A 144179-nucleotide genomic window follows, 5' to 3' on the forward strand; every position below is an offset into this window, starting at 1 on the left:
TATGGCATATAAAACATCTGTCTGAAGGTAAAGCCTCCGCTGAAGAGTGCTGTGCCGTGTTCTAATTAATACAACATCAGCAAAAGAAGACGCATAGATGGAGGAAGAAAGGAAAAGTACTCACGCAGCAGGTAACTAATTCAGGTACACTGAGGCATGATCGGGAGGAGAACAAACATTTTCACTGGGGGGGAAGAGAAAAGCCTTTTATATACATAATAGGTGGAGATATGTGTGATTTCAGTAAACTCTGACTGCCCATTTTTCTTGCCTGTATGACGATGTAGAGAAAGAGAGAGGTCATACATTAGTTTTGGTACCTTTTTTTTTTCTTTTAAAGCAGAAACTCAAGAGGGGAATAAAAACAACACACGACCAGCTGTGGGAGCAGGGGATGAGTGCTGCCTTTGTACAGGCGCTTGGCCTCTGCTGTGAAACGAGAGGTCGGCTAAAGTGTGCGGTACATAATCTAAAGCTGACCTCTGGCATCCGGCAGCAGTGAAAATCCCTTTTTAAGCAACAACCTTCCAGTCACCTTTCAATAAAACCACACTTTTGGACACTGCCGGGCTCTCAGACATCGACTGTGTGTGGTGATGATGATGCTCAGTGCATTTCAGGACTTCCTCTTAAACATGCTTCAGACTTAACCTGATCATTTTTTATATTCTACATTATTTCTGATCATCCAGGTGCCTGAAATGGTTTTACTCTGCAGAGGAATATTTGTGTAGGTGGTAAAAGGAAAAGATGCTCGTGCTGGCAGAAGGCACAGAATGTACCCTTTACATAGCCTCTGGCTGTGATGCATCGTGAACAACGGTTATTGGTTTCTTTCCTGCTTCGACAGTGTTTTTTTTCACCTGTAAGAGTGTTGAGTTTAAAGGATAAGGCTGGTGACATTCAATATTTTTCTTATTGTCAACATTTCCCATGAAAAGACCAAAACCAACAATGAATTGATCTTACAAAACACTGAGCCACAGCACTGCACCGTCTGACATTTCTACCTTTACCTTATGAGCACGGGCACTGTTAGTTTATTTAGAGGCTACTATATATAGTCATTAACACACCAAATATGAGTTAATCCGCTGCTGAAAATAGTCCCCGACAAACGCACTATTTACTCCTGTTTGAGTAACATTTGCTAAAAACTACATCTCCCAGTTTAGAAAAACACTGCACGTTCAAAAAAATAAAACTATGAGCTGTTTTAAATACGTGTGTCTTCTGTGGGAATTAAGGAGCTTAGCTCTGAGTGTCACAGACAGGGTAGGGAGATCAGAACACATTAAATATTCTTCATGAAATGCACAAAGTTCAAATCCAAAAAAAGAGTTTAACAGGTTTTCCATATGTGCAGGCTGACAGACAGATAGCTGTACATTAAAACATTTTCAGTCAACTACTTTCTTATGGTTTCAAATCACGTCACCGTCACTGTTTTGATCTTGGTTGTTTTTAACTACATCTTTTACCCGGATGAATGGATCATAAGTTATTGGAGAAACAAGCTGAGTTAACGATAGCGGCAGCTCGGATCGTAGTTAGCTGCATTTTAATTGTGCAAAGTTTATTTAATTCCCGCAGTGATGGCTCACAGTAAGGCTGATTTACACTCTGATTTTATCTCTGTAGCTCAAAATAACACGAGACACCACTGTGATGATAACTGGAGATAAAAAATGAAAGATAATCCATACTGTTAATTGGCTCCTGTGATTATAAATATTTCACTCAGATAGACCTCATAAGTCATTAGCAATGTTTCCACTCTTTACATCTGTAGCAGAAACAGACTAGCATTAATTTAAAGTGTTTTATGTGACACATTCAGAGTAGTTTCCTTATCATCCAACCAAGTAGTGAAATGTACACTCTACAGGGGTGTGAATATAGACAGTGCAGGCAGTGTGGTTGCACTGGGACCATGGAGACATAAACTATAATAAAAATATTTAATTGAATGAATACTTTCTTATTTTATTTGGTGTTTTTGTCATATACAGATTTGTGCTGATGATTGCTGGGTAATATGTATGTTTAATCGTGAATGGGATTTGTTGAGAGATTTTTTTTTATTTATTTATTTATTTATTTTTTAAGGCCATATCGCCCAGCCCTACCATATGCCACTGACTCTCTCTTTACGTAATTCCCCTCCCCCGGCTTGCAAATATTTTTCACCCAGTCGGTCATTCCATGCACTTATGGAAAACTGGTTAAACACTCAAAAATTTAACTAACCAGCTTTTTTTTAGGATTGCTTTGGTGTGGTTTGATCAGGATTTGATTAGAAGTGACCGACCACATTGACGATAAGATTAACTTGTTGCTGTAGTTGCTGTATAGTGAGTATGTCCTGTCTCGTATCTGTGTTTTTATACTACAGTGTTAATTTCTTCCTAACAGAGATGTTATCTTCCGTTTCTTGCCCAGGGCCTACAGTTGTAAATTAGCTTATAGCTAACCCTGGTACTGCTAAGACACTGTGCATTGTCCCTGTCAAACAAACAGATAAATTAAATAAATAAACACGACCTCAATCCCACACAACTGTCATCACATTTTGTGTCAAATATTGCTAAATCCTCACTGCTTCATAGAATACACGACAACCCACTGTGTCATGTCCTTTCATGGGATAATCTGACAATGAGAAAAATATTCTTTCCTCTAAATTGTCCTTTCATTCTAAATCACAGCATGATTTAAGGATTGTTTTCTGATGTTGTTGAGCTGATAACAAGCTGACAAAACAGGCCAAGAAATGCAAAGTAAATGTTCATACATGTTCTCACGTGGAATTTTCCTTAAAGGTCTACATGCCAAACCCAGTCTGTCTGCCCTGTGTCATCTCTGCCCTCTACTGTCCAGGGCGTGCCACTCTGATTTCTGTTCACTTGACATGATCTGAAAGGGAGAAGTCTACAGCCGAGCAGTGCGGCAACCACCCGTAACCTTGACTTCCAATAAGCACAGATAATAGTGAGTGTGAATCTGTCACTCACACCAAGTGTTTCAGTCACACCTCTTTCCTGAGCCAGCTAGCAACAGCGAGAGGAGGCCAGCTTCCCTTCTATATAGGCCATGCACGATCTGCAGGGGGATCTCAAGGAATTGAGAGTGAATAGCCGGCTGCCCATTTCATTAAAACCGAATACAGCTGAAAATACATCACAGGAGTGAGTGAAATATGCAGCCCCGACAATAGTTTGAGGAATATTTCTCCAGATTCTATCTGAATTATTTGTCGATCTTTGTCCGTTAACATGTGCTGCAAACAGACTCCCTAGTATATCAACGGATATGCTATGAATGTCACAACAGTAGAATACAGTGTAAGGTCACTCAGTACTGTACATAGCCACAAAGTAATTGTTTTATCTATTCTATAACCTTTCTCAGAGTCAGAGTTAGAATTTTTGAATCTGCTCTCTGACTTTTTTTGTGATCATTAAATAGTAAAACTCTCTATCTATCTGTCGGTCAAACAAATGACCCAGTAGCAACAAGTGTATAGTGTATCTGTGTGCGTTTGTGAGAATGGTCATATGGCACAAAGACAAGGCATGATGTGTTAAATGAGGTGTAGCAGCAATGCATGTTTGTTGTACCGCTGATTTAAACAGCACTAACCTTCAGATAAATCAAATCAAACTACTTTTGACGAAGCTCTTTGCGCTATTACAACAGTGTAAACCATAAACTATATCATTAAAAACTGGCTATGCTACACAGAGCACTTTGTCCTTCCAAAATGGCGTGTAAATGTGAGAGTGAAAGAGAGCGGGAATGTCCCAAAACAATATCAAATCATTGTAGCAGTCACAAGTGTTTGTTCTCCTCTGCCACGTCTGTGCAAAGACACGTCCCATCAGCCATCAGAAAGCATCTAGGTAGTACAGGGTCAGCAGTGGAGGTGAAGATATTGCACACGCAGACTAACGTCAACAGCTCCATCGAAATGGCACAGCGCAGGCGTCACACTGAAGAATAAAGTTCTTTTTTTTCTCCACACAAATGAACACTGTAAAAAATTCAAAAACACGCCCCGTTGACGGCTTCTTTATTGCAGCACACTTCCCTTCTTTTTTTCCATATCTCTTTTTCAAACATCCACCAATTAAAAAAATGTTGCGAGTCTCTGTTCGGAGTTTGTAAGGAGCGGTTCGAGAGTGCATTTTGGCAGTAGGTTAAGTCTTGTTCAAGTTGGGCGCATTGACAGCCAGGAGAATAGATGGGTCAAACCGGACAGCCATGATTTTTGAGGTCATTAGAGTCTTGTTGCTCTTCTTCTGCCCCACCCTGCCTATTCCTCGCCGCCAGCACAGTCACATGATGATCACATGCCAGAGGCACCCAGTCCCATGCTGGCGGTGTGGCTCATACAGGGCAGCGTCTGAACGGTCTTGGGGAAGTCGTGGGTGAGGATGCGTCCGTTCTCTCCGCCGCTCCCGTTGCCACTCATCCTGGTCAGGGTGGAGCAGCGCATGGCGTCGTTGATGGATTGCTGTCAGGGAAAAAAAGGGTTACAATTAGTCTCCACACCAGACTTCAGCCTTTCACACATGCATCTATTATATCCTAATCAGAACAGAGAACTCTTATGCAACACTTAGAGCTAGCAGCGCACTGAATTATGTGCTTTAAAAGGCCTTTCAGCTGTAGAAGTATAAAGATAAGTTATGCAATTTCTCTTTATTTATTACATGAATTTATGCACATAAGCAGCTGTTTATGTCACTGTCTGGATGTGGTGCTGGCACGCCAGGAAACTCAGGAGCAGAATGAGCTGTTAGGAGTCATAGGGTGCTAGTTTTCACCCTCTTTATCTGGGCCTGAGTGATACTCGCGGGTGGTAAACCGCAGTGCTGGCTGATGTGCATCAATGTCCTAATTTGTAACAGGAGGAGCAGAGCGAAGTGTGGGCAGTAAGAAGGGAGCCGAGGCTTCACTCATTGGTTTAATAGCTCTATTCTCCAGTCTAGCGCAATAAAAGCAACTGGGCTCCAAAGCCGACCTAATGATGTGTGATACACGTGTGTGTGTGTGTGTGTGTGTGTGTGTGTGTGTGTGTGTGTATGTATGTGTGTGTTCGTCTTCTGTGTCTGCCTGCATGCCCTATTCTATAGCTGATTAAATTGGGCAAAGCGAGCGAGATCTGGAGCAACCGGTGAGTGCTACGTGGGGATTGGAGAATTACTTCGGCCTCTAATTGGAACGACGTTGTTGTTTCTTTCAAGCCAAACAGCATAAAGGCACCACCGCACTAATAGGCTGCTCGCCAATCTCATCAGCATACTGATCAGGTGCCTCTTCGTGCGCTGATTAAAACATAAGAGATTCATGTAGAAGATCACTCCTTGTCTTGGCCCTGCCTTGTTTTTTTTTTTCTATCTGTTTACACGAAAAGTATATCAGTGAGGGCGCTTTGATGTTGGGAGAATAAATCAAAGATTGTTTGTTGCAAATTGATCCACGAGGCAGATGAGTAACAGCTATGATTTCGCTGTTGACGGAGGAGAAACCTCACATCTCCCGATGAAGTGTAACAAGCAACAAGTCCTTCCTTTCAGATTTCTGAACATACAACAGCTTGAGTTAGACTGTTCTAGGTTAAAAAGCAGTGATGGAACACATGTGAGCCGCACCAGGCCTGCCTTATGATATACATATAAAGGATGTTCACCACAATGGGCCCTGCGTTTGCGAGACAGTCAGCAAAAAGAGAAGAAGGAGCAGGGGAGAGATTTGCTCAGAGCGACAGAGGTAGATAGATGTACCACTGTGATTTAAATTGCCTTTATACCTGTGCTGCGAAATGAAATGTCTTCATTTGTGAATGTGTGCTCCAAGATTATTGTAATCAGTGTAGTAATGGGATTGGACTAAAAGGAACATTTGTGTAAGCTGAAAGGGCTGAAAGGAAATGTAGGAAGGTAGAAAGGTAATGTGTATTTAACCTGTGAGTTTTTATATTTTATATCATCCACCACTGAAATTAACAATATGCTTATAAATGACAAATTTGTATCAACACATTGCCAACATTAGGGATGCACCGATTTATCGGCCAAACACTGGTATCGACACATCGCCCTATAACTGCCATCAGCCTATCTGACAGTGAGATGAAAGTCACCGATGGCAGTGGCCGACGTTTAACTGTCACATTAATTTTACAGAAGCTAAAAAGCAGGACTTAATGACTAACAGCGTCCTTTTTACCCAGGGACAATAGAAAACATGTCTGAAACAAACAGAGATCTGCCCCCAGGACGCCATCGGGACAGCGGTAAACTCACTATCTACGCATGAGGAGACACCCTATTTTTTCCCCAATAATGCTACATAGTGAACAACAAAGCTGTGCTAACATCGGCAGGAGGAGAGCTAGTTAATGTTAGCTGTTAGCAGCCGGTGGGCAGAACTTACAGCTAATGGACGTTGAACTGATTTACAACATGTTCTCTTCAGTACAAATGAGTACTGGGCGAAGGTAAATTATAACGTTAACATGATGTGTTCAAAAGTAAGTTTGTAAAATTTTGTGTTTGGTGAGAAAGTTTAATAAATACAGCGGTTTGAAGGAGAAATTTGTTGGTGTTTTCACAGTAACATAAAATAGATATTAGGGGCAAATTGTGATATATATATTAAAAAGACTTGTGTCATAAATTTGTATGGCTGAATTAGTGCTCATTCAAAGGTGTAATGAAGTGTAATGAAGGGCTGAATGACTTTAAAACAGTCTAAGTTTTAAGTTTTCTTAGGATGAAGATTTTTTTTGTTTCCCTGACACAAAAAGAATTAAATGACAAAAACAAAATGAAAAACAACAACAAAAAAGTTATCAGCCAAATTGTTATTTTTAAAGGTGTCAGCCCAGAACTTTACAATCAGTGCATCCCTAGTCGATAAAATACAGTGTGAGGTGTTCAGGTCCAAACGTGAATTTAAAGATTAACTATGCTAAATATGCTATATGCTAAAACTCTGCAATACTAACACAGGACAAATGATTTCTTTTGTTACCATATCCGCTACAGTGCTAATAATGTCAGCTGTATGAGCTAAAGAAACAGGCATAATGGCAATTTTCAAATCAAGTGATTCAACAACACTGCAGGAGATCAGTGACGTAAAGACTGAGCGAGGTAGCGGCAGAGGTAGAGAGAGGTACAGGACAGCGTTTGCACTGCGGTGGAAGCCGTGAGAGGCCCTACTGTGATCACGGTTAGATGGGCGGGAGGGTGAGGAGGCGGATGTCATCAGCATCATCATCATCATCATCATCATCATCATCATGGTTTGAATCACAGCGTTTCCTACCCCGTGGCTGTGCTCTGCCCTTATATCTTAACAGTGTTGTTGGCGTACAGGCCGTAGCTCTGCAGCTCTGTGTAGGGGGCGCTAGCACCACTGTCTAAGGCTGAGCAGTGAAAGGCCTGAGCGGCTGAGGCGGCAGCGGCTCGCGCGGTGGACACCTTCATTCGGCGCGACTCGGTCCTGGACTTGTAGCAGAACTCCACCAGCGCCACCAGCATGGCCAGGCCCAGGCCGCCGATCAGGATGTAGAAGACTCCCGCCACATTGCTGAGGCTCAGAGCGCTTGTCTTGTCCTGGAGGGAGGGAGGGAAAGGTGGAGGGGGTGCAGAGCAGAGGGGTGAGGAGCGATAGTGGCAACAAAACACACTCTACAGCTCTTACACACATAGGACCAAAGACTAAAGACAGACACACAGATTCACACACTTAAACTCATAGACAAACATTAGTTTAACAAATAGGAATCACAAGTGCAAGGACTACACACACAAACACACACACACACATGCACACACACTGATTTTTCTTGTGAGGGATTTTTTAAGAGAGCCACCAGGCACATCAGGGAAGTCTCTGGAACTCATTTAAATGGTTAACTTTGTGGGGTCAAGCATTTTGGTCCTCATAAGGTTGTCGGACCCCACACTGTGGGTGGGCTCCCTGTGTTGGGACCACAGAATGTTTATAAATAATGGACATAGCCACCATGATGTCACCCATTGGTTTGTAGACTCCAGTTTTGAAGCCTCAAGATTGGAATTTTGGTTGTTGCCATATCCGTAACTTTCAGCCTTACAAAAATGCAAATGGGTGAGTTACATAAAAATTCAACCCCCATACGGTCATCATGAATGTTGAAATTAGCTATAAAAAACATCTCTTGTACCAGGCTGTACACATGTTTATAGCTGCTGTAAAGTTGGGCATTTTAGTACAGTCTATGGGGATCAATGAAGCCAATGCGGAAGTGCTTAAAACTGAAGTTCCTTGACAGGCCACTTGAGACCGGCTCCAGAAGTCAATACTTGACAGCAGAAATAAACATGTTGACAGTAGAGTGCAAAAAAAGATTTTGGTCGCTATAGCTAATTTCCCCCTTCATGACAACTGTACGGGGGTGAGTTTTTAAATAACACACACATTTTACAAAGGCTTAAAAGTACATCTTTAAGTTACTCTAAGGTGTGTCCTCAGGTTCTCAGTCAGATCCAATCCTCTCGTTCCTCCACAGCTCCACCCTCTCGTCCAAATATGGTCACCTCTAGCTCCACAATAACAAGATGGCGATGGCCACACATGCCAAACTCCGGGCTTCAAAACAGGAGTCCAAAAACCAATGGGTGATGTCGCGGTAGCTACGTCCATTATTTTTATACATTCTGTGAGTCAGCCTCAAGTGGCCATACAAGGAACTGCAGCTTTTGGCAGTTCAGCGTTGGCTTCAATTTTCAGCCTCTGAGGCTGCCACTTGGTTGGGACCCAAGAAATATAGAAACACACACACACACACACACACACACACACACACACACACACACACACACACACACACTCACGCACAGTATACGGGCCTTGACTAATTAGGCTCACAATGAGACAAAGTACAGTCGTGAAGATATCAAAGAAGACAAGACGACAAGACACACACAAAACATCCACAATAAAAAAAATCTATTGTGGAGACCTGTCTCACAAAGCAGGATTTTAAATATGAGCTGGATACATTTGCATTTATCTCTGGCTTTTAGGTTTCACAAAAATAGCTATGGCCAAAGCTAACAAAACATACTGCTTTTCACATGTAAATGACTAAAGCAGGGGGAGATAACCTGTGGCTCCGGAATCACATGCAGCTCTTTAGCCCCTCTCCTGTGGCTTCCTGTGGCTTTAGAAAAATAAAATCGTATGGAAATGTTGTATGTTTATGAGTGAGTTTATTTTTGTAAAAATTTGAATTTGAATTTATCATTGTTGTGGGTCTAAAGAAAGTCTTACATCCCCTTACTGTAAAAATGTGTACACTCGCACGCACACTCAAGAGCTCACTTACTTTCTAGTAGAATAATTATTAATTTGATTGTTTTATCATAAGCATTATAGTCTCTTAAAATAAAAAATACACTAACATTTCAATTAACATCAGTTATGCTCATGGGAGCCAGGCCATCTAATAGTTAACATGCTAGAAAATATCAATGTTGGGTGGGCAGGACAAGAAGTGACAAAGCAGCATTAAGAGTAAGTTATTAATAACTTTCAGAAACACTGTGTGAAATAGTCCACTTTCACTTCCTCCCTCTCAGTCTCTCTCTAAACACACACAGACATGTACACCTTAATGAGCGCTCAGTCCTGACAGTTGTGCTACTGTAATGCATTAAAGTTGTGGTTTGTGGGTCAGGTGGATGATTAATGCATATTTTTAGCATCCCATGCATCTTTTTTGGTTATTTTATATCCACTCCTGATGCTATTAAATATGACAACTCCTTTGGTGTTTACTTCCTGCAGAGGTACCTCCACTTTTACCTATTAAAGTTTTTTTTTTTTTTTTTTAATGTTTGGAGTCCAGTGCTCCACCCTCGTCAGACTTTCACTTGGCCATTCTTGACTTAACTCTCTCAACTTTTCTTCTTCTTCAGTTTCTGTGTGTGCACACGGCCCTGCAGTCTCGTGCCCTTTATGGGGATTTTCGGGGCATTTACTTATGCTAATGAGGATCAACTGACAGACACTTTAAACTTACAAGAACAATGGGATTCATCATTATGAAAACACAGGTTTGAACAGATCTGCAGTTTAAGAACATGCCATGAATCTGACGGAGACTTTCTTAGAGCCCTTCTTAAGAACACATTTAAGAAAAAAACACTTAGGAGGCTATTGGTGAATGAGGTCCAAATGACTTTGCTTTACTGCTCCTAAGATTATTTGTTGTAACAGAAATATATTTAAGATTTGTAGTGTAGTTAGTTCCTCTTTATGGGAATAAAACAGTGCTTCTAACAAAACAGTAACTACAGTGAGTAGTCGGAAAAACCATTTTTGAAATCTACTGTTGTGTTGAAATTCTTTCAGTGACTGGTTTAATGTAGACAGTTGGACTCAAGTTCCCTCACTGCAGGACCAGAGAAAATTAATCGACTTCATGAAGACACTGTCATATAAATAGTACTCTAAAAAGTATTCCGAGTGCGCCCTAATGACAAGCAGTGATCAGCCTTTGTAATTTAAAAAAGGAAGATGTCTGCACACTGCAAATTAGCTCCCAGTGATTTATTCAAGCTACATTTTGGTCACAGGCTTTTATCAAGTCTTTTTTAATTTAACAAATCACACTCCTGCAGTGCTTTTTCGCCACTCCAACACAAGCAACATTAATGAAACATTTCAATGTTCTGTTTTTTTTTTCTTGTATTTGTTCATCCTGTAATTTTTTTTCTTTACAAGAGAGAAAGACAAACCTATTTATTTTCCTGTTCCAAGCTACTTAGCATATTAAAATGTCAGCCTTATTATTGAGGCCTGTTTAAAAACCAGACTGTCTTGCACTTGCTTTGTGAGACAGGTCCCAGATAATGAAAAAAAGATACCGATCTAGAACATTTTACACAATTCCTGTATTAACCCTTTAAAGGTACACTGTGCAGGATTTAGTGGCATCTATAGGTGAGAATGCAGATTGTAACTAACGAAAACCCTCCCCTCACCCTCCATTTCCAAGCGTGTAAGAAAACCTGCGCTGGCTTTCAAGTAATGTAAAAATGAGAAAGGCTTTCTCTGGAGCCAATGTTTGGTTTTTCCGTTTTGGGCTACTGTAGAAACATAGTGGGCTCTGTGGAAGGGGACCCGCGCCCTATTAAGATTTAAACGACTATAAATTTTATTTAAAAAATGCAACAATTGTTAGTGGTGATTGTGGTGATTGTGAACTAATAAAAACATAATCATGTATATTATATTCCGTTTCTGCAAATAGATCCACCTAAATCTTACACACTGTACCTTTAAGTCAAAATACTCATACACATGACTGTTTTCCTCAAAATTATTACATTTTGTGAGAGAAGAGGTACAGGTAAAGTGTGTTAACACCTCACAACACATGCATTCATGCAGCAACAACACAAACAAGTCTCTAGTTGGACATTGCTTCATATTACAGGTCATTATTCTCTATCACAGTGGAGCCTACTTACATTTATGCCTATTTATAGCCTGTAATGAACAGTAATCATGAATACTTGAATCAGTCAACCTAAAGGGCTCTCATGGAACAATGGGGTCTAATGAGGACATTATCTCATGTAAATACGTTATGGGAATATCTTTGAGTCACTTGAGGGGATTAATGCCATATGGAAACACTTCATTATGTCTCTACTTTACATTCAGGCTTTTAATATGGTCTATTTTTTTAATGAATACTTTTGAACCCCAGGGCAAATTTGTGTTTTAATACATTTAGTCTGTATTTTGGTCAACTATTAGATTCTCCCTGTCATGCAGTAGCATTATGTGATGTAAATAAGTTTTTTATACCAGGGCATGTGTGTCAAACTATGTGCTACGATGGACTAAGTGTTTGCAAGCTGTCCAAACAACAGGTGATTTCAAAGACCCTTCCCTTCTCTTTGGCTGAGTTCACGTATATCCCCTGAGGCTGTATTCACACAGCTTAGTCACAGAGGCCAAATCCTCAGAAATGTTTTAGAATAAATATGTGTGTCTAAACTTAAAAAATACTATTAAAACCACCCAAAGAAAAAAGCTACTAATGAATGGTCTTGGTCCTTCACACAGCTAATTACTGTTTAGAGCCGTGAGCTGGTGTTGTTGTAGAGAGTTTCAGTGTTTTTTTTTTTAAGCAGATGAGACAACAGCTGCAAATAAAAGCATCACTTACTTAGGTTGTTGGTAACCCTCAAATATTAAAAGAAGATCAACAGCATCCTGTCATCCATGTATGTATGTATGTACATACATACATACATACATACATACATACATACATACATCCATGTATGTTAAAATGAAGCTAAAGCCAGCAGCCAGTTAGCTTAGGTTGACATAGGGACTGGAAACAGGGGTTGGTGGGTTTTTCTTTGTTTGTACAATACATACAAAACTGAAGTGTCAAAATGTGTTTTTTGTTGGGCAGTTTTTTTTCTTTTACAATTTGTATTTTGTATTAAATAAAAGAGATATATGTGATGCCTAATGAATGAGCTTTAGAGGACAGGTAGGCAGAATTTGTTACCTTAAGATAAAGTCTTGCTAGCAGTTTCCCCGAATTAATGCTAAGCTAAGCTTAAGCAGCTGATGGCACAAACTTCAGCCTACAGATATCAGAAAGGAATCAATCTTCTCATCTAACGTGACATGAGGAAAGCGAATAAACATATTCCCATATTGTAAAATTATTCATTAACTCAAGTTATGTTTACAAACACTTATTATAAAGTGAATAGTAATATTTACTTAGCATGTTGGGGAAAAAAATTATCCAACAAGGTATTGCAATATTTTGTGTGGCTTGGAGGCCAAATATTGATTTTTTACTATATAAATTATTAATATTCCAAATACAAATTAAACTTTTGTTGGCCTACTACAATAATAAAATCAGTTGCTTTACAGTCCACTAAATAATGACAATAAAAATGACTGAAGTGAGATATAAAGACTGAAAACGTATCTTATTAGATAAAAGAAGATGCTGACGAAGTATTTCCTTAATTTGCTTAATTTTCTTAACTTGAAAAAGGGTAATAAATTGCAATATATTATGGCAAAACTTAAGATGTAACAATACATTTAAAATCGCAATAATATTGTAGTGTGACCCAAGTATTGTGTAATATTGTATTGTATCTGGGAAGTCCCATCCATAATATTTACATGATTTATAACCTATTCGCCAGAATACATTTTAGCATTGTATGTTTCTGCAAACGAAGAATATGTTTGAGAATATGAGACACTTAATGTTTCTTGACATTTTGAATTTTTCAATTTTATGTTGTAACAACGCAGTGGCTAATGCATGGTAAGGTTTAGACACAAAAGCCACAACATTATGGTTAGGAAAAGATCATGTTTTGGCTTAAAATACCCTCTTTTGTTGCCAAAAACACAGCTGGAAATGTCACACACCATCGTTAAAAATACCCAGGTTGGTCACCTAGGTCTCACGCCATCCACTATCCCCTCGTGCACCTGATGAGAAGCTCAGCTCACACAACCTGATCTACATCACTTTAGAAATGTTGATATGAAACATACAAATCTAATATACTAATGAAGTGCAGAAACATACAAGGCCAACATTTTCTTCTGGTGACTGGGGGCGGATTTAAATTTTCACAGTAAACTACTCTTAAATAAACACTTATGCAACCGTACTGCAGAGACAGTGTATTCTACTACATCTCTCCTTAAATGTACTTCTTTGCTGAGAGCCTGTGGCTAAGTTAAAAAAAAAAAAAAAAATCATTTTGTTTTTAGTGTGTTCCCTGGATACTGAGCCCATCATGGCACATGGTTTGACACTCTTGCTCTAAAGTATCAAAATATAAGCAAAGGAAAGGAAGGAAAACATTTTTGGCACTGGTACTGTATTGACAGGATCAAAAGGCCAGCTGAAGGAGAGGAGGAAAGCTTTTCAGTTGGGGGGGGGGGGACTATTTCTTGAAACAGTGGATAACATCAACAGTAAATGGATGTGCACTGTGGCAGACTTAGTGTGACTTGTGGTTGATCTAGCAGACTGACAGGGTTTGCACCCACACATGCACTCTGCAGTGAGAGGGTCAGGGGCAGGATTACTGTAAGGGCCAGAATGCAAAGGTTACGGCTCAACATGTTTGATGGGCTCAGCAAAGTTCAGTGGCCCATCATCGGTGTTCCTCACGCCCTTGTGTTTCTTTTCCTCATTCTTTCTCTTTGGTAAAGAGCTGCAAATTGCTTTCAGAGTAATTCATATCCAATCGACAGTACAAACTCAAGGTTATCATCACACTTGATCTGTGTGTGTGTGTGTGTGTGTGTGTGTGTGTGTGTGTGTATATGTGTGTTTGAGAGGTTGGAGATCTATTCTAAGAGGATGTTTTCCACTTAGATGGTAACTACAGTGGCTGTATATAAATACAACAAACTATTGTAACAATCCTGACTAATCCACCACACAATATTTATTTACACGCTGGTAATGAACATTAAATCTCTGACAACACAAACTCAGTAGGAGAAATAGACACAAGAGTACCACCAGAGTACTGGCCCGAATATAAGACAATAGTTTTAGCTTTTGATGAATAATGTTAGCAAACCCCACATAGATAAGGCGGTGTGACTGATATTACTGAATCAGTGTAACCCTGCTCTATTTTTACTACTGTTACACTACGCTTTAGCCTTTACTTCTGTCTTTAATTGACACTGGCCACAGTGGCTGTTGTTCAGCAAAAGATACATAGGCTCTCATGTAGGCTGTTAAGGTTTTCTACTGCCTCATGTTAATGTTACAGCAGAAATACACTGCCATTGTTAGCCCTGAGAGACAGTAACAATTTGAAAACTAATTTAACAGTTCCCTACACTTTAAAACAGAGCTTACTGATGATGGCATGAAAGTTGATTACCATTAATTTTCAGGCAGCACGCTCAACTTCCAACTCATCAAATACGTCAACTTGGTCAGCTTGCTCCAGGAACCCCTCTAGCACCAGTTTTTGATGCTCAGGAACAGTGCGTCATTTTCCCCTTTGTTACATGAATAATGTTCATTAAAAACAAACTTCTACTTTCACAGGAAACGTAGGTTTTGTCACCAAACTACTTTGGGTTTTGGTGACAAAACTACTTGGTAAGGTTTGGAAAAAAAATCATGGTTTGGGTTAAAATAACTATGGGTGCTGTCAGACGTAGAGCCTGCTTGCTTTAATCTGAATCAGGGACTAGTTTTGTTACAAAGTTGCATAATTGCCTAGAGTTGGTTCATGTTCGCACGGCAGCATTTACAAGCGGACCAGATCAAATGCCTTGCATGAGAAAGCTCCTCTTGATTGGTCAGAATTTCCATGTGGGAAAAATCCAGGAAGTAAACAAAACGAAGAAGAAGAGTACACTTGCAAGATAAATGTGACACTTTCTATGTCACAATGGAGGGACAGCTACGCAGGTTGATTTTAGCGCTGATCATCGTGTACTATATTGCTGTCATTGTTCATTTTAGGCAAACCATACAGTTTGAAAAAGGGGGCACAGCTGTGGAAAACAATGTTTTGATGCACTGGATGTGCTGAATGTGCATATTAAGGCAGTACAGGAGGAGGCGCACATTAATAATCCTCCAGGACTGTAACATGCTCGTGCTTGTTTAACCCAAACAATGTGTAATGTGACTGCAGTTGGTTCGGATTGAGGTCGGAAGATGTTCTTACTGCAAATGAACCGCACCAGAGTTCATAGAGTTGTAACCGGACCACCTTTTCAAGAAGGTCTTAGTCTGATTGTTTTGGTGCGCACCCCAGTGCGATTACCGTGTTCATATTTGCCCAAACAAACCGCTCTTAGGGGGCAAATGAACTTGAGTTTGGTTGAACTGAACCAAACAGGTTAAATGTAAAAGCATGGTAAGTTTATTACCTAACTCAAATAAGTTGATGAGTGATGTACATCACATCAGTCTCATGTGTCATGTGACAGTAACAGTATTTAAAAAAATGCAACGTTTCACCTGGAGCACTAACACCACCGCTCCCTTCTGCCCACCCTACTTGGACTTTCTTGCTCTTTATATTACATCATTGCTGCAGATGGGTTTACACTAGTGTTAGCTGAAATCCCAGTAGGCTACGTCTTATACAGATGCTAAAGGGTGCCTTGTGTGTAGAAATAAGACGCCTACGACCACTGACTGGGCTGTCGTATTTGATGCCCTGGGAATGAGAACGGGCTGCGAGCAGCAGGTGTTGCTAAAGTTGTAACAGCAACAGCAGCAGTAGAAATTGTAGAAGTGATGGTAGCAGTATAACTTTACTGACAGTAGCAGTAGTAGCAGTAATAGTGGTAGCCATGATGTTGTCAGTACGGAGGAATTCTCATCCTTGTTTTGATTAAATCTGATAACTGCAGTTCACATTCTTTTTATTGGTTAAACCTGAAATCAGTGATTTAATCAAGTCATTTGTTTTAGAAAATTGATTCACTGGTGTTCCATCATTTTCAGTCACTAAAAAACAAAAAAGTTTACTTTGCTTTTTTATGTATTTACGGCATTCTTATTTAAATGCACGCTACATTTAAAATATGTTTAACACAGTGTATCTGCCTACACTTGTTACATTCAGTGTTTCTCATCTTTATTCATAAGCATATGTTGCAAAATGGGAGTTTGTCTTATGTTCGGGCCAATACAGTACTACTGTTAGAACCACATGGGGAGTATTGCTCAGTGTAATAGAGACTGAGGGCTGGACTTGGGAGCTGGTCTAGGATCAGGGCAGGGTTGTGCTGGGAGGTGCTGTGAGGTGACAGGTTCGGGTTGGAGACTAACCTTTCTTCCGGAGTCCTTGCTGCCACACTCCCCTTTATCGTACCACCATTTGTTTTTCAGTTTGTCTAAGACGGCTTGCTCATTGAGTTTCAACACCGCTAGGTTTACTGGGATTCTTCCAACCATAAGGAAATAACATAAATAACATATTATACCATGTTATTTTATGTTATTGATTCAGAGACACAGAGCAGCAAATACAAACACACTTATATGCTTGAGCTCGCTTGAGAGAACAAAACTTGCACACACACCACAAACACGCACAGACCACACACACACACACACACACACACACATATATATATATATATATAATCAATATAGCATTAACATCATTAGAAACATCAGTCAAAGTGATATGCATTAATACTCCATCTAGCTTGGTTGGCTTGCTCCCTAAGGCAGTAGATGTGTATTACTATATCACTTGGGGTAACCGGCACACTGCTTACCCTCATTTATGCAACATGGATGTCTCAATTGTATCTTTCGCCAAAAGAAGTAATTGACTAAAGTTAACAGCTCAAACAGAACAAATTCCAGAGCCTAACTAGATGGATAAACAGGCTTTTAAAAGAGCATTGAACACTGGGGACCCAGCTGGTTTAATTACTACACACTGATCAATTTGAAATCATCAATATTCATTTTGTTTAAGCAGGGGAGATGATACAAAATATCCCCCTCTGTGATTTTCAAATCCAGTCACCGAAAGCCAAATAATCATCCCCCCTTGGCACTTCTCCTTTGCCCTTCGCCACACCACAGAGAGATTAAGTGATGCCAGAGTGGTAGTGCAGTGTGGGCCTGCCGGTTACCCCCCTCCCCACAACCCCCCACTCCCAGTGGTGGTGGGTTACCCGCAGGGTTTATCAAACTGGCTCTGACCTTGGAGTCCCCGCCCCCGCTGCCGCATTCTCCCTTGTCGTACCACCACTTGTTTTTCAATTTGTCCAAGAGGCCCTGCTCGTTCAGTTTTAACACTGCCAGGTTTACAGGGTTTCTTGAAAATAATATAAAACGATAGCCATTAGGAGACACTCTATGGGACAGATATAAAAGATTGGTCGCATGGTGGTGGTGATTATGACAACACTGAGTTGCAATTAGAAACTCCTGCATGTTACTACTGATATGAAGCAGGAGCACTGGCTTTAGATGCACATGTTAATTGTGTATCTGCAATGGGCTGAAATGCCGTGCGTCCATACAGCAGTAGAGTCAGGTTTTACCAAGCAGGGGCCTCAGAAGGAGGCAGAGCAGACTCTATAAATGGAGATGCCTTGGATGCGGAAGTCTGTCTACAGATGGTAATTTCCTTTCAGTGGCACCAGCATACAGATTGCTATGGTAACTAACCTATCAATATTCAACCCATAACTGCATCGTGGTGAGTAGAGGCCTGTGTTGATTAATTTATAACTATCAGGACAGACAAATGCAGACAGAGGCTTTCAATGTTTTAACTGTCAGGTTCAATTCCACAACAGGTCTATTTCTTTAAGAGGCTGAGAGGAAACTGTGCGACCAACTATAGACGCAGTCCTAAATCTATATGAACCACCTCATCCAAAGCAACTCCCCGAGGCTTGCTCTCTCTCTCTGGTGAGTGTGGGTGTGTATTTCCTATAGCTGACTGGCTGTGGACAAAGACTCTCTCCATCCACAAATCACAGAAAGGCACAATCTGCAATCACAATTTGCATAAAAGAAATGAAGATTACAGCCTTTGCCAGATTGTCTTTTCCCTCAAATCAGTGTCAATTCTTCTGTGCAGCAGCAATTTAGTTTGGTGATATCCTGCCTTTCTCACCAGCAGACGCAGAAGAGTCTTTATCCCCAGCCCTGAGTGCACCACACAGCTGTAGGGAACACAGTTATCCTCAGAACTGGTAAAACCTCTGAATTCTTTCTCAGCCCCGTGGGCGCAGACACAAAGAAAGAAGTCAAAGCGTGTGGACATGGAGACCTGCAGGTCATTGGTTAGTTTGGTCAGTTGGTTCGAGGCGAGCAGAATGTCAGGAAGGCTACTGCGCTGTATGTTAGGTGGGATGGGGTAAACAGTCAGGCAGGCATGGGGGTGGTTGGACATCATACATGTAAGAAATGAAACATTTCACAGACTGATCACAGAGTGTAGTTTGAAGACAGGCCGTCTGCACATCCTGTAAAATGAAGGGTTATGTTATTTATTTATCTTTACTTTCAAAGTGTTGCTTTCAATCAGGCCTGCACCGCAATATGGGTATTACAATTTATATGTATAAACATATAAGCAGTAGGGACGCTCAGATCTGTCGGACTGGTTTATCACATGAAATACTTAATACATAAATATTTTCTTCTCTGCTGTTTATACAGCAGTGAGCTAATCTGGTGCATTAAAGTGATGTTATTCTCCACTTGTGAGGCACATTAACTGCCTTTTAGCATGAAGATGGCGGTAAACTTTTACTGGGAAATTGAATGAATTTCATTCAAATGTAGTGCAAATTTTAATCGAATTTCTTAGAAAATCTGCGAAAGAAAATGCAAATTTATGCACTTTCCCATCCATTACTGTTATGCAAGTATTTGGTTAATCGAGATAAGCAGTAGGTGGTACTAATTCTCCATTGAGATGCTGGACACACTTAGCTCGACAAAACTACCATCCAACTCTGAGAGCTAACAAAATAACACAGTCCATCACCTACTAAGGCTTTTGTTACACGCTAAAAAAAATGAAACCCAGGTATGTGACTCCGTCCCAATGTTTTTCACCAACACAGCTGTATGCAAGCTCTACAGAGACATGAAGTACAGAAGGAAGGGTGGCATTTACGACAGGTTTTATGAGGGTTTTGGTCAGTCTGGTTGCTTTGCATCACAATTTGCTGTATTGAAAATGATTAAATTCAGATGAACAGACCAAAAACTTTATCTTATGAGGAAACACTGATGTTGACAAAGTTTTGCTTTGGGTAAATAATTTGCAGTTGGGAAAAAAAAGGTAATACATGGCAATATTTTTTTCCCCACAATACTCAGCATATCACAATAATATCGTATTGTGACATAAGTATCATGATATTATCGTATTGCGGGTCCTGTGGCGATTGCCACCCCTAGTTGTGTCCATCTTCAGTTCATAATATGGTGACAAGGTTAAGTAATTTAAAAAACAGAGCACTGGTATCAGATCTGTACTCAGCATTTACACCGAGTTTAGGTATCACATTTGGCATAGAGAGAGGAAAAGTTTAATCAGCGCATCCCTTATATTCAGTACTCTGTACAAATTAATGCATTAAAAATGTATTGCAGGTATGATTGAACTCAGCTCTTTGATTTCACTGGACATTCACTGATGTCAGATCCCTGGTGAGCTGCACAAAAAGAATTATATGAACCGTAAAAAATATGTAAATTATTCAAAATTCCCTTCCTTTAACATTTCCAATCATGATTTTTTGTTATCTGTTGATGAAACTCAGGATCTGACATCTGTGAACAGAACAGCCAGAGAATAACATACATCACTCTGCTAACAAGTAACAGAGAGAGAGAGAGAGATAATGGCGCCATCCTCAGCAGTTCAACGCTGCATCCCATTGCTACATGGTAGGTTTGCATCATGACTTGAGAGCACATTCATTTCATCATTTGCCTTGACACTAAAACAGCACTTACTTGCTGTACGAGATGTAATTTGTATTTATTTTAATTGGAGCCTTTGAATAAGACATACCCAACATTTCTAGTCAGCGTGTTCTGACCTTTGGCTGTCAACCAAGGTGGAACCCCGAATGAATCCTCAGCGAGTTTGAATGAAATCTCCCCATATGGCTCCTTTCATTAAAATGAATGAGGCCTATTAGAGATAGATTAAAAGCTTCAGATGCCACCAGCTCCTGCGCTCTCTCTGTAGTTGCAAGAGAAATATGAATGGGAAGTTGGTTAAGGATGTTAATGTAATATGAAAGGACAGCTGCTGCTCTTGGACATCGATGGCAGGAAAGTACATCCAGTATGAATTATCGTTCATTACATCAATTATCACATTGAATGTGGCAAATATAAATTCAACTCTGCTGACTTCACATTCAAGGTGCGAGCCTTGGCGTAAGTGGGAAAGTAGCCGTATGGGATGTGGTCCTCTAAGATGTAATCCTGCTTTCAAGGGCCCGGTTGGTTTGTGAGAGGTACATTTACATTTTGTATGAGCGTTTCTGTGTGTTTGAGAGGGGATGCTTCAGTTTCAAAGCAGACGTGAAACCAGCCACCACAACTGCTCATGAGGAAGGTTTAGAATTTAATTAGAGGGCAGCAGGAAAACAAGTGTCGCTTAAAGAGGACGTGAAATCTCATAGTCCTACTTTACACTTCTGCTAGTCAGCTATGAATAGGCTAGCTCCATACATACATATGCAGGCATGAACAAAGATGGCCATCAGTGGTGAAAATGGGCATGATGAAGTTGTACATGTCTTTGTGACAGTGTGCAAACTATGGACAAAAGAAACAAAAACATAAAGGAAGTACTGTAAGAATAATGGCATGCCTTCTATGTCTGGTTATAACAGACTCAAACAAGAGCAGAATACTAATGCTGATATGTTGTGTTATTCTGATGACAACAAGGTGCATAAATAAATTGAAATGCATGAAGGAAAAAGGATAAAGTAATATATTCAAGTTCTTGTATGTTAATACATGATCAAACGCTGCAAGAACTGAATTTGATGGACAAATCAACAGGTGACAGATGAGGCTCATGCACAAGCTCCAATAAAAGCACTTGGAGGCTTTTATCCAGCCATGCTGCAGTGGCAGGGGTTTACCTGAGAGGGGAGCCCTTGGGCGTGGCGATGCCATAACCTTTAGAGTCCAGGTTTCCTCCCACCTTCATTGTATCACATGGTTTCCTCTGCTCTATGTACTCGTTCATCGTGGACTCCAACAGGTAGGCATATTTGCCCTTGGACTTCCTTACTCTCATCACGCCCTCGTCTGTGGTCTTGACAAACACAGACGGGTCGGCCGCCTTCATGTAGGACCACATCTTCTCAAACACAGCGATCTTCGACCTCTGACAGCCAGAATTGTTAACGAGCAAAATGGGAGGACAAAGAAAGAAGAGAGACACTGTCAGTGAGAATACTTTATCATCTAACTGACAGAGGACCCTTTATGTTCATTTTCAGGTTCAAACTTGTATTTGGGTTTCTGCTAGAACAGTTTACATGATTTAATGTTCCAAAAACATCATTTCCTCGTCTGCCTGAATATACCTGTATTTACCCTGTCTAAAATTCTCTGTTCCAGTGGGAAAATTATCTATAAAAAGAGCAGAAATTAACAACACAGACAACCAAGATTACATGTTTTCCTGCTGTTAGCATGTAGCTACGTGTAGCAGTGTACTTGCAGCCAGGGAATGTCACTTTCTAACGTAAAGTGTCAATAAAAGCTTCTAAACCTAAATCTTCATAACCAGGCATGTTCCAGCAGTTTCAATAGATGCATTATCTGGAATCTGGGATAATTTAACAACATTGGCAACCAAGGTAACATGTTTTCCTGACGTTACCATGTAGCTACATGTAGCAGTGCACTTGCAGCCAGGGAATTACTCTAATGGAGTATAGCTGCACTTTCTCACGTGAAGTGTTAATAAAAGCTTCCAAACATAAATCTTCATAACCAGGCATGTTCCAACAGATACATGATCTGAAATTGGGGATAAATTAACAACACTGACAACCAAGATTACATGTTTTCCTGACGATAGCATGTTGCTACATGTAGCAGTGTGGGCTACATTGTGTAAACACTTAAAGTAATTTGCCTGGAGCAGATAACTGTATAAAGATATTCATCACAAGCTGATATGAGTTTGTCTTCAAAGTAGAAAAAAATGTATTTTAGGGATTACTTTTACATACATGTACATCTTTATTTAAAACTTTGGCCACATTTTATGTGAACATCTGACATTTTAACATTATATATAAGGCATAAAATAAGGTAAACCACAACATGTCCCCTTTAAATGCTCTATAATGCCATGTGTTAAAGTTAGAATTCTTGAAATATTCATGAAACCAAATTTGGATACTATTAATGGCTGCCATGTTATATCAATAGCCATTTAATGTATTTATATTCTGTAGTTTGCTCTCTGTGCAGCAGTTTTAATTTTTAGTGGCAGAGTCTGCCATTTCCATGCTGGATTCTACAGGAAATGAGGCATGTATGTAATCCAGCGTTACTGTTTTATCTCACTGATGTCAGCCTCAGTGTTTACTGTTGACTCTCCTAACACTGTAGCAGAGCTGTATTAAGTTAATAATAATGCAAACTCATCATCATTCAGCTGGTGAAACTCGGGGTGGATTTTATTGTGAAGAATTTGTATTTGTAACAGAGGTTAGCAGAGATTGAGCCTTTGAGTGAATGTTTGAATCTTGGTTTCTCACCCTGAAGAATTCTTTGGTAGAGCCGGCATCCAGTGTTCCATAGGCGATCTCCGTCTGCTTGGCCAAATCCTCAGCACTCTCTATAGGAGACACCATCCTCTCCACTGTCAGGAAGGCAGCCAAGTTGGCAGTATAGGACGAGATGATGATGAGGGTGAAGAACCACCAGACGCCTCCAACAATTCGGCCAGACAGAGAGCTATAAACAGAAGGGCAGGATCTTTGGTTGGTCACCAACAGATATACAGAACACAATCAAGAATTAATTATGTTGATGCAAAGACTTGGAAAACAAATAGCATCAATCTTCTTCTGCCCGGCCAATTTTGCACGCAATCAAGAAGAGCAATCTAAAAACCTTGTGATGTTCACACCATCCAAATGACCTACATTGCATCACACTCCCTCTGCACTCACACACTCTTCGTTCCACCAGGCTTGGAGAGCTTAGACCAATGTGCTCAGGAAAGATAACCAGTTCCACAAAGGCCCACTCAGCTTCCTGTCTGCCAAATTAATCTCACTTTAAGAAAGTTGCCAATATGTTTCATGGAGCCACGCACATTAATTGTTGGGGATTAATAGGCAGAGTAGAACACTTAGCCACTGCTATAATTGCACATTTAAAAAAAAAGGAAAAAAAAGAAAAAACAACTGGATAATTTGTGAGCAAAATCCCTTGAGTCAAATCCCTGTCTTTCCTCTCTCTCTCTCTCTCTCTTCACCTCAAGAGAAGCCAGCTCGAACAGCAACAGCAGAAATCATGTTGCGTTACATATCGGGTCCCCGACAAGTGCAGAGGCACAGAGAGGCAGAGCTTACGCAATGAAAATGACACAAATCTGAAACAAAAAAAGGCTTTCATGATTCACCTTTGCGCCGTCAAGCCAAATGGAGCGTGAACATGAAGGCGAGATTAAGTATGAAAAAAAAAAGAAAAGAAAAAGGGAGAAGCTAAAACATAATCATTTAAGATGCTTTTCAGATGACGGGTGGATGATGAAAGAGCAGTCAGGGAGCGAGAAGAGAGCAAACACAGAATGGATGCCGAGCCTTTGAAAATCAGTTGGGAGAATGCAGAGCTGTCTGCAGGGTGTGTGTGTGTGTGTGTGAATGAGTGTGTGTGTGTTTTTTGACTTGTTCACTGATCACTGTTCAAAAGGGTGTGGGTAAGGTTAAGCTTTTTCTGTGCAGTGAGAAAAGCAACATGCTTTTTTCGATATGTCAATGCATATTTAATATTAAAGCAAACAATTCTCCTGCATCAAAACTCCCATTTTAAGCTCTGTACAGTTATACAAGTATAAAAATTCTTCAAACCATCCCCAGACTTTCTTTTGGTAAAATTCATATATAATATCTATCTTCCAAACAAGAATCGTTCATCTAGAAATGTCAAAAGATAAACTACATATACACATATCATCCAATAGTCTAATTCTATTTACAAGGAGTAATCAAATAACATATAAAATACATGGCCAAAGGATAAACCAACTAGGCAAACATCACCCAGTGGGTAATTTCAGTGTCAAAGGATTGATCAGTAGCATGAAATTTAAGAACACGTTCTTAGGATTACTTGGAAAATCAAAATTTTAATGACATTAAGAAAAAATTAATGTCTTAAAATTGAGCATTGAAAAGGAAAATAGAGAGAGCTGCATCTAAGTTTTTTCATTGCTAACTGTGTTCTCAATTAATTTGACAATAAAATGCCAGATAGAGATTAAAATGGTAAATTATAATTTCCCTAGGACAAGGTGACATCCTCCGATTGTATGTTTTGCCCGACCGACAGTCCAGAACCCCAAAATCTTCAGTTTACTATCATACGTAACAAACAACAGCAGGAGATTCTCACATTTGAGCTGTTACTAGGGCTGAATATCACCACTGATTTCCTGAATTGATTTGATTTTGATTCACAAGGTCCTGATTTGATTCAATTCGATTCGATTCAATATCATTTCAACTGGGGATATTTTGTTAGACAGTGACAGACAAAAGAACAAAAAGCGTATAGTGAAAGATCAATCTCAGATCTTATGAACTGATATTGGGTCAGTCAAATGAAGATCGATTTGAATCAGATTAATCGATTATTTTTAACCCCAGCCCTAGCCGCTGCAAAAAAGAATGAGTGAATAAATGCCTCATCATGTCAGCTGTGCAGACAATTTATATCTGGATGTGAGTTGACTATAATTAGTTGCATGATTTTGATGTCTGCATTTGAGTTTCCATAAACACCTTAGTTACTAAGAAAAGCACTGGTCTTACAGACTTACCAGTCCTCTAATGAAACCACTGCCACTATTTCTACAGCCGTTGATGTTTTGTCAATAATTAGCTTTACTGCCAACTAGTGGATTTTAAGATGCCATTTATTCAGCCAAGGCCAAGTGCCCTGTCTTGCAGTGCTACAAAATGGAAAAATAATTCTTGTATCCACCCTGTGATTCTGATCTTCTCCAAAATTTTATGGGTTCTTCCTCGGCCAATGCTACACCCCTCCAACTAATTTCACGGAAATCGGGCTGAAAGTTTTTCCGTCATCTTGCTGACAAATGAGCAAGCAATCTGAACAAAAAACATGACTTCCTTAGCAGAGGTAACAAAGAACGCACCTTACAATTTCGGGGACACAGAGAAAGTGTGTTATGTTGGGTTGAAACAGTGAGACAGAAGGAGAGGGGAAAAAGAGAGGAAGAGAGAGAAATGGCAGGGATGAAACGTAAACTGGATAGGCGACCAGAGGCTGACAAACTCCTTAGCTTTGACTGCTGCTGGCCTCCAGAGATGGCAGTAAACAGCTGTCTAATCCTTCTCCTTCAGTTGTCCTCTTTTTCTTTCCCTCGCTCTCGCTTCTCTACTCTTCCTCTGCTTTCTTTTTCCTTTCCTCTCCATCCACCCTACGTCTCCGCTGTGCTCACTGCCTGTCTCTTCATGTGCCGGGGGGGTTGACAGGAGCTTGTTTTGGGCCAAGACAACAATGGCCTACACCTTGGCACTGACATTGACGCATTCAACTATGCATGCACGCAGACACACACACACACACACACACACACACACACATTCTCACACACACTCACACAAAAAACCAAACATGCATACGCTTTCTTCCAGGAGACAATGTGTGATTGTCTGTGTGTGTGTAGTTTGTCTGTGCAAGAGAACAACCGGGTCACCATTTACTGTGTGACTGGGAGAAAGAGAGATGTTTGTGTGTGAGTGTGTGTGGGTGTGCGTTGGTTCTCCTGCAGCAGTCCTCCTCCCTAGTTGAGCAGAGCGACTGGCAAACACAGACCTGTTTGTCTCTGTTTGTTTCCTTTTGAACTCGCTTCCTTTGAGCCTCCTTTCCGCTCCTCATACATTATTGCACAGCAGCCAACCTTGGTGCCTCTGTTAAACATTAACTAAGCTGTCTTATTACAGTAAGGGAAATCTTTCCAAGTAGCACTGTAATTTCATAGTCTTGTTAAGGCAATGATTAATCAATTATTCACTCTCCCACATTTATTGCATTACGATGAAAAGGAATAGTAATGGGAGCGGCAAAGGCACCGGCTCCACAGCAGCGATGTATACAGAGATGCAGCTGGGTAGGCATATCATTAGAGCTCAAATGATTTTTGATAGTTGATTGCTTAAATCATTCAACAAGCCCCTGCGAAACTAAAATATAGCATAGATCATCATCATATCATAAAGTGATCGCAACACAACTGCTCATTTACACATCCAGTAAATATGAAGCAATGGGACCACCCTGACTGTTTCATTCCATTTCTGGCTCTTTTTTTGTCTCTGTCAACACCTTAAGGAAATTTCTGGCTCTATAGCTGCTATATGCTCAAATATGTTCACCAGCTTCTCGCTAACTTTGTCTGCTTGTGCTTTACAGCTGGGCGGGTAAATGTCACCCCGGCAAATATTAGTACGTAACAGAACGTCAAGGCTACACCCCCTTTTCGGGATAGAAAGCAGAATCAGATCCTATAGACATCAATTTAATTTGACGTGTGTTTGGATTATAATTCTTGACACGTCTGTACGTATAAATACATCTTGTTAAACAAACGTTTGTTATATAGACATGTCAAATATTTGTCATGCGACCTTGCCTGAACCTGAGCTTCATGATCCATTGATCGCTGTCATGTCCCTTTAGTCTCCCCCCATCCAAGTGGATCAATAACCTAGCAGGAGCAGGATATTGCTTATCTGTATATCTATACATATTTGAATGAATCACCAGGTAGCGTTGGTTGTGTTTTCTGTAAATAAGCAACCTGCTGGTAGCCAGTTGTTTGATCTAGAGTGAGATTTACCTGGAGATGACAATCATGCTGCTGCACTGTATGATTGTACTGCAGCCGCCTCCTACTCAAGCTAACGTTAGCTGTCCATCAGTAGTGACTGTCATCAGCATTATCTAGCCATTTACCACGCTGTCAGTGAAAATCTAAGTATATTATGTGCCTCAAATTTTAGCATGAAAGTCTTGGTTACCTGCTACACAACAGCTATTCTGCATTTTCCTGTTTCTCTCCTTATGTAACACCGTGTTTCTTTTCCCAAAAGGGGACGCAGCCTTGGTAATGATGCAATGTTGGTCTGATCTATAACTTGAAGTCAAAGCCCTTTTATCTTGCAACAACTTGGAGATCAGGGTAATTGGATTCATTGTTGGTACAACCAACAACACGGCAACTTTTTGGCATGCGTTACCAATTTAAAGCGGTTTGTTAAAGTAGAAATTTGAAGACATGTTTCTACTCCCTGTGTAGCCATCTACGCAGGAAGGGGGGCATGGTGATGAGAGCCTACTCTAGATGACACACTGCCAGTCTGAGGTTCAGGGGGTTTAGTGGAATTTTAGGTCACTTGCGTAACCCTGGTTCTCTGAGTAGCTTGAGTAACATGTCTCACGATGAGGGGACGTATCCAACAGCAAGACACAAAACGAGCTCTGTAAAAGAAAACAGGTACTGCTGCATCTGGAAACAGGGTTGATGAGACCGGTGAGACTGAACTAAAACAGTAAAGTTTGGACTGTAAAACTAAAAAGCTGACAGACACTGAAACACTGCAGAGCTGAGGTAAACTGCAGAGTCAGGTGATTGTTATCTGTGGATTTAGCACATATGTCATATACTTGTACTTTTTTGATCAGGCAAGAATATTAAGTCTGGCAGCTCTAATGTATTTAAGTATTTATTCCAACTCAGACTGCAAATCCAACCCTAGCATGTGAGCATGTCATATATGTACGGTACAGTACAATACCATTATAAGAAGTGCAAGCCTATGTGCTCACAAATAAGAGAGACTAACACTCCTCCGTGTGTGTCTGTTATGATGGACAGCAAAACCAATTGGGCCACCTCTCTACAGCATGTCAGATCCAGATCTTCATCCTCTGCTGTACGATCTCCACCCACAGCTCCCTGAGAATCTGCTGTAGCTCTAAACTCTCATTAGAATTCCCCCGGCTGGCCTCCTCTATTCGATATGGTAATTAGCAATGACTAATGACTTTAGCAAGTGTAAAAAATGAGCCAGTAATGGCCACATTACAATGGATTAGGAATTACAGAGGTTTAAATGAGAAAGAAAATGGTCTCTAATTATGGTGTGATTCTAAGACAAATCAGGGATGGAAAAGGAGTTTTCTGCTACACCGCTTTTTTGCTTCTTAAAAATTAGCGAGACAGCTGTATGTTCCTAATGACTGGGCACAGCCACTCCCACGTCTTGTCTTGGATGGACGCGACTTTGTGTTGTGCAAGTCAATAAAAAAGATAGAGTGAGAGTGACAGGCTGGCAAAGTGGAGCCTGCAAGCAAAAAAAAAGGCATGCATAGAAGCAGAAAAAACTACAGATGCAGCAGACACAGAGAGGTGTAAACACACCCCGTGTTATAACAGCGTCTTAAGTGTTAGTGAGTATGTGCTGACTAATTGGCCACTGTTGTGGTGAATTGCAGGAAATATCCTTAGCAACCGCAGCTCCCTCGATGTGAAAGAGATGACAGAGATATAAAAAAAAGTGACAACATAACACCAGAGCATTATTTATATCAAGACTGCATCAGAAAGCATCCACTAATGAACACGGCCAGACTACAGCAGATAAAGCGAGTCTGCATTTTTATGTGCTCTCACACAAAGACCTTCCTCTGAGGTTCAGCCAAATACTGTAAATACAAGTCTTAGAAAATACCATTATCCTCCTTTGCTGGGCACATCAGTTATTTCTCCAAAAAGTTTTTGAACAACCAAGTCAGAGGCTACTGGAAAGATATTTCATGCACAGCTCTGTAGTGTACACAGTGTTCGTACTTTCATCTAATATCTAAAGGCTGTGATAATTGAGGTGAATCATCTCAGTTGCGTGATTTGTTGCACAGTGCAGGCAGAGAACGTCGGGCTACTGCTTCATTACGTTCCAATGGCATTACAGCAAACATGTTTCATAATTTATTCTGCACTCTGCACATGATTTGGGGCTAATGTGAATCAACAAAACATCAATTATCGTACTACTATTTGGCCCATATGTCTCATCTGTATTCTGGATTAACAGCCCTTTCAATTTGCTGACTTATATCACAGGGCTTTTGTTAATTAGTGTTTCCCCAACTATGCCTTAGCTGCTTGTAAATGCTATGAGTTGATAAAAGTTTTATTAAGCTCTTGATTCCCTATAGCCTCCTCAGCAAAAAACAGCCTGTTAAAAACATGCATAATAATGTGGGCATGTCTGGATAATTAACCAGAATGAAGTATTTATAAATGTGATTACCTTTTTATGTAACTCTGCTGCCATATAGGTCACTGTGGTTCCCGAAACCACACGCAAAAGGGCAATTTTGTTCCTCCGCTGTGGCTTCAAAATTGAACTAAGCTCCGAGTAGACACGGCAAATTGGTTTGATGTGCAACACACGATGCTTTTAGTGCACACCAGGCCACTGAAAACAACAGACACTTTTTGAAAATGCACTTATCTGACGCTTACAGTGTGTTTGAAGCTTTCCACCACTTCATTCTGTCTCTCTCTGTCTCAATATTGCTAAATGAGGCTCTGGGGGATGAGAATGTGTTATGGCCAATATTGTTGCAAAGTGGTGGGTTTGCTTCTGATTTCTGTTTGCTTGGTTGCTTTTGTTTTGATAGTCGCACGGTTGCTAGATGGTATATTTTCAGAGCGCTTTCATCTTCAAGGCCAAACTAACATGCAAGCTTTAAGCAGGGCGCAAAAAAATAATGATTTATTAAAACGTCTCTCTCTCCTTCTCCCTCTCTCTCCCGCTAAAGGTCAGCATTACCATGCCATTGAGTTGAAAAGAGAATATTATGATAATGTTGTTACCAGCCTGCAGCAACCTCACCAAAAGCTCGTAATTAAACTCATTCAAGTACGCTACAGCAAATTTGACAAAAAGCATTATGATACAAAATGCTATGTAATCGTTTAATGCATGTTTGTTTCATTAAGAAGCAGCAGAGTTAAGTGCTGCTTTACAACATATGGCTCGTTTGAGTGGTGGTGCATGTAAAACACCACAATTTAGCTCCCAGCCATTCCCAGCGCCGCTGCAGAGAATCAATGTGATTGAGATATGCCTGTAATCATTGTATCCGTGCTTGTGCACAGGGTCGCTGAGTGATATCATGGATGCTTTCTTAGCCCCATGTAACCTGAGATAAGTCAGTGCTGGCGAGCTGTGAGAGCGCTTGCTACGCGCCCACACACATACGCACAGCCTCTTAGTCACTCCAGCCAGAAAACAGGAATCCAAACACGGATACATCACAACTGTTCACTGAAAATCAATACCATCAGCGCACATAAAAACTGACTTATGGCGCGTTCAATTTGGATGCGTAATAACACAAAGAGATGACATGCATGTGTGCACTCAACTGCAGTTTCACAGACACTTGATGTGAAGCTGTACTGGCCTGACATAAAAATCTGTGTCTCTTTATGGTTGCCATGGCAGCACACTCTGCACTCCAAACAGTACAGCTGAGCTGAGAGAGACTTTAGTCATCTCACTCCTCCTCCCCTCCCTCTCTCTGGCTTTCTCTCTATAAGGGCAACCAACCCTATAGTAGGATAGAATTGCTATTACAGAGTGAAAGCTCTCATTGCACCTTGCAACTTACAGAGCAGCAAACACAGGGCTGACTGATAAGCCTCTAAGCGTCACGGTGCACATCTTTCCAGTCAAACTATTGGCAATGTTTACTTTGGTCCAGGTAGATTTCCCATGCGGCCTCTAGCCTGGTGTATAATTCATGGTTGCAGGAAAGACATTCATACACTGTCACAGCTTGATTACAGCAAACTCCTCTCTGCAGCTGGAAACATATGTGCGCTTCTGTGTGACTGTGTTTTAAATGCAGATTTGACTGGAGTATGTGCCTCTGAGGGGATGGTGTCTTTGTCTGTGTACAAAGCGTGATACCCCAGTGAGATCCTCTGAGGGTGTGTGTGTGTGTGTCTCTCTCTCTCACTAGTTTCTGCAAGTGAGCGTGCATGCATGTATGATCAAAAGTCGCCTTCATGCAATCTCCAAATAAATAAAACATAAGTGATGCCGTGAACTAAACTGAACCGTCTCTTTATGAATAAATAATTCCCTCCCATCAAGTCTTCCCCAACTGCTTTGACAGCAACTCACAACACCACAATTATGTAACTCTGTGGCTCGTAACACAATCTAATTTCTCGTTGTTAATGATAATGACAACAACAATAACGCAATGTGATACTTGATATGATAAGATCAATAATTCCCTTGATCACAAAGCAAAAAAAAACCCACTTAGCTCCTCCCTGAGGGCTTGTTACACAACTAAACAGCCACTTACATTAGATCATACAACAAACATATACATACACACTGTACTAAACCTCTTGACCCGATGACTACATTAACTTTGTAATGCAGAGACTGACTGTCATTAGATGCATGGATGGGAGCATTTCCTGGAGATATATATAGTACAGTGTGCTATGTAAAATTTGGGAAGGAGGAGGAAAAACACCTGCTGTGCAACAAGGTGAGCATCTTCAAATAAACAAGCACACATACAGCATCAACAGAAGAAATCTGCAGAAATAAAATGGATTAAAATAGTACCAGCAATGAGACAACGTTGGCCCAGAAGAAACCTCTGGGTGGCCCAGCTTACATAAATCTGATATACGTACTGTAAGAACAAATATATAAACTACATACAGTGTCTGGAAGTAGCAACCGAGTGAGACATCTCATTTCCTTTTCGTCTCTGTTGAGTTACACATGCACAGTACCTAGAGCTGCCCCCTAACAGTCGGCCAAAAGTCAACCAGAGAGGTCATTAGTCGGCAAGATTTCATTGGTTGCTTAGCAGCAGTCAGACAGGAGTCAGGTTAATTTACAGGGCTGATACCTGTGGTTATTCCACAGGCTAGTTAATAACATGTCGGGCAGGAAATCCAAAGTGTGGGATCATTTTGAGAAGGTGAAGGACAAACCCAAGGTGATATGTAAACTCATCTTCATTGGTCGACTACAAACATGACGTATCATCTGAAACATGTAAGTAGCTACATGTCCATTAGCCACTTAGCACAATCATTACTGCTTTGCTGACAGCGTCATTAACAGGCGGCTCGCTCAGTGTGTGACGTGCACTTGTAGATAAAATATCGGCGTTTTGTATTTCTCTGTAATGCAGCACAGTGTTAACAATGTTACTGATACTATTCTTTCTCACACTTTGAACTCAAACTGTTGTGTTGCCCCGCCCAAAATATGTAATTTAACAATGAAATTAATGTTGAAAACATGCAGGCAACTAGTTAACTAATGGCCCTAAATAACAACAAATGATCGACTAAGAAAATTCTAGCCATGACAGTACCATTGGGCAGGATGTACCGATTGGATTGGCGACACTGGCAATCATATCTTTTACAAAACGTCTCTTCATGTGACGCAATTCCAACCGTGCTTATTAGCTCCTCAAAACATATGGGCCTCATCCTATGTCTTTTTCTAATCACTTTTCCTTGACCTCAATGAAAAAACAGCATGTGGTGAGGTATGTGCTTGTGTGGGAGGGAGATGGTTACTGTTACTGCCACTTGTTACTGCCTTAACTGCATTGATAACTCTTTGGCATTCTGTTTCTGCACCTTGTGATGTGCCTGGTTTGAATATGTGTATATAATTTCTTAATTCTTAAGTCAAACAATAAACATTGCTGTTTTTTAAAACTGCATTCATTTGCATTTGTTTAAAATTCGTCATTACCAAAGGCGAACAATAAAAAGGTTTCAATAGGCTGCTGAAAATGTCTAGCCCATCAACATTTTCTGGTTTTGAAATCCAGCTCAATTCAATTTGTAATTGAATAGCCCTGATTTTTTTTTATTATCTACATATGCTTAAGTGTAATACGTCTATTTTTTTGTAGATCTGACACTATTCAGACAGCCAGTGTGTTCCACTTTGAGTGCATGATGAATATCAAGTTAAAGAGAACTGAAAACTTGGCTGTGATAGATACTCTCCCACAGTGAACATTTGGGTGTCTTTGTCAAAGTTCCATTGTCATCCAGCGCTAATGCAGGTTCAAGCAGAGACCATTGTGAAAGCTCCCCGTGATGTTGTGTTCAAGGACACGCTGACATCTTAAATATCAAAGTTTTTCAAGAAGCTGCATGTGACATTCAGAGCACATCTATGATTCAGAGTCTGAGCTGGGATTGCCTGCACATGGCTCTTAACAAGGAAGTGGGTGAGCTGGCAGCAAGCAGCTGACGGTGCCCACAGTGCGAGCAGTGCTAACAACGGCAACAGTGCTTATCAGTGGTAACTGCTGTATGAGTGTAGAGCGGCGGCAATTGGCTAGCCAGTCGGACACACTCAGTAGGACTCACATGCACTAACATCCATGTGTGGCCGTATCGTCTACCACAGCAATGAACAGCTCAGATTACAGCACACACTGAGGGAGCGTGACTTCATTCTGTGCTCAGGGCGCCATGACTCCACCATATCTTCACATAGCAAATAACTGTTTGCCACTATATTAATACTCTGAATGTTGCACAGAGCACCTTTAAAACAGCAACTGTTCAGAATGGAATTACTACAAGCCATTATTGACAAAAAATAAACAACAAGCATCACTGTATGACAAAAACCTCACCCCGTTTACTATAATACACCAAGTACTCAATCCATTATTAAATGATTCTGACTGCCCGACTGAGAAATTGCTGTTGTGGCAGGCGGGATGTGAGTGACAGAGCTGATTTATTTCAGTCTAGAATCATGTAACGAGAGCAACACAGGCACAGTGGAGAAGAGACAACTCCACAGGGCCATCAGACACAGACACACCTGGGCGCACACACACACACACACACACACACACACACACGCACAGACTTCAGACACAGACATAAACATCTCAAAACACATTCACTGGAGGAACATCATGAACCCACGCCCTTTTACTCAAGTTCTCCTCCTGCCAAGAGCTCCCACCCGGCAAGCTTCACACAGAAAGTGGTAGCCAAGTTTAAACCCACAAGGTCGAGTACGATACAGATCGTGCTGAATGTATATGCTGCTTCTTTTGCAGTTCGTTTATACTGTCTTACTCTCAGCTAACACACAGGAGATATGTGCCATGATTCATTGGTGCTGTATGGAAGTAAATTCCTCACTTGCAATGTTTAATACACCTGGGTTAACAGGACCTTTTGTACGGCTGCTGCTTCAAAGTAAAAGCGTTCCAACAGCGTGGTGCTTTTATCAGCAATGGTCACCTTGTTCTTTAGATATTGCAGAAGCTCATGAAATCAAAGCCCAAACTCCAATAATTTTAGGGTATCTGAACATGCTTAAAGGTATACTTTCCTCATACAAAAGTAATCCCTCTCAATCATCACTTATAACCCACTAGAATCATGTGGCGGTGTATTCTTAATTTCCTGTGGTAGGGACATTTATGGGCCCCAGCCAATAACAGTGTGCAGTTGGCTTCCAGACTTTATACAAAGGTAGGGATCAAGTGCCAGACCGTAAGAAGCTTGCATCCAAGAGGAAGCTACAAAAATTGCAGACACAGTGTTGAAAAAAATGCTAATACAGCGAGGTGGAACATCATGGGGCAAAACTCGTTCCAAAATGAGAGTGTATCATGGGTTGGCTTTCACTTACACTGGCGAACAATGATGAAGAGGATGAACAGCAATGCTGAGTTGGCCTGTTTGCTGTTGGATAGGTAAGTGCTGGTGGTTAGTTCAGTTAGCTTGCTACAGGATTGGCTTTTCCATAACAACAATTGTTACGTTCCTACAATAGTACAGCAGCTTGAAGTGTACGTACAAGCAGCATAGGGAGGAGGGGCCAAGTTTGAATGCTGTGTGAGCCCGGTCTCACTCCAAAGTCGTCGAAATCTGTTTGCTTGGGCAGTGACTTACGGTGTCAGAAACCAACAAAAAAAGGTGTTCTTTAACGCCGGCATGATATGCGGACGATCTGCGTTATAGTCAGGGGGAAACATGGTGGGACAAGGACGAAAATTAAGGCAGTGAAAGTCTGACTGGGGCGGGTGGGAACGGTGGTGGATGGGTCCAACAAACACCGACTTTCACCCAAGAGAGCAGTGTTCGCGCCCCGTAAGATTCTAAAGCCAAAAAAAAATGTCCATTTGCGGTGTTGTACCGACATAGTACATTTATTTTGAAAGAGACTCTATGTAAACGTTAAATTTCCTGTGAAAACGGAAGTGTGTTTTGAAAGAAGACAATGCAAGTAACAGGCAGAACTTGACAGGGTGTCCCAGAACGTCTACAACCAACACACCCAGGGTACCTTGCGCGTCCAATGTGGATGTGGAAAGTCCATGACCAAACATCAATATGTGAAGAGGTCGGAGTGAGAATGTGTTGACTGTGTAAAAACAGTGACTGAAAATTCTTGCATAGCAGAGGTGGTTTAGACACTTTAGAGTCATTTCCTGTATCTGTGTCATGTGGATTTTGCCACTTCCCTGCCCCTTTAGGAGACTAGCGTCACATCCTGAGTCTATTCAATCCAATGGGAGAAGTGAACATGAGCACAGAATATGACAGATTATTTCAGCCCAAAGTCTCTGAGGAAACTTTTGGATACATTTTTCAGAAGCCGCTTATCTTCCGAACATTCTGACACTAAAAGGGTATTTTTCCTAAAAATCAGGAGAAAATTAACTTTGTTCAAGACCTGTCTCTGTCTCAGCAGCACACTCTCACGAGCTCTGGCTACAGCTGATATCACGTTGTAATGGGCTGGTATCAGATACTGGGCTAGCAGATAAAAACGAGCAGCAAACTACGGAGGCAAGTTCTACATTTGTTCTGTATCCAGTGTCTTGTATTGTGTTTAATCTGCTTTCATTCATTCACATGAATGAGGTGCAGGTCGGGGGTAGAGGTGACTGCGCCCACCTAGGTGACATGAAGTGTATAGCATTTCATACAATTGGTGCAGCTTATAATGTGTCACCTTTTGTTATAGAGCATCTTTGCTGCACAGTATACCTTTTGTCCCCATGGAATTACCATTTCTGATTCTGATCTCAGAGGTTACATGAAATGACTACTGTACATAAGCTATACAATAGCACATACTGTTATTAGTGCGAAAATACAAAATCACACTTTTAAATCTCCCAGTGTGGGAGGTGTGCCGGGTGAAACAAGGTGCCGCAGTTGAGCAATGAGATGGGAGGGTATGTGCCACACATGACAGATTCTTTAGCAAAGACCACCACTGGAGGAGGGATCTATAAATGGTGGACAGCAGAGAAGATGAGAGGAGAGGAAGTAAATGGATGGACGGATGGATGGATGGACAGAATGGTGTGGTATCACTCTCACAGTCCACCTGTCGTCAGAGATAAACACAGGGAGGGCCCAACAGCACGGACTGGGGCTTATGGGAGGGCCTGACTGACAGTGCTGACATTTAGAAAGAGCACGGTAAACAAGGACTCACAGAGAATAAATAGCAGGGGGAGCAGGGGAGGCTTATACGCATACACACTTACTGTACACATTAATGCATGGACATCAGTGTATGAATACACTCCTACAAGCATGTATGACAGCCACTGAATAAGCACATGCCATAACTTTAGACTGGACAAATATAAGCGATACTGTTGGATAGCAGACATAGAAAATGGCAATAAGTGCTTGCTTTTAATAGAATCAGTCTATACAGTACACACACACACACACACACACACACACACACACGCACACACAGATACAGGCAGACAGGGAAATTAATCCAGGACAGAGTGGATCGTCAGTGTTGTTCCTTGGCCTTTTGTCTCTGATTAAATGGAGAAGCATAAAGAGTGAGGTGCTTTGAGCTGCCTACCTCGGAGCTGAATGCACCTCTAGAACATTTTGTTCTCACCTATTAGTGACAAAGACACAGTGACGAGAGGTTTACAAGCACCTGCTCAAAAATGTCAGCTAATTCAGAGACAGAATGTCTTTTACACGGTTTTCTTTTGCTTTAAGATTTTATAACAAGAGAATAATAAGCTACCAGAGGTTCAAAGTACTGAGCTAAAATGTGTTCAATATTATATAAAAAAATAATTAGATATGAAATAAATAAACACATGACTGAACCAACCACTTGTTTGTGAAGTAATGTCAGAAATGATTAAAACTTAAAAGTCTTTAGTTCAATTTATTCCATTCAGAATTTTTTATTTCATAATGCCTTTTTTCAAAAGATTTTTTAACTGTGGCAATTTCCCCAGTGACATTTGTATTTCATGTCACATTTTATTTCAAAGTGATACTTTTCCCTTGGTTACTTTTTATTTCATTATGTCTCTTTTCATGACAGTGGTAAGTGGCCACTCATCTTTTAGCCAGGAAGCTAACAACAACTGGCACCAAACTCAGCTAGTTAGCCCCTGTTGGCTGGAACAACAGCAATGTCAAATTCATTCTACCAGCTTATTAGCTGCTGTAGTAAATAAGCACAGCACACAGACACAGAAACTGACCTAACATACTGTTTAGTTTGACAAATATTGCAGATGCTAGCTAGCCGGCTAACTGTCTATTCTGTCTTGTAAACTTGGACAATTAGCATTAGGGTTCCACATAAGTACCATTTACCCAAATACTGAATTTATACTTAATTTTAAGGTACTTTGACATTCCAGGGGGAAATACTGTACATTCTAGGGCTGGGGTGACGAGTCGACGTTGTCTACGGTGTCATCGACTACGTAAATACGTTGATGCGAATTATGCGTGCGTCGGGGCCGAACACTGCCATGCGCGTTACAGAGAGCAGAGGAGAACTGTAAACGTGCGACCATGTATAGACAGAAATGGCATAAGATAAGTAACATAAGGCTATTTACTTTGTTTAATAAAAGTAAATGTTCTATAGGAAAGGTAACCTTAAATTACTTATGTTGTGATCTGGTGCTATATAGAAAATAAAATTAGTTTGACCTTCAAGGGGGGGCGGGGCTAATATAATGGTAGGCAAAACACTGATGTTAATGTTAATAATAAATGTTTTGATGTCCATATTGTTTAAATTGCCTCAATCAAATGATGGAAAAATAATCGATAACCGAAAAAATAATCATTAGACTAATCGAAAAATGAATCGTTAGATTAGTTGATTAAGCAAAAAAAAATAATTGCTAGATTAATCGTTAGAAAAACAATTGTTTTGGACAGCCCTAGTACATTTTACTCAACATTTATTTGAAAGCTGTTACTTTTCAGATTGAGATTTTACATACAAAAGATACGATCAAAGTACTCGACCAGGTGACGATAAAGTACAGCCTACATGATTTGTCATAATTATTTGTGTTCAAATAATATAATAATATATTAGTTTCTGCAATAGTATAATTGTTGTGTGATATTTAAAGGTATACAATGCAGAATTCCCCCCACCCAACTACTGTTGCCATAAAATAAATCAGTACAATAAGAATTCAGTAATCAGAAGACATAGAAAAGGGTAATTACCAAAAATTTCAGTTTCACATTAAACTAGGCTTTACGAAAACCCACCCACCACACCTGCTGCTATGATGATATAAGTCTATTCACATACCTGGAAATGGATTAAAATAAAGTGTACAAACACAGGTTGTGCATGAGTTACCGACAAAAAACATCTAAAGAACGAAGTACAGGCTCACATTCAAAAAAGAACAAGTGTTCTCACAGAAGTCTCTCTGGATAAAAAAACTCATTCTCTCAAATCCCAATAGCCCGAAGGCAACAGTACACAGTGTTCATATGAAATCCCAACAACAGAACATGTGAGGTTACAAATACTACTGCTTTCATCTGACAAAACACGTGTCCCTTTTAAATCTAGCAGGTGCTCCTTCTAACGCTTTAGGAGATACATCAACACGCACCTCCGTGTGTGAATACAGGCTGTGCTAACTAGAGCAACTAGGTCACCCAAATATTCAAGGGGAAGATGTTTCCTTCAGGGCAGTATTCAGTGGGGTGAAACATTCACTGTGTTGGTTTTCAAGACACTGAGCAGACTCCACCATCCGAATCGTTACACTGTGGGCTGCTACACACGCTAACCGACTTGTGGTGTTTTTGTTTCTTTTTTTTTCATAATGCTTCCATACTGACTCCCAAACAGTTTCTGTGTCACCAAAGACACAAAAAGGGACAATGAGAGTCACCTTGAAAGGACACTGTAAGAAACGGAAGACATTTGAGTCAAATCCTTGGAGGGTAGGAGCCCTTAAAGCCTCACGGGTTACACTGAGGAAATCTTCTGTTCTATTTAAATAAGAACATACAAAAGTACCAAAATGTTCCCGTTAGGTGCTGCCATTTCACATCTTTTTTATCTATGTCAGAAGGGAAATGGGACTTTAGGCCAACAGTCAGGAGATGAAATGCAACATGTCTTACGTCTGGTTAATTTGCAGTCAAAGGTGGCATCAGCAGAACAGCCGCAAGTAAAGAAACAATCTGCTTTTTCCTCTTAAACAGTCAGTGAAACGTCTTGCATCAGCAGAGACTGCTCCCCCTCCCCAGGCAAAACAAATGCAAATCTGCGCAAATACGCATGAACCCATGTCGGGTCAAGCATGCATACAGAGACATACACATAAATGTACACACACACACTCACACAGAAGTGTGTGTGTGCATACAAAGAGAGACCACAGGGAATGGACAATTTGCGGATGCATGGTGACATTCTCTCTCTCTCTGCGAGGCGTATGAGGAAATCAATATTTATTGAAGATGCATTTTCTGGCTGTAAGAGAAGAGCGCTCGGACAATAGGCTTCATCCTGCAAGAAGCACAGCGGAGTCTCCAGGCAGAAAATGGTAAATGTCAGGTGAAGGCCCGTGGGAGAGGGGATCCAGTACCTACATCATGTACTGCTGAGCATCTACAGCATGCAGGCCTGTAGGTGCTGAGATTTCCTCCCTTTTGATATTTGTGTAAGGTAAGCGCAGAGTGAAAATACATTTTAAAAATGTCACAAGATGGTAGCCAAGATAAAAAAAAAAAAAATGGACTGCTACACATTGCTGAAATTTCTTTAACCTTCAGCTGCTCAATCAGAGAAGGTTGACTGAGCACTGCTGCCTGCATTCAGAATGGGGAGCCTTGCAAACACAACACGTCTCCTGTTGTCGGTCACTGATCAGCTTAGATGATGCAGAGGTCGGATCACCCAAAATACAAGAGAACATGCTTTCTACCTTCCTCTGGTGGTATCCAGCCGTGCAGATAGATTTGGTTTTATTTTCTCAGGCTTATCCATTATCCCGGATACAATACAGCTGAATAAAATGTATGTATGGTGCTCACAGCATTGAAAAGTTATAAAAGAGAGTTCAACAGTCATGTTACACAATGTCCTGAACACTCTGGACTTGTGTCAGATGTGACTGTGAACAGTTTTCACTGAAACTGCTTTTCCACTGTTGGATATTGTTACAATATCCAATGTTCTGGCTGATGGTCAAGCTTCAGACTATTCTGAATCATCCGTTACCAACGTTTTTTCTACTTAAAGCCTAGTTCAGGCCAAAGATTCCCGACGAGACAAAACCATTTTAAACCATTGCAGAGAAAAGTTTCAGCGGAGTGAACTGGCCGGTCTCAGCTCCACTCAAGCAGCCTGATGGCGTCACCTGCAACTCAGTGGCTCAAATCACTGGCATCTGGTTTCAGAGCGCAAAGCTTGTCACCTGTTTCAACATCCAATCAGCTTGTAGTGAGGTCCACTGGTCAAGTCAAAATGACTGAATGTTAGTAGGTGCTCCATCCCCACTGAGCTTCTCTTTCCATCTTCACCTGTGCCGGTGTGGGATGGTGGGTCACTGCTGCTGCTCGCTGTATGTGCTTATGCCGCCCCCACCACACACACACACATTCTCATTGACTGATTAATTGGAGCTGCTTACTTATATTATTGTGGTTTATTTATTATGAATACAGTCGATCCAATGCTTGTTTTATTCATGTTTTTGCTGTTTCATCACTACTACAAATGCAGCTGTAGCCAGTATCTCACTATCACTATCCTCATTTATATTTTAAGATGCTACAAATCATATTCAACCACAAAATGAGCCTGAAAAGCTGGAAAACAGAATCCAAGTACAGAGAGTTGTTGCACAGAGATGATACACCATCTCCTCTATTTGCATTGGTGTGAACTGGCAGGTTTTTAGAATGTTGCTGAATGGCGCATTGCAATTAGCTGCAAGTTTCAACTTGTCTCATTGCAAATCTTTGGTCTAAACTGGGCTTAAGAGACATGCAACACATGACCAGTTTCTTTAGGTCACCTACTTCAGGCACACTACTGCAAGTGTTTACGTTACGTACACTGCTACATATACTGTAGGTATACAGGCTGTTCCTATACCTACGAAAAGTAAAAATTCGTATATATCCCACGTAATCACGAGCCAGTAATTTGTGTATAACCCATGAATTTCAGAAGGCTGCGATCATGTGACCAACGTGCTGACAGGAGTAAGCAAGGAAGTAGTCCACGTAAAGAGGCAGGGTTGAGATGGTGGATGGGTCACAAAACACGACTTTCCCCCAGGAAACTGATGTTTGATACCATGTGAAATGAACCAGGTGAACTTAAAGTCATTAAAGTGTTGTCACCATGTTTCTTTTCCTTTCCTTGCCCAAACCTAACCTACATAAATTTATGTTAAGTACGTAACATCATTCATGGCGCGCTAACTCATTTAGATATCATACGTATCGTTGTGAGGGCATTTTCATAACATATCATACAAACCATTGAGATACATTGAGCTGCGTGCTTATTTCAGAGTATATTCCTTCTGGAACATCTCCAGTTGTAAAGATTTTGGCTTAGAAGCTTTTGTGGGTGATTTTTCATAGTAGAAAGTGTTGCTACTTCCCATTACAGTCCCTCGGCTGCAATGACACCAAGGTACAGAAGAACTAGAGACACTGACCAAACAGTGCAGACTGAGCTTTGTTTGGAAGGGGGGTTTATAGAGACAGGCACTTGAACGGAGCGTTTCAGACATAGAGTGAATGCAAGTGTTCCAGCACAGACAGTGAAGGAACATAAAGTGTTCTTTGAACATTAAAGCATGTAAACACGTTCTAGTAGAAACCCAGAATACAAGTATGAACCTGAAAATGAGCATAAAAGGTCCATCACAAACTAAAATAGGCATTCATCTCCACTGTGTTAGGGTAGAGGCAGGAATCTTAGATATTTGATCATCTGAGCCCACTAACAACTATTCTTCGAAGCAACAGTATCAGCCGCTCCATCCTCACAGTATAGTTAGTAGATATATTATGCATACTTTCACCACCACACTGCACGTATACATAATGTATGTGGCTTAATGTTTAAAGAGACAAGACGCTCTGTGTCTATCCATGACCCAGCCTGTCTCTGCTGGTTTAGAGCTAACAGTGATAACACTGACATTATCTTCTCATCTCCTCCTGCTACTCCCTCTGGAAAGCTCAGAAAGTCGACCTCAGTGTCTCTAATTTCAAACACTTAATGAGATTTTTAATTGGTGACCTTTTGAGAATGGTTTCATACCACAGCTCATGAGAGCACTCGAGGGGAAGCTGACACATACCACTCAATACTCACGCCAGGATCCTTCATAACAATCTCCAAAGGTTCTGATATTTACCTTCACCCACAGACTGACTGATCGATACACAGACCGGCACACTGATAGATAGTTTTGAAAATTGGAAAACATTGGAGAGAGCTACCAACAACAAGTTTTTATAGTACTAGAAGTTCATGGCATGTTTATATCACCACAGGAAGTATCTGGAAACAGGAGGATGAAAATACAACACTCTGCAACATGACCACATCATAAACTCCCTCTGCTGCTCTTCATCAAACTTTTATCGTCGCTCTGTATGACAAGTGACTAGCAAAGAACAAAATCTCAATAAACAAAGCCCAACTGAGTTGAACAAAAAAGCAACACACAATGTTGAAGCGTCGGTGTGGCAGACAGAAATATATTGTACGTAGGTGGCACTTAGTGTCTCTTTGTGTACCAACAAACAAAAGCAGAGACTCAAAGCACTGTGGATGCAATACATCAAAATTTGCTGCCTGAGTTTCTTACCGAGGTGAGATATCGCAGCCCTGTTGCATGAAGGCCCCAAGTGAGAACCAAAGGGAGTTGAAGATGCCGAACTCATTGGTCTGCTCGGGACTCTGCTGGTTGGTGTTCTGTTGTGTTGGTGTCTGGCCCTGCTGCACCCCGTTGGATGCTGATGCTGCGTCGGGAGTCTGCGGCTCAGCGCCCTCCTCATAGTCCTCAGCGTGCCACTCATACGGGCTGAATCGACTGACAAGGAACAGAACGACGCTGACGCCGATGTAGGCAAACACAATGCACATCCAGATCTCGTAAGCCAGCGGGTCCAGGAACGAAAACACGCCAGGTTTGGATTTGGTGGGTTTCTTGATCATAATGGAGATACCCAGGGACATGAAGGGCTTGGAGAAGTCGATCACTTCTTCACGGACCAGGGTGATGGTCAGAGGAGCCACAGCCACATCTGCTTTCTAGGGAGGGACAGAGGCAGGCAGCCATGTAAAATGACGTACACATCGTTTTTTTATGTTCTAAAATATGCGTGTGTTAATGAGGAAAGCACAAGATTGTCTTCACCAAATCACTTAAAGCAAAGAATCTAAGTAGCAGAGTTGATTTCAGGATTTTTCAAATTAGGTGGCAGGAGGGGGACCAAGAACTAGTCGGGGGGAGCCCCTGGGAAATCAGAAAATTCTATCTGAAATAAATATAGCATTGAAAATTGGCTTTAAAAAACATTAGGCACGATTTCAGGCTCTTGTGCAGTGTCTTGTGCCCCAAGACAGGAGGTACTTCATGAAAAGAGGCACGGCACAAGGGCCTGAAAATCATTTTGTATTTAAGGACTGTTTTGCATGGGTAGGACAACAGAGGTTTGTTCTATTAAATACAAAAACATCACATAAATTATTAATTTAACTTGTTATATTTTTACAAATGCTGCAGCATGCAGATTAACAGTGCTCTGATCCAATGACATTGGACACTGTCAGACTGACAATATTTACAGTAAGGGGTTAGTAAATCTAGGAAGTTTTCTGTCTTTAATTACTATTAAAATAAAAGTCTAAGTCTCTTTAATTTACTGGTTTTGACAATGTTCACATCAGCATGTTAAGGCTAGACAGCATTCACATTAGTCTTTTAGTAGTTTATGTCTGTTATCCAGTTTTAAATGGGGAATAATCCCGTCCACTCACCCCATACACCAGTTCTCCCACCATGCCATTCCACATCTTGGTTTCCGGATCCCTGGCTCCATATTTGCCATCTGAAACAATCTTCAGTTTGTACTGGTAGCCCACGTGTTTGGCTATCTCTGCAGCCAGCTCCACAATGTAGCCCTCGTACTTGTCATTTCCCACAAGCTGCTCGTGGTTCTTCTTCAGCATCACATATGGAGACTCCTGTCGGACGTAGGGCAATTTTAATGCAATTACACCCCAGTGTCAAAAATAACATACAGGAAATTACAGAACAGTTTCTAAAATAATCACGAATTTGCTGATGTGAAAACAAAATGTGCAGATATGCATCATTTCTTGTCACAAGCTGTTGTGACTGTAAGTAACATTACTTTACAGCTAGGCAGTTTGTTAAGCTTATCTAGTCAGAGACAGCATTATGGGTGATAATAAAGCTTTAGCATGTAGTTAAGTTTTATATTACTATTCAAAAAATTGGGAAGGGACTATGGGTGCATTTAATGCTTCGGTGCCATTCATCACTTATCTTTTTTTACCTCTTGTTCCATAGCTGAGGCTTTAGAAAAAAAAATCTTAATGGGCCAAAAATATAATTGTTACTCTGAAAGGTTTGAAAGAAAAGATAATTACATGAAATTATAAGATATTATTTTGGCTTTGTTCCTTGGAGGTATGGTGTGTAATTCAAACACAAAAGGTGCATAAGTATCATCATTACGACAGCGTTTGCCACATTGAAAGGTGCGCTATTAACTCGGAGCAGGTTGTGAGGAAGCGGAGGAATTGGACAGGGTTATTAAAGCTGAGAACACACTGTATCTGAGAAGAAGGAGTCCCTATGTGTGTGTATGTGTGTCTATGTTTGAGCCATGTATATCGCTGACCTCTGCTCCAGGGCCAGGCTGTTATTCTTGTTATATCGCACCCGCATTTGTACATCTCACACTGATTGGGTGTCCTGAGAAATTACAGCTGACATGACACCTGGGGCCCCGCTTTACCTTAAGAAAAATGTATTTCATATAGACTTCCAGTCAACTCCGTCTGCACTGTCCACCAGCACTTGGAGCACCTCAATTCCCACAAGTTGTTATGTGTGCCTGCTTTTAGCTAAGGCTGTGCTGAGCGGAGCAAATCCTGCCATCATATTTCATCAGGGTCCAGTGTGTGTGTGTGTGTGTGTGTGTGTGGGGGGTGTTCCTGTGTGTGTTACGGTTATGTGGGTTCTCCTACTCTCTATGGTTGAGGTGAAGGTAATCATTGTTACACATGGAAACCCGAGGCCCACTGGTAGGGAAACGGCACCCCAGGGAGACAGTGGTGAGAAAGGTCTGGCGTGCTGCGCTTTGACAGGGTATACACTTGCACTCGCAGTCGCAGACAGATACACACACATGTGAGTATGCACGTGTGCCCTCACACACACAGACACACGCGTGCACACTGAGGCATGTCATGGCATACAGAGGGTCCTGCAGGACTCAGTCTCATTGCCCTCGAACAGTTCCGCTGAGATCCGCTGTCAGTCAAGCATGTTGAACATAATACAGAGACACGCAAGAACACATTTCAAACAAACATTATGCACACACATACAGACGTATACAAAATGCATGGGAATGAGTGTGTTTGATTAGTTTGACCATATTGCACAAATCACCCTCTTTTATTCCTTTGAGAGCAATTTAAACAGACCAAATTACATAATTTGCCATTTAATGCTGCCATTTCTTGCTGAAAGCCTAATAAAGTAACTATTTATATTTTCATGGCTACACACAAGGTGTATACCAGTAATAACCAACATCTAGCATGCTTACAGTAAATCTTAAAATTCCAGCCGTGGCCTGGTTTAAGTATAAAGCCTCGATCGTGAAGACACCAAGCGCCAATTTCCCATTAAACATGCTCTGCTTCACTCCTCCGAATCTCCCGTTAACCCCGGCGTGGTCTGAAAGCAGTAGCTGGGACGGTAGGGATTGTGGGAAAGCACAAAGTGAAACCTTCACATTGGCAAAACAACACACTCCCCCAGGCAACGAATCAGCAGCCACAAAAGTTATACGGTGTAAAACTCCACTGCTACCCCGCAGCCCAATAACTGTTCACACCTTATCTCTTCTCTTAGGTTCCAAGACAGAAAACCAATTTATCTTCCAAGAAAAGGGGACACTGATAGGAGATTATGTCAGAGAGACTTATTTTAGGTCCGTTCTCTTGGGAGACTGCAACCGTCGGGTTTAAATGAGGATTTTCACGTTTTTTTAATTAGATGCCAGTCGACTACATGTTAGGATTCATGTACTGTAGCATGCCCAGTGCTCTGCATCAGCTCCTTTTTTGTCTCATGCATCACCAGAGTCCTGTCAGAAAAAGTGAAATACCCCTTCATCAGCATCACCTGTCATTTTTTAAAAAATGTGCTCAATTGACTAAATTTCAAACTGAATGTTATTTATTATTTATATTTATCAATTACTTTCTATCTATTTCACCTGAGTATTTGAACAGAAAACCCTGCACACTGCTGTTGCTCAGCTTCGCAATTCATTAGTAACACTAACGTTTCAGTCCTGCTGGACCTTCGTCAAGAGTGTTCAGCACCATTATTTCCACCACTGAGCTTAAACAGTAACTGCTCCACCCACTTCATAGGTGTGAACAGGTGTGGGGGAGTTAATCAGATGTGGGTGTGTTTCTGAATAACTGACAAAAGCCTGTGCACCATATGTCACATATCCCACAAACGAAACAACAAGGGAGCAAGAAAAACAAGGGAAAAACATCGAAAACTCAAGCTCCTTACGCAACAAAAGCTATTTACGAGATTTGTCGGTGAAGATTCTCAGTCATCCAGGTCATGCTAATCAAAAGTGCTATATCGTAGGCAACTGGACTTGGCTTGAGTGTCTTGAAGACGTTTCACCTCTCATCCAAGACAACTGAAGAAGCCTCGTGGATGAGAGGTAAAACATCTTCAAGAAACTCAAGCAAGTCCAGTTGCCTACGATCTAGCACTTATATTTACATTTACACACAATTATTTACAAAAAAATGTTGATATTCTGAGAGAACACATCAGCCTTGCAGCTTTCATAAGTCACTCAAAATGTTCAACATTGTATACTGTCATGCCCTGTATCATAAATTGGTCTTTGGAGATCCCCAAATCCATTATAGCATGACCTGCCATGGTATCTCATCATTTAATCCCTTGGGAGATAGAGTTTGCAGATTAAATATCCAGTGTACTTCTCTTCTGCTAAGTATTTCCTCCATCTCTCTCTGGCAGAGTAACTTTTTCAGTGCCCTGGAACCTAAATGATGAGATAACATGTTTGAAGTCATTGAAATGTACTGCTACTGGGTAATCTCTATCATTTCTCCTTATGCTCTTGTGTTCACTTACTCTCTGCTTCAGTCCACGTGATGTTTTACGAACATAGCATAACCCACAAGGAGGTTTAATCATATAAATTACATGCATGGTGGAATGTGTGAAGACAGTGTGTGGATGAGTACAATTATTCCCTTTGACCATATTGTAACAGTGAGCACCTCCTTTGCATCTGTAACACCAATTTGGAAGAGGTTTTAACAAAGACCGTGTACTTTTTTTTCTGATTTATGTACCAAGCTGTCTCTAAGATAACATCCTCTTAGGTAAACTATGAGTGGTGGTTCTTTTAATGGATATTGTTGGGTCTGATGATAATATGTGCCAATGTTTTTAATAATATAGCCCAGTCTGCGGCAACTGGATTCATATGTTGTACTACACATGAAAGACGGTTTCTTTTCCAACGCACCTCCATCTGAGACAGTTGGATGGGCAACCTTTAGCTTTTTGGACCATCTCTTTCAACCATTTATCCATTACATTAAGCTAACTGCACACTGTACACTGCTACCCTTGTATACACACCAAATAAATGTCAAAGTAGCCTAAACTAGCTAGTTTCATTGTGTAACATATCTCTTGCCCTTTCCCATTGAGTTAAATCAGATACAAATAAACAGTATCTACCATGTCGCTCTTTTATAATGATCTGAATTGATTGTATTAGAGTAATTGCTGGGGTGTATTTAAATTGAACTACTCACTACTGCAGTCACTTTAGCACCAATTTGTTATCACTTAAGCACTTCTTTTCCCCGGGTGGGAAATACAGTTGCCGTCATGAATTTCTCATATCTTAATTATCAACTAAGACGTTGATGTGAACCGTTTTTCCCACTAGGGTGCTTGTACTTACGGTCTGTAAGATATGACATGAATGCAGCGTTAGCAGACGATTGTTTTCGGTAGTGTCACAATATATTGTTGTGTTCAGCTGTTTTCTGCTGATGCTACAAGGTCCCTGACTGAAAGCTTGCCTCTACAAAAAGATTGCTCAGATTGGAGTGTTTTTTTCCATTATTCTCCATTGTCTCTCAGTCACATCACCTCCACCAAGCCTTTATCTGGTGAGCAGTGAATTTCCTCTTAAGGGAAGCACATACTATAGTTGAAATACCCCATTAACCCTTGCGGTGGAGATCAGCTGCACACATATTGCCCTGCTGGACCTTAAGTCTGCTGCAGAATTTTTAAAAAACCAGCTTGTGTTTCAGTCATGCATTGGATAACTATATTTGCCCCAAGTCCCACAAAATAACATGGTGGCGGTGATTCGCAGATAAAAGACATTTCCACTTGAAAAACAATACCAGGAGTAAAGGAAGAGCCAGCGCTGGGCTCCAGGCATCCTCAGACATGGAATATTCTCTGATATTAAATTTTCAGCAAGATGCAGACACTGAGAACATCCTGTACCTGTGAAGATATACTACAATATTTATTATCGCCTACTATATATGAGCCAGGCACCACCAGTCATGTTTCTTTCTTTTGAGAGAATGTCATGATATCCTAGCTGCCATGAGAGCTGATCAGATTGAATCTTTGCTGCCATATTCTCAAATCCAACCTCATTCACAGCTCCATCTCAGTAATGTAGGCCAGGACACTGAACAACCTGACCAAGTCGTGTTGAACGGCCTGATGGGGAAAGTTGAGCCAAATAAAGGGCATGGTAGCAGAGAGGAATGGAGGAGACACTGACACTGCACAGCCTCAGAAATGAGTGTTCTAAGTACAGGAATAAACATAAATGCACTATGGGTCACTTCCAGGTTTTCTTTTGTTTGTGTGCTGTGTCCTTGTGCTGTCTCTTAAATCTATCGTAAGTATGTGCAGTGGAACTCCGTGAGTCAGTAAGCCAGTGTCCCCAAGATAAAATTCTGTAATGCACTTGCCAAATTAAATGATAACAATTGTGATTCTGAGCGTGCACGAGTCAGACAGAGGGAAGTTAGCAAAATAGAGTTGGTAAGGAAAGGAAAGGAGGAGGAGATACAATCATAGATGTCGGCTGAATTCTTTCTGGGGCCCTGAACTTTTGGGAACTCTATCGTAAAGGTAAAATGGAAAATGTTACACCTCCCGTTCTCTGTCTCCATCTCACCGGCCCCTCCTCCCCGAAAGTCCCTCAACCTCACTATTTCACTTACCAAGATAGTGGTGACTATGTAAGTTCTGTTCTGCAGTCCGTAAGTATCGTTGCTGCTTCTCGTCAAGCTGGCAGTAGTCACGTACTTTTCATCCTCATTCCAGTAGCCAACCTAAGACAAGGATAATATATGTCAAAAAAAGCTTTAAAAAGTACTTTCAGTCACACTGAGAATAAATGCTATTTATCTAATTTCTTATGAAATTTGAAACAAGGGTGAGCACACACCTTCTGAGACATGTTTTAATTATAAATAGGACTACTGCGGCTTCCAAATGAGTTCCAAAATAGCTGCCCACAGACGCCATAACGGGAGATATGATGAACTCACTGTCAGTCTTTGGTTTAGCTTACTCACAGCTTGATGATCCAGGGTGCTTCAGCTGGTTGCAGGGTGTATGGAGAGTTGCAAGATGACGCTATGAACTAACTATCTTGACTGTCGTGTTTAAAACAATGAATACAAAAATCCCCAAACAAGCATTCCCCAAATAAACAAAGTACAAATGCAGAGTTGAAATCAATGGGGTATTAAATGACTTCATCAAACAATGAAATACTAAGACTAACCAAACAGGCAGCGGTGAAAGAGTGTAACCCCATGGTGTCTCCCACGCTTCACAGTCACTTCAGCACACCTGCGTTTAATTAAAGGTTCCCCAGATGCCAGGTCAGGTGGCACATTAAAGTGACTCAAAAAATAATAGGAAACTAGGACACGCTAGAAATGGCTCTATCGAGGACATTTGATTTTAATATTTGATAGGATGTTGATGTTTCATAGGGGTGCTAACAACACAAATAAAGCTGACGTTGTCACTTTATGTGCATCTTCACTTTTTACACTCCTTAATGTGGTAACAAATTGTTCAAATTATTAAATTTCTCTGATATACGTTGTCCATCTGCAGCAGTATTGGTTTTCTTTTTGTTTTCCTTTCAGACAATTCCCATTTATGTCATTCCTACTTATATACTGACACAATTTACAATAAAAATATTACATTGTTGCTGATTTCACATTTAAATTGGCAATGGAGATATTCAGGATTTTTTAAAGGATGTAGGATAAATCCTTGTCTCTGATTGACTTTTCCTAAATCAAATCAAATCAAATCAAATCAACTTTATTTATATGGCTCTTTTCATACGACAGTAATACAAAGTGCCTTAAAAACAACAAAGAACCAAAACAGAAAACAAAAAAGAAAAGAGAAGACCCAACCCTCCCACCCCACACAGAGATACATAAGCATACACATACGCACACACACACACATACACACACACACACACACACAAGCTATCACTAAAGAGACATCCTACTCAAAACATACTTGTGATTAATAATCTGATCACTCCAAGATGTTACTCCTTATCTTCAGTGTAAATATAGGTAAGTTACTTGATAAATGTGTCTGATTTTTTCTGTCGAGAAGAACTTCTTTACTTTCAAGGAGTCTCCTCAGAGCATTCTCATGTGTAACTCTCATTAGTTTGACAAATACGAGCTCAGACCTTTCTGGATTTATTGAATACTGTGTAAAATGAGCAGGCACAGTTTTTAAACAGAGTCCTTGAGCAAGAATAAATATATTAACTTGGCGCCTCAGGCAACAGCCTTACCTTCTTTGGTCCAGAGGGGGCCAGCTCCATGACGCTGACAGTGTAGTTGGTTCTGCGGCCTTTCTCATTGAACTGAATGTGACCAGTCAATCCATCTATGCGGACCTGTAATGGAGTCACAGATATTGAATAAGTAATTCACAGGCTCTGACGGATGGGTAAATAATGGCTGCCATGAAGCATGATACTCCTACAGTCCATTTTCTTCATGTCTGCGTTGGCAGCGAGGATTTGCATAATACGCTTACACGCAATGCATGTTAAGCATAGCTCACACGTGTTCGTATAAGTATTCATTTGTGAAAGTCCACAGCACCTGGTCCCCATGGAAGTGAATGACAGGCGGTGTGCGTGCATGTGTACAGTGCAGTGTGTTTGTCTTGGCTGTGTGATGGAGTTAATTGAGCGAACACAGCTCAAATCTCCAGTCCATCCGCAGGCAGATGGCTAGATTGACACTGAGCAGGCCTCTGCACAGCCACTCTGCAGACAGAGCCTCAAGCTCTGCACACACACACACACACACACACACACACACACACACACAATTACACATATGCCTTCACAAACAGTGCATTTATTATACCTACACACTGAAAATGCCATTTCAGGGTACAAAAATGACATGTGTGACTTTTAATTGTGTTTTCAATTGGCAGTTGTATTTCTGCAAAGTCACTTTTTTTAGAATATAATTTTAAATATAATAAAATAATTGACCTTGTTCCTCAATATAATTGGTCTTTACATGCATGAGTGTGTTTGTGTCTCCATGAGACACTGTGAAGTCTCAAGGCCAGTACAACATTTCTCTTTCTATCGCCAAATATTACATTTCTAAACTCAATTGTTGATGTCATATTCCATGATGATCACTGCTGAGCGTTATTGCCTGCAGGTTTTGTTTACGAGCCATGATGTCACATTTGATACTGGAGAGCTCTCCTACGACTTAATGTGAACTTTACACGACAGAATGAGACCTAATTTGTTCAGCCAGCCCCAACTCAGGAGCTGTTAGCCAATGTGTCATTCAAGAACTTGCATGAGTGTGTGTGTGTGTCTATGTATTTGCATGTTTGTGCACGCAATGGTGTGTATCTTTGTACGTGCACAGACCTGCTGCAAGGCTCTCTGGATGTCTATGCCCTGTCCCCAGGGAGCTGGTGGGTTGGCAAGACACTCTCCAGCGTTGCCCCTGCGAGAGATGTCTATCCTCTGTCTCCTTAAATTCTGAAAGGCCGTGGACATGACTTTCACTCCGTCATATGTTAAAGCGCCTGTGTACTGTAAAGAGAGAGCAGACAGATAACACACAGGTCCAGTGTTAAAAAACTAATAAAGGTCTTAGTCGAGGAAAGGCAAAGCAGCAATGAAAAAGAAATTCAATGAATTCCAGCATTCCCCAGCTTTGAGTTTACACGAAAAGACATCATTTCTATTGCTTAAGTTTTCTGTTTATTTCTTGACCCTGCAAAAACAATCCTTTATCTCAGCTGGCTGGACTGTTGTTATGGCTAAAAATCAATAATCATTTAATAGCAGAAATCCCACATCTGAATCACCTAACTCAGATAAGATCAGGGGTTATCTGTCCACCAAACTTAATAGAAACCATTTCATAGCTTTTTTGCAATATGCTGCTGACAGTCACAAACAAACTAACTGACTGACGAGGGAAATAACAACTTTCTTGGCTTGACCTCACACAGAAAATCAGTTATTACAACTCCTCCATCACGGTTTAGTTTTACGTTACTTTAAACGTGACATCTTAGCATATGCTGTGCAGCTTTATGACTTCTTGTATTAATACTTTGAAGATAAAGGAAGGAAAATAAAAGATGGACAGTTAAAGATGAAAAACAACAGGCCAGCTCCCTCAGTGTAAAAGTCCATAGTACAGACAGGCAGTTCAAAAATTCATCCGAGGCACCCTGACTGTAGTTAAAGATCCTTTAGTAATACATAGATTACCAACACGTTTCAACTAGAAAGTCTGTATTACGCTGAGTGAGCTGGCCAGTCGTTGTTTTTTATCTTCAAGTGACTGCCCCATCCTTGAAGAGCACCTGATTTTCTTTTACAACTAACTACACAGAGCCTTAACCCAGCGCAGCACTCCCTATGTTGTCCCTCATTATCAGTGACTAAAAGACGGAGAGTTCAGAGAGCAAAGCAGTAGTACTTTGAGTCCACTCTTGGGCACTTTGGAGTCTTTGTTGTCAAACTCCATCCACTGCTGGACCACACGGCTGACGGTGGGCTCAGAGTTGTTGACGAGCTGGAAGCCAGTGATGTTCGCCCCACCTTTCCTCAGGTCCGTCAGGTCGATGTCCAGGAAACCCTGAGAAAGGAAGTGGACAGGTAGAGAGGTAAACTGAGACATGCAGGTAGGTAAAAGATATGCATATTGGAACTATGCAAAAACAGTTGCAAGCAAAGCAGAGTCCTCAGAGGAATTCACCAAAATTCATGGCAGCTGATGTTGAACCATATTTTCCACAAAGATAAAAGGGAAAAGAGACATTCCATTTAAGATACAGGGCTACAAGACACTGTGGACATCTTGCATTGCTTAACCATGATTTTTATTTTAATGCTGACTGAAGTGACAATCCCAAATCAGAGGTCTCACTAGATCAGATCAAAACTTTTTGGCGTGTGGCCCCTTCAAACAAATCAATGGCTGCTTTGTAGCTTCTTGTCACAAGTTATGCCTCATGGTGAGCTGCAGCTTTGAGCACTTTAAAAGTCAACAGACCGATTATTCCTTTATAGATTCTTTCATTTGAAGGATTTTAAAAGGCCTGACGAGGTCAAAGTATCTAGCATTTTACCGAAAGAAAAAGAGGGAGAAAAACAGCAGGAAAAACAAACGTTTTGTGAAACTGAAATTTATTTTATTTTCTGGGTCCTGCCCTCAGGTTGTGAACCACTGGGGGATAGGAATCACATGAGAGAAAAGAAACCTATTTATGCTGCACCAAATCTTGGAAGCTGTTGCCTACCATCTGACCACCAATATTTTGGGGGTTCCAGTGTAGCCAGCAGATATCTGGACCAAGACTTATTCTTTCTGTTATCACTGTTTACAGATCAACTGACCTTATGCTAAGGCCTGCCCCTTTGTGATGGTCCAATAAGCTGTCGGAGTAAGCACGAAGCCCACGCTAATTTAACTAACTGCACTCCCTGAAGAAATATTATCATAGTTTTGGAAAAATGAAACAGTGATTCCAGAGAGAAGCAGACAGAGGGGTCTACAGTCTGTGTGTGAAGGATATATCCAGGACGTCAAACTGACTCAGCAGCAACAACAGGTTAAAAAGACAAAGATAGTTAGAAGCTAAAGCCGAACTATAGGCTACAGATCACAGTGTAAAAGTGAACCACTGCATCACTGGTAACCGCCACAGAAGACAATGAAAATAAAGGGAAACTTTGCCAATATTGAACCAGCTGTGTGGCATTGCAGTGTGCGCAGATGAACGGTGTTTTGGCATCCACCCTGTGCCACTGCCTGAACCCAGACCTTTGCCGCTGGACAGGCAGGGATCTCAGAGGGAAGTCAAACAACGTTCATCTGCGCACAATGCGATGACACAGAGCTGGTTGAATATCAGCAAAGTTTCCCTGCTTCCCTTCACTGGTTCCTGTACAGCAGGGTCGGTCTTTATTCACTGTTATAATCATTAAAAAGCAAAAGCAGTATGTGTATACATTCAGTAGGCTATATCTTCAGTAGCTAGCTAGCTAACACTACATTTTTCAGGGTTTATGAGAGAAGAAACGTATATCTTTTTCCAACCTCTCCAGGTAACGACTATCATTAATACACAATGTGCCCCAGGCACAACATTTAGCTCGATGCCCACAAAACCAGCCTGGCCAAATTTGAAACGACTGCATTAGAGTCAATGGAGCACAGCTGTGTTGTTGTTGGACCCTGGTCCTACCTTTATGCTACATTATGATTGGCCAGTCTGCGTCCGGTGGTGGGACTTAGCGAAGGGTCAATTAGCAAATTGAGACAGGTCCAGACAACATTTTAGCCTACCCCTCTAAAACAGATATAGTGCAGATATAGAAGAAAAAATAAGATAAAAAGCTAGATAGTCATCAGACAATAGCTGATTGGTTCCTAGACTGCATTTTGGCCAATGTGTTCCCCCTGTTATTGCTCTCAATACGGACTGTTTATCTGCAGGCAACCAAAGCTCACTCAAACATGATTGGTCAATACTACTCAGACTACAAATGGAAACCAGAATGCTTCTGATATCAAGATTTTGTCCTGTTGCCTTCAGATACTACATACATATTCAGATATCTATTTATAGAGATTATGCAACACCAAATCATGTTTGTTTTGTTTCTTTAACCTTTGCTTTTATTTATTGTGAATTGGCAGATAAGTCTAACTCTGACACACACTTCAAATAAAACAAGGGAAACAGGCAGACATTACTTTGTTTCAGGAGGTCACGAGTCTAAAAGGAACCAGTGGTCTAGTGGTCACTTGGCATTAGAGGGTAATCCTGCAAAATGTGCTGCACTCTGGCTACTGTTTTAACTCTGCCATCAAAAGTGCAAGGGTTAATATCATAATGAAAATGGCAAATCCTCCTTTTTCACTTAGAGAGGTTATCCCATTGAGCATACTTCATCCCCGTCTTTCCTGAGGGGCAGCAGAAGTGAAAAAGAAAATAGAAACCTCATTTTATGTCTGTGTTCAGTCCGGAGCTAATCTCTGATAGACTGAGTCCTCATAGGCTACTGTTAACAATGGAAGGATCAAAACCTTATAGGCTACTGTGAACAATGCAAAGGATGCCTCGGGCAGAGCAGAATGGAGAAAGAAGCGTTTTACTGTAATGGTATCATGTATTTTTCCCCCTGACTATTATGTGGAGAGAGCAGAGCGAGAGAAAGGCAGAGAGGCAGATTCGGTCTCTCAGCAGGCTGCCTGTCAGCGCCGGGAAAAGGAAGAGGCAGACAAGTGGGAATGGGTGGGAGTAGAGACTGAGCAGGAGTGGAGGAGAGAAGATTTGTCTGTGATTTGTGTAAGATTTAAGAGTAAAGTTTTGACTGATGAAAAGAAAAAGGTGTCTCTGGTGTTTCTCCTGCTCGCCAGGCATATATCTGACAACACAAACCTTTCTATCCTTTCTCTTTCTTCTCTGCCCTGATGTTATTTGTTTCATGTCATTTGAAGCTTTGGCTCTCTCTTGGCCATATGTCTATCTCAAACTCTCGGTTGTTTACTGTCTCTGATGAAAGACAAATAAGAAGAAAAGACAAAAAAAGAAATGGATGGCTGTTAACTAGTGGTGGAAAGTACCTACAAGTCACCCAGTAATATATAAGGTTTAAGATGGTTGCTGATTGCATCCAGCAGTGCTGTAGAAGAACTACAATGGCTGACACAAAAATGCCAATGGCCCTGTCTAGAGCCAGTGTTTGATTGTCTGTTCTGGACTACTGCATAACAAAATGGCGGACTCAGTGGGAGAGTTCCCACTGCATATGTGGATATAAACAGCTCATTCTAAGGTAACAAAAACACAACGATTCCTAAGCCCTGTTTCCACCAAACACTTGGTACCTCTGGAGCCAAAAGTAACCCTTCAGACATGGTACCTAGACCCTAGCATTTCCACTGTAGGCTGCAGTGTTTCTAGCTCCTGCCAGATTTGTGTGTGATAGGTACCCCAACAGAAGGGGTACCAAAAATGGGCACAGTACAGAATGGTCCCAATAGGCCCGTTTCCACCGCAGAACCACCCCTGAAGGACAGAGTTCCGGAACTTTTACAGGGGCTAAACAAGTCCCTGCCTCGGAGTAGGTACTCAGAATGGCCCCGAGAAACCCCTGGCTGGGGCTTGGGGATTACTTGGTGCTGATTGGATATAATCAAGGCGGGATATGACGTTTTGTAAATAACAACATGGTTATCGTAGATTAGCTGGGCTAACCGTTAGCTGTTAGCGGTGTCTGTAATAACTCAATAAACAGTCCGTGAAAAAAATATTTTTTCCAGCGGATATCTTAGTTACAACATGATTGAGCTAGCAAAGCAATTTCGTGTTGCTATGTGTGGTATTTATTCAGTTTTGGGAAATCACGATGTCTAGAAAGCATCAGCTGACAGGGACAGCTAACAGCAGCAGCAAAGCTAACATCAGGAAGTCACCTCTTAAAAGCCTCCCGTTGTCGGATACAACATGAAACTACTCCAGTTAGCTCAATCATGTTTTAACTAAGACATCCGCTGGAAAAAATATTTTTTTCACGGACTGTGACTGGAGTTATTACAGACACGGCTAACAGCTAACGGCATCCCTACGCCCCTATGTCGCCCCGGTCAAAATGGTCGTGCAACGATTACGTCACATCCAGAGCCCGTAACTTTACAGGAACCTTCCTCCTACTCGGCTCTAGGTCCATGTCATTGGTCCGACAGCCCATTGGTTCAACATCCTATTAGTCCGACTGTCCGCGGTACTGAACGGCTCGCGGCTGGCGTATGGTGCGCCGCAACCGGCTCTGGGTCAGCTGGGAAAGGCTTGAGGTGAAGCAGGCTCACGGCTTATGTGTTTGCCACTTTCTTTTTCATTTTAACCCACACCATGATCTTTTCCTGACCCTAACCAAGTGGTTTTTGTGCCTAAACCTAACCAGACCTTAACCACAGGGCATCATGATGATTTCGGAACGGACTTCGAAACAATGGGTTTAATATGGTCGGAACAATGGGATGTCAGTCCAATGGGCAGTTCCCCTCTGCTCTCTCAGTGGAGACACGGTGGTTGAGAGGGCCAAGCGAGAGGACGTTCCTGTAGTAGTTCCTGCCCCCCCAGATAGTACCAGGAACTTCTTCAGTGGAAACGGGCCTATTGGTACCATCCACAACTTTTTACAGTGGAAACAGAAAAATGTGTACCGACCTGAACTGTATTGTACCGTACTGCTTGGTGGGAATGGGGCTTTAGTTTCAGCAGGTATTTGTCCACTAATGAAAACATAGTTATGAATATTAGACATCATTTCTGCCAATAGATGCCCCTAAATCTTACACATTGGACCTTTAATGCATCAACAATTATAATACAATAATATAATATAAAATACTCTCAAATGGGCCATTTCTGCATAATGAGTACTTTTACTTTTGGTACTTTAAATATAGTTTGATGGTAATAGTTTTGTTTTTTAAGTAAAATTTCGAGTACAACAAAGCATTGCTACTTTTACCTAAAGAAGTATTTCACCAGACCAACAAACGCTCTCATCGTGGGTGACATAATGCAAGCTTGGATGGTTTTCTACAGGAAACAATGTAGTAGCTGGCTGGTAACAAACAATCTCGAATTACAGTTGCACAGTAAACTAAAATATGTTTCTAAAAACATTTGAGGTGAGACATAGGCAACACAGTAACAGAATCTTGGTTCATATTTGATCAGCACTGCCTAGTGCTGAGCTCAGTATTTTCAGCCTCTGCTTTTACAATACAGGAAACAATTTGGCACCCACTTCCTGTTCACAAATTCTCATGTAACAGCTAAACAGTGCACTAAAATATGTTTCTGAACACATGTTAAGCGAGAAAAAGGCAATATCATCACAGAATTTATATTTGATCAGCACTACCGTTTGATCTGTTTGAGAGGGAGACAGAGGTGCTGGGTCTCATTTATGAAATGTTAATAAATCTGTGAGTAGATTTGCACATAAAAAAAACCCTTGGTACTAAAAACCTACTCTGGATTCATGAGCGCCGAGGAAAACATTGGATTTGATTGTAGGCACGTGTGAATGTTCATGAATGCCAATCAATCATAAATTGAAATTGCGCTCCCGCTTGTCAGCAATAAACATCCATCCCCACCCATAAATAGCCAATGGCCACCATAAATGGAGGTGATAATTACTATGGATAGGTTCTGCATTTGCTCCTGCAAACATGGAGCAAACAAAGAAAGAGAAACAGAGAAAAAGAAAAACATCCATCTGACGCTGAGACTGAAGTTATTTTAGGTAAAGTTGGGTTGATTAGTAATGTGACAGAGACAGGTAAATCAAAGGCTTGGACAGAGGTAAACGTTAACTCAGTGTCATCTGTTGTAAGAACCATCCAAAAAGTCAAAGGAAAATGGTTCAACATAAAGCTACAAGGAGGCTCTTCCCAGTCACAGCTCTCTGCTGCAGACCAGCGCAATGCTTGCATCATTGGAGAGACCTCTGTCAGTTTGTCCTCAGCACTGTTTGTCACTGTTGTGAAAATAAACCACACTAACCCAACAAGTAAGATAGTCTGGTGTGAAACCACATCATCTCCCTTCAGCTCTCCCTCAGATTCAGCTTCACCAACTGCCCGGCATGAGCGGAGACAGACGCCAAATTACTTTCCTACATCCACAGGTCTTATTAAACCAAAACTCAATTTGAAATAATGTTTACGTCTCCCATGTCGCGTCTCTGATATTTCACAAAAATGACATGCAGTTTGGGGCTGCATCACGTAAACAGGGCAGAGGGGTAGAACAGTGTTTTTCGGTTTTGTTTAAGGTCGATTTAAATACATGTTTCAAAGGCATCTGTGTACATAAAAGAGCACAAAGTAATAGTAATTTCTAATAATGACACCCATCATTTATGTGCAATATCTTATTTACACAAGCACTGCAAGCAGTCAGAAGCTCATATTAAATGAATGAGACCCTTTGTGTGTATAGTGGAAAGCATACGACACGCGGGAGTAAGATCTGCAGTATGAGCAACAGCCCTACAGCCAGTGCAAATCTATGTTTCACATCATCCAGCGAATTTAATCTGGGGGATGAGCAGGGAGATCTGGGCGCTGGTAAAATGGAGGGAAGGTTACCACAGTTCATTCACTATGCACATGGTTATGATACAAAGCTGGTAGAAAACTGTAAAAGTATTCCTTTAAGTAAAACCTCTAAGTACTTCCTTCACCACTGCTGTTAACTAGCTCAGAGTTCAGATTGTTTCCTTTTGGTGCTGAGGAAGGTCGGCGGGGTGGCAGGTACAAAATGAAGGCTAGCTCAAGCTTCAGGAGACAAAAGCAAGTAAAGAAGAGACATAGTGTTCAGCCTCTCTCCCTCCTCTCATTGCTGTCTCCCTAATGCACCTGTGTGCTGCCAGGTGTCCATATTTCTCAGCTGAGCAGACAGACTAGTGTCTTTTTTTCTGCTCCATGTATGAGCTAATGCAGCGCAGTGAGCTGAAGAGGTTACTATAGAAACTAGCCTTTGCTAACACTGGACACGGAGGGTGGTATTTCTGACGGATATTTCATCCACATTTTAACCACTCAAATTCTATTGTGTATGGCTCTATCACACTATGTTTTCACACACACACACACACACACACACACACACACACACACACAGCTGCAAATGTACACACACATAAGTAAATTAAGAAAATTTTGAAAAGGTGCAAGGACATAGAAAAAGTAATTTTTGCACAAACCTTTTAATGGGCCCATTATAAATGACTGTGGCCACTTTGCGTATCAGCTGTTATTACCGTCCAAGCCTTATCATTTAAAATTAAATCTGGCAAACTGGCCAGACAAGAGAGATTGAGCCAATCTAAAACTCCAGCAGTGAGAAATTGTTCAAGCCAGCAGCTGCATATTAATGCTGTTATTACTACAGCTTCGGTTGATGTCAATTTTCTCTTCATTTGGTTGCATTTAGTGAGTCTGAGCAGTGCTGAAGGGGTCCACACACCATTTGCACTGAGAAAATGGCAGCAGACAAAGCGAGCTAATGGATATAAGTTGCATACATTGGCTGCCTGACCTTTTTCTGTCACTGTGAGTCTGCATAGATTTCTGACTGTCACACATTCCCCTGCCTGTGCTTCACTGTGAGTCTACCACTGTGCTGCTGTTATGTCTGCAGGTCTGACGGCGCAGAGGAAGAATATATAAAGTAGCTGAAGAGGAAAATGGGATGAGAGAACATAAAAGACATAAAACCAGATAGTTTTAGGCTAAATTATTCAGCACATGCAAGTCCATTAAACTGGCAATAAAGCAAGGAAAGTCTGGAATCCTGTTAAAAGCCACATTTAATAGAAACGCAAATTCATTCATCGAGGCATGAAAGTGTGCAGAGAAGTATGGACATTTTTCAAAGACAATCTAAACAGATAAAAATGCTGTGATATAATGATGATTCCTTACCAGGTTAGCCAGGATGTAATGGTAGCTCTTTGCATTCTTGCCTTGTTCAACAATCTGCAAGACAAGGTCAGAGGAGATAGAGAGAATAAAACGCCTGTGATCCAAACAGACTGTTGGTTTGTGTGTGTGTGTGTGTGTGTGTGTGTGTGTGTGTGTGTGTGTGTGTGAATGGCTTTGACAGTGTCTCAGCAGTATACCTGGTACAGTGCACAGTGCTCGACCTTGTGTAGGACAGACAGAGAGGAGGTTCACAATGTATCAGACTAAAAGGACTTAACACTTAACATTAAGAAGAATACTGGTGAGTAACTTAACAAAAATCAGCTTTAATACGAGTAACAGGTCAACATGTCAACAGATTACGCATTCCGTTTAATAAAAGACATCAACGTAGCTTCAAGAAAATGACAGTTATGGAGTTTGTTCAAAAAACAATTAATAAAAAATGCCATCTCCTTTCCTCTCAATCGTTGTTTCCTCTTCTCCTCCCCTTGCTCATGTCCTTCTCTCCTCTATTCTCCCATCTCCTTCCCTCTCCTCTCCCATATCCTCCTCTCCTCTACTCTTGTCTCTCATTTCCTCTTCTCCTCCCTTCTCCCCTTCCTTCTTCTTTTCTTCTCCTTTTCTCTCCTCTCCCATTTCTTTCTCTCATCTACCATCTGGATTCCACCTCTATTCTCCGTTCTCATTTTCTCCCCTTCTTCACTCCCCTCTCCCATCTCCTTTTTTCTCTTATCTTGCTTCTTCCTCTTTTCTCATTTCCTCCTCTCCTCTCTTCTCTTCTCCTCTCCCTTTTCCTCCTCTCCTTCTCTCCATTTCCCAATCCCACCTCTTTCTCTGTCCTCCTCTGCCCTGCTCTGCATGGCATTTCTTACAAATTGTTTGACTTTGGCCTCGCCTCTTCTTTTTCTTTTCCTGCTCCTCTCTCCTGTTCTTTTCCCCCTTTTATTTCTTTCCTCTCCTCTCCCCTCTCTCTCTCGTTCCCTCACCTCCTCTGCTCTCTCATCTCCTTTCCTCTCCTCTTTTGCTTCCTCCTCTCCACTCTTCTGCTCTACTCTCCCGTATCCCCCTCTCCTCCCCTCTCCTCTCCAATTTCCTCCTCCCTTCCCCTCCCCTCCCCCATCGCCTTTCCTTTCCTCTATTGTGTCATCTTTTTTTCTGCTCTGCAGGGCTGTTTTTACAATTGTTTTGCCTTTGGCCAGACACTCACTCCTGTAAAAACATATTGTCTACCGCTCACAAACTCACCACTTCTAAGAAAAGCAACTAAATAAACAAACTCACTTAAATATTATAATTATGATGTGCAGCTACAAATAAAGGCAAAGCATGCCCTGAAACAACCCGAGCTGAACATTTTAAAAGCAAGAAATTATAATTATTACAATTAAGTGAAAATAGGAAGGATCAGAACATGAATGAACAAATAAATGAATATTCAACTCTTAAATGAAAGGAAACTATACATAACAAATCGCACTTCACATCCTCTGGGCTTTTACGTGTCACCGATTTCTAAGTGCTGTATATATACTATAGTATATTTGCCTCCCTCCTCCTCCACCTCGTCTGTGTTCCCCTGAGGGCTCAGATTTGATCTTTGATCTAATATTGAAATAACTTACAATATTCCTGGAACTCCACCGCCAGCTACCAAACGTCAAATAATAAAGTCTGTCAGTGCTGAACTGTGCACAAGCCCCTCTCCCACGCCTGTATCTCTCCTCTGCCTGCGCTGCTGTCGTTCTCTAACTGCAGGCGTCACAGGTCAGCCGAGCACCGAGGGTCAGCACCGTTTGAACATCACAGAGAGGTGTGTGCCAGAGCTGGTTTATTTATGTATGAAATGGGCACATTGGACACAAGTCTGACTGACGTTTGACTGTAGATGTGGTGTGAGATTAAAAGAAAAATCCCCGTTGGTGGCACTCAGGGCAACTGTCTAGTTCGCCTAAATAAAGAGCCTGCTGTACTGTACAACAAATGCGTGTGTCATCGCAGCATACTGGGCAGTCAGTTAGAATAAGGCAGAGCGTGCAGCGCTTATTCAAAGCCATGCACCATCCAATTAATAGCCTTAGGACAGCGGATAAGAGGCTCATTCCACAGTCTCTGTTCAGGCACTATGCATGACCTCACACATTTTTCACTCCTCTCGCTCTCTGCGAGCATTTTCCCTTGCGTATACTTCAGGGTGTGTACTCATTTGTTTCTGTGTTATGTGTGTGTGTCTAATGATGCTGTAGGTCATGACAGAAGGTGGCATTTGTTATTAATGGTGACCCCAGCACAAGGCGGGCCCCACGGCTGAGCCCTGGGCAAGGAAAAACTGAAGGGAAGGAGAGACACCAATTCACTCGACACCGGGGGAAAACACTTATTACTGCCACAGTGGACCGTCAAATGGAAATGTTTTGGATGTGAGGAGCCTTTTAATTATACATGCAGATTTAAAGAGTCATTCAAAGTTCAGCCCCAAGAGAACGGGTCGCGCTTTTGTCTCTCTGCTGGAAAATGCACTTGGAAACGTTTTTGAGGTAGCTCTTCTGTCACAATGAATATTCTCTAAGGAGACTATATCAACATTCAGTTCATGTGAGAAGTCGCCCTCAGGAAACTGTCAGTGACATTATCGTAGGAGAATCTGTGTACTGTATGAGATGAACGAGATGAGCACAGGAGGGGGTGTAAAGGGCAAAAGAGGCAGGGGTGTTCTGTGTGTGTATGTGTGTGTGCATTCGCCATTGTTTGGATGCATAGGCGGGACGGTGGAGGTGGAGGCAGGGAGCAGATGTGGGTGATTGATGGTGGCCGTCTGAACGGAGAACTTCTCAGGCTCAGCTCCTGTAAACTGGTGAGAACTGATGCAATAACCTTAACTGTAGACACCGGGCCATCAATAACAGTCACAGAGCAGCCACAGCCTACACATATAGATGGGGACTGTGTGTGTGCATGTGTGTATCTGTGTGTCATGAACATGTGTGTGCGTTTTTTTTCTTTTCTTATCAACAACAATATACTGAGACAGAAAAGAACTATTAAAATCTGACTGAAAAGTCATAAATCACACAAGTGACATCAGCAAGCAAAACAATACAAATATGACAAATGTGTGGATATTTCTGAGGATACAATTGCCTGTGCGCATAAAATGTTGCTGTGTCTGTCGAGCTCCTGTTCTTGCACGGTACATTTCAGTTTACGAGACCTTTTTGATGGCAGATTTTGACTTATCATAGCAGGAAAAGCTCAGGTGCAACAAATATTGTTTTTAAGATGGCTCAGTTCCAGTGTTCAGAAAGGAACCGTTCATTATTTATGAGCAGGGAGGGGGTGGTGCAAAATGGGGAGGCAAGTCAAATAATTTTTTAAGCACTAGGGAGGGACTTGTGTTTTTTTATTTTAGCTTAGACAGGGGACATACAACTTTAAATGCTTGTATTTTGTATTTTTTTTAAATTCCCCTTGGAACCTCAAATCCTGCTAGCGGGTTTAAAAAGACATGTTTCCTTTAAAAAACACCAAAATTTAACCATTTATCATCACCTGAAACTTTAAAAACAGATATTATCATTGGCTTTTCAAATTACTACAGGCCTTGAACACATCATGTGCAATGAAGGCTTCCATCATCAAAATCCTTTAATTTAACATCTCATTTAAAATTTCGCCAAAAACAAACTGCTCGCATTAACATTAGATTCTGCCCTCCTGCATGCATGACAACAGTGACAAACCAAGGTTGGATTCAGTTCCAGGATTTCATTTTCAATTTTTAACTTTTAACTTTCAAACATCAAAGGGTGAGTTATAAAAATCTCTTAATGTCTGCTGTGCCAAATTACTGATGCTGTGTTCAGTTTTTGGGTGAAAGCAGTCATTACATGCATCCATATTCTGCTGAGGTGCACACACAGCTTGTGCAATGGTGTGATTTGTAAGAAGAATTTGCATTTTACTTAAGAAATTAGCTGTTTGTTTTGGTGATAACTCTCACTCCCTTGCTGTTTGCTCATTGCATTGGCTCATGTACGTACATTTGTTGTAAATATTTAAAAAAAAAAAAGGTTATTTATAGTAGAGGGAGGGTCATACTTTCAACAAGTCAGTCAGGGAGGCTAAAGGAAAATATATCTGCAGCTTCTAGAAGGCTCAAGATTAAAAATATAAAGAAAGAAGTTGCATCCCTGTCACCCCCCTCCTCCCTCCTCTGATAAATAAAGTACAATCCCTAGGCCATGACAGTGAGCCAGCATCATAAATACCAGAGCCCTGGAACTAGCTCACCTGTATGAAATGCACCCTTTATAAATTTCAATAATTATACCTTTGCTTTTCTTGCTACAATGCGCCAAAATGTCTGCTGTGAAAAGGCCTATAATCACAGTAGCAGATTTACCGCTCAACATTTTTAGTCATTTTTAGAAACAGTGGGTGCTTAAACTAAGACAGAGGTAGCCAGTTGGAAAGTCAACTGTCCCTGGCAGATTTTATCAGCTGTAGCTAGCTAATTAAGCTAAGGTTAGCTACATGAGTGGGTTGAAAAAGCTGACTGCGGCCGACTATTTCATGTTTCCACCTGAATCGTTTTAAACAAGAAGCCTAAGGGGGGTGTAATATAGGTAATGAATGGCTACAAGCATGATATTGTGATTAAAGACTGAGGCTAAAGCTATGTGCCCTGGGCAAAAAGTTAGCATCTTCACCAGTTGATTATAACATAACATTCTAAGCTCTAACTCTGTCGCTCTAACATAACATTCATAGCATGCATATGTTTTTGTTTTTTAAAACGTATGTTCCAGTTGTAAAAGAGGAAAGGCTTTTAGGTTGAAAACTAACGTACAGTTGAGCACGGTATGCCAGCTGCTGTACCTGGATAAGGAGTCTGGGTGAGACTACTAGCAGGACAGAGTTGCTAACGTTACTTTAAATTCTTCCACACAAAGTGGATGTGCTATGCATAAAATTATTTTTTTTATAATGTAACCTCTGACACCATAAAATAATGTCGCAAAATACTTCTTTGACTTTGGAGTAATCCTCTTTTAGGCTACTTCTGTAGGAAGCACGCTAGTTAGCCTGACATGCTAACAACTGCATCTTCTCTTAGAGCACACAAATGCTATTTATTCATTTTTCACACTTTCACTCTCATGATTTTGGTTTTGTAAATTGTACAAAAATGCACCACCATCAAAACTATTTAAAGTGGAAACAGACAGCTTTTCAACTTCCTCCACCCCTAGCGTTTTTCCAGGTGGTAGCCTAGTATTGTTGGCTCAGTGGCAAATACAACCGGATCACTTTACATTTCCACCAAAGCCTAGCAACTACCAACAACACTGGACCCACTGCATTTTGTTTTCTACAGTGACTTTGGTTGTTTCACCATCCGCCATTTCTGCTACTGGAGACAGCTAAACAAAAGCTCTATCCGCTTCCTGTTTGGTTGCACAATCATTGATGCTCTTCCTTTGAGCTGTAAAGTAAGCCTTCATTTTCCTGGGAGACTGTTCCCGCTGACAGGCAGAATTACATAGTGAAAGTAAGGCTTAGAGGAAAGCAATCTAAACGCTAATGGTGTCATTATTCTATAGCCATTACATTGTGCAATCAACACTGATTCCATTATAATAAGTTAAAGCAAAAAACATGTCTCTTTCCACTTTAAATGCTAAGTCTTACCACAGCTCCCTGCACACTGCTTCACTGTGCAGTAAAATCCAAAGCTTGACAGGCCTGTCATACCTAATTACGGTTGCTAAGCTTGTGATTGGGCAAACTGTGTTTGGGGGAAGAGGTTTAGCCAACAGTCGATTGTGATGCCAAGATCCGTCTCCTTCCAACCACACAGAGGTGAGTAAGTGATGATCCTATCACAGAAGAAGTGCCGACTCCAAATGCCAATGCTGGGTTATTTATCTCTCCTGTCCTTGACGCTCCAGGAGACTAAACACCACAGCAGACCCCCAACCAACCCCCACTCTCCATTTACATCCCCTCCTTTCTCCTTTGTTTGTCTGATTAAAACATGCACAGCCTTGTCCTACAGTGTGTGTATTTTGAATTTCTGAAGAAGTCCTTTAAACATAACATGCAGGCTAATTACTCGGTTTATAATAAGCTTGATGTGCTGATCATGTAAGAATAGTACTTATGTTATTGGGAGCTACAGCATTACATGCATGGTTTTATTATGAGGTTGCAGCCTTTCAGCTGAAGTTGCATTATATATCGCAACATAATTACATAATCCTGTCTGCAATTGCAAAAACAGAGAAAATCTCTTCACCTTTTTCAGGATGCCAGTGAGCCTCTCTGTCTCACAGTCGATGATAATCTGGCCCTCCTTCCTCTTGTCCAAATCCTGGAACACTTTCAAGAAGGAGGCCTCCGTCATGGTCTCCACATTGACTGAGGTCACCAGCCAGTTCCTCTCCGCTGCTGTGTCCAGGACCTTCTGCAGCACTGACAGGCCTAGACGGAAGAGTGGAGAAGGTTAAAACTATCAGTGCAAGAAGTGCATTCTGACTAAACTGGGAAAGAAAAAAAAACTGCGCAGGTGTTTCCAGAAAAAGTTCTGCAAAGACATTCAAGACGAAGTGATGAATGACTAGCACGTACTGTACCGAGGGTGATCCATAAGTGTCTGTATTTTATTAGGCAGCACGAGACATAAATTATGTGCAGGTTAATGTTATACAGTGTGTGGTTATATTATGAGCTAAAAGATGAATTAAAACAATTTGGGAACAAAACAGAAGCTGTGAAGAAAACCAAACCGCTCTTGATAAGCTTATCCATCAGAACCTCCCCTGTAGCCTCGGTGATAAAGTATAACGAGTGGGACAGTCCATTAAGCACTTTGACACGTACAGGTGTGTTTTTCCACTTCGTACAGCGTGGGGCTAAATAATCACCACTTTCACACTAACAAATAACCAGCCCGTGCATCAGCGCAGACGACGCACTCACAGCCAGCTTTACGTCCTCCGAGCACCAATTACAGGTGGCGTTACTCGATTACACTGTCACTGCGGAGACACTTGTGCATCACAGAGGCAGAGGCTGAGCAGCCAATGAGCTTAAGGCACATGCTCAGACAGTTAAAAAAAAAAAAAAAAAGGCGATTAGAGAACACATTGATCTTGAGCTCTGATTTACAGTCTGACTCACTGTTGTACTCCTTTGCTGCTGGCGGTAGACCAATCAGATTCCTCTCGAGCTGGCAGCCACAGTTGTTCCACCGAGTAAATAAAGTAATTTCACCCGCAGCAGACTGGCAGACATTACCCAAATGAATTACAGCAATTACAAAAATTTAGAAAATGTAAACTAATACTTGATTTATCTGTATTTGTTTTACCACCGCTAAGCTGGCAAACACTGCTGGAGTCACCGTGGGCCTACACATAATGTGTTTTGTATATTCCTCCATGCTTGTTTGTTCATGTTCATACAGGCATTTTATGCATATTGAGCAAATGTAAATATGGCTTATCCACAACAACAGCAACACAGACCCCGTCAAAAGAAGAATGAGAGAGGCACTCGCAGCCTTTGAAAGATGATTGCCTGGCCTTATTAAAATGCACACCAGCTGCTCTCCAGGCAATCCATGCTGCCGATTTGACACCAGGTCATTAAGAAATGAAAAGATGGATGCTGTTTCACCTCCACACATGACCACAACACAGTACATGTAAATAAATTAGACACCCCCCGAAAAATGACGTTTGGAAATGTACATGGAGACATGTAGCTCCTTCTGTGGTGTCTCTATCCATTCTCTGTGGCTCATGAGTGAATAATGGTAGTCCTTGGTGTTGACAGATTCAGTAGAAGCTGTGAAACAGATGATAGGCATGGGAACACAGGGGGCAGTTAATCATGGCCGTGAATAAGGCCAGTGGGCTCTGAGGAGAGTGGACAACTTCCTCTGAACAGAGTGAAAGCTTTCAGCACCATGGACAGCACCGTGCACCATGATCTGAGGAAGCTAAAGCTCTCTCTATCTCCTCATGCCTTCTCTTTTAATTATCTCACCTCTTCCTAATGTCTCTGTGTGTATTTATTTGGTAATCTGGTTTTGCATTATGTACATTATGTTCCAGCACTTGAGCAAGCTAAAATTAGTGCTGGAATCTCATTAACGCTTGGTGTTGAGAATGTTCTGCACTGTAATGTAATACAGCGAGACCTGGAGTCAACTTTGCTTCAATGCTATCTGTGTGGCTGGTCTATTACATTTCTTATCTTCCATCTACTCTTCATTCCTTGCCTGCTTTCTTCCCTTTTTTGTCTCACTCTGTTAGCGCTGAATATCCTCTCGCCTTTTCAAATGTAGCTATGTGGCTGATGCACCCCTATAAATCAGAGCCAGCCTGACAGTGAGGCTCGTGAGACTGGCCAAGGTAAAAATGGTCCTGCAAAGGCATCTTGGAAGAGAATAATATCATAATGGAATCTGGCTGTCATAAGCATCCCTCTGGCCAGAGGCAATACACGGAGACCCGGGCACCAGGCAATCGAAGGTAAAGAAAATAACACTTTGGGGAAACCATTTCCTGAATATTGTTTATGATAGGTTTAATGGGCTATCAAATTTGTTTTCCCGTGCTTGGCTTTTGAAAATAAAAGGAGAGGCACTTTTATTAGCGGTAAGACAGCAAGATAGATGTTAATAGGAAAAAAAGGGGGGGGGGGTATTAAAGTTGCTGAAGTGTTAGGAAAGTGACACTGCATATGGTATATTTTGATGTCCTTGTCCAATTCACATAATGGATAAAACACTGAAAAAATCTCAAGTATGAATGCATATAATATAAATATATGAGTGGACATTAGAGAGCTTTTAACCTTTTTATGGACAATATCACCAACGAGTGCCAAATACAGATACTTGGAAAAAGCACAGACTATAGGGGGCGCTAGTAAGAGGCTAAAATTATTATTTTAAAAAACCCTTTACCATCTGTAAAGGAGACAACACAGAAAACTACACTATGAAATGCACCGCCGCTCCGTCAAAAAAAGACAAGGTGCAGGAGCAGAGCCAAGAGTCGCTTCTTGGAAGCTTCTGAAATGCACTGTTGCACGTCTGGTGGAATCACAAGCATTGCCTAGAGCAGTGGTTCCCAACTGGTCCAGCCATGGGGTCCAGATTTCTCCTTAGTCATTAGTTCATGGTCCACACAGTTTAATACATTCAGTGTCATATTCTTGTGTTTGGCCATGTCGTCAAGCTAGTTTGCCGTCTCTGTCAAGTAGCTGTCCGGTAGTTGCTCACTCTACAGGAAGTAACGGCACTTCAAAATAAAAGCTCTGTGCTGGAAATTTACTGTACTTAAAAATAAAGTGGCTTTTTACGACACATTAGTGAGTCACTTGTGGTCCATTCACAATGGACCCGCGACCCACCAGTTGGGAACCACTGGTCTAGAGTGGCCACGATCAGCTCCGGCGACTGTGTTGCAGCTGAAACGCGGTGCAGCTGTGCCTGGTGGAACTCAGAGCTCGCGTATCTGTTCATTTCATGCTTGCTTTGTTTCATATCTGGTGTACTGTCTGCAAGATATGTGTACTATCCAGTTGTTAAGGTAGAAAAAAAGTTATGATTATTTTCATTTTCAACTTGCTATGAATTATTTCTGTTGTGTTGGTAAAATATATTTCTAAAAAAAAGGTCATAGTACGTACGGGTTTGAGATCTGTGTAGTCACAAACAACCTTTTCATTCAACCTCTTCATTCATATGAGCAGTGACTGATCCTCTTAAACAAATAACAATAACAAAACAAACATCTGTGAGTGGTAAAGCCAAATTGGCCTCAGGATAAATGAATGTTAATCTGTGTGAAGAATGATAATCAGAAAATTGATTGTAATTTTGCGCAAAATGCTCACAGTTGATGGAGCTGCCCATGGCGCACATACGCACACACACACACACACACACACACACACGCCAAACAAATTCCTCACAACTAAACATGATTTTTCTTAAAGGCTTAAAATAACCCTGTAGGAAGGGTGACTACAGCGTAGTATCCAGGCAACAGAGGACTACTGATATGGATTCCACTGGCTCCATCCCACCACTCAATCACACAGGGGTGACCCTGCACACACACACACACACACACACACACACACACAATCCAACAGTTTGTCAGTTGGTAATGAAAGGATCATAGCAGATAAAAAAAAATCAGTGGGACATGTGTGTCGCTACGGCCATCATCAATCAATAGGGCTAGAGACCACTGTGAAATCTCCCCTGTCACTGCGTGATCGTGTGCTTTGCAGAGTGACATGATGGCATCTGTCTTTTAAAGCTGACTTAAGTCTGCTTATGTCTCTCACACAAGTCAAAAACTCCAGGAGGGAAAAGTTGCAATAACGTGCATGTGCAAAATGTGCACACAAAGCATGCACACAAAATACACCCACACAGTCATGCTCCAAAACCCACACCAACACCTGGGACAGATGGCACGGCATTATGGGAAGGGTACAGCTGATTGGTTAGAGAGGGGAGGAGGCTGACAGGTGTGCTGCTTTATCTCTGCAGAAATGTTTCAAAGATGTTTAAATTGTATGCCACAGCAGTTTTTGTGCTTTTCTTTTTTTTTTAGTATGCGCCTAATAAAGGGACAGTTGCAACAGGAGTTACTGCTGAGAGCTGCTCCATGAAAAGCTTAATCTTTTGTTCCATTGTGTGATTTATCTGCTACTCAGCGCAGGTCAATGTTTCTTTTATGTGTTCTCCGTCTGCACAGAGACGGTGGTCTGAAATAAATGTTCTGATGGCAGCTCATTGCAGCACAATGGCTATGATTGACCCCATTGCTGTCGCCATGGCAATATGAAGACGACTAATGGTGGCTGGTTTAACGACTGGTTTTGCCTGTGAGTGTCTTCATGTGCATGTACTTGAAATGCTTTTGAAAAGAAATCCCACTGTGAAAAATGCTGATATTCAAACATGAATGAGGATGATGACACATTGAAGATAAATGCACCTGTTTATAACTGACAATCCACTGAAAACCTTCATGTGAAATATTTGCGAAAATAACCTACATGTACACTCCAAGTGGCTTGGTCCACCTCACAGTCATTTTCATTGTGAAGCAGGAAAGTTTAAAGCATATAAGCTTATCAAACATAAAGGTGTCCACTTAAAATAATATGCTAAATACATATTATGATGTGAAATTAAATACACGAGTTTCCTACCTGAGTCAGAGCTGTACATGTAGACAAACTTGGTCCACCCGTAGTGGTCGATCACTCCCACCAGGGCGTCCTGGAGCTCAGGCCTCAGCTGGATGACAAACTGGTTGGCCGTCTCGATGGGGAAGGATGGCGTGACAAAGCAGACGTGCAGTGCTCCGCAGAAGGACATGAGCATGTTGACTGTCTTCCTGTCATACAGGCCGATGATGGCATACACACCTTTGGAGAACTGGGAGCAAACTGCAAGAGAGAAGAGAAAACGCGGAGAGAGTTAGTCTCTGAACTTACTTTATCTGATCAAAGGAAATGAATGCAACATATTCTCATTAAGTAGGCACTTGCTACTTTGGTGGACCCATAATTTTTTGTACAATAAACTACAAAATATAGGAATTTTCAACACTGGAATTTACCTGCGATTCACATTCTGCACAATGCAATAAAATGTTGGTCTGATTATCTGTACTGTCTTGTCGCTTGTAAATAACGTCCCATAGATTTCCTCATGTAGGAAAAACAAAGATGTATTGAATTAAAGCTAAAATGATTCGTCAGATCATTAGACAGTCGATTCCAGCTTCTCCAATGTTAAAATTTGCTGCTTTTGCTGCTACAGTTAATTTGATATTTTTGAGTTCTGGTGTTTTAGTCAACAGATTCTTCCGCGCTCTGGGAAATTCTGAAAAAAGAATTCTGAAGAAATTCAGCTTTTTTTGATACTTAACAGATCAACTACTAACCACTGATTCAAGAGCATAACAAACAGTTGATAGTTAAAGCCCTGCATTGAATAAAATTGAATTCTAGATCATGTGGATGTTTCATTTTTCTTTTTTCTCTTATCGTCCATCACCTAAATACCAAAATGCATATAACAAAAGCTATCCCTGATGTTAAAAAAAACAACTGAGATTCTGAGATAGAAATCTGTCTTTACTCACAATTTGTTTTACCCATTGAATTAAAACCTGAGTCATCACACAGCGCTTCCGAATTTTTGTTTAAAGTAGCTCTTATAGCCTTGTCCTCACCTCCATTCAACTACTCTGTGGCATGTTTATGCAGAACTGGCCTGTTTGTCCATCTGTATACCACCAGTCTGTGTGTTTGCCTTCAGTGAGCGGTGCAGCGGGTGAAGGCAGATTAGAAGTGGAGAGGTTAATCAATGCATCTCCAGGGTTCCATTGACATTTTACTGGCAGCAGGAGGCGGTTTGCATCTCTCATTTCCTTTCTCTCCCTCCGTCTCTCCATTTCCCTTTCTCTCATTGTCTGTTTGTCACTCTGACTTCCTTCACACCCTCTAATACCTTAAAATAGCTAATTTATGTTCATAGTCTTCTCTTTGGAAAAAGGTATGTCCTCTCCATCCTTTCAGCATGGCGTACTATCTTTGCACTCGCAGGTCTGGCCTGGGCTATTTTCTGCCATGGCGATGGGTGGGCCTTACTTATCTCAGTATTTACCAAACAGATTGAAGTCGCTGCCTGTCCCCGCGCGAGGGCCAGCTCGCTGCTAGGAGCTGAAGGCAAGACAGAGAGAGGATGGCCCGTGCCCAAAACGCCTAACCCGTCACAGACCTGCACCCGCGGGGCAGGCACGTGTGTGTGTGTGTGTGTTTGCGTGTGTGTGACGGAGATAGAGGGAGAGTGAGAAATTCGGTGGTATCACATAAAAATACGTGTGCACACACGCATGAGCACACACACACACATATGCAGTCTCTAGTGCTCCAAAAGCCTGGTGACTCACCCTACTTAAAGCAAGCCCTGAAATAGACATTTTGAGCATCGCCACACTGACTCAGTAACAGAACTATCTTTCCTTCATGGTCTGCACACGCTCTTGCTATTAAATCGACACTCTCTCTGCTATTGCTTTCCACTAGCACACATTATATTTCCCCTTACAATTTTCTAGGACCAATTTCAGCGGTGGCCTCCATGTTCTGCCTGGATGAAAGGTAATGAGAGCTTGTTTGACTTTTTGTGCAGTGTCCCATTACTCTGCCCTGCAGCAGGTTACCATGTTTCACTGAATATGACTCATTTCTCATACCTACAGTATGTCTGTCTGACAAAAAAAAAATAAAACAAGCAGCCATGTGGCACGGACCTCCTGCATCGAGCTGGCAAGAGAACCATGTGCTCGTCTAATTCGACAAGAGCATGACACAGGACATTAGTGTAACTCAGCAGTGTCGGGTCTTGTTCTGATAGCAGTATAGAGGAGCGGCGTATTGAGTTTGTTTGTGTGCGAGGGGGCTTGTTAGCGCGGCTCCACATGTGTAACGACATTGGAGGCAGTGCTGAGAGACCTAAAGTGATCTCGAAGACCCCAGCAACACCTGTCCACCCTGGCACTCCGTGTCTCCTCGCCACAGTTACAGCTGCCATGGCGGCAGAACTGAGGTTGCCCGGGCAACGGTCTGTTTCTCTGGCAGGGCTTACAGTAGCTCAGAGCTGCTAAAGGACTTTTGGAAGATGAAGTGGGAATTGTGAGTGTTTGGACATTTTGTCATAATTAGGTTCCCCCTCAAGGAATTAGCAAATTTGCAAAACCGACTTGGCTTTGCAAAAATAAATCCTTAGATAATGTCGGAAATAATGGAAGATTTGCAGCGCATTTCCACAGCATCACATTTTTTATTTACACTCAAAACAAACCATAATCATTTCCAAAAGTCAACAAACCCTTCAGCATATGCATACAGATGATGCAGGGGAAACTCACTGGAACTGTCTTCTGTTTTTTATATTTTCACCCTTTCTAAACTTCTCCTATGAATGAACAATAAGTTGATTTGCATTTGGCGTGGTCAAAGAGTTTCGGGCCGCAGGAAAAGAGAGGAAAAACTCAAATCCTAAAGGGACTGATACTCGCACAACAGGAGGAGCTGTCAGAAACAACTCACACAGCTACTGTCTTCCCTGTTCTCTGTTTCCTGTGCCCTGCAGCTGTTCCTCTGCTTAGCATGAGCCAAATATCAAATGACAGACGTGTCTGTGCCGGCTGCACAAAGAGGGCGTGTTAGTGACAGTTGTTCCTGCATCTGAAGTTGTGGATGACGGGAGGGTGATGCTAGGGGGTTGGTAGGCAACGCTGCATCCTTCAAACTGCCCATGAATGTTTATAGCTCGGTACAAAATCACATACTGGACCACTGCTGGTTTGCTCTTAAAAATAAAGTCTGACTTTGACTTTATGATTACATAAATGATGCTATAAAATATATATGTATTTGAAATAATGATGGATTCTAGAAACGTATGAAGGGCTTAGAGCGCAGCCTGAGCCGTATTTGATAAATGCTCTGAAATAAATGACACATAATTTATAAAATAACGCTAGATTTTTTATAAAATTGTTGACAGGGAAATTATCCTGAAATCACAGTGAGACCATTTAGACGGGGCACAGTGTAAATACAGGTTGATGGCAAACTGCATCAGTTAAGGGTGTCAAGGTGCCCTTGTGCCTGCTACCTGCCTCCCAGCTGCTCCACTGGAGCACACACTAACCCGTGTACAGGACTGTGGTATTGCAGAGCAGCTCCTTTGTGTGGGTGTGATTCTTTCTTCAATAGCTCTGCATTGCTTGATATGTCAAAAAAAATCAATAGAAGGTGAATTTAAATGTACCGGGTGCAGTCACAAAACAATTTTTCAAATGCGTTTTTGGGGAAAGCCACAACCATGTTTGCGAGAATCAATATGAGGTACGTCGTCTGAGCGTGTTGGCTCGGTAAACACATGTACTCTGGACTCAGGGGTTTACTGCGGCCTCATGCAAACCACATATTCTGATAAGGTTGTTATATACATTATATGCCTCCACAAACACACACAAAGGGAACACGGGGCTTCTACTATTTTTCTCCCCTGGGACTTGCATGCCATTATCCTGTGCAACATTAAGGTCAGCAGTACAGAAGGAATTTCACAGCAGCAGGAAGCTGGGTTCAGCTGGAGGGAACGTTCTGATTGGAGGGTTCTTGCTCAGCCATCCATAAAGGTCTTTTTTTTTTTACCACTGAGGAGAGACATATCAGGTGACTCCACAAAATAGGACATCCAATTAAGTAGCTCATCCTATCCACTGATCAACATACATGTACCCTTCTCTAGTCTGAGTATTTCTTCCTGTGAAACTCCAAAGAAAATAGTTTTTATTTTCCTCTGGGCATCGATGGACAAAGACTGTGGAATGGAAGAGTGAGTAGCTGAATCCAGCCCAGCTTTCCTCCACCTCAGCATAACCCTGCCAGATTGACTCCCAGAGTCACACACCACCCTTATTCAGTGAGTCTCAGTTCTACGAACACACCTGGGTTTATGTTGTCTATCCAATGTCACCTTTACACTACAAGACCGCAGATCTCAGGCTGATGCCTCAGGAAGTCAAATCTGTTTTCACTTTCAGTCAAAATCGGTTTATAAAAAGGACACAACAAGGAAAACCAAGGACACTAACCTATAATAAAAGGCTGCAACTATTATTTTTTCTGATCAGTTTATCGTTTTTATTAAAATTAATTATCATTTACTCAATAAATGTCAGAACTTATTAACAAATGAATGTCAACGCAGGTCCAGATGAAATATCTCAATAAAACTGCCATAAAATTTTGCGCAGACATTAATGGTGCCCGAACGATGAAGCCTTTGGTGATCATCTGATATTTTCTGTAGCACCACCGGCAGGTTTTCATTTAATGTCTAAACTAATTACATTCCCATCAACCTCAACTATACGTTGTGTTTAGTGCTAGCATGCTAACACACCCAACCAAAATGGTGAACATGGTAAACATTACCTCAAAGGGGCTGTATATGACGTTAATGTAGCAGGAAACAACCATTTGCTATGTAAATACATAGTGGAGTAATGGCGTCCTGAGCAGAGACTTAAGTCACATTACTTCTGAATGTGTTATAATTCGAGCTTCTCTGTTGTTGTGGTATACAGTCCGGCCAGGCCTGCATGTTAGTGCATGTACGTCCCTCATGTGTATATTTCACTTGCTAGCTAATTGTCGCTGCACTGCACTCATACAGCAGTTACAGGCAATTACTGCTGATCATGGCTTCACACCCACCCTCCAGTTTCCCCAAGGTTAATACTGTTAGCTCTGTCAGCACTGATGCAATTGTTAGCACCTTTTTTGCACTGTTAGCACCATTAGCTACTAGTTGTCAGCTCAGCTACTTCCATGTTGAGAGCCGTGTGCAGACAATCCTCAGACTCCAAATCATACATATGCTCTAAATGTCATATACAGCTCCTTTAATATCATCATGTTAGCATTGTTCGTGTTAGCATGTTAGCATGCTGACATTAGCATGTAACCCACAGTTTTGCTGTCTGTTGCTGCAGTTTTGCTCAGAGAGCTGCCAGCATGGCTGTGGACTTCTAGTCTTGATGCCTGATAAAAGCTAATCAATGAATGAGCTTAATCAGTTGTTCTGGCTGTGTTTCCAGGGGTCAACACATTATTTTGTTGATAATTTTAAGTACAGCGTAATGTAAAATGCTTATCACAAATCGGGTTTAAGCAGGAAGCCAAACCCTGTGCTGCCGCACAAATCTTATAAATGCTTAAAATTAATTATTGCAGGTGTGGGCCTAAGGGTTACAGTGCTTACTGTGAACTGGACCGTCTCTAAACTGTGTCTGGTCTTACACCTTTGTTGCATGTCATTTACCATCTCCCTTGCCCCTCGCCCATCTCATTTCCTGTCATCTGTGTACTGTCAGATTTTTAATAAAGGTACTATAAGGCACACATTCACACTGCATGCTATAGTATCTATGCCATACTTAGTTTAAGGTATCCTTTTGAAAAATGAGAAAGATGACAGGAGCAAGGAGGTTCCTGTCACATCAGGCAGTAATATACACCACCTCCACAAGGGTGAAGGGTCACTCAATCAACCACAGAGCACTTTGAGGGGAGATAAACACATCTGACACCAGACACTGCAAGACGCACACAATCATACTCCACTCAGCCACCCATGGCTAATAACTGTCAGATGATGTGTGTAATAAAAACAGAGAGCATGTTGTGGTCCCTCTGGTCCCATCCATCTTCCAGAGAGCTAATCAGCTACATTAATGAGAGCCTGGGCAAAAGGAGTCGATATCCGATTCGCACATATGAATACATTTAGGACTTGCCAGCACCCCCCTCAAAGAAAAAAAAAAAAAAAATTCTCGCTGGTTTTGACAAGACAGCATCTCACACACAGCTTGTGCTTGTGAAGAATCCCTCAGGTGATGGGTGGGGGTGGCCTACACCATGAGCCCTCCACCACAGAATGACTCACGCGGTGCAATAAATCTCCTGCTATTCAGAGGACAGGGACCCAGGGGACCGAAACGCAGCACCAACAGGGATCTGCATAAATGCCCGTGTAGGAGGGTTTTTACTGCGAGGACAGTTTTCTCTGGGATCTCCTGCGAACGACTTGAAATGTATCCTGGAGAAAATGATTCATTCCGTGATAATGTGTCAATGTACTGCAGAGAGATCATTTCATCCATGCAGACTAATACCAAGTCAAGAAATGCAACAGGTTTAAGAGGTTTTTAGGAGGGGGTGGGCTTTGCCTCACTGCGTTTCTACCTCTCCAGAGTATCCATATGCCCCATGGAGTGTTGCGCTCCAGAGAGGTGCGCTTGCTATTCCCTGGTATAAACAGCTTTAGCTCCTCAAGCTTAAGGAAGATTTACTGCCTGTGCAAGAGCAATAAAATTGTGTTTATGTCAGTGCTGTTACTGGTGTGTGTGTGTGGCAAAAGAAGAGAGAAAATAATAGAGAAAAGGGAGGAAAAGACAGATGAGGAGGTGAAGATAGAAAAAAGAAAAAAAATGGGGAACTTAGAGAAATATGGCAGACAGGAAACCTCTAAACTCTTAAGCTTCCACCGCTGGGAATAGCAGTGATCAGAGCAGGTGACCAGCCAAACAGATCTTAGATTAATGTCGGGAAGTGTTGGATACTCATGAGAGATTACATTAGTCGAAACGGGGGTAATGGAAGGTTAATAAGGATGAGCCAAAAATCAAGCGTGTCTTGAAAATGTAGGTGAGGGTGGACAGAAGGCAAAGCTGGTTTCTGGAGAGGAGAAGAAACAGAAGCATTAGTGTCTACGAAAGGAGATGATAGGGAGACCGCTGCGAACAAAGGGAACAGATGCCAGCCTAGCAGTGGGAAACACAGGGACCACACAGTGAAATCTAGATTTCTCCTATTTCCTCTAAGTAATAAAACAATGGCACCGCATCGCCTCATTAAATGGGTAATCGAGGGTGTGAGAGCACTCCCCTCAGCTCCGAACACATCTCTCTCCCTTCCTGTGTCTCACTCTCTAACCCTCTCACGCTAGGCCATTGTCTCCCCTCCTCGCTGTTTCTCGCCACATTTCCAATCTGGTTTGCTGCGGAGCCCTGCCGCCTGCTGAATAAATGCTTACCTGGGCAGCGGGTCAGAAACCCAGCCCAGACCAACTCCTGTCAGGGGGTATGGAAACTCCAATTATCTCCTTAACAATCATCCCTTCGCAATTATCTCCCCATCTGCGTATCGGTGTCGACAGGTGCAGAGGGACGGTCCCGCTCGCACACCTTTTCTGACACAAAAAGTGATGGAAGTGGATACGTGGAGCAAGAAGAGGCGAACACACAACCTGCATGCTAATGCAACTTTATACGACTGTAAAAATTAAAAACTGTCCTCAACAAATTCCAGCTGAGCCACTGGGAAATAAAATGTTCGTAATAGACCTGAGCAGAATGTATGAGTACAACCAGTAATGTTGCATTCATTTGCTTACAACAAACCAGAGCTGCAAGTTATAATTACTGTTACTGCTGATAAACTGTTGTTTATTTTGGGATCATTTGTGCTTCATCAGTTGATTCCAAAAATCTATCAAATGTAAGAGAATACTGAACATTGGCCGCACAGTTCCCCAAGGTGATGTCTTTATATGAAAGCAATGAATTCTTTGATTTAAGACGCTAACATTTGTCACTTTTGCTTGATGCATGACTGAAATGAATGACTGATTAATGCTGTCAATTCGTTTTCAATCACTTGGGAAACTGTGTACAGATGTAGTGACCAGACAGTCTTTTGGTTAATACAGTAAATGTTTGACAAATAAAGGTACTTCATCACACTGATGTAAAAACTGACAATTTGCTGAGCCCGTAACCAGGCATAGCAGGCCTGTCAGTCTTTGGATTTCTCCACATGTTGAAGTGGTATGCACTAGGCTTTTAGCAGAACTAATATCTAAAACATTTGGAGGGTGCTGTCCTATTTCCAAAACCAAAAACATAAAAAATACTGAGGGCCTGTGTCCACATTTTTTTTCTTCTGAGTCATAGTTTCTCTTTTCAATTCATTCCAGTGAAGACAGACAGTGTATGCAGCTACCTCCAGTAAAGGTGTAGCGTCTTTTTTTCAGAACACTCTGCCCTTTTTGTGCAGCCGCTCAGAGCATTTCCTTTGAAAAATCTTAGAACTTCTCAGAGAGGCACTGGTGTCATCCCTGTCGTTCCTTTTCAGGCAACCTTGTCATATGAGGTGGGACTCCTCACCCGTGTAACCAAGACAACCGAGGAGAAGCTTGTTCTGACCGTGTCTAAACAGAAAAGCTTATTTGTGGGAGCATGCAGGGTGCTTCCATCACTGTCCTGATAAGGTACCCTGTTATACCCTGTACAAGCTTGTTAGCTATGTGGTCAATACTTTATTACCTAGCATCTTAAAAGAAGACACTGGGAGCAGCTTTTTTGTGAAGCGCTGAGATGAAGAGCTCTGCCACCATTTTCCTGCCAAAGAAAAACGCCGTGTGGACACCAGCCGTGTGGACACCGGCCGTGTGGACACCGGCCCTTTAGAGGTGCAGAAACTGTTGTACATGCTTTTACCTCTTTGTGACTTGATCATTGCAACAGCCTTTATTCGTATCTTAATCAAAAAACCTTGCAACGACTTCGATCGTTCAGAGCTCAGCCGCAAGACTTTTAACCAAAACCAAGAAGCACGACCACATCACACCAGTTTTAGCCTCTTTACATCGGCTCCCTGTTTGTTTTAGGATTGACTTTAAAATCTTATTGATCACTTTTAAGGCTCTTCATGGCCTGGCTTCAGATTACATTTCAGACCTGTTAGTACCTTATGAATCTATGCGTAGTAGAACAAGTCCGCCACAACACATCCTAACATTTTTCATGCTGTAGTGCCATTTTTGGAGTAGTTTGGAGTAATATGCTATACATAAATACAACCCTTATATCCCAAATTTTAATAATATGTACGGACTTATGTCCATGAAATAAATTGCTAAAAAGTGCAATAAACCCCAAAAAAATTAAAATCTTTTTTTTTTTACACATATTTTTCTAAATACACGCAAGCAAATCAGTTCATGCTCACAACGTAATGGCGCTTATTCCAACGAAGGAAGTGCTGTGAATACCCGCAGTCTGGATTATAATGTTTTTGTTGTGTGCGCTTTTTACTGGATTTCTACAAACCCATTAGTGCAAGGAAACAACGCTCTGGGACACGATGAATGCGTGATATGTTAGTGTAACTCCTCTGGTTTTATATGCAAAATAATAAATAATTATTGCTCTATCATATTTGGTTGCAATTCTACCGGCATTTAAAAATAGATGTGCAAAAGGGAATCGCAGGCGCTCCCATTGATGTTGAAGGGCTACGATCCACAGGCAGAGGTCTTTTGCTTGTTCCAGACTCCAGGCTGAAGACTACAGAGGACAGAGCTTTTGCCACCAGGGCCCCAAGTCACTGGCTTCATTTAAGTCTCTCCTAAAAACCTACTTCTATCGGAAAGCATATCCTGACTTTATCTGAGCTGTCTGTCTATTTTATTGCTGCCTTGTTGATGTTATTTCCCATTTATTATCTTGATTTTAGTTTTGGCTTTCCTTATTTTATCTTTTAATTAGATGACAGTTTATTAATACTTACATATACCCTCCACTACATGACTGTTGACCAGTAGCATAATGCAAATGTAGCGTTATTTCCAAAGCCGGGCAGTATAGCATTAGCTGAGTCAGAAAAAGAGGAACCTTTTAAAAAGAGTCAGGCAAACAGTAGCAGTATGTAGCTAGCCACAAGAAAATATGAATATATACAGAATTAATTAGCAAAAACAGATCAAAAACATCCTTTAAATGAATAAACAAACTCTGGTTTGATTGATATTACCTGGACTGCAGACACAGAAAATATAATTGAGAGAAAGAAATACAAATGGATATCTGTTTTTGCAAATTAACCCTTCAATGCTTGAGACAGTGTCATTTCAGCAACAAAAAGGACGATCACCAGCAAGAATTTAAGAGCTTTGGTCCACTTTCGTTGGAAGTCAAGGACCCTTTGTTTCAAAATGTCTTAGAATTTCAAATAAATCTGCTACAAATATTTTTGTAAACTGTGTATGTCCTGCGCAAGAACAGATAATTTGATGTAGCACCAGTAACCTAGGGGGGCTGGGCTTAGCAAACAGTCAATTATATACATTATAGATCCAATATCATCTTGCAGGAGTCCCTCCCTCCCAACTTTCAGCAACTGTTGCAGGTCTAGTGTCATGGCAAGGCAGTCATTTAGTACTACGAGCGTCTGTGCGACTGTGCTGTCACTGTAAGAACAGCTACACTATGTCACAGTGTTTAATATGCTTGTAGGCTTTGTTCCTCATTAAAATACACAGAAGCTCCGGAGATGCACTGTATGACAAAAGAGGGACTCGCTTCTGTCTTTGCCGCAAAAACATGACAGCTGCCATCATCCGGCGCTCGTCCCTCCACCCCGCAGCACAAATCCTGGTCTTCATCCCCGAACACATTGTTTTCTAATTGCCAGCCCCACACGTCTCAGCTCAGACCTCCACGTCCCAGCTGCCATTACCTCCAGAGACGACAGATTTGTTTTAAATACTTGGTGAGCTTGTATGAATACAGAGAAGGATTCGGAGCAGGCTTAGAAAGACAATGAGGAGAACAAATAGAAACAGAGCGGACACAGTCATCAGCGAAGTGTGTGTGTGTGTTTGAGTGGTGAACAAGAAGCGTATGTGTGATAAAGACCGGTGTCTTGTCAACACGATGGAATTCTTAAACCTCAAGGCACTGGATGGCCGTTGGGTTACTTTTATGTGGCGAGTTGTTCTTAGAAAATGGTCACACAGCAGGTGAGGAGATTAAATGACAGGTTGCTTATTTTCTCCTTCCTAACCATTTCTCTCTTCCCTCACCCTCAATCCCCTGCCCCACGTGCAAATTTCCTCTTCCTTTCTTTTGCAAAGCAATGCCGGCACACACAACACACAGAAACAATCTCTATCCCCCTTCTGCTCCACACTCTATCACTCTGCTGCTTGGGGAGCAGTTTTGGCTGATCTACATTGATTGCTATGGGCCATTCTCTATCCCTGGCGCTCCGGAGCAAAAAAAATCCAAGCCTTCTCATTCATCAAACCAGCACCTGCCAGACTCTAGCCCTAAGAGAACAACCGTCAGTTTCTTTTCTTTTTTTTCCCCCTTCTCTCCCATTCTCTTTGTTTTCTCCTCGACAAATAACTGTCATGTCCTGAACAGTCAGGAGGGAGCGGTGATCTGCTATTCGTCCGCCTTTTTCAATAACCCATTGAACATTCAGTAATCCCTCCGAACATGCATGCACTGTGGAAGCCAGTCACCACAGCTGTACCTCAATGACTGACACAGTAGCTACACAAAAAAATACAACACCCCGGAGCCTGCCTGACACCAGCCACGGGGTCTGAAATTGCAGCTTAACCTCCACCCCCCACCCTCCTCTTCTTAACACTTCCATCCCAGCTTAGACTTTTCTTTCTGGGGTGTTGTTTGCCCCTGTACGGAGGAAAGATTGGAGCAAAAAGGGAGAATGTAATAAATACAGACATAAAGTTTCCAGGAGATGACTTTTTCTTTTGAAGTTTCTCCAGGCAGATCCTTGAGAGCTGCGTATTTTTAAGCATAACAGCGCTTAACAGAGTTAGTCCAATTGTCTTTTTTTCTGTGGAGTTATTATCACATATTTATGCTCATAACTCCATGAAGTGATAGCATTAGATGTGCTGCACTGAATAATACATTAAATGCATCTGCTCGAGCTCCGTCTCTTGTTAGCTATTGTGTGTGTGCAAGTGCGCGAGCGAGAACTTCATAAAGCAGTCTCACATGCTCGCACACATTTCTGTTTGGTAGTCGGAGCAAGAAACTACTCTGATGAGAAAAACTTACACAAGGTGCTTGTAGCAGTAGTCGGACTCCAATTCCACTACTCTAATCTTTGCTTAGAATCACTGGATATTTGGTCTCTTTAGGCTCGTAAAAATAAAATTAACAAAGCAGACAAAAACGTATGGAAGCAGGGATGATGGATCGCACATAGATGCTGCTTTGACTTAAGGGGCCACAAGTCCAAAAGGTTGGAAACCACTGCTCTGAAATACTTTATTGTATAAGGTAAAACTGAAAGTGATGTGAGTTGAATCAGGAGGTCAGTTGGGTGATTCATTTTTAAATTTTCCTTCATTTTCTCTTTCAAATTGGTTTGATAAACTTATGGGTATGTTTAAAACCTGCCCGACTGACTGCTCATGTTTTTCTTTGTCCAATTTTTTTAGGAAGAACACAGTGTCCCCAGGTTCAATTAGTAAGTAACTCTGGACTGATAGTATTACTGATGAGAACATTGGACAAAACTACACAAATAAATCATAATAAAACGACATCACTCTTTTCTTTCATGTTGAGTCACACTTGCACCCCTCTGTGAATATTCCCTCTGCATCTCAGGCCACATTTACACCGATACGTTGCCGTTTTCAAACTGTGTTTTAAAATGGAAACCATCTCCATACACATAAGCGTTGTTGCACCGTCTTTACTTACACACCTGAAAAAGAAAAATCGCATGACCATTCAAGTACAGTGCACATGCACGTGAAGAGGAAGCAGATTTTCTACTCTGCAGTTGGTTGCTTAGCTACAGAAAATACTACGGAGATGGCAAAAAGTAAGATCAAAAGTAACACTTCAGGCAATAAAGATTTAGAGTCATTGCAAAGCAAATACAGTGACCTATTAGAGCATTATCAGGAGCATTACCAGGAGCATTATCCATCGCCACAGGAAGCCATGGCAGTGGGACAGCAGCTACGCTACCCACACAAGAAGGATGAAATCACAAGAGGTATGTAAGCTCAGTTATAATGTTTTGGCTTGACACATCGTGACTGTTAAGAACCAGTCGGGAAGCAAATGTGGGTGTCTGCATCATCATTTTCAAAAGTCTGTGTTTATACCTGTCCCGACTAAAACGCAACTGTGGAATTTTCAAATTAAAACCGTGTCAGCAGCATTTTTAAGGGTCTCTGTTCCAGGGGCTCCAAAATGCCAGAGTAGTGTTGATGCTAGGTGTAAATGTCGCAATCGTTGTGTTTTAGAATAAAAACATATTAGAGTGGATGCAGCCTTAGACACTTCGACTTAAGCAGCTGCTAGTAATAAATTCAACAACTTATTTAATAAACTTCAACTTGCAACTTGGCATTATGTTGGAAAAGAAGTCACACCTATTTTCTTTGCAAACACCCAGCTTTCTGTTGTGATCATTTATTCTACCAGTGTCCATAGTTGTTTACAACATTAAACTATCAGACAAAACAATGCAGCATTGCTTTGCTCAGAATTTTCTGATTATCCATGTCAGACCTATGACATCACATCCTGTTTCTCTGGGACCTGTAAGCTTAAGCCTTACACCATTCAACTTTATCAATAACTTAATAAATACATCCAGTACCATAAAGCTTGGTTATAACTATAATGTTTATGCTCATTATTGAACAGTAATATCACATGGCCTCACTGATATTATAGTCTTGATTTACCACAAACATTTGACCACCCCTGTACTTGACCTCAACCTGTACACTCCCTCTGTGACACAGACTTACATACATCCCATCACCTGACAGTAATTCATAACTGTCCTCTAGGCCCGCCCGAAGGGAAGCACCCCCCAGCCTCTCATCTGTTTGGTATCGATTGGCTGGGCAGGCCTCTGTGCGGTGCTCAGTTCATTGATTATAGCAGCCTCATAGATCCTCTTCCAGTTCTCTTTAACCGACCCACAGAGACCCGGGAAGATACTGCTGCCTACATCACAGTGACAACCCGAATCGTCTTTTCCATGAACACTAATTAGTTTTAATGAAAGCTTTATTATCGCGACGTCTAAACCAGACACAAAATCAAATGCGAGTTAGAGATTCGCAAAGCTTAAAGTATGTCTAATTCTGAAATGTTAAATTTTGTTGCTAGGTGCAATATCCTGCAGACAGATTTCAACCCAAAATAGCCAAAGCTTAGCCTAAATCTCACCACACATATGCAGGAAATCAAAGGGAAGAGTAGATGATATAGGCGTGAGCCTGCAGGGGATTTGACATGAAGCTAGCGATTCACTGACGTCCTTATTACAAACCAAGTCAATAGCAGATTATGGTAATGTGAGATCTAACTGAGGGGAACAGTGACTAATATTCTCCATGTACACACACCATCCCTGGCAGTTATTTTTAACCACTGGTAACATGTAAAATAAGCCAGTCCAGCAAAGTGCTGTCACCGCACATGTAAAAGCAAAGGCACGTATAGAAAGAGAGCCAGGATCCATAATAATAAATGCTAAAAATACAGGCACTCGGCCACTTTATGACTTGGTTTGTGTATGTGAGCGGAAGAGAGAAGACAGAGAAATGCAAATTAGCTCCAGTATCCTGTCTCACATTATGCCGACAGTGTTGCCATCGTCATTACTTCCCCAATGACTCCACAGGCGGGAAATAAAATGAATCACATCGCCATTAACATTCAATGTCTCTGTCTATTATGTTTTTCCTTCTCTCTCCTCTTTATTTTCTCCATCACCTTTGCCCTAGTCCACCCAACCCCCCCAACCTCTCGCCCCCTGCTCTTTAGGCAGGTGCCAGGGAGTGCGTGTGAGCATGTGTACTGGTGTGTTTTTGTGTGTGTGTGGTGGGAGGGCTTGCTTCTGGAGGAAGTGGCTAGTCATAAGAGCCAGCTGATGAGTATCACCCTCATCCGGAGCTCCATTCATCTCCGTGCACAAGGGCCCATTCACCCGCTGCTTTTCACACTTGCGGACCCCCAAGAGCCCCGAGCACATTCCCACACTCACACACGCTTACAGAGGTGAACTGTCACTCACTCAAGACATTCTACACAAATGCCAGAATGGGCACCCAGATGCAAACACGCGCAGAAACACACATGCACACTCCTCCACACAGGCATACTAAATAGAGACCCAGGAATAGGCTGCTTTTATCATCTGACTCATTATAAGCGGGCCCTTGGGCCCTTCCTTACAAACATGTCTCTATAGCCTCCACATCCAAAAACTCTTTCAGAGCGAGTGACACACAGCAGGCAGAGGTGTCACTTTCATTTTTGCCGTCTCCCTCCACTGTGAATCTTTCTGACACGCTTATTCCACAGCCCACCATCATACCCATGGACTGCAGTGATATGCGTGACACACTGAAGAAAAGATGTCATATTTGATGGCATGGCGCAGAAGACTGAGAGGGTTGACTGGATGAAGGGAAAATCTGTAGAAATCCTGTAGTGCTGAGAGCTCCTGGATCTAGTTAAGCTCTAGAAAAACCTGAATATTGGCAGTGATCCTTGATCAAATAATCAGTTTCAAGTAGTTGTCTGAAATGTTTTGGACAAGGATATTTGATCCCTGTCAGTTTTTCATTTGCAAAAGAGCTGCTTTTACAGTTTCATCAATTTCTGAATGGATGATGGAGACAATTCCACTGCTTACAAAGACAGAGAAAAGGCAGTCAACAGAAGGTGCCCCATGCTGCATGTTGGCCATTTGAGTCCAAATCGCCATGTTGTTCTTTAACTGTATGTGTGCTGGCGCTGCTGTCTTCCCACTGGGTGCACGCTGTGACTAAGACATCATTCTACCCCCCCCCCCCCCCCCCAATCCCTCTCTGCTGCTTTAGGCACCATGTTTTTTCCACAAGCGACATCCCTAGAAACGTCAGCTGCAGCCTGACTCTCACATTCGAATAACATTCCCTTCTGAGCAGAGGACCATCTCATTAATGAGGGCATCTTGGGTGCGTTTGGTTTCTTTTTTTCAGGAGGGGGAGCGTGACTGTTTTCTTCTTTTAAATGCATTCCTGCAAAATTTACCACACTATAAAGCTGAGGACAGGACGGACTTCATAAAGTCTGTTTTTATGAACAGGTAGGGGAAATTAAACTAAATAATGTGCAATGTGTGTAAAGTGAGGGGATAGGGAGCAAATTTCCTTTTAGTGACAGTGTTCGACGTTTGCCAGACGCTAGCCTCGAATGTCTATAAATCTGCATGAGGGCTGTTGCACATAATGCTTTATTTCCAATCCAATTCAGAGCTCATAACTAAATCTCATAACAACTGCTACAACCACATTACATTAAACTTGTGTGTGGGAAAGGCTCTTAGATTCCTAGATATGAAAGTTAAATGGCCTCTGTCAGTCTACCAGCCATGTTAGGTTTGATCCACACGGATCATAGGTATTTTGGAAACAGGGTCTTGCCCTCCTTCATTTTCATAAAAATTTTCATCCACATGCACTGTTAAAAAAAAATCTCCATCCAAATGAAATCGCAAAAAAACTCTGAAGCTATCAAGAACATGCCAAACCAACAGGCAGTGATATAATCATAACCCTAAAGCCACACAAAGAAGAAGAAGATGTTGTGCAATCAGAAGCCTGAAAAAAGCTATTACCAGAGGGTTAAATGCAGCAGTGACCGTAGCGCATACTGATGCCTCTATTCCTCAGTATAGTAGAAGAGTAACTGTACATTTATGTGTAAACACATAAGTCCTGGTAGCTATTTTAGAACCAGCACAACAGCCATGTTCGCCATTGCACAAAATGTCGCCTCATTTGTGATGCCTCCCAAAGGAGGTAACGGCGCACATTCTGAGGTCTCAAGCCAGAAAATCAGTTTTACCTATCAACACGTCAACAGTGAAAATTAAGTCTCTGAAAATCTTCACCTTGAATGGAGTTTTTTTGTGACCTAAAACACAGCTGTGTTGATGAAAGGCCAAAAAGCATTTAAAAAAAAGGGCTGTCAAATTTACGCACGCACACATGGACAAGGTCTTAGTTCACTAAGCTAGCTCTGTGAAATAGTTAACAAGCAGTGTTCCATGGGTAGCCAAGATGGACTTGTAGTTTCTGCAGTTGAAGATACAGTTCATATGGAGTTTTTAAAAACTAATTGGTGCTTTTATGTGCAGCTATTTGTTAGTGCCAAACCTTTGCATTAGTAACTGTCCGTTTTATCATTTAGCTGTTCCTCCCAGTGTCGTATATTAGTTTAAATAAGAACATAGTGATCCATTTAGAGCGTATGTTGTTAAATAAATGCTGCATTTATTTCACTTAATATGTCATACTCTCCATAGCTGCTAATAAAAGTAAGTGATCAAAGCTGTCATGTATTTTAAATTGAACATTTTTAGTTGTCCATTAATCTGCTGCTGATAATGTTTATCTAGTCATTGTGTGGATATGGAGATTTGCTTATTCTTGGGGTTTATTTACATTAGGATGAATCTGCATGGTTTATAGCATTGTTCATCTGTTATTTTTGTGTAAAGACATACACTAACCACCGAGAGGACAAGTGTGCGGTGACTGGTGTGGTGAAAGTATTCAGTAAAACTCCTGTTGGCTATTCAACACACTGAACCAGAGAAGATAAAGGTTATAGAGAGTCAGTTCCCGAGACTGTTTTGTTTTCTAGCAATCACCATGAATCAAGATTAGCCTGCAAAGGAGCCCTCAGTTCGTCCAAGACCCAGCGTCCGTTGACCTAGTTATTAAGCCAATTACGACCTTAGTGAGGGGCAGTGCAGATGTTTGTCACCCACCAGGTTACACACTACATGGGGAAGCTAGTGAATCGGACTGTTCAGTTTCTAGTGCACCCATCAGCCAGCATACAAGCCCTCCACGCTGGATGGTGGTGCATTAGTGGAATCCCAGCGACAGAGGTGACTTGTACAGGAGCAACAAGGAGGAGAGAGACTGTGGAACTGCATCAAACAACAGATCATTTGCCTATGGTCCTTAAGGCATTCGGAGCAATTAAGGAAATGATGGGGCAGGTCATGGTGAGCACGGCTGATGAGCAGCTGAGGGTTTCAACACTGACAGAGCGGAAGTTAAACCCAACCCAGGTTCCTGTCCCCCAAATCACAGTTCCACACTGCGGAGGGCTAGGATGCGCCATATGCACTGCAGAAGCACATTTGTTACCACAGCCAATCATGAGAAGATCATGAGCTGGTGGAGAAGTCCTTTCATGTGGTCAACGGTTTCCAGAGTTTTGGTTCAGAAGAAGAGGTAAAGGCTCTGGCAGTGAAGCTTTGCAACCTCCGGGCTATTGGAGGATTCGACGTACTACAGTGGGCAAGCAATAACTTGTCTCTCATCAGCCATCTTATTGCAGATGCCAGATCTACCTGCACTGACCTTTGGATCAATCATGGCCAACCACACTTCTATGAATCCCCATTTGCTTCACATTGGAATTGTTGATGTGTTATCTCACGAGCACAGCCCCACTGATGACACCGTGATCACCATGCAAAGTATCTACCAGACTTAGGGTATGCTGTCCCTATTACCACCCAAGCTAAGATTTTGATCCAAGGTCTTTAGGACAAGAAAAGAGAGTGGGATGATCCAAGGCTCCCTGACAACCTCCTACATGCATGATAGACCCAGCAATCAGAGTTACCTGACCCCTTGAAGATATCACCGCCACACTGCTATATGAGCCCAAACATTGACAAGTCAGAGAACAAGAGAGACATCTGTGTCTCTCTCATTGCATCAAGGAATGTGTACTGCTCAGTGGCTTATCTGGTCACAGAGAGGATAGACAGAAGTTGCAGTCCTCGCAGGAAGATCTAGGATTGCACCAAATTCCAGTGCCACAGAACAGAATGCTGCGTATTTTCCATTGCTGCTGATAAGGGTGAGCAATAGTACTGAATATTTTAAAGTAAAAAATTGTATTAATGGTTTATAGCTTGGCTTTGCTCTTTTGTAAAGAACCATGCACTGAACAACAAATGCATACGCGAGTTGTGTTGGCTGGTGTGGCAACAGCAATACGGAAAAATCTTTGAAAACAATTCAATGCCCCGTCCCTCGGCAGACGTCTGTCACTATTCAATGTACAGAGCAAGAAAATTTAAAGCATATAGAGAATTTGTTTCTAAGACTTTCCCTCATTCTGAGTCAGAATGTCTTTCGTGTCTTAAAAAACTGCATCATGTTTTCTTCCACTCCTTTGTTTAGTCTGTGAGCTCTAATATATCTCTGCGACTGCATCCAAGCCAGTGGAAACAGAATAAAGACCAGTATTTAAATTCCAGACGTGTCTCAAAGTGGAAATGCTAAAATCAATGTCTGAAAGAAGTAATCAAATGTCTGTCACTGAAGCACACACCTGGCAGAGAGTCAGGAAGGCGCAGTTGTCAAAGGGTATCTCCTGGAAGTGTGCGACTTCGCCACAGTGAGTGTGAGTGAGCCACAGGCAAATTCAGAGGAGCCGAGGATGGAATGAGAAAAGCACGGCTGAAAAGCCTCAAGGGCGACAAACTCTTGTCAGAACACAAAGAGGGGATAAGTGCAGGGTTAACAAAGAAAAAACAATTTAGACTGGCATTTCTTTTGTCGAGCTAAGACATAGAGTTATTTTTGGCTGGCATAATGGCACACATTATCACCCACAGGAGTATGGCGTCCTCACTGCTCTGAGCAAGGACTCTGCAATGATTTTTTTCAACTTCCTTCTTGACCATAAATCTTGCTTCCCATCACCAGCATGCTATGATCTCCATTTAAAATGCAACACTTATCTCTCACATCACTAATTAAAGAAGCTCTTTCTGTTGAACATATACATTAATGAGGATCAGATCAGAAAGATCAGGGTAATCCCAGAGTCCTAAAAGTTGAAATATGTATTGTGCATGCGTGTGCGCATGTCTTTGTTAAGGTTTTAGGGAGGGAGGGTTTAATAGTGTGTGTTCTGCCAGAAAAAGATAATCGGATTGTGATCCGTGGCTAATTAGAAATGCACTTAAAGAGTCGTTTTTTCCTCTTTGTGCACATCGCCTGGGAGCCCTGATCTGCGCTCTGTCTCTTTGTTTTCTCTCTCGGCTAAGAGAAAAGAAAGGCGCACAGGGATCAGCAGCAGCCGTTTTCAAATTCATATAGCTGTAAAAGCTGATGTTATATGACTGCTGGGTCTGATGCTGCAGAGGTTGCTTTTAAATCCCCGTGGCTTCTCCAGAGCGCAAAATGCACGCTGCAATTATGCAGAGGAAAGCAGCAGAGAAAACAAGTCCTTCGCGGTCCCACGCAACAGTTACTAAGATAACCTACGAACAAACGCGAGTCTTTGCAGTAGGCCTATAATATATGGCACCAACCTGCGCAGGTTTTATACCCGTGGAGTTCCAAGCGCTCTTTATGAAGTCGATAAACAGATTAAAGGGAAAGAGAAAGGGCTGCAGGGAGAGAATGGGGAAATGCCAGTAAATATAATCTGCTTCCAGTGAGATGATACTTACAGGCATATGTCATGGAGAAGCTATTCCCCATCTTGACCATATCCACCTGCGGCACCAGTTTGGGGATGTCCTGGTGGTGAGAGAGGGCGAAACGAAAAACCTCATATTCGTGCGATTCGGTTGGGAACAATCCTCCTGTTGAGCAGCAAAGAAGCAGGAGTTAATGTTGGACACACTGGACTCAAATCAAGGGGGAAACACACAGATATTAAAAGAGACATGAAGCAAACTTGCATTAAAGGTTACAGTGCTGAGACCAAAGGTCTGATGCCTGTGCGCCATTCTCACCTATATTGATGTTACTTGGAAAACTTGAGCTTGATCCCAAGCACATCCCCAGTAAACTGGTGTAGAGAATGGTGAAGCTTCGCTGCATATTTCCTTTTGCATTGGCGAAGGGAAAAAGAGCCGAAATCCACGCATAGGTTTGTCCGTGTGTGAAGTTAAATCCCCCGCGTCTCCGCCACTCCTATCGCCTCCTGTTAGAGCAGCACGGACACCGACATCGATTCAACGCCGAGACAGTTATCGCAATGGCGAGAGGAGGCACCTTTCTCTCTCCTCTTTTCCCTCTCTCTGCTGATGCTCTCTTGTCCTTGGCTGCTGTTGTATGAGACGGAGAATGACTTCAGCATTAGCCGCACTGCAAAAAATATGCCTGGCTTTTGAAGCTGTTAAGCCTCAATGTCAATTTTTAATATTTCTGTCTCTTAAAATAGCGGATTTTTCCCCACAATGCAGCGAGATGATTTCTTGTTTCTTGCCTGCAGGGACATTTCGGTTCTTTAAAGGAATGTCTGGAAATAAGTGTCAATGCAACAAGGTGGAACTGAGCAGATCGCTCAGTATCATATCGATAAATGAGAAACATCCCAGAATTCTGCAAAGAAAACAAGTGACATCATTTCACATGACTGAAGGATGTCTTCGCTTCTGAATAAAACAAAATAACACTTTAAATGTCGATGCCTGACAGAAAGGACTCGCGGACTGACTATTTTTTGCAGTGTACACCCTCAGAGCGCACCCACAGGTCTCTCAGGAGACGCACGGGATTTCATGGATATCCATTCACTTTCCTGCCCTGCAAAAGTATGCACAATACTACCCACAACGTCTTTATGATGTGCTTTTATTTTGTAGTAAATTATTTTTTGCATTTTTTTAAAACAATTTAGGAGAAATGGGTGCTACTTTTGTCCATATTCTGCATCTTGAAATTCTTCAAACAGTGAAGTGATTTAAGGGATATGAGGAGGCGTTTAGTATCTGCATATATATACAGTACAGTAGTGAGTAGTCTAAAAACAAATAATATAATATGCAATCCAGTTTGGATGTAAACCCCCGCATTTCATTTGATCTTGCCTGTTTTTAACCTTTCCACGTTTGCTTTCCTCAGTCATCTCTGCGCTGGATCTGCAGCCTCACACAGGTCAGGTGACACAGGGGCGTTTCTAAGCTTTGAGGACATCCGGGGCTGACCCAGGACCTCTGTCAGGGGGTCCGGGAAATCTGCAGCATGGTCTTTTGTCATCTATTTTGTGTCAGTCAGTTTATTTTCATTGTAAATTAGAAAATGAGCAGTGGGCCACCAGGCTCCTTATCTGGCCCATGGACCATAAGGTCCTGATCACACAGGACACATTTTAGCAGCTGGGGGCACCTTTTTGTAATAGATTTTAATGAGACTGAAGCTTTTTACTTGATCTTAGCTCAGCCTTTGATACGGTGGACCACAACATCTTAATTAGCCGTCTGGAACACCTTATTGGCATCAGTGGTGTGGCACTTGAGTGGTTTAAGTCATATTTGTCAAACAGGTCCTTCACGGTGTCTCTTGGTGATGCCTGTTCCTCCCATGCTCCCCTTTTGTGTGGGGTCCCCCAGGGGTCAATTTTGGGGCCCCTCCTTTTTTCCATTTACATGTTACCCCTGGGAAGAATTATTCAAAGGCACAACATAAATTTTCATCTATACGCAGATGACACACAGTTATATGTACCACTGAAACCTGGCTCTTCAGATGTTTCCCATGCTCTCTCATGCCTGACAGATATAAAAACATGGATGTCTAACAACTTTCTCCAACTAAAGGAGTCAAAAACAGAGGTTATCATCTTCACCCCATCTAGCTCCAGCACCTGCAAACCTGAAAGTCTCCCCTCTACTTTTAGCATCCAGAAAGAGGCTCGAAATCTTGGTGTCATCCTTGACTCAGAACTATCTTTTGATTCACAGATAACGAAGGTAGTACAATCATGTTTTGGGCAGCTGAGACAATTAGCAAGAATCCGACCGTTCCTCTTTTCCACTGACTTGGAGAAGGTTGTCCATGCTTTTATCTCCTCAAAACTTGATTACTGTAATGCTCTGTACTCTGGGATTAGCAAGGGAAACATCCGTTGACTGCACCTTATTCAGAATGCTGCTGCCAGGCTTTTAACAGGTACAAAGAGAAGTGACCACATCTCTCCAACCCTTGCTGCTCTCCACTGGCTGCCTGTGAGTTTTAGAATTGATTTTAAGATTTTACTACTTGTTTTTAAAGCCTTAAACGGTCAGGCTCCTGCCTATATCCGTGACTTGCTTTTACCCTACAAACCTGAATGCTGCCTGAGATCCGCTGGCTCAGTTTTGCTTATGGTCCCAAGGTCCCGTCTTATCACAAAAGGTGACCGGGCCTTCGCTGTCCGTGCTCCACAGCTGTGGAACTCCCTGCCCGGCGATCTCAGGCAGGCAAGCTCAGTGGATTCTTTTAAATCTCTTCTAAAGACTCACTTTTATCGATTGGCCTTCTCTTAATCCTGTTTTATTATTGCTGTACTGTATGTTTACTTTGTTGGGGATGGGTGTTTTTAAGTTAATTTTTTAAGGCCAATTTTATTTCTCTTGGTGGTTTTTTATGCTGGCAATTGTATTGTATGTGATATGTTTTATCTCTGTTGTACAGCACCTTGTAACTCGTTTTTGAAAGGTGCTATATAAATAAAGTTATTATTATTTTTGCTTGCTGTTTCTGCGCTCTAAGTGCCTGGCATTTTTGCTGGAGCACTCTGAACTCCTTGAGTTGAAAGAACTTCAGCTCAGAACAGAACAACGCCTCACATCATCTCCGCTTTATCACCATTGTCCAACAAATGATTTTAGAGGCGGGCCTTCTGTGGTGGTCATGACAACAAGTTAACAGCTGGCAAAACAATGGAGGTGAAACTGGTAGCAGCGGTTGCTGGATACCCAAAGCTATACGGCCCGCCGATAGACAGCAGGTTGTCAAACTGCCCCCGTGTCATCCTAAAATGTGCCTGGAGACAGCCATCAGCGAGGTGAAGCTCCTGGACCAACTGGTGGTACTCCCCATGATCCAGCCTCTTTTTTAGGGTCTCATGTACCCACACAGATCTCCGTTTCCTTGTGCCTGACAAACTATTAACTGACAGCCTCTCACCCTCAACCAGAGCTACAGCAAGTCTGCCTGAATAATTTAGGGACTAGATACTAACTACTGTTAAACAACTAAAATGAACAAACAGTATATTGATTACACAGGAATGTTAGGAGGTGATGGGGTGGTTGCCTGGCAACAATAAAAAGGCACAGTAGGCGTTTTTTTTTTTTTTATTAGTGGCATTCGGTTAAAAAAAAGGTAGTGCAGCATGCATCGTCCTGTGTGATCAGGGTCTAAGTTGAGTATCACTGTTTTATGCTATTCAAGGATATCTTTTCCTAATTTTCTAATGTTTCCATGGTCAGCAATCATCTTTGAATCTCAATGTTCAAACCAACCTGGTTAAAGCATAGAACACCACAAACCCATGGTAATTGGGCAAACTCCATCTGCTGATGAATGAAAGAAAGATCATGTGACCAACAGTTCTAGACAGCTACTAAATCATCCTCTGTTGAAGATGTTAGTAAAGATTCTCAGTCATGGTGATCTTAAGTGCTATATCGTAGGCAACTGGACTTGCTTGAGTTTCTTGAAGACGTTTCACCTCTTATCCAAGAGGCCTCTTCAGTTCTCAGAGAAAGAAAGGTGTAACATATCAAGACTGAAGAAGCCTCTTGGATGAGAGGTGACATGTCTTCAAGAAACCCAAGCAAGTCCAGTTGCCTTTGATGTAGCGCTTAAGATTACTCTGTCGGTGTTTTCTCAACAGCTGTTTCCAAAATCAAGGGTGCATTTTTAACTTTTAATTTTATCTCCCATTACAAAGAGAACCAAGTTTAATTTCAGAGGTCTGTTGCTGCATTGAAAACATTTGATGGAGATGATTCTGTCTGTATTTCATCTTCAAAAATGCAGCTTTAATTTGGCACATCTAATATTAAGGGAGTCTTGCTGTATTATTTACATCCAAGCTGACATAAAATGATGGCGGCTGATATGTTACACCTTTGTGATGCCTATCTACTGGCTTTTAGATGAGATCAGATGATGCAGTAAGTAGTAAAAAGACCAAATATGATTTTCTTGTTTTTAAAATGCTGCTGCTGCTTCCACATCCTACAGTTTTAGCATGGTAAAGACAACGCTCAGATGAGTCATTCTTGCCTTTGCTTGGTTGCTTATACAGGATTAGAAAATAAAAACAATAAATGGATGGCAACATCTCCACCAGGGATAACTGCACTTTGGTATCACGGGAGCTGAAGCACATGGGATTTAAATTGAAGGTAAAAATTTCAAAGATTTAGAAGTTTTAGTAAAGGGGGTGTAAACTCTGGAAAATGGGTTTAATATTGCCAGGATTTATTCTTTAAACTGGCCAAGTTCAATATAAAAAAATCTTGAATTCTGAATGTGGAAGAGGACTTTTGCTTTGCATGCTCCCCCCTCCCTCTCACACAGTGCAGGACTGGCAAACAGCTGATAAGGAGGGTTATGATTCATACCATGTATTTACAGACAGCTACAGCCAATTATTTCCTGAAGAAAAGGTACAAGCCCCCGTGCTTTTGTACACAATGAAAAATTAATCAGCAGTGGCGATATTCACATGAGATTGATTGCAAACCACACTATGGTGCAATGCCCTGGTGCTTGTTTAGAGAGTGAAGTGGTAAATCCTGCCTTTGACACAATTAGGATTAGGGATGAGCTCACTTATCAGACCAAGGCAGGGCTCTTGCTCTGGTTAAAATCACTTTCCCTACTTATTGTTTCTACAACATGAAGGCAGCCATTACACATTTCTCCCAGAAAATGAAATTTAGAAGATTAGGAGCTTATGGTGAATTAGATTTTTAGTGTTTCCAATTGAGCAGAAACATTTGTGATAAAAACTATGTCTCTGCGTGAGGGGCATTGCACACTTGAGCAATATAAATGCAGGAAGTAAAAGGTTATCTAATCTATGAATGATGGACGTCCTATAAATACAGGCAGAATGGTCAATTTTCTTCGCCTTTGTTCAAAATGATGAGTGGTTAGCTGAAACAGAAATGGTTGGGCAGCCTTTCAATGCAATACTTCAGTTTTTTCTCACATCTTTTTGGCATTTTATTCTCTGTGTGCAAGACCACATCTGATTTATGCATATTTTACCAGCCTGTTTCATAGTGCATATTTCAGTGTTTGGGTGCGCTTTGTGTGTGCGCGCATTTGCCTGCAGTGCCCCATGTGTAATGAATGCCATGCAATCTTTTTTAAACTCCTGATTAATGCAAATAGATCTTAGAATAGCATTAGTAACGATGGCTAAATATTCTATGGTGCTAAGTGGAGGAATAACAATCATGGTGCTTGTTGTTCGAGGTAAAAATATCATCACCATCAGACAGACACTATGTAACAGAAAGAAGGAAATACGCTGTCTTTTTGTTCCTGAAGATGTCTTCATCATGGATCATAATGTGAGTGTCTGTCTGAGGGTTTTTAATAGAAGTCTATGTGAAGAGTATAATGAGGCTAATCCGTCAAAATCTGCTGGTTCCACTCCAGTTTGAGTGAGGAGGGGGGGAAAAAAAGAAAAACTCCCCAGCGTGTTACTCCTATAATTGAGCCACCGCACCACTTGTGCTGTCAAGTACTTGTGTACGTCATACTGCTGGAGGCAAACTATAAAAAGTATGTTGTTGCAGAGGTGACAAAGAAACAAAATATGTCAAACAGGCCGAGGAGTAGATGTGAAATAGCAGAATAATGTCAACCTGCCATAGATAGCTCTCCAGAGACAACAGAAACTACTGACAGGATGAAAAAAAAAATAGTACGGATGATGTTGTTGGATATGGTCAGAAATTGATTTTACAACAATTCAGTCATATTTGGTTGAATACACGGTCTGCTCAACCTGAATCAATCAATATGTTGGAATGAAACAACTCTAGGTAGCGTTTAGTGCTCAAAACAGAGCATCATCACCAAACTCTGAGCTCTACAAGCTTGTTAGCCTTTTATAGCTAACTGCTATGGTTTAACTGTCCCTGCATTTCCTTCATGTTAAGGTATCACTACTTACATCAACCCCAACAAACAAGTTCTCATGCAAACAAACTTTAAGCTATATGTCCAGCACTAAACTGTAAGCATACAAAGTTAGCAAATTGCTATCTTGTGAACATACTTAATATTAGGGGTAAGGGGAAATAATCGATACACCATAATATCGCTATATTTTTGTGAGGCAATATCCTATCGTCACACAGTGCCAAGTATCGATTTCTTAATTAGGTAAATTATTAATATGACAAATACAAATTAAAGTTCAGGTAAAGTACTAGAATATTATAATAAATTGCTTTTCAGTCCGCTGAACAGATGCTGACAAAATTTTCCTTTGGGGACATTATTTACAGTTGATAAAAGGTAATCATAATATATTGCAATATATTTTATCGCAATACTCATGCTAATATAGTATCATGAATCCTCTGGTGATTCCCATGCCTTCTTAGGCCCAATCCCAATACCCCCCCTTGTCTACTACCCCTTAGCCCTTGGCCCTACCCCTACCCCTAGCCCTTGCCCACTACCCCTTGGCCCTCAAAATGAAGCAACGAGGGGTAGGGGTAGAAATCTTTCCTTAGGAATTGGGACACCACTCACTACATCACCGCGTCGGTTACGTTCACGCATACATAACTATTTTAAACAGGAAGCTGCTGGCCATCTACATTTCCAACCGGCATCTACAATGGAGTCTCATTCATCCTACCGTTCGCCGCATTCATCATGCTTCGTTTGAGGAACGACAGACGACAGGGGACTTCTGCTTGCTAGATAGCTAGATAACCAGCTAACATTACAAGGCAGCATAGTTATACTAGCTGGCGTGTTATCATAATGTGAAAAGTCCAACAATTTTGCAGAACAGGACAGATGACAGACGCCAGATAGTGCGAGAACCTGACGACGGTAATGTTAGCTACGTATGAACTTTTTTCCCCGTCTCTTGCTCAGTGGTAGCCATGGCGATGTCTACCCCTCGCTGGCAGGTCAGCATCTGAAATCCCTCGCTCCGAAGGGCTAGTTTCATACCTACTACCCCTTGTTATGCCCCCTACCCCTAAACGCAAAAAGGAATTAGGACACCACTACCCCTCGCGGGAATGTGCAAATGTAGGGGTAGGGCCAAGGGGGGGTATTGGGACGAGCCTTTAATATCTAGTTAAAGTTAGCTCAAGAGCCAGATATTTTTCTCAAGCATTAGTTGAGACTAAAGGTGTTCACAAATATTGTACTTACATTTGTGAGATGGCCACAAACGTGATTTCAAATGAATGCTAATGTTGCTCTGTGTCTGCTGGGTGTGAAATCAGTTAACTGTTTGTAACATGTTAGCCACCACAACTTAAAATAGAGGTATTGCGGTTCTTTATTTCTAAGCTTGCTTTGGTGCCCCCTAGTGGTCAAGGATCAATAAAAGCTTTAATTAACTTTTCTTTCCTTTTAAAAATCATACACACAAATTACACCACAAAGCCCTATGAACTTTTAATAGCTTGTATCCATCTGACAATCAATGAATAATGAAGAACCAAAAGGTTAAAAGCATCAGTTTTTAATATTGGTATTAGCCTTTAAAAAAATGACCTCTGTTACCTCAAAAGTAATTATAGCCCTGATGACGACGAAAGGCCCAGACACACCAAATCGACATCAAACTTGTCAAATAACACCACTTTGTCAGTGATTTCAGCATCAGACACTGATGCAAAAAGGCACCTTTCGTGGAGGAACTAAACACAGCCTAGTGACGAATCATACCACCATGAAAGGTGTGTCAGTTTATAATGCTGCCAAACAGCATAAGTAGCAACATAATAAAAGGAGCTGGACAGTCCCTGTAGGGCAGGCGGGAGGCGGAGGTGGATGGGTCCAACAAACCATGGACTTTCACACAGGAGCCTGCTGTTTGCGTTCTGTGTGAATGTTGAGCTAAACCATGATGGTTTTTTCGAAACCTAACCACATACTTTTGTTGCACAAGGAAATAAATGTAAATACAAGGTGTTTCAATAGTGTAGTAAGTTTGTTTTGAAAAATACTGTATGCATGTCACAAGCAGAAACTGTACATTTCTTGTGAAAACAGAAGATAATTTTGAAAAGACACAATGCATGTAACAAGAATAAGTTGACGCAACGTTCAAGAACATCAACAACAAACGCAGGAGGATACCTAGCGCGTCATATGTAGACATAAAGCAGCAATATTTGATGGGTTGGGATGACGTGTTGAGTACAAACAAAGGCCGACTGTTGCATTGCCTTGGGCGCCTTTGTCATATCCAAAATTTACAATTGAACTCGTGGCAAAAACAGCAGCCAACAGCCAAGAACCACGTTGTGTTCTGAGACTGCGTAAGAGGAAATAACTTTGCATACCAGCAGGTGGTGGTAGTGTGTATTCATTAAATAAGGGAAAGACTGACAGGACAGATTCAACATGCTAGTTAGCCTGTTAGCACACAACCCTATGTTAAAAAAACGAATGACATAAACCGTGTGCTAGCAAACAAAATAAACCTTATATAACAAGTTTGTTTTGCCATCACAGCTTCTTTACCTTTGTCATTTATTTGCTGTCTTCACTTCTATTTCTCTACTCGTGCACTGAGTTGAGCTGCCAATTGGAGTGATTTTATTTACTGACAGGTTCTGCCATCTCCAATACCAATTCAACATGCTGAATCAGCCAGAAAAACGCTGACAAGGGCCAACAAGGGCCACAAAACCTAGGGCGACAGATGCTCACATTGACCGATGGCCAGCTGTTGGCTTGGTGTGTCAGGGCCCTAACACATCCCTGTTTTACTGACACTGTGAGGGTAGTTTTGTCAGTTGTAACAGTGGTTTACAAGATATACTGTAAATGTTTCAGTGGTAAAAATGGTAGCATATACTTTTTTGGTAAACACAATAAAACAGACTGAGAGCCTCCCAGATTTTTATTACAAATTTCATCAGTTCTATGAGATGTTCCAGTCCATTTGCCTTTGAGAAAACCAAACTGTGTCAAAGAAGGCAGAGCAGTACAATTGAGTGTGCTATTGTTTCCCACCCTTTACTAACAAAAGAGAAAAAGCATAGCAAAACACAATCTATACAGCACTAGATAGTGTGAAAATTGTCCTCCCATCTCTCTCCATGTGCTCTCTCAGTTGTGCAGAAGTGATCAATCTTCATGTCACACACAGAAATCAGTAATGGATTCTGATAGTTTTGGCTTGTTACTCGCTTTATCTGCACACTTGATTACAGCACTTGTTGACTGACTGACAGACACTGTGGAAGTGCACCAGCCTTGGACAAATGCCTGGCATTATTACAGAATCGATAGGAAGCAGACCGGCCTGGACTCAGTGCATGCCGGATTTCTGCTCTGTACCTTAATTGGGATGAGTTATATTGACATGTGGCTTAATTAGTCGCCCCTATAATTGATTCGGCAGGTCTGCCCAGAGAGGAGGCGTGCCTTTTAGAAGTAGGGGAAGATTGGGACTTTTGAAAGTACTGAAGTTGTGTCAGAATTCATATGAACTGTTTAAGAGGAAGATAAGGTATTTTTAGTCCTTTAACGGAACTCTAAAAAACATTCAAAGCAAAATATAGCAACTATTTGGTCAGTAAAGATTTAGTGCATTAATGGTGCCCTGAGCACTCTCTGCACTGCGGTGTACAGCGTTCATACAGCGGTTACCAGTGATATCAAAACAGCATTGTCATAGAAGTGTACACCTATGCCCACCCTCTGGTTCCTCCCTGGTTAACACCACTAGCTCTGTCAGCACGGTTGCCATTCTTAGCATCGTTTGTGCTGTTAGTACGTCCCACTTCCACAAAACATTTTCAGTACGGTACCTTTGGAACCAAAAGTAACCCTTCAGACATGGTACCTAGACCCTTACGTTTCCACCGCAAGCAGTACTCTTAAATGTGGGCGGGGATGTTGTCACTCACTGCTCTGTCCAGGACTGACTGACACAGAGGGAAGTCTGCACCTCATTTAGCATCCACACAATGAGGCTGCACGCTGACATTTTCAGAACAAAATAAAACAGGCTGCAGTGAGAGTCTCTCTCGATGGGATATTTAAAAATAGTGGGTTTGTGCATTTAGTCCTTCTAAGGCAGCCTCAGGGGTTTAATGTTAGTGGAACCACAGAAACTACGCTCTATAACAATTTTTTTTTTCCAGAGTGAGGATTATAGTATGTGCAGTTCACATAATCCAGTCACAGTTAATATATATAAACGCTTGAAGATCCACTCATTACTAAAAGTGTATGTCATATAAAAACTAAAGGAATGGTCAGACTTGTCACAGTGAAATTTAAGGTGTGCTGATTGATTCACGTCGTCAACTCATGCATTGAGTAACATTATATGTTAACAACCCACCTTTAAAGTTGCCGGCATTCGGCCCAGTGAATTAATTTTTTTTTTCTCCAACTCCAGCTGCTGCTGGAGGCGCAAATCATCCTTTCATTTTATAGTTACAGTCTGCTAATAAAACTCTCCACAGTATGAACAGTGGTTACATGAGCCTCAAAACCAGCCACAACTCAGCCCTGAGTAGAGTGACTGTCTGCTATTGACCAATCAACAGACTGCAGTGTTCACAGCTCCACCTTTCAGTACCAGATCTGTGTGCTAGGTACCCCAACAGAAGAGTGACCAAAAATGGTAACCGTACAAAGCAGTTCCATTGGTACCATCCACAACTTTTCACAGTAGAAACGGAAAAAAAACATACTGAACTGAGCTGAACTGAACTGTACTGTACTGCTCAGTGGAAATGGGGCTTTAGCTGCTAGCCGCCAGCTCAGTCACGTCCATGTTGTGAGCTGTGTGCAGACAACCTCTAAATCATATAATGAATGAATGAATTTTGTATAGATCTCCTTTAAGGTATGCTTCTTTTTCTAAAGTGGTTTTGAACAGACATTATATCATGATGTTTCACATCATTACAAAGACAGTCATATGAATTTACATGAATAAAATGTAATTAACTATGTCACATCTGATAAATTCATTGACAGATGCATGATTTTTAAACATTTCTCTTATTAGGCTACATGTCATGTATCACGTATTTCGTACATGACATACATTTATTTTATTCATAGGAAAAAGCTACTAATATTCTTTTTTTACTGTTAAAAATTCCACGTAAAGTCCAAACCAGCAATGTTGTAGTCCATCTTTTAATGCTCTCTGACTTCCCCAGCCTGCCTTTGGCTTTCATCCTCAAGCCCATCGTGGGGACTACTTCAGGAGACATAAATCTTCATAAAAGGGTCACAAATGCATACTATATTTCTATTTATTTAGTTTTTCAATAAAAACCATAAGCTCCAAAAACAGCTGGACTCTGTTTTAGCTGAAGTCACTCGAGTCGGAGTAAACAGTGTATTTGTAGGGGTCTGGGTTCAGCCTCAGGTTTGGTGTGCTGTTGAGTTTTTACAGCAGCTGGACACTGTATGTGAGATTGAACCAAAATAAACAGTGCCTATTTTTGACTTATCCTTTAAGAAAATCCCCCTAAAATAAGGTTCAGAAAGGAACCAATCTTCAGAGTTACACTGGTTACATGGCAACTGTTTTTTATTCGTCACAACAACAAGATGGTTTAAAAAAAACTATTAAAAGCGAACACAGTGTTTACTACGGTTCACATATTTCAAGTATTTCCAAACTGATTTTTTTGGCTCAAAAAAGGGAAAAATTGAGAGAATACTTGTCCTTCTTGTTTCATATTTATACTGTAGTGAAATGAATAGAAATCAATCGATGCCTGTCGGAGAAGAGAAAAATTAAAAAAGGCACAGCAGTACTACTATATTGTAGCCTGCGAGCTGCACCATAGAGAAACACTGGCACAGTCTTTTCAGTTACCAAATTATGGACAGGCATTGCAGATGGTCACACTTATTTGTAATATTTGTATCATTCAGCGTCATACACCCAAGGAGGCCGTTTATGCTCAGAGAGCACAGTCAATTGGATAATGTCAATTATCACACAGACATACAGTACGCACAGAAAACCATAAGTGATGTGGGGAATAAACATGCTCTGTTCCCGTCTATCCTTTTGTTGCTATTCAGGTCTTCTCTCCCTCTCTCTGGCTCCGACTCTACCTCCCTCTCCCTCATATGCTACCTGCATAATTGCCTTTCCCCTCCACTGGCCGCGGGGGAAGTCAAGCTCTCACAACGTTACCGTGGTAATACTGATTGATGGAGTCGATACTTGTGCGGTTCCAGAACATCGAGCATCGGCGCACACAGACATGACAAATTTCAGGGAACAAATTATAATGGCCTGATTAATCCCCTCTAGGGAAATGGAAATATTGTGAATACCTATGAACTCATGGAGGACGTAGAGCCGTACAATAGGACCACACTCAGGGGGCTTTTGTATCCATTGTCTCGCTGTACACATACAGGGGGGACGGATGACGAAGAGGAAACTCATAGCTAGGGCTGCCTAACAATGCGTGAAAGGACAGCCAATGATAAATCAGCCAAATTTCAAATGGAGATTTTTTTTTTTTTTGGTGACATGATGGGGAATTCATCTCTTTCAAAATCCTTGGAAAATATTTTCATTACTCACTTCCTGATTAACAGGAACTCAATGTGAGCTCGGAGGAAATGGTACTTCAGTGTACAGACGGTGTATCGCTTTTAAAACCCAAGTATCTGTAACCTATCAGTTCACAGCCTGCTGATTTACTTTCATCACGACTCACTGACCTGATGTTCAGTATTGACTGTGCAATAAGAACACATATTACAGCAATATATTGTGTAATAAATCAGGCTACAGAAACCCATATAAGGAGTAAGTCGCTCATCCAGTTATTACTGATTTGTTTACTTGTCAGGAAACTTAAATGACAAACAGTTTTATGTTAATAACTTAAAACCCTATGAAACCATATAAGAAAACTGGCAAGTGTGTATGACATGCTATTGTAAAGACAGGTCGAATTAAGCTAATTAAAGTTCAATAAGGTCAAATAATTAGAGAAAAAGGCAGGATAATGTCTTGTTAAAACACCTGTTAGCACAGTGAGGTGGTAGGTATCTGTAACTGTGGCTTTTCAGTGATAATAATCAAAATATTGCAATGAAGAAACATTTGTCCTTTAAAGGAAAATGCCACAGTGTAAAAATATTCCTGTAGGTGCCCACTTCAGAGTAATGACTTATGAATTTATTAGTGTGTAAAAGCATTTTTCTTAATGCTGTAGCTCATCCAGGCAGCAGTCTAATAACTCCTTTATATACTTGCGGGTAGTTTAATCTACAAGCAGTACATTGTATTTTTTCCTGCTTATTTGGTTCAGTGTTTTACACAGATACAGTAAAAATGTTGCTAGAAATGTTATAAAAATGAAATACTCCAGTAGAATATCAGTACCTCAGAGTTAGCACATGAATAAATGGGCTTTGGTTGTTGTTTTTATTTCTCTTTTTTGTCTGTGTTCTGCGTCTGAGCTCTAATAACCTGTCTTTATCCCTGATTTAAGGAAAAACACCTGTTTCACAACAGATATTTTGTTACTAATAACAGTGACAATATCTCCGTCCTATTTAAGTGTGACAGTGAGCCAGGGCGCACAATACCAGGACTGAGACTGACTCTATTATTTACACCCATGCTTTTTCCCCATGACATGTCAAAGTGTCCTCCGTGGAAAAAGACGTTTTATGTAACCCTGTGTGTGAGGTCGTGTGACCTGGTGTCACCTACATCAGACTATACATGCATGACAGCTACGGCAAGCTCCGTGTGTCGCAGCAGTTTAAAGCTTTTACTGCATGTATGATGGTCAAATTAATTATGACACCTTGGTTTAATTACAATAAAGAAATTAGACCACTCTTGTTTTCTTAATTGCTTTACTGAAGAGGATAAACACGTCTTGTTATTTACATAAAACCTTTTAGTCTCTCCACTATCTGCTATTGTGAGGAACACACAATTAACAATTAGGAGAAAATCATTTTATTAGTTTTTTGTAAGATGTGTTTGTTGCACATTACTTATGATGGTAAAGGGATACATGTCGGGAGAGTGTGCTATGACAACAATAAGTTCGAGAGGCGTTAATTGATACGTTACCTAACTGTCCCACTATCTAATCATTTTGAATATCAAGCCTGACGTATCTGTATGAATGCTCTGCCTCCGCTTACAAGCATTTAGGATCAATCAAAACAAATTAACGTTCTGCACGGCTAACAGGTTGAGCTCAAATGAGATCAGACACGCTTACAGGGACGGTCAAGGGGAAATGAATGATTAAGGAGACCCCGAGCTGTCAATCTCACTGACCAGTGTGACCAGTGAACTGCTTTCAAACTAAGAAGGAAGCTGCAATAACGGCTGTCTCGGGTATTTAGCCAGAAGGCGAGAGAGAAGGAATAAAAATGTATTGTTTAAATTGTTCACATTATTTTTTTAGACAGTTGACTCTAATTATTACACACAGCCGGCGTCAGTGGCCTGAGAGAGAAGCAGACACTCAGGCCTTGGAAATCTTTGTTTAAAAAAAATTTTGGATGCAGAGTAATTAATTTTCTAATCATGAAATCCCTCGGAAACCTTTGAGGCTGGTTTGAATAACCACTCGCTGTCTCTTTATTCTTTTCTCCCTCTAACACTCACACACACACAAACACACACACACACACACACACACACACACAGGGTTCAATATCATGGCTCATGTGTTGCAGTATACATTGCAGGCGATGAAGTTGACAGCTCCTTCCCATGAAAGCAACCGTGCATTACATATTTGCCCAGGGAAATCACTGCTGGCCCAATCAATTTGGACTCGTGTGTGTGTGTGTGTGTGTGTTTGTGTTATCAGCGGTGCAAACCTTTACTGCCGCAGCTGCACGGGGTGCCATGAGCTCGTTAAATCAGCAGCTCTAATGATCTCAATCGCCGCCTAATGCAGTCCGACTGACTCAATACTCGCAGAGGAAGTCTTGGAAAGTGGGAGAGAAAAGCAGAGGTGGAAAGGTCAGCAACAAGTCACAGTAGAAGAGACAGGAGAAAGAGCGCAGTCAATAAAAACAGCAGAACTTGAGACTTTTCAGCAAGTAGAAACTCTCTCACACACACAACACTCTCAGCCATTCAACAAAAAAACTCCAGTAAGCAGAGTAAACACTTCATCATTGCCCCAAACATGACTCCTAGTCAAACCATACGGAAAAATCACACTTGCTGGTTGCCTGTTAAACCTTGAAGCTTCTCTTCCACAGTGCACATCTTTCTGCTTTGATCACATGGCAGAACTGTTTACAGCAACACTCAAAACAGCATTCCCCCCCAGGTGTCCTGCGGTTTGGATGGAGTTATGATTCAGTAGTGAGCCTGATATATAGCGGTCTGCTCTTGGGCTGCTCGAGCTGTGCAGAGCAGACAAGTGTGAGTAATATTGGTGGACATGCCCACTGTTACTGGGTCAGCCACACATGCACATAATGCATATACAAACATGCTGGGATGTCTACTGTCACAACTGTGGAATACATGTGACTGTAGCGTACTGTTACTGTATCACTACATTCCCTTCATCTTCTCGATTATGGAACAAAAGGTCAAGGTAAGTCTGTGTGAGAACCCAGTGCACTGCAACTGCAAGAAAATACATGCAAACAGACAAAACAAAAGAAAACTAATAAAACTATGAATGTATTATTAATCGTCATTGACTACTGGACAGAGCCAGGCTAGCTTTTTTCCCCTGTTCCAAATCTTTATGCTATAATGAGCTAACCGACTGCTGGCTCCAGCTCCAGATTAAAAATTATTATCCTTAAAGAACATTTCACCCCCATACATATTTTTCCTCTTACCTGTAATGCTATTTATCAATCTAGATTGTTTTGGTGTGAGTTGCTGAGTGCTGGAGATATTGGCCATACCCAAGTACACCCGCCAACTGTGTCACCGTGCAGAAGGAAGCGTGCATCTACTGCTAGCTCACCTAGCACCACTGAGCTAGCTAACGTTACAGCTCAGCTGAGGATGGCGTTAATAAGGGTTACATCTTGCACTGTCATAAGCATGAGCTTCCGTCCATCAGCAGATGCCTGCTTCCTTTTTTCCTCCTGCCGCTAACTAAGAATTTTCCTAGTTCAACAACAGTCGTCATTAAGGGCCATTAGTCGACTAGTCGCCCACATGTTTATGATATTAATCCAAGCATTAAATGATATATTTTGGGCGGGGCAACACAATGGTTTGAGTTCAAGGTGTGGGAAAGAATAGTATGAGTAACATTGTTAACACTGTGCTACATTACAGAGAAATACAAACCGTACTAATGAACCTTCATTAATATAGGCCTATATTTTATCTACAAGTGCACGTCACACACTGAGCGAGCCACCTGTTAATGACGCTGTCAGCAAAGCAGTAATGATTGTGCTAAGTGGCTAATGGACATGTAGCTACTTACATGTTTCAGATGATACGTCATGTTTGTAGTCGACCAATGAAGATGAGTTTATGTATCACCTTGGGTTCGTCCTTCACCTTCTCAAAATGATCCCACACTTTGGATTTCCTGCCCGACATGTTATTAACTAGCCTGTGGAATAACCGCAGGTACCAGCCCTGTAAATTAACCTGACTCCTGTCTGACTGCTGAGCATGAAAAAAGGGTGAATGACTCGCAACACTGCAGGACTCTTACGGTGCAATAAATAAAAAAAATTTCTGCAAAGAGTCCTGCAGTATTATGAGTCATTCACCCTTTTTTCATCTACGACTATCGACTCAGCACCTGCCCTCCCAAGGTGAGATGTGCGTGCCTTTGGTTTGATTATATCATTTATTTTGACAAGGCACAGCTCCTAATAGAGTTTCAATGTTTGTTTTTTTTATTATTATCTGCAACTAAGCGACGAATCAAATCTTGCCAGCCAATGACCTCTGTGGTTGAATACTGTTTGATGGACTACTGGGGGCAGCCCTAGCTCAGTGATACGGTCAAGTTGGGTTGAAAGAAAAAAGTTCCTACATGAAACTGCTCACAGCAAGGTCTGTGGATTATCTTGAGTGACCAAGTCATGATTTCTGGTAAGAGACATCGCTTTTTTGTGGTGCCCAAAGCACCAAAAAAACAATTTTGTCAAAATTTGTTTTTATGAATTTCAACACTTGGCAGCTCACACAAAACAATCTAAACCAATAAAATAGCACTAGAAGTAATATTGTAAATTATTGTATTGTAATAAGTATTTTTGTTTTTAGGGTGAACTGTTCCTTTAAGAAATGTGGTTACCGGTGGCAACAGCAAGTGTGGCGTAATACAGAAAACAGAAAACACTCCTTGTGTAACAAATGAATGTTGTTGTTTTTTATGGAGAAGTCCCTCAAAAATAATGGCTGCTTCTTGTCCCATTACTCCCTTGCAAAAATTTAAAAAATGGTCCCCTGATGGAAAAATGCTAAAAATAGCTGCCATCTTGTTATGTGGATGCATTTTTGCCTGTTGCTGTCACTGGGAACAAATAGTTTCCTGCAGCTACTTTTGAATAAATCCACCTCTTGTTTCACCAGTTGAATTATTTCAATGTGAAGCAGAAGCAGGGAATGTTAACTCTGCTGTAAATCAATGCATAAATAATACTGTTTCTTCTTAAGCCAATTTAAATCCAGTACAGGAATGGCAGATTCCACCACTGACAATGAACAACTCTATAGAAAGATCATTACTGCATGTAAATACATTAAATGGAAATTGCTGGCAAAATGCTGAACATAAATAATATAAAAACTATTGAGATCATGAAAAAGGATTGTTCAACAGATTTCAGTGCTGTATTTATCTTTTCATCCAACTAAGCCCAAGAAGTATTCCTTTAAAATAGCACACTAACACTTTATCTACAAAAACCTTCATTGTATAAATAAACGCAGATTTACTGATATGTTTCTTTGTAATTTAGTAGTTACTGTTGTGAAATGGAAAAAATAAATTGAGTCTGTGGCTACTCACAGAGATCCCCATGGCTTTAACTACAGTGAAACCATTGAGTGTCTCCATGAGGGGATGAGTCCAGAATATTGACTAATGTACTGTGAAATGCTGAAGGGCCACGGCTGCAGCAGTGGGACTTGTTTGGAACAAACAAGAGGGAAATGTAGCTCATTCCTCATAAAGTCGCGAGAAAAGGGTCTGTGAAGGTTTGTGAAGGTCAAAGCACATTCTGGCTGCTGAGAAATCCATTTCCTATTGAGCTAAAATGCCCCTTGTGTTTTATTGACCCATATCTTTCAAGTCGCCAACCCCATTCTCTGGTCATCCAAAGTGTCTTGGTGGCAAAAATGGAGCACAGCAACGAGCCACTGAATGACGTATAAAGCAGCATGTAGTCTACTGTATATACATCCATACCTGTTTATGTGTGTGATGGAATTGGATTGCCTTCTTTTCCTGTTGGTGTAAATTTTGCATGTGCAAATTCATGGTATAAGCTGCATGCTTGAGTGTTCACCATGTGGGTTTTTTTCTTCTATTGTGTGTGGATGCCCATGAGTGTGTATGTATGTGTGTGTGAGAGAGAGCATGTGTGTCTCAGAGTGCTGAATTTGTGCTTTGCTTTGAAGGACAGGGAAGGAGGGATGGGAAGCCAATCTGTTCCTCTGCAGATTAACTCTCTCATTCCAGACCCCTCTTTTCTCCAAAACACCCACTATCTCCAGCGTCTGTCTTTCTCCCTCCTCCCACTCCTCCTCCTCCCTCATCACTCCCTCCAGTTTCTCCCTTATTGCTTTCCTCTGCCTCTCTCTCTTGCTTTCTGTCAATCAGGCTACCTGCATGGGCTCCTGTGTATTTGTGTGGGAGAGCGATGGATCTGTAGCTGTGGAGGCGGTGTACAGATCCACCCCCGTTTTGAGCGCGTTAGCCTCGGCATCAAAAGCTCCTCTCTTCAGAAAGGGGCAGCGCCAGAGAGACTGTGTGGGGACAGACTGAAACTGAGGCCACGGCGGTGAGAAAGGAGCCCACTTTTCACTTCATTCACCGCACGGAACTGAATGGGAGAGCAGGACGTTGTTTCCTGTCCAATTAGCCAAGCATCCAGCTGCTTCCTGTCTATTCTATGAGTGTGTAGCGAGAGGCAAAGAGAGAGTGATTACAGCAAGAAAGAGACAGGGAGAGAATGAGGGCATGTGAAGGAATGAACAACACACCTTTATGACCCCTGGGAACTCCTCGCATCTCTTCCTCCCCCAAGTCAGCCTGGAACTGGGAGAGAGGAAGAAAGAGGAACGATGAAATAAGGAAAGAGAAGGGTGAAATATGAAGAGAGGAACCTTGGGTGGAAGTGGTGGCGGATGAAGCGAAAGAAAACCCTGTGGGGTTCTGCTACCTCTCCCACACATTTCTCTGTTTTAAGTTTCAAGTTTTAAGCGCGTCCTTCTGTAATTGAATTCTGTGCTGAATACACTAAAAGGGAAATAGACAGGAAGACAGAGGGGGCTCGGACAGGTTGGGAGTAGATGTGCAGTAGATGTAATATACTGTAGTGCAATGTGCAATGGGGTGGCATGGGGTTAGATGAGAGGAGTCGAGAGGAGGTGTAGGGAAACAGTGAGGGTGCTAGCACTCTGCGTGCTTTCATTAGCACTCTAAATGCTAATGAATAAGTTCATAGCTTTGAAGATGCAGCTATGTTAAATATGCATGGGTTATCCAACACAGTGCATGGAGTGGAGAAAAAAAGGGGTGAAAGAGGAAGGGAGAGGAGAGATAAAGATGGAGGGGAGGTGGGAGGGAGAAAGGACGGAAAGGGAGAGAGGAGATAGAGTTGTCTCCTCTCATCTCATCTCCTCTCCTCTTGGAGGACATAATTCCTTTGTTAACGGCCATATGAAAACCTCAAAACATCCTTGTGGAAATACTTTAACAAAACTGATGAAATGAGAATTGCCTCCTTAATTGTTGCAAATAAGAGTTAGAGTGACTTTTCATAGTGCTCTCGTCCGCTCTCGTCCCCGCAGGGACAGATGCAGAGTCAGTCATTAGTGTTAAGTCAAAAGACATTAAGCCAAGCTGCTTGTGGTGCAGTAATGACCGAGCAGTTTGAAGCGGCGACAACAGCAACTAGGGACAAATCTCAGTGGAAAACGGATTCATTTTCTTCCTCCCTGCAGGAGAAAGGAAAAGTTTGCAGGCTTTGTACTAGACAAATACATATCACACTCTGGCGCACAGACACATTAGGATAAAAATAAGAAGACTATATGCATACTATTAACATTATCTAAATTTTTTGCACATTTGAGGCCTCTCATTTTGTGCTTTGCTGTGATGTTTGAACTCTACAACTCAAATTGAATAAATGCATGCATAATGTCATTTAATTGAACATTACAGTATGCTGGTCATTAACAGGTTAATGGCTTTCCATTAATACCCCTGCAAAAGTGACAGGGGGGCGGAGGAGCTTCTTCAATTTGATTTCCAATTAATATGTATGAGTGGACCTGTGTGAGAGGGATGATATGAAGACACATTATCAGAGCTGAGCGGAAGTGACAAAGCTATCTGATGACTTGGCTTAAAGAGGAAGTGACCATAGTATTAATGGTCATACCACCGATACAACAGAGCAAGGACAAAGGCAAGACACATTTTTTTTTGTATAGAAGTAAGGCATTAAGACAAGATATTAAAGTGTAGTGCCAGATGTGAATAAACAGTCCCAGTTTTAATTTATTAAAATGTAGTGGCAAACAGAAAAGTCCTAAGCCTTGATTTAAAAGAACTGAGAGTTTGAGCAAACCTAAAGTTTTCCGGAAGTTTGTTCCAGGTAAGAGGTGCATAAAAACAAAATTCCCCATGTTTAGTTGACTCTGGGGGCAGAACATGTAGTACTTTATACAGCAGTATTGGCATTTTAAAGTAAAGTGACAAATAGGAAGTTATTGAAAAGATCTGAGACCTAGAGTATTGTGATCCACCCTCCGTAGTGGGGACTCTCAGCAGCAGATGCAAATGTCTGATTGGCATTTTTAAAGACAGCATCACAGGAGTCCAGGCTACTTAAGACAAACACAGACACATTTTTCTAAATCCTGCCGAGACATATGCTCTTTAATTCTTTAATTCTATATTCTTAAGGTGATAGACTTTTCTTAATGTGGCTGTTGATTTCAGCACTGACTTCCAGTAATTATTTCTTGGTTCCGAAAACAATAATCTATTTTATCTTTGTGTAACTGAAGTGAATGTGGCATCCAATCACTGATTTGTTCAATACAGCAACTCATGGCTTGTACAGAACCATAGGCACTTGGTGATGTGTATGTAAATCTGTGTGTTGTCCTGTGTTGCCAACTTAGTGACTTTGTTGCTATATTTATCGACTTTTCAGACCCCTCTAGCGACTCTTTTTCAAAAAAGCGACTAGCGACAAATCTAGCGACTTTTTCTGATGTTACTGGAGACTTCTGGAGACTCTGTCCTGAGAGCATGTATCGTTTCTATTCTTTTTAATGAGCAGCGGATGATGCCGTGGGCTCCTCCCTCACCCCAAAGCACTCAAAGGCGACCCAGTCCTCCCTCCCAGCAGCAGTCAGAGCAGATGTTAACCCCTCCACGTCCAGACTGCAAGTGAATAGCTCATGCGCGGAACCGCCGCTGGCTGATCCCAACCTGGCTTACAGTTAGGGCAGGATGTAAATGTAAAATTTTCTTTGTCTAATATAAATCACTGAAAGAAGGTTCATTTGTAGTTCTAAACATATTCAGGGTGGTTTTTTTTCTCAGTTTGTGTCTCTCCCACGACGTCATTCCTCTCTCCTACAGCGGCCATTACAATTACATGCATTTGGACAATTATGCAAATTAGGTGATGACATCATTTAGTGACTTCTAGCAGCTTTTAGGACAGCCAATAGCTACTTTTCTTACTGAGGAGTTGGCAACAGTGGTGTTGTCCACATGAGTATAATAAAAAAAATGTGAGCTGGTGGGAGCGGGTACATGTTAAACAGAAGAGGCCCGATAATGGAGCCTTGGGGAACTCCCATATCATTTTTGTATGCACAAATGTGTATTTACCGATAGACGGAAAGGTGTCCTTGTCCTTCACACAGGATTTGATCCAATTCAGTACTCCTCCACAGAATCCCAGCCAACTTTTCAGTCTGTCCAGTAATATGTTGTAAGGTAGGAAGAAAAGAAGGTAGAGAAAGGGATGGAGGAGAAGGAGGGATTGAGTCTAAAAACAGGCCTGCAGATTTCAGGACATATGGTACACAAATCTGGATAGGTGACTGCTGAAATATGCTGATGGCAAGCATGAGAGCCAGAGAATCCAGGGAAGTTGGATAAAAGGTTTAAAAGTTGAGCAGAATTTGCATACGTAGGCAGTGGAAGCAAAATAAGACCCTACATTTCAGCATAAATCCCACGGAATGAGTCGTTTTGCTGGGGGAATACTTTGATGTCAAAAATGCAGCGCTTACTGTAACATATCCTATGTAAATGATAACAATGGAGCATCTACTTTTTTCCCCATGCATTGATATGGATGTTAATGACCAGCTATTTGTCTACTCACAGTTGACAGCATTAAAGAACATTACTCCTCCATCTGTACCCCTGCTCTCTGTGTTATGAATTATGCCGTTTAAATGGGTTGCCTCCTTTAGACGAGCTCTGGGCAGGGTCTGTGGAGAGGCATCTAATGGCAGCTAAATGAATTCATGCCCAGATAAGGCGTAGGCTGCAAACACAGCAAAGCAACAACAGCTGTCAGAGACAGAGAGGGAGGCAGAAAGAGAGAGGGAAGGGGGAGCGACAGAAGAGGAGAGAGTGAAAAGGGACCAGAGCTGGAGAGAAGTACAAAGATGTAAAAACAAATGGAGTGTGTGAGCGGAAAATGAGAAAAAATCTGTGCTGTGCTATCTAGCCTCTCAACAAGTGAGGAGGTATGTGGGAGAGAGCAGAACAGGGAGTGACATTAGTTTGAGGAAATCTATTGATTGCCACAGCAGGCATTATTCTCCAAGTCAAGAGACTAAGGCAAATAATGGAGGGGGATGTGATGGATGGTATTTGATGTGGTTTTGAATTTCTCCTCCTGGGGACCATTGATTTGTATTGGTTGCTGCTCACATTTGGTGGCTAAAATTCAGTTTTATGGGGAAAAAATACATTTTCCCTCATGCTATCCATTTACCAGTGGACTTTACACTGCAGCCAGAGCTGTTGTCACTCTCCGTTAATTCTAATGGGAAGCAGGAGGACAGCGAGGCAAAAAAATAGAGATCAAATCCATTCAGTTCTTCCTAGAAAGATGTGTACTTTGCTAAACTGCTGCTGATGTGCAGTCATGCTTTAGCCCAGAGCAAGCAGAGATATGCCGGAGGGGAGAGGAAGGGAGGCAGAACATATACCAACAAATGAGTAGGGGGGTGGCAGCTTGGCGATGGAGGGGAAGGGAGGGAAGCATTTATGTATGATGGATGAGAGGTGGAGTGGGTTGCAGACTGTCAGATGTTCCCTTTATCTCTCTTATGCGTTTCTGACACACAGAGTGAGGGAAGGTCGGACAGGAGGAGGGTGGGAGGAGTGAGGAGCAAAGATGGAGGGCGGCGATTGAATAAGGGGAGGAGGGGAAATGAGGGAAAGGAGGAGGAGATGCTATCGCATGTATTACCTGGCAGAATGTTGCTAGCACCTCTGCTCATCTTTAATGAGGCCAGGAGGAACATTATGCAAATGAGCCTTAATGGAGCGTGGACTGCAGCCCCAAGGCAGGGTCACCGATCACTACATCTCCCTCTTCCTCCTCTTCCTCTCTGCATCTACCCGCCCTCTTTCTCTATCCTCCTCATCGTTCAATTTGTCTGTGTCCTTACCTCCCCCCTCTAATTTTCTTTTCAATGCCCTCTCTTACTTCCTAATCTCCCCTAAACTCATCCTTGTGTTCGCTTCTCTGGCCCATCCTCATCATCCCATTCTCCTTTTCACAAAGCGAGACTGTGTCATCGATCTGCACTTCAGACATGCTGGCTAATCAGAAGATAAATAGGGCCCTCATGATGTAAAGATGAGATTCATTGCAGAAAGCCTGCTTTAAACTAGCATCTGGTGAAGAGGAGGAAAAAGGAGAGACGGTGGAAACACGAGCAATGAAGAGAAGGAAATGAGAGAGAGGGACTCGTGGAGAGGCTTCGGCGCATCTGAGATGGAATTTCGAGGGCCATCCCTGAATGATGGCTCATCAAGCCTCATTCCCCGCGTCATATCTAATTGCTTTTAGATCTGTTCCTATGGAAACTGCAGTTCTCTTTTAAGCTGCTTAGGGGGGGATGTTTCATCACCTTTTCTCTTGGGGGTTTGTGCCACCGCTGTACGTGTATGGTTTGGATGAACACACTGCAGAGGGATAAGCTCACTGGGCCTCTGAGGACAAGCATGGAGAAGATATGAGAGCAGAGAGCGGGATAAAGGCATCACATTTCATAAACATGGAAATATTGAATGCATAACTCGTTGTCACATGAGACAATGGCAAACAGGAAAAAAATAATGAATATGCATTGGCAGGCATGTGCTGAAACATACTGCATGTGTGTATGATGTGAACACACTCAAGCAAAGACACAATCATGAGGCAGAGCCCCCTTGGCTGACGAAGAGATGACTTCTCTATTCAGCTGCTTTTAAACAGCACACCAACATACATTTAGTAGTGTGTACCTAGGAATTTCTCATTGGTTATATCTTGAAGCTACAAAATAACACCGCTGCTGAAATAAAACTGTTTGCCTCATTGTGTGTTACTTGGTAACAGTCTGGAGGTGTTATTATAGTGGGTTTGTAAGAGTAGATGTTATAGATTCTGCCATTGCATCTCTGCAAGATCATTCTTTTATGTGTTTCTTTCATTTCTCCACCACTAGCATTTGTTGTTATGCAGCAGCCCCCTAAAGTGATGGAAGAAAGTTTACTGGTAATTGTGGCATGATTGATAAAAAACAGAGGAAGAAAATAGAAAGAAGCATTTATTCTTCAATATTTTTTTTTGCTTCACAGTGCCTCAGAGTTTGGTTTCTTACTTTGCTGCAAGAATGTCAAATATTTCCCATATTTGTGTAAGCCGTATGCAGGAGACTTTGACTCTTTAACTAAAGAAGTGACAAATTCATAGTGAGTAATGTCGGTTTAATTATAATATTCCCCCCAAAGCCCTGAAGCAATTTTTTTCAAATTAATATGCCTAGTGGGGAGGAAAACATCAGGGTGCAAATTGCAGTAATATACAGTATTGAAGACTCATTACCGAATGTATTGGTAACGGTAAGGTAGCGTCTCATTATGTGGGATGTTTTCCTACAAGGGCTTATGGTCCTCAAGTAGGTAGTGGTCTGAGTAGAGGTGAAGAGGACCCTTGGTGGTTTTGGGGTAAACAGTGATTGTATTTGTTTCCTGCCTTTGCAGCTCTCCTGCCTTAAGATTCCCATCCTATGAAACACTATGAGCATGGCTGAGTGAATCATTTGTTGTTTGACAGAGAGTAATGTGGCCAATACTTAGCCGGATTATGAATTCTTTAATGGGCATCATGTCATCCTCATCATCTTTTGCTGCCTTAGTACTTCTTGATTAATTGTGTCAACCACTAGTCAAATGCAGGGATCTTCTGTGAAAGCACTGTCTGAAGATAGTTCAGTCGAGTGGTCAGTCCTCGTGCACATAAACAACCAGATCCAAAACAGTGCATGTTGTGGCTTGAGAAAGTAAAGCCAAAGGGGCCTCCTCCCTCCCCCAAAGGGCTCAGTTCCTCCATCAATGGCCTTTCGTTCATGCCTTCGTGGGCAGCATCACAGAAGCAAAAGATAATCCCTCGTTTGCTTGGCCACTCTAAGCCTGAGAGGGTCATTGTTCATTGTACAGGAGCGCTTCATTTAATTCCAGCCCCCCTTGTGTTTATCTAAGCCATTGGGACCGATGATGAAGGAGGAAGCATAAGGACTTTCTAGCATCAGTGCCAAAATAGATTGCTTGCCTGCAACCTGGTACTTAGTTTTCAGGGATTCTTAAAGTTTGCCTTCTGGAGAATCCTAGAAGTGTCCTTTCTAAAGAACGTTGTTTCTCTTGAAAATAAGTTGCCGATTACTGAACTGGAATAAGAGGACAGGAACGACATTTGCTACTCTGCTCATTTTCTGGTACCCAGGAAAAAAGGAGACAGGAGGTATACGTAGATTTGACCCACTGGATGCTTGCCTTTTGTAGAGATCTCACCTCTGGCTGACTGGTACTCAAAGATACACTTGACATCCACTTTTATCATGTGTCGGTGGTTCTCAGGCACAGCAAGTTTCCTCCTCTTTACCTTTCAGGGAGTAAAGCAATTTACTGTTTGGCTACTCCTTAGTGCCTCACACTCAAAGTGAACACAGTGCTCAAGACACTGTAGCATCAGTTAGGTAACGCCTGTCTACTTCCACATGGATGCCCTCTTTATGATGGCCAGGTTAAAAGAATGAGGAGTTCTGTAGACTTACACACTGAAGATTTCAGTGCAACCAATAAACGTCTTTGACTTTCATGCACCTCTCCGATGTGATGCTGGCAGCTCATCCTGTGGTGCTGCCTGGTGTTTTTGCACATTAGCCACATCTGCTAATGAAGTGTTCCCCAAGTCCTGGTGGAAACATATCCTGTTGGCATTCATTCACACCTCCCTGGTGGAGGTGCATCACTGGGGCCCACATCAAAAGGCAGAGTGTTTAAGGACTTGGCCATAATCTCTGCTCAAATGGCAAAGATTCAGCTCCTACTGTGCAATGCCACATTAACCATTCAAGGCAGTTTTTCAAATCTTGGATCATGACAAGGACGGCTTTTTGTTTTTAGACACCTGTAGTGGTAGAACGTATTCAGAGTCAGCGGGGGATGTTCATAATTTGAATGAAGGCTTCCAGAAATGGTGCAAGGAGAGAGGAGATGTATCAGTAGGCTTCTCTGTTGTTTCTGTGGTCTTTTTCTTTCAGGGAAAGGTCAGTTGCACACCCTGTTTATTCTTGGTATGATCAATGTCTGTGGTGTGATTGTTTTCACAAGACTGATAATGCCCTCTAAATTTGTTCCGCTTGGGCAAATTAAAATGTGGTCATTCCTCAGAGGCAGTTATTTCTTATGTACAATCATCCAGCGTACAAGAAAATATATTTTCTTAGAGGCAGGGAGCCTCTTTCGAAGATACAGGTTTAGTTACTGAACATCTCTTCTAACACACATACTGTATGTGCCCCCCCCCCCCCCCCCCCCCTTTTCCTTTATTGTGTCTCTCTCATTCTTTCCCCATTATTTTCTTTGTCCTCCTTTCTCACTTTGCTTCCTTCGTTCTCTGTGTGTTAAGAGTCTGTAGTCAACTGTTTAGATAAGCTGATGTATAAATTCCCCTAGCCCCTCATCATGCCTGGTTGCCTTATCAAGGTCAAGAGAGTGCTTCACAACACTTACAGCGTTTTATCAGCATATTATCCGAATGCAGACGGAGACGAGGAAACAGGCCTGTGGGCTAGAACTCATTGGAAAAGCTTATTAAGCCCACTATTGTTTTTGATGACAGGCTTGGAGTAAGTTTAATGGTCCTTGTGCTGAAGCTCTTACCACACAGACCTGAGGATCATTAGGGTTTAATCTTTAGCTCCTAATCCCCCTGTTCTAGAGCGGACTAGCCTCGTTAGCTGACCTTGCAGCTATACCACGCTCCCAAGCAAATCCTCAACCTTGACTTGGCTTCATCTGTTTTTACAAGAGCCTATCCCTTGGCTTAGCTTCGTCCTGGACTTCATCATCAAAAGCAACATTCTCCCTCACTCCATCTTGAAAAAAATAATAATAATTTTAAATGCTCACAAAAACACATGTGTGAGACTCAAATCATTTTGCATATGAACTGTATTTACTTCCTCCCATTTATTTTGCTTGAGCTGAGCATGAAACAGTTAATGGTATTTGAAGCCATGGTTATAATTGCCAGTTTTACAGAGCCTATCACGAGGGTGGTTAATGTAATGGAAATTAAAAACAAAACCGTTTCTTTGATGTCTGTCTTCTAAGCCTGACAACAGGGAGTGAAGGTTAAAACCAAATGAGCGCAGACTTTAAGAAAGAGGCTCTGTAAAAATCAAGTGCCACATAACTCAAGGAAATACAACACCAATCAGGACAGAAAGGGTAAATCCCTCATAACATTTTAGAGAGCAGCACAGCCTTTGCAGAAATAAAGCCCCCAGGGTATTTGATCACTTTATGGTCAGAATTTTAGATGACTGATTTTAAAAAGGGCTTTTTCTGTGTTAACATGGGATAATTGACGTTATAGACATCAATAAAATGATCAGCATTATCATCATCACTGTCGTCACTGCAATTAATACTGTCATTGTTACATGCTTAACTATAAATTAATGATTCCTCTTTGAGTCTCTATCTTCCCATTAGTAGCCCGGGGCTTTGTCATCTGCATCAGCAGAGACCCGTAGTGCTAATATGACCTCTGTGTGGTGAGTCTACAAAGGATCCATGTCTGTGAAGTGTCAGGGCTGAGTCAGTCAAAATTGCTTGCTATGGGTCACTGGACTTGGGAATTGGGGGCATGACTGACAGTTACATAACACTATGACAGAAATTAAAGGAAGGAAACACTGTAAAACACCAGATACTGTATTTAGTAGAACCAGGTGAGTGGTGAAGCCCAAGGAGCTCTGAGGCTTGTTACATACCAGGACACAAAGATTGTTGGATGGATATAAAATGGACTGTTACATCTTTACCAATAGTGGTGGAAAAATGTACCGTTAGGCTTGGGAGTGGGGTCAGAGAAAAGACAATCTCTTATCCAACTGGTTTATCCTCTCATAAGTGGCTACTTTTGTACACTTTTCATGCTTTCAGCTAGTTAGACTCACCCTTGTAATAATGTTGTCAGAATGGCTAAACGTTCATCAGTCTTCAGGCCTTTACACACCAGGGGTGTGACAAATACACAACACATAGTGCACAAAAGCACTATACATAGAAACGATAGGGACTATCCCATAGCAGTGCATTTCAATGTTGCTCACCATGACATCTCATTACGTTTCTGTGGTACTGAAAAAGTCACTCTACCACCTTTGGGGGATGTGTTTAGGATTGTCACCAAGCTGTTTTTAATTTTGCCTTTCTTCCTCTATTTCTATGTATAATGTTGATTAGTAACTTACTGATGTTTGGTATTGATGGTTTTGCTACTGCACCTGGGTTATGTGACTGATTGCAAACTCACAGCCACTCCTACTTAAGATGGCTTCTGTTTGTCACAAAACTGTATGTCTGATGAAAGTCTAGTCACCGAAACGTTGCAGCAGCATTAAAATCATTATTTTTGGAAGTTAGACAGTGTGCGGGAGTCCCTCTCCTACGCACCTGTTTGAAAACAGATGTGCAAAGTATTCTCTCGTTTTAAATACACAACACAAAAATGGGAAATACTCATCTATGAATATTAGTGGTGGTAGTGGATGTGTTTGTGCTGCCTTTCTAAAGGTTGAAAGGAGTAATAAAGTTTGTCAGCTTGGTTGGACTATGGAGCCTCCGTGTTGTTGTTTTATCGTATAATCCTAATGTTGCAATGTGATTGGTTGATGCCTTCATTAACTGTAAGAAAGCTTTGCTTTTTGCCACGTAATATTTACGTTCTGTGTGAAAGTACTAATTGCATGAAAATAATGCCCCAGTGTGTAAGGGTGTTCAGGCAGTGGTTCTCAAAATGGGGGGCAGTGAACACACCCTTTTTATAGCAGACATTTCTACTCTTTAAACACAAATGTATAAAATAACACAATTACAACAGTGCATTGGAATAGTTGCTGAAACTCAGCCATTGTTAATTGTATTAGTTCAATTCAATTAGTTTCAAGGTGTTGGAGCCTGATCCATTCGGGATCGATTGAAAAAAGAAAACAAAAACGATGGTAGCAAGGCTACAAAATTGAGGTTAGCAAGATTTAGAGATGAACACACTTCTGTTACTAGTATCCCCTGTAATATTTTGTTTTATTGCTTTATCCTTCCCCAGCTGATAAAATAGAAACAGTGCAAGGTGGAGGATGACTCTTTCTTTCTTATTTTTATTTCACTTCCAGATAGAGGCATGACCAAAAAAACTTTGGGAACCACTGTTGTGAGCTGTACTGTATAAGCCTCAGGTGTATAATTTTAGATACGCCATGAGATGATTGATAGGATTCAAAGTATCACAGACCATCAGGATAACATATTTAACTTTTTGTCTTTTAAACTATCAATGCTGCAATGCATTTACAGTTTAAATGTTTACATCTGGAGTGCACTCCTCTGTCATTGTCATGTATTAACTGAAAAATTAATTTGTAATGTGAGTGGAACTGTACAGTAAATTATCCACATTATCAAGAGCATATTTTACCTGCTTGAAAGGAGGCAAAATGAGAATCCCCAAACAGATGCATTACACCTAAAAACAGATTCCAGTTTCATCTTCTTATTTCTGCAGGGACATAATCTGTACACAGTCCTCCCACCTGGGACCTGTCATATTTATTCCTGAGTAAATATACATAATGCATGTCCTCTCCCTCTCTCTCTCACACACACACACACACACACACACACACATATACACACACATACACACACTATGAGGGGTGAAACGTATCAGCAAACACACACACAGTGCATTCACTGCATACTTGATATGTGTACATTGCGTGTGCAACCATCACCATGCACTTGCTTTGCGTGCACTGCGCGTGCATTCACCGTGTACTTGTTACACATGCAATGCGCATGCAATGCCTGCACACGCCTAGACGTGTGGTTATTAGACGTGCGTGCGTTGACATGTCATGTGATCGCAGGGGTCAAAAGTGTCAGCTCTTGAAGCAACAACGCTTCGTGTTACGGACGTGTGACACGTAGCATCGCTATGCTAACTAGCTTGCTATGCTAACTCTGCTAATCAGACGTGCATGCGTAGACACGTCATGTGATCACAGGGGTCAAAAGTGTCAGCTCTTGAAGCAACAACGCGTCGTGTGATGAACGTGTGACACGTAGCATCGCTATGCTAACTCTGCTAATCAGACGTGCGTGCGTACACACGTCATGTGATCACAGGGGTCAAAAGTGTCAGCTCTTGAAGCAACAATGCTTCGTGTCATGACGTGTGACACGTAGCATGGCTATGCTAACTAGCTTGCTATGCTAACTCTGCTAATCAGACGTGCGTGTGTAGACACGTCATGTGATCACAGGGGTCAAAAGTATCAGCTCTTGAAGCAACAATGCGTCGTGTGATGGACGTGTGACACGTAGCATCGCTATGTTAGTAGTGTATATATATTTTTACACAGTATCTATCTATCTATCTATCTATCTATCTATCTATCTATTTTCTTTCCTTGTTCAGGCACTATTTTTAACACATCAGATCATTTGTTATAATAATAGGATACTCGCAGCTTTATATCAAGGGGAAAAAAATCCTAGTCTCGCTCTCCTGGGTCGACCCGAAAAATAGTTTCCCTGCACCATGTTGGAGGAATTTCTGATCACCGTCCAATATTTATTCATATTGTAGGCTAATGAACTGGGGTTGAGCAGACCGGTTGCCATGGCGACAAGTAATCAAAGACAATGCTTTCACCAGTGGATCTGACAGAGACTCTGGACAAATCATACACAGCTGGACTTGATTGCAGGGCACGAACTGAGTAAGGAGATCCGAGCGAGCGACAGTTTGGCTCTGGGAAGCGGAGCTGCTGTAAAGTGCCCGACGAAGCCACCTTTATTGCATTCACGGCCGGGAGGGGGGGGCGAAGACAGCCAGCGTAGGTGGAGAAGTTCCGGAGGTAGGGTGGAGGTTAGTTAAGGATTGGGAAATTAGGAGTGTCCTCCCGCTTTCCAGCTTTGTGCGCGCGGGCGTCTGTCACGCTGTCAGCCGCTCGGTGTTTCAGCGCTGGAACCTCCACTGCATACGGCCAGGTCGGACCAGCGCCACAAACCTAGACCCCGGGGGAGGGTCTCATTGATCCGGCCAGTTAAGAGTTTGTTTTAAAGTATGACATCTTAAGTGTTTATGTTATATTTGCAGTCCTGTCAGTTATAACTGGAAGCCGAGCACGCTCAAAAACCTCGCTCCGTGCAGTACTTTCTGTCTGTGGAGTGCATATCTTTAAAAAAATGTTTGAAAGAAAAGTAACCAAAGATAAGGTGTCATATTGAAGATTTCATTTGAACAAAATATAACTTGAATTTTGAAACCTGTTTTGTTGACTTTTTTGTAATAAATTACTTTTTTTGGACTTCAAACATTTTTCTCAGCGCATTATTGGCAAGTTAAGCCAGCCGCCACCTGTAGAAAGTGGTTCTACACACAATAAAGCCTGTAGTTTGGGAAAGTATAACACAGAAGTCTGCTGGTTTTAATCCACCCATACCCTATCTGCTATTAAGTAGGCTAATAATTAAAATTGAATGACCCAAATCCGTGGATATCCGGAATATCTCTAGCCTACTTTACGTCACCCCAAAACTGAATGTCCCTCAGGCATATAGGCTTTTTACAGCAAACAGGAATAAAATATAAATCTAGATTTTACAAGTAAGGACAGACTTGACAAGACATCAGCATGAACAGTGCTGAGTGTTCCCTGCTCTCAACCTGGCAGCGAAAGTCAGAGTGAATTTAACCCATTTAAACCCATTTAAACCCATTTAAGAATGCCTGAAAAGCTGTTTCCATAAACAGTCAAATTCGCAAAAGGGCAAAATGTGAAATAAATGTTTATGAAAACACAACTATTGATTAAAAACATACAGATGGAGGTTTGCAGCATTTAGGATCCAATTCAATAATAGGCTATATATTCACAATTAGGCTGTTGTAGCCTATATATTACCTTAGTTAAATCTTTTTAAACCACAGCCAGACGGCATCGAGGGTGGTCAGTAGTTCTGATTTGTGAGGATAAAATAAAAATTAAAAAAAATCATGCATGTGTATATGCAGGCGTATGTCTGTAGCGACTTGGTTCATTTATTCATTACACTCTTGCGAAGCGCACACACACACGCCTGCCTGCACGTGTAAACTATGGAGACAGACAGTTTGCCAAAGTAATTTGATGCGTTCAGGTGTTAATGATGTGTACATGCACTGTGTGTGTGCGAGATGCACACACAGGTGTAGTGTATGTGCGGCGTTTGTAATGCGCTGTGCACGCGTCCTGAAAAGACATGTTAGCGCGTCATGTGAGTGGAGCAAACAACGCCTGCGCGTCATGTAGCAGCCGTGCGTGTAACACTCGTGTCTCCATAGTAACCCTATGTAAAATGTAGGCGTGCGCTCACGCAGTTTGATTTGATCTGATGTGTCCTAAGTAGGCGCAAGTGACGCGTTGTAGTGTGGTTGGGTGAAACGTTTGACCCCTCTCACACACACACACACACACACACACACAAAACCCTCAATTATCTTGAATTTCAAGAACAAAAAAGCACATGTGGCTTGGAAGCTTTATGCTTTTCCTGTATCAGTATTTTTTAAGTTAGTGCTCAGTGCCTCATCATGTGCATTATCCCGACAGCACAATAATTCAGTTTTACCTGAAATCAAATTCTGCCAATCCACTTATCCCAGGGACAGCATTTTTTGTTGTGTTGGTATGAGGCTACACAGCTGAAGGTGCATACATCAATTAACGTGGCGAGGACAGGTTCCAAGAGATGCTGGTAAGTTCGCAGGTTCAGCCAAACAGCGCTTATCTCCAGCTGGCAGCTGGACGTGGCAGAAATAACTCAATTTAATACCCATGGCTGTTGCGCGATAATGGCCGCACTCCTGTCACGATGGGAGACTTCTCACCTCTTTAACCCTGCTGCTCCGCTTCTCTTCTGCAAGCTGCTGGCGTTTAGCTGGAGGAGGTGAAATTCATATTGTCTGTCCCTCGTCCCTCGCCTCATCAATCATATCAGACGTAACATTTCCAGCGCTTTCCTCTCTATTATTTTCCAGTTTGCCTTAAGACAATAAAGCTGAATAATTGCCTTTTGAAGCTAAAAGTTACTTGTCTCACTCACTGGTGTCACAAACCCATGACTCAAAATCATGCTGGCTCTAAAACCACTTGGGTTCCGGCAAAGCTTTCATTAAGGGACCACAATGAAACCTCTCAGGAAGAAAGACAGCTAGGTGACTCATGGCCAATCTAAGTCTGTCATACAATATTTGGCCAGTCGAAAGGATTTCAATTCAGTCACTCTCAGACATGAGGGCTCACCCACAGTACGGCAGAGAACTTTAAAAAGCTACAGATGACAAGTCTGCCAACTCTTTGTGGCCGAGCTTCTCAAAAGTTTTTAGTTGCAGGGCCTTAGAGTGGTCATGATATGTCCCTCTATCTAAAACTGTCTCAACAGATACTGATTATTTTGGTGACCATCTGACCTTTTGACTAACCAAATCGTCCGCTTTCATTCATGTGACTATGTGATTAGCATTGCTCTAACTTCTTTAGGGTTTTTAATCACTGAATATATAGGACTGGTAACATATGAGTGAGATAATGCAATTGACTTGCAACCATTCCTCAAGCTGAGCATGAATCAGTGATCTAATGTACCAGTCAGAATCACCCATGATGCATCCTTTCATTTTTATCTCGAGGGTGGCTCTGAATGTACAGTATGTTTTGATGCTCGTTTATCATGTATGGACCATGGAGCAATCTCCCCCTGATTTACATGAGCAACTGATTGTGGTTGAGACGTCATCAGATCACATCTCTGCTTATTACTGAATGTGCTGAAGTATGAAATATGTTCTAATTTGGACAAGGGCTGAGTTTACTGCTTTCTCTGTTACCCAAAGAAATACTGTTGTACTCTGTAGCTCTGCTTAGTGACTGGAAACAATGTGATATTAATTGGGTGCTCTGTGTGGACATCTTCCTCTACACTACCCCCCTCCTCCAGTGCTTTATATGTCTCGCTGACCCCGACACACACACACACACACACACATGCACACACAGGGCTGATAATGACTGTGGCTGGTGATCCAATTCAATGACCATTAGGAGGCATAATGTGTTGCTGCCTTGCGCTGTTCCTGTGCTAAACATAAACCACTGTGCTCCCTAATAAATAGCGCTGGGAACTGATTCTCTTAAGTAACTCAGTTTTGTCAAGCTGTCCTGTGTAGGCAAATCAATACAGGAGCTGTTCACTTTATCTCTTGATGCCTTTGCCTGATAGTTACGATTAATTAAGTCACCACAGAAACACATAGTGCATAATTGTGCCATATCTACTGACCAAAACTTGGTGCCTCCAACAGTCCGAACCGGTGAGCTTTAACTAATAGCAACAAGACGTAATCACAGAATCAGATGTCTATGTTCTTCATCTGCATCAAGCAATGTTCACATTCTGACACGAAAACAAGGTTTTTGAATGAGATTGAGAAGAGTTGAGAACTGAGGTCTTTTGCAAGGACTGATACGCAACAGTGCTAATGTACTGTATTTAGCAGTAGTTAGATCACTAGAGACACAAGCAGCATTTTAAACTGCAGAAATAGTAACAGCCTACAGTCATTAGCACTCACAAAGGTCACAGCAGCTTGGGCTCAAAGTTTAACAAATGTAAACTAAATCACCACACACCCTGTAAAAAATAATGAAGGGGTGCTTTCAATAGCTGTTTTTTCAAGTTATTATGTGAACCAACTGTAATTTAGTCAGAGATAAACCTGAATGGTAAGCCAAAAAGAGATTCTGGTTTAGCATGTGGGCTAATCATTGAACTTCTGAATAGAGAGCTTGCACCTATGTCACGGTTTGGTCAGTAATCATGATGTGGGGCCATTATCGAGGTACTGGGATGTGAACAACATAATAGATTGCACATCGAATGTTCAATGTAAGTCAATTAATTTAGGATGTCTAAAAGCCCTGAAAAACATATGGAAGCTGCTAAAACGTACAGAGGAGGACTTAGTCAGCAGGAAAGGGCATGATATTTTGAGAAACTAAGGTTAATAGGTTGCAAAGATCCATACAGGCTGGCCTCTTCATCTTGAAATGACAACCTGGCAATTCTGCCTTCTATTTCTTTTCTTAACAAAGTGAATGCCCTCATTTTTAATATGATATATATATGTTTAATACAGCACACTTTTGGGGCTACAATTCTTACCAAAACAAGTTTTGTATTGTAGTAAATATGAAATGAGATCAGAATCGGATATTAAGTCACCAATGCAAGAAACATCAGCCTAAAATCAATACAGTATGCTAGCATACTGTTACACTATAAAATTAGTTAACAGTTGCTGTCATTAATATTTCACCTTCCTGAAAAGAAATACACAGAGCAGTCTTGAACGTTGTCAAGATTCTTGCCCTGGAAATCCTGGTTTGGCTAACCTTTTATCACACTGTTTTTTGGACTCTTCTCCCTGATTTGTCAGAACTTTTGGCAATCTGTAGTGCTCCAAATGCGTTTTCTAAATCTGACTGATTAGTACAGGCAAAAACACGGCAATAATTATACAATAGCAATAATCGCCTAATAAAGAAAAGTTTAGTTCGGTTTTGTATCTCCAAAATGGCCAACTTCCCAACTGATGACGTGACGTGAAACAGCTCTATAAAGTAAAGCAAGATGCTAGCTCCTCTGTGGGTTGTTCTTAGACACAATGATGCTTTAAAATGCTAATGTCAGCATGTTAACATGCACACAATGACAATGCTAACATGCTCATGTTTATCAAGCACAGTGTTTACCATGATCACTCTTTTAGTTTTGCATGTAAGCATGCTAACACTTGCTAAGTACCCAAAATACTGGACAAATTAACCTACTGACCTGATGACAGTGCTCAAGGAAAAGTCAGGAGATCCCTATTATTACTACAGTTAATCTTGACCATGAATGCTTTCACCAAATTTTATGGCAATCCATCCAATAGTTATATATATTTCAGTCAAGACAGTTGGACCAACCAACTGAATGGGTACAAGCAGATTTGAGAATTTACTGAAACTACAATGATTATAAACTGAAAGCAACAATTTCTGGAGCAGAGCCAGGAAACACTCACCGTCAAGGGAGCGAGAAAACAATTATCTTGTTCCTTAGTCCATGTGATTACAGGCAGGGAATTTGGCTTAGAACTGTATGGATGACTGTACAATCATACATCAAACCAAAGTAGTTCATTTATCTCAATAAAAACACTTTCATGGAGTCAATGCCAGTCTCAAGGAGCCATTCACAAACCCTATGTAATATTGTAAAACATAATTTTTTAGCATTTATAAACTATTTGCAGTTTTTAAACAATGGCATGTATAATGGTGGGCACACATTTAGGCAACATCAGTGTGGTGAAGTGCCATTAGTTTCGAAAGCTATACAAGGGCATTAACTGCCAAATATTGCGAATGCCTCTTTAACAAACTGACTTTGACAATTGGTGATTAACTTCCAGATCTAGTGAGTGTATAGAGGACATTATAGAGTGGCTCAATATTGAGTGGCCACATCGAGACCATCAATTAATTACGAGCTTACAGGTCAGTAGATGCTTACAACTTATCTGTGGTCATGTACAGAACATCAGATACCATGGCATAGACTTTTTAGAGTTTTTTGTCTTGAAATCAGAAATCTTCGATAATACAAAACAAAGACACAAGACCACTCTGTATGAGGTGTGTGTTACAGCCTAATCACCAAACCAGAAAACGATCCTAACAGGAAATTGTATGTGCATTTTGTTCTTGCTAGCTAACATAGTTCAGAGCTAAATGACATAGCTGTTATGCAAACACGAATTCTGTTTTCTGTAACACGACAATTTTTATTCTGTTTTCAATCCTGTGTTAGTCAACGTTTCTAAGCCTGCAGCCATAGATGCCACTGATGTTTTAGTGAAACAGATGACCGTGTTAACTGGTGACTTTCAGCTGAATGCATCTGTGGTTGCTCATAGTGACTTATGTAAATGACTGATGTGGATAATAAACACATATGAGTACATATATGGTTCAACTAAAATTGAAGGCTTTTATGAGGACACCCACATGTTCCATTTGTGTTTTCAACAGCTGCCGTCACTATGCGTGATGACACATTTCACTGAGTCACTACTTAATACAGTCACGAAACACGGTATCTCTGACATGGTCAGATTTTTTGACACTGATTTAAATTGGCTGGATGGCTGGGGCAAAACGCCAGTTCTGTTGCCAACATGTCCGTGCATTCTTTGATGACTCTGTTTGTAAAAGGGACTATACGATCATTACCCTGGCCACAGTCTTCCACTTGCTTAGACCCTGGCTAACATACAGTACATACAACCCAGCCTCAGTAAACTTAGTAGTGATGGAAGCTGGGTGATGCCTGGACAGTGGCTTGTGCTGGCTTTCCCCTGGGTGAGGGGTTTCACCCAGCATTCAACCCCACAGACCCTGTGACCTGAACCGACCATCTGAAAGTTACCCTACCTAAAAGCCTCCATTAGACGGCTCTGAAGCATGGCTGCAGCCGGGAAGGCAAAGCTTTGACTAATGCAATTTCATGCACGACAGTGGTCTCTGCAACTGAATTTATACTAGGTGCCACATGTGAAAAAAGGCAGAAAAAGAGCCAGACAGGAGCAGCAACAGAGCAGAGACAGACAGAGAGAAGGGAAGGCTGAGCAGACAAAGATGTTTTACCATGCCAGATCAAATTATTGAACTCCATTTGCAGTATTATCATTGCAGATTAACATTTTTATGAGCGTGTGAAATTACCCATGGACGTCTATTGCCCTGCAATACAATGAGGCACACAAGGCCCATTCCCTGAACAGAGAAGCTGAGAATAAAGAGGAAGCTTTTCTACACTATCTAGTTTTGAGGAGAGTTGCAGGTTAAGGCAGTAAAAACTTTTGTAGCCCTTTAAAAGACACTGGTCCCAATACTGACATGTCAGTTTTACACCAAGGTCACCCCTAGAACTGTACAGCAAGCTCCAAAACTTGCTCGTCACACCAGAAAAGTTGATTGTATGCTTTACGTGTTCACCAATAACTCCGGTGTAACTCATCGCCCCTCCGTTCTGTCCTTTTGTTGGGTGTAAAAGTACAAAGTCTCCAACAAACTGCTTAGTCCAGCACTCCTGTTTATGAATGAGCAGTTTTTTATAGAACTCTTCATTCACTGATCTCCTTACTTTCATAGCTCTCATCCCTCGAGAGCATTGACTGGACACCATATACAAATGTATTCCCCGCGGCTCTACTGGAGTGTTGCTGTGTAAAATTGCCAGACTTATCTTGATCACTGTTCCAGAGAACAGCTTTACAAGGGATGAGAGGATCGTGAGCCAGAATGAAGTTTGGTTGTGGCTTTTTATCTTGAAGCACATGTAGGGGATAGAGCGCTACACTAAGTACGCTGCAATGCTCCTTGATAATCGTGCTGCTACATTAAGAACAAGGATAAAAGTGTATCCTTCTCCCACACAAGAGACCCTACGCGCACAGAGAGAAATATATCTGCCAACCATCTGAGGCTTGTACACATAAACAACAAGGACAAATATATGCTTACTTAAAATGCCAGCGAGGCAAGCCAAGCGTGGAAATACTAGGATCACTTTGGTTCACAGAGCATGGCTGACATATAGGTACATTTGTATCATGGAGACACAAATGCATTTGATTGTGACTTGCTGTCTCCAGTTTGACCTTTATTTCTTCTCAATAATGGGCTGGGTCACAACTGAAAATGCATTTTTAATTTACAACAACTGGCAACAGCAAAAATGAAGACAACACAGAGTTGCCAAAAAACTGCAGTTTTTTGAATGGCCTCTTCAGACTAGCTTCATAAAGCAGTCAATTCCCATAGACTCCAATGTTAAAATGCCCAACTTTACAGCAGATATAAACATGTTTACAGCCAGGTACAAAAAACCGTTTTGGTCTCTATGGCTAATTTCCCAGTTCATGACAGTTATATGGAGGGTGAATTTATATATAACTCATTTGTTTATGTTTTCTTAAGGCTTAAAATCACACATCATTAAGGGCTGGTCGCTTTGAGTGACAGGCTTCTAAAGATGGTGTCCTTGGCTTCTCAGTCAGATCGGATCTGAAACAATTACACCGTCACACATAGGGAGCAAGATCCACAGTCTGATTCAGCTGAAGCTAATACAAGTTGTATCTTCATGGATTTAAAGCTGGTGTTTTGTCATAGTGTTGTGTCAGATTCTGTTTTCCCATTGATTTGTGTTTCTCCAAACCTAAACCTAACCTTAGTGCTAATCTCAACCAATTGTCTTCTGCAATGCTTGAAGCAATTATTTTAAAATAACAACAAATTAAACTACACTCACCGGCCACTTTTTTAGGTACGCCTTGCTAGTACTGGGTTGGACCCCCATTTTGCCTTCAGAACTGCCTTAATACTTTGTGGCATAGATTCAACAAAGTGCTGGAAACATTCCTCAGAGATTTTGGTCCATATTGACATGATAGCATCACATGATTGCTGCAGATTTGTTGGCTGCACATCCATGATGTGAATGTCCTGCTCCACCACATCCCAAAGGTGTGCTACCGGATTGAGATCTGGTGTCTGTGGAGGTCACTGGAGAACAGTGAACTCATTGTTATGGTCAAGCAACCAGTTGGCATGTTATCCTACTAGAAGCAGGCATCAGAAGATGGGTATACTGTGGTCATAAAGAGATCGACATGGTCAGCAACAACACTCAGGTAGGCTGGGGTGTTTAAACAATGCTCAGGTGATACTAAGGGGCCCAAAGTGTGCCAAGGAAATATCCCCCACACCATTACACCACCACCACCACCACCACCACCAGTCTGAACTGTTGATACAAGGCAGGATGGATCCATGCTTTCATGTTGTTTATGCCAAATTCTGACCCTACCATCTGAATGTTGCAGCGGAAATCAAAACACATCAGACCAGGCAATGTTTTTCCAATCTTCTGTTGTCCAATTTTGGTGAGCATGTGTGAATTGTACCTTCACTTTCCTGTTCTTAGCTGACAGGAGTAGCACCCAGTATTGTCCTCTGCTGCTGTAGCCCATCTGCCTCAAGGTTTGATGTGCTGTTCATTCAGAGATGGTCTTCTGCATACCTTGGTTGTAACGAGTGGTTATGGTTGTTGCCCTCTATTATCTTGAACCAGTCTGGCCATTCTCCTCTGACCTCTGGTATCTACAAGGCATTTTTGCCCATAGAACTGCTGCTCACTGGATATTTTCTCCTTTTTGTATCATCCTCTGTAAACCCTAGAGATGGTTGGGCATGAAAATCCCAGTAGATCAGCAGTTTCTGAAATACTCAGACCCGTCCATCTGGCACCGACAACCATGCCAAGTTCAAAGTCACTTAAATCACCTTTCTTCCCCATTCTGATGCTCAGTTTGAACTTCAGCAGGTCGTCTTGACCATGTCTACATGCCTAAATGCATTGAGTTGCTGCCACGTAATTGGCTGATTAGCCATTTGTATTGATGAGCTGTTGAATAGATGTACCTAATAAAGTGGCTGGTGAGTGTATGTCTTGTATGTGACAGACATCAACAAGGTCACCATAAACTTGAAAGGTAGTAATCTGTCATTGCTGCTTGTAGCTTGTTTCTACTTCTCACAAGTACAGTAATGAAACATCATTTATTGTAGGTTTAACTCAGAGTTAATCTAATCCCAATGAATTATATCTACATGCATGACCATAACCTAAGACCTAACCCCAGCCACGAAGGACAGAACTTCTAAAGGACTTTGAACTTTGAAAAACACTTTGAAAGGGAACCATGAACACAAGACCAGCAACAAACCTACATGCAACTACCATAGAAAGAAGCAATTTCTTATTATAAAGCCCCTAACTTTGGAAGACACCGACTCAATTCGGCTAACTCAGCCTGCTGCAACCTCATATTAGCTTTGGCTCAACCTTGTATTTCATTTTTTAATAGTCTTTAAAATCTACAAATCTATCTTTTTACTTGATTTATCAACCAGTTCATAAAGCTGGATCCCTTTTCTGCTTGAATAAAGAAAAAAAGCTTCAAGCAGAATGGTGCCATGAAGCTTCAGCAGGTCACAGGATCAATTTTGCAAAAAAACTGAGTGACAACAGAGAGTGACAGCCAACAACAAAATCTCAGGTTGTAAGATGTCGTCATGCTTGTGGGTCTTCTAGCCATGCTCCATGACTGCTGTCACATGTGATTTATGATCCTTTTTGCTGCAACACATCACTATTTATCACTGTCAACACAATTACTGGCCACTGCTTTGAACCCCCCCCTCTACGTTTGTTTTTTCTTCACAGTACGGAATTCAATGCAAATCAACAACTCAGACAATGTAATTCAAAAGCAGCGGCATCCACCAAAAAAAAGGTGATATATTTAATTTGCGTAGTGAGCCCCCGGTGTGTACTGACAAAGTAGATACTATCCTGTTGTTGCTCCTGCTGTCAGACAGAGGCCAGGCTCCTTTGTTAAATGCCCCAGTGTTGACAAGTATTATGACCGTGAGCAGAATCGAAAAAGCCTAGACAGATTTCATTCAGCACACACTGATGACTCACAGCCTCAGTGAAGTGACTTCTGATGCCACAAACCCAAAACATTTCAAAGCTGATGCAAATATAACCACGGCGCTGCCTCCATGTATTCATTATCTTCGAGGGTCCATGGCGTGGTACTAGACAAAACAGCTTTCGTCAGCCTTGCAGAGGGCTTTAGATAATGGTAAACAGTCAGAGAGACATCAATAAAGAGAAGACCCAGAAGCCAATAATGACAGTGAACCTGGATGTGTAATTAAGACTTGAAGGCATTGTGGGATATTTATTGTCTTGCTAATGGGCATAAAAAATAAGAATAGAAAATACCTTTAAACAATAATTTGCTTGTGATGTTTACTTATGGAGAGGGAGCTGTAACTCCACCTCCTCCTGTCTTTGATCTGCAGATCAATATTTGATTAGGAGAAGGCTAGACGGATCAGTGGACACACACACACACACACACAGAGTGAAGAATGAAGAGATGGATGAGCTGGCAGGACAGGACTACTCTTAAGGTCAGGACTTAAGATAACTCCACATCTTTGTTATCCTCCTCTTTGTATTTCTCTCCTTCTAGGTGACCCTTTTACATTATCCCTTTTGTGCTTTGAGTATTTTCCCCGCCTCCTGTACATGCGTTTAATAAGGAGCACTGAACCAACTAATGTATGGGTATAATCAACATGATATATTATACCTAACCAGTTATGCTAATAAGGTTATTCATTAAGCCATATAATGCATAAATTAACAAATACTTTAATGACTTCACATAGCACATGGGTTCTATTAATCTGACCTCACCACTGACAGCAATTTCAAGAAAATTATTTTACACTCATTAAGATGCATGCTGCACTGCACTACAAAAATAGATCATGCGGTCAGTGCGGTTTCTCTGCTCTTAAGTATAAAGTATGTTAGAGTTATTACATTGTGGCTATAAGCCTCCAGACAAACAGACAGACCACACAAAAACATCATACCCAAAGAACGTGTCAGTAAGTGATAAGAGTCTACAGCCATGCTAGTGGCTCAGTGAGCTGGTACTTAAGCACAATGGTGTTTTGAGCTAAATGCTAACATCAGTATGCTAACATGCTCATGTTGGCAACGCTTACATGGTGATGTTTACACCATGGATGTATAAAGGAAGCTGGATACAACATTGGAGGTGAGGCCCCATTCATTCCTATGGAAGCTGCTCAGTGGCGCATGACACAAAAACATTCGACTTCCCAGGTAAAAAATTACCAGAATCTTCCATTTCGTGAGGCCCATAGAGCAAGTGTACTAAAGACTTCTGTCAATCGAGCAGCTAACTTCCAGCTTGGCCCTTTGTTGACATAAATGGAAATAAAGGGACTTAATCGTGCAGTGCTTCAACTTCAGCTTCGACTTTTAAAATTGTTATCCGACTGAATGGATTCAGTCCCCATAAAGAGGTCATTTCGCAGGGGTTGTGACGCTCAGAAAAATGTATCTACTGATTTACAGACGTGTCTTTAACAATGTAAGTCTATGGGAACAAGTGTTTTTGGGCCCAATGGCATCACGTGACAGACCCAGAAGTCGCAATCCCCTGTCTGGTTCGCCGCACTTCCCAGGGGCTAGCTTGCATGGTATAGCCTAAAGTTTTCCATGCTCAACATCTTAGCATCTTGGTGTTAGCATGCTAATGTCAGCACTAAACATACAACACGGCTGAGTTTGGTGAGAATGTCATTAGTTTTGCATTGTTTTGTATTTACTCATGAACAAATTAAAACATTGGAGATTTAATTGGGATCCATCCAATACACTTCAACCTGTTCTTCTCAAAACAAAAAGTGCCAACCTCATGGTGGTGCTGGAAGAAATGCCAGATGATCACCAAGGTCAGTAGGGTTCATCCTCTGGGAATCATAAATATTTGTATAAAATGTTATGGTAATAAGTAGCTGACATATTGTATTTCAGTCTAGACTACAAGTGGGGGACAGAATGGCCTTGATCTAGAGCTAACTGACAGAGTAAATGGAAAACACGGCCTTTTGAATTTAGATTATATGTGTTTTCTATTAGTTAAACATACTAATGTGACTCCTTGGAAATGTATTGTCCTTAACAGCCATATATCAACCACACACTCACACAGGAGCCACGACACCATGTCTAAGTCATTCTCCACAAGATGCCAGCCAGAGCTGATCCTCCTTGCTAATGCATCACATGCTGTCTTCGACACCACCGATCATGGCTGACTGGCTGGTTGCTTGGTTGGCAACCCAAAGCCCCATGTCGGAATTGAACACGCTGGCTGGTATCAAAGCCGGACGCCACCCGAAGACATGGCCCTGCATCAATATAGCTACCATTTGTGTACCATCCTCACTTCTTCCTCTGAAGTTCAGAAAGAAACGGAGCCAAGGGGAGGAGGTCGGGGTTGAGAGAAACAGAGTGTGGGCTGACGGAGTGAGGATAAAGGTAGGATGGATAGATGCGGCTGCCAGGACCTGTCAGCAATGACAAATGGATGTTGCAAAGATGAAGCAAGTAAGACATTAGAGAACAGTGATGTGGTGAATCACCGGTATGAGTGTGTGTGTGTGTGTGTGTGTGTGTGCACCTGTGTGTGTTTTATATGTGCCTGTCTGTGTGTTTTAGTGACTGTGCGGGTGAATGAAAGAGAGAGAGTGTGTGCGTATGCGTATAGGTGTGTCCCAAGCTACAAGGTGCCAAACCCTGACAGGGGCCCTCCAAGATGGGAGAGTGCTGGGAAATTGATTTAGGTGGTGTCTGAGGGCGACAGAGATGAATCTGTGTGTCTGATTACAGGAGAAAAATAGCAAACACCATGAGATAGAAATGGCAGAACAAAGAATACCAGGAAGGAAGGGCAGTGAAAGGCAAAGACAGAGATAGAGAGAAAAATATACAATTTTCCAGATATGTTAATAGATGAACAAATAGGAAAAATTCAAAAGCAATTGGTGTTGGGCACTAACACTTTGTAATGTGTACAGTAATGTGATTACTTTATGCAAAAGTAATGTCATGGCTGATTTGTGTTTGATGTAAAGGCCCCATTGTCATTGTGATTTATAATCCAGACTTGTCAGATTTCACCCATAGATTGCATCCCACAACACTGAATGGATGTATCATACTTGATCAGGCCTTATTGTGCTTTAATTATTCAACCCACAGTTACTGCTTACTTTGTAATATAGAGTGACAGTAGCCTACACATGTACATGTATTGTCCTGTTCTATTCTGCCCTGCCCTACTCTGAGCAAAGTCTGTATTTCGATCAAATTTAGCTTGTTGAGCCTGTTGGAAGATAGAAAAATTTTGTTTACTGTACGCTGTCATCATTTATGTCATCCATCTCACCATTTTTTGAGATGTTGCTCTTCTGATGGATTTGAACTTGCTCTTTCTGCAAATGGGTCTCCATGCTGTGTTGCGAGATGAGCCTCCTGAATTTGCTACCAAAATGCTGTCAAATCTTTCATTTAAAATTGCCAATGCAGCCTCTGTAATTCTCAACCAGAAAAGAGGCAGAAAAAATGAGTAGAGAAAAGAAAAAGAAAACTTGCACCAAAAAAATAGGACCCAAATTATTGAGATGCCTATTCGCACAGGACTAATATTATCACATGACCACAGTGTTTGAAGAAATATGGTAGGTAATTTGCGATAGATTTTTTTTTTTTTTTTTACTTGACAAATTACAGACATTACAGATTCGCACGAGAGTACAATCCCAAACGACCTTCACAATTATTACAAATTACGAGAGGTCCCTAAGCAGGGGTGTAGTGCTGCTGGAGTGCACCAAAATGAAGCTCTGCCACTGTTTTTATCCAACTGAGGAAATGGAGTATTTGCAGTTCACATAATCCAATTAAAATTCATATACATTTTTAAAATCTCAATCATCACGAAAGTGTATGTCATGCAAGAGTGCCAATAAGAAAAATGGAATGGTCAAAGTTGTGTTGATTGATTCACAACTTCAGCTCATGCATTGAGTAACATGGAAGAAAACATTCTATCGTAAAAGCTGCCAGCAGCTGTCAGCAGTAACCTTCGATTGGCACAGTGAATTAAATTAATTTTTCTCAGTCTATATCCAGCTAAGTGTTAGCATGTAAGGATGAAAAGGCAGCACAACATCCTTTCATTTTGAAGTTACAGTTGACTAATGGATGTTAACTTGCCACCGTAAGAACAATGGTTACATAACCTTTGAAAAGCTACAGCCTAATCACATGCATGTTCTGTGTTTATGTTCTTTCATGTAGCGTGATAGAGAGCCGTGATTGAGATGAACAGGTGGCTTTATTAGATGTGTGTTAGTGAGAAGCAGAAGCCTACTAAGTCTTTCTTCAGCTTTCTTAATGGCATCTTTACTATCAACACTTTCTACCAGCATCCAAGACTTGTAGGAAAAGCAGCCAATCACAGTTCTTGCGGTCCCAGCATATTTCCATTGGCATCATACATTAGTGTTACATATTTGTGGAAGCATAAGTCGGAACTCTTGGAACTCTTCAATGTGTAAGTATAAATAAATCCTAAGAGATTACAGTTTTAAATTCAGAGACTGCATTACAATTACTAGTCCTAGTAAAGATCTGTTACTTTGACAACTGGCCCTTTGCAAAGTCCCACCCTCAAACCCTGAGTTACAGCGTGGCATCTGCCAACTCCGACCACAGTTTGACAACTATGGCTGTACTCCACAGACTCATGCCATAGTTTAAGATTTTCTACATTTCCATGTGGGTTCTGCCATGGTTAAATATAATAATGATACTTGTTACCCAGGAAGGTTGGATGGAGATATATGTTACATTTTAACTGCGTTAAAGTAACCCTTCTCTGCTATGCTGCTGCTAATATTACTGAAGGTAATGTAATGTTACACTGACACACACTGCTTTTGCTTTTTAATGATTGCAAAGTGAGTAAAGACCTACCCTGCATTTACAGGTACAGTGCCGACAGCTGATCAGCAGCGAACAGCAAATGGGCTGGGCTTAGCAAAGGGTCAATGGGAGTCAGCCTCTTCACTCTCTTTTTGGAATTTTGACAAAATCCAGCGCTTGGGCAGTGACTTGCAGCGTCAGAAACCAACAAGAAAAGTCGTCCTTTAACGTTGGCATGATACATGGCCAGTTGGCGTTGTAGTTTGATAGCGCCCAGCGCCATCAGGGGGAAATGAGGTGGGACAAGGAAGAAAGTTAAGGCTGCAAAAGTCCGAATTGGGCAGGTGGGAGATGTGGTGGATGGGTCCAACAAACACTGACTTTCACCCAGGAGAGGGGTGTTCACATCCTGTAAAATTCTAAAGCCAAACCCCGTTCTTTTTTCCTGAACCCAAACACTTCCTTTTGTTGCCTGAACCTAACCATGTTTTTGTTGCCCAAACCCAACCACGTATGTGTGTTGTTGGATGAACTTTCACCTGGGAGAGCGATGCTCGCGTCCCGTAAGATTATATAGCCAAACCCTGTTCTTTTTTCCTGAACCTAACCACTTCCTTTTGTTGCCCAAACCTAAGCGTGTTTTTTTGTCTAAACCCAACCACGTATGTTTGTTGTTGAAGGAAAAAAACCTTCAATTTGCAGTGTTATACCCACTTCGTGCCTTTATTTTGAAAGAGACTGTATGTAACAGAAGTGTATCTTGGAAGATGAGAACTTGACACGGTGTCCCAGAACATCAACAGCCAACGCACCCAGGGTACCTTGCAGGTGGTATGTGGACGTGAAAATTCCATGACCTAAATGTCAATATGTGACAAGGTTGCAGTGAGAATGTGTTGAGCTATACCAAATAAGAAGAAATGTGACTCCCAGTAAATCCAAAGTTCTAGTATTTGTTGAATGTTATGTGTTCCTAGCTAGCTTGCTAATGCTACCCACTGGTAATCCTTCCGTGGTTCACGTCAGGGCCACACTGCCAACGAAGTGCTGCGAAGTGCAGCGAAACTCTCACGCAAGCCCGTTCACATCAGACGCGCATTTCTCCACGCTGGTGGACAAGCGCTTCTGCTCCCAGCTGTTGTCTCCTTCACATTTGGGGCTGTTTTTCCATCATGGGTATCTCTGTCTGTTTGCGTGTATGTGCCCCGACCCCCACCCCCTATAGCTGGCCCGCTCTCGCTCTCGCTCTTGCTCTCTCAGCCAGTGTGGATGACACAATCGGTTAACATGGGCGCCAAAAGGAAAGTGGCTTTGCTTCTCAGCGCTTCAAGGCTATTTGCAGCGCTTCCGTGTCCAGTGTGGCCCTGGCGTTAGACTGATAGTGTTTC

The 144179-nt window shown here is 41.6% G+C and overlaps 1 protein-coding gene across 4 annotated transcripts; it reads right to left on the reverse strand.

The window, feature by feature from the left end:
- Positions 1-4110: 4110 nt before the first annotated feature.
- On the reverse strand, positions 4111-95660 carry gria1a (glutamate receptor, ionotropic, AMPA 1a). Of its 4 annotated transcripts, none has more exons than XM_033632481.2 (16): positions 94996-95660; positions 94708-94842; positions 73924-74163; positions 68975-69159; positions 62677-62730; positions 54637-54795; positions 53568-53735; positions 52449-52553; positions 50824-50934; positions 45265-45471; positions 44090-44535; positions 23359-23557; positions 21721-21968; positions 17786-17900; positions 7339-7628; positions 4111-4516 (listed from the first exon to the last, which is right to left on the reverse strand). In XM_033632481.2, exons 1-15 carry the CDS (start codon positions 95081-95083, stop codon positions 7359-7361), a joined length of 2730 nt encoding a protein of 909 aa, XP_033488372.1. In that variant the 5' UTR covers positions 95084-95660; the 3' UTR covers positions 4111-4516; positions 7339-7358. The 4 variants fall into 4 exon arrangements, with proteins under 4 accessions (XP_033488372.1, XP_033488371.1, XP_033488370.1 ...); XM_033632480.2 differs by lacking the exon at positions 17786-17900 and adding an exon at positions 16895-17009 and having other exon boundaries at positions 7494-7628; positions 94996-95288; XM_033632479.2 differs by having other exon boundaries at positions 7494-7628; positions 94996-95288.
- Between the last annotated feature and the right edge of the window lie 48519 nt (positions 95661-144179).

The sequence above is a fragment of the Epinephelus lanceolatus genome, chromosome 7 (assembly GCF_041903045.1).
Source record: "Epinephelus lanceolatus isolate andai-2023 chromosome 7, ASM4190304v1, whole genome shotgun sequence".
Lineage (NCBI taxonomy): Eukaryota > Metazoa > Chordata > Actinopteri > Perciformes > Serranidae > Epinephelus > Epinephelus lanceolatus.

Excerpts from the sequence above, each read along its gene's own strand:
- gria1a (XM_033632480.2), bottom strand. The coding sequence starts at position 95,083 with ATGCAGCGAAGCTTCACCATTCTCTACACCAGTTTACTGGGGATGTGC. Across the intron at positions 52,554-53,567 it reads TCCAGAGAGCCTTGCAGCAG|GTCCGCATAGATGGATTGAC; the intron begins GTCTGTGCACGT and ends ACTCCATTACAG. Across the intron at positions 21,969-23,358 it reads CTACCAAAGAATTCTTCAGG|AGGTCGAAGATCGCTGTGTT; the intron begins GTGAGAAACCAA and ends TCTGGCTGTCAG.